The sequence below is a fragment of the Gymnoscopelus braueri genome (genome assembly GCF_963280865.1).
Source record: "Gymnoscopelus braueri genome assembly, chromosome: 19".
NCBI classification, from domain to species: domain Eukaryota; kingdom Metazoa; phylum Chordata; class Actinopteri; order Myctophiformes; family Myctophidae; genus Gymnoscopelus; species Gymnoscopelus braueri.
The window spans coordinates 40110460-40240537 of NC_137621.1; the positions used below are offsets into that span (position 1 = coordinate 40110460).

Below are 130078 nucleotides of genomic sequence, written 5' to 3' on the forward strand. Positions count from 1 at the left end.
CTAACTGAATAGGTTCATGATGCAAAACAGCAAATCATCCACATCAGGGACTTGCAGAGTATGATAACTGCACATTTGTAGGGCAATACCAACTGAAAGCATTAAAACATGAATCCTGATTCATAAAGCTATGCAACTAATTGCAGTTTTCTTTTCTTTCTTTTTTTTCTGGGCAAGTGGAAAATCACCCAAGTTCCCATACAACAGTCCGCACATACACACACACACACACTCGCTCTACAGTATCAGATATACGATGCCTTTTCAAAGCCGACACCCACACTCTCTAATGCTATCATATTCATCACCAGCTATAGACAAACATTCTGAATGGCACAATAATACCTTCCTACCAAGAACTGGTGTCCCAGTGACCCACCGGCGTCAGTGCTCACACACAGAGACGTACACACATGACACACAATGCCCATCTCTGGGGATATTCCAAAACCTCTTTCCCGCAGGCCAAAAAGGCACCACATCTGCGCATGTTCAATCTAGGCCAGGTAGCTACTAGGCTTATATAACTCATGAGGTATAACTTATATGACAACAGAGGCATGCAAGAGGCATGGAACTTGCCCAGGGTTATTGTGTGCGCGCGTACACTAGACATGTCTCGAGCACTAAAGCATGTGGAAATGCCATGATGTCAAAGTTAGATTGATACAAACGGTCTGAAGACACTGTTCACCTCAATTTGGCAAAAAGCAACCCCGTTTGGAACCAAATAACACTCGCAGAAGAATTATTGGTTGTGGTCTACTGTAGTAGGAAGCTGCAAGGTCTGTCACTGTGGTTTCTCAAGTGAGACAGATTCGGGGGATGAATTCATAAAGTGGACACAAAGCTTTACACTTTGGGATATGATTACCAAGGAGAGAGACAGAGGGGCTCGTCTGGGAGCACCAATGAACACAACTGGCGGTTGGTGGGGATCATGTTCTTGTTGCTGGTTGGACTGTTCAGTGGAGAAGGGAACTGGGGGAGATAGTATGAACCTCCCTGCACATTATACCGGAGTTGTACTTGGTTGCACGCAGGTATCGCACACTGGATCAGCTGATCTACATTACAAGATCTATTTTCAGTGCTCGACACCGCGTGTGATGCTCTCAGTGAAACTCATTGGCCATGTTTATCAGAGGACAAGACAATACGATGTCAGATTCCTGAAATGCCATCGGTTGCCATGCAATCCAATGTGATGGGCATCAACTAGGCAATGTGACCTACACGTTTCCAGACAGATATCGTTATACTTATAATATATATTATAAATCTACATTAAAAGAAAGTATGGTTATTTTGATGCGTTTTGAGCTCCTAGATTGACAATCTTTGCCTAATGTTTCCCCAGAATTCATCAAAAAAAACTGTTAATGTAAAAAAAAAGAGGTTATTGCAACTATCAATTTGTTAAAGGAATAACTTTTCATGAAAATCTCTCCTTCTGGTTCTCAACAGAATCAAACAGACTTTCCTGGTAGAAATTATGTCAGCTTACCCCCAGGTTTTAATGAATGCTCTGATTGGTCACCAGTATGCGTAGATCAGTGGTTCCCAAACGTTTTAGCTCGAGACCCAAAAGAGAAATTTTATGTCTCCCTGGGCGGGTACACAAACTAGTGAAAACAGCCAATCTACAAGCTCAAATTAATAGTCACATTTGAGTTGTGTTAATTCCTGCATTTAGGTTGCAATTTTCTTCAAACATTTCAATAATTGAGAGGTTTTTCTCACCTAGGAAATACCACAACAGTACTTAATCGTGTTTTCATTTACATTATAAACAGATTTTTTCCAATATTTATTATTAATTTTAGTTTTCCACACCCAAGCCTTAAAGGGATACTTCACTTTCACATAAAATAAACATTAAAAATAAATATTAAAAAAAAATGAAAGAAGTTATGGCAAAATAAAGGCCCCCTCACACATTAGTAGGACACTCTAATGCGTGAGGGGGCCGTGATTTTTCCATTACTTTTTTCATTTATTTTTAATATATTTTTTAAATGTTTATTTTATGTGAAAGTGAAGTATCCCTTTAAACTCAGTTTATACTGTACATGTGTACACTCTCAGGGTTAAATTAACACTGTGTACACATTTGTAAAGCTGTCAAAAGTCCACATCATTGATTTCGTGATGTACAGTATACAGTGGTTCTCAAAGTGCAGTCCAGGGACCCTCAGGGCTCCTTGGGGGGGGGGGGGGGGGGGAATTCCAAATGGACCCTTACAGATCTGTAACTCTGAGACTGTTCCATTTGTAGGCTCTCAGAGATATGGGGGACCTTGAATGAATGCACACAAGGAGACACTGTCTAGGACTTGCAAACAACACGTTTTCAGCGTGTGCGCGGGACCTCTCTCTGTGTGCATGTGGACCTTCCTTGGACCACCTGTCATCAACCTTTGAGATTGAAAGGTTATACTAAAGGTTGTACTAAATGTACAGTATGTCAGTGCTATGACTGGGCTCCTCCACCTCCTGTGACCTGGACGACAGTCTTGCCTCTGGCGTGACCCTGCTCCACCTTCTCCATGGCCTGGGGAACCTGAGAGAACGTGAACTGTTCCTCCACCACCGCCCGGATCTGGGGAGCACAATCACAAAGGTTTGTTTTTCATAGGGACGCTACTCACGCTATAGGGTTCAAGTGGTTAAAGAAATCAAATCAATAATACATGTATCAGTTTCCAAATACTGAGCTTTTGGTTAAAAATACATTCTTAAAATCTAAAACTTCAATATTGATTCAGTAAAAATTATATTACATTAAAGCTGGTCCATTAGAGCGCTTCACTAATTAACCCTGTTGAAAACGACTATTATAATTTGACTATGGATTTGACAATAATAATAAATACCTGAACTAATTTTCAATGCATTATCATGCTCATATGAACTACTGAAGGAAAGTAACCTTCCCCTGGAGAAAGACAGGTATAGGCCCCATGTGCATTTTATTGCACATGGTAATTCAAGAGGAAATAGATTTGAATGATGGAAATTGGTCAGTGGAATATGGAAAAGCATAATAGAATAGAAGTGCTTGCTTGGTACCTGTCCTGCATCCACCATTTCACAGATGTCATCCAGGGCAGGACCACTCGGTGCAAAGAACCCCCAGCGGTAGTGGACGCCTTTATACAAATGCTGAGAACAAACACAAGAAGAAGACAGTCTATTGCAGTGGCTCACACATTTTCCCAACAAATTCATAATTGACCAACAAATTCACAATTTTACATGAATGAAAAACAAACATTATTCAAATTTCTTGAATAAAAAAATCTAAGAGATTACATAAATTAGAGAGAGAGAGAGAGAAAAAAAAGCAGATCTATAAGCTCACAACGCGCCGCATTGCGGCGTGTTGCGAGTGTGTAGATCGGCTATTTTTACTAGTTTGGGTTGAAGGAATAATTTCCAGGTCATTTCTTACTTTTCTTTTTTAAATTCTACTTTCTTGTATCCTTTGAATGTAAAAGTGATGGGAGTTTGGGCAAGTGATTATTGCTGCGGCGCCGGACAAAAATAAAAACATAACACTGGATTATAACATTCAACAGCCAGAGTGTAAGCACTGCCCACATCACTCCTTGCATTTGCTAATTCCACTCGATTTTAAACTCTCCCCTGTGACAACAGAAGAGGTGTTTAAAAAACACAGAGCCACAGGCCTCGACAATATCCCCTCCAAATTTCTAAAAGACTCAGCCGCCTCCATTGCTCCAATCACTACCCACATAATAAACCTCTCCATCATACAGGGACGGGTCCCTAACGATTTCAAAAAAGCAAGGGTGACCCCTCTGTACAAAAAAGGAAACCAATTAGACCCTGGCAAAACTACCGCCCTATTTCTATTCTTAGCTCCATCTCGAAAGTCATGGAAAAAGTAGTCTATGAACAGGTCGATAAGTATCTTGCAGAGAAAAATCTAATCTACAAATTCCAATCTGGTTTCAGAACAAACCACTCCACTGACACATGCCTTCTCTATTTGAACGACTCTATCAAACAAGATGTCGACAAGGGCAAATACTGCGGCATGGTCATGCTGGACCTCCAGAAGGCCTTTGACACCGTTAATCACCCAATTATGATCAATAAGCTCAAAGCAATAGGTTTTGATGATACGTCGGTGAACTGGATGAGATCCTACCTGGAAGGGAGGGAGCAAGTGGTGGAAGTAAACGGCACCCAGTCCCCTCCCCTCCCAGTGACTTGTGGTGTTCCTCAAGGAAGTATACTAGGACCTTTACTGTTCCTGATATATGTGAATGATATGTCTTCAGCCTGCGACTGCAAACTGTTCCTGTTCGCAGATGACTCGGCCCTGCTAGTCTCGGACAGGGACAGGCTGCAGGTTGAGAAAACTCTCAGCTCTGAACTCAACAAGATCTGCATCTGGCTCTCCGACAACAAACTTTCATTACACCTGGGTAAAACTGAATCCATCCTCTTTGGGACCAGTCCTAACCTTAGCAAGGCTGAGAGTTTCACGATCAAAGTGGGTGATGATGTTATCACAAGAAAGGAGGAAATTACCTATCTGGGTTCCATCTTGGAGGCAAACCTCTCCGGTAACAAAAACGCATAAAAAGCGATCAAAAATGTCAACAAAAGAACACGCTATTTGTGGAGGATTGATCGTCTAGTCTGTAAGAATACTCTGAAGATTCTTGCAGGGGCCCTCATACAAGGTTATTATGATTATGCATGCACTTCATGGTATCACAACACCTCCAAGGCTCCCAAAACAAACTTGTAAGGCTACTTCTTGGCCTCAATCACAAAACCCATCTAACCCCTGCTCATTTTGCTAGGATTGGATGGCCAAGTCTTAACCTACCCCAAGTCCTAATCTACCCCCCTCCCCCCCCCCCCTCCTCCTCCTCCATTCTCCTTCTTCTCTTGTACATATTTTTCACTCTTCATACCAGTAACCTGTAAGCTGATTGTATGACTTTCGGTATAGTAGTGTGTATATCTGTCTGTCTCTTATACGTATCATGATTTATTTCCTGAGCAATGGAATTATGTTGCAGCTAAAACTCTTGGGGTTGCAACATGGCAACCCCGTTTGCCATGTTCATTGTAAATATAATTCTACAATTACAACATGTTTAACACATGTTACAAACACACAAAAAAATATATATAGCAAAAAAGTTTAAAATATTTTTTTTATGGACACATTTTTATCTTACGAATAAAAATATTTTGCTTACAAATACAAAACTTTTTTTTACGAATACAAATCTTTTTTTTACGAATACAAATCTTTTATTTACTAATACAAATATTTTTTTTACGAGTACAAATTATTTTTACGAATACAAATATTGTTTTTACAAATACAAAATTTGTTTACAAATACAAAATTTGTTTACAAGTACAACATAATATTGGCACTAAATTGAGCCCATAAAACCCTTCCATGACCAATAAAATAGGTCAGAAAGTTGTGACACAGACAGTAAACAATATATAAAACCTTAATCCAACAGACAAAAATGAAGCTAACTAACTACACCTGTAAGATTGCATTCTGAATGCTACAGGTAAATTATACTACACGAGTACACGTAGATTAACCACGTAAGTCTTCAAGTTTTCACCTGTTCCAGTACACATGTACTGTCTTTATTGTTTTGTGATTAATTATGTCCTGTTCCATTCTGGCACAGCCACAGCTCCATCTACCATTTATGACCCAAAGACTGTCTCTCTCCACACATGGAAACCCCAGGTGTCCCGGGCCCTATAGTCGTACATCTCCATATTTTCATGTTTTTTTTTCTTCATCCATAAATTAATGCCCTATTTTCTACTTCATCATATGACAGTGACTCACAAAAGTAGTGAAAACAGCATATTGACAAGCTCACAGCGTGTTGCATTATGAGCTTGTGGGAATGCTGTTTTCTGCATATTTTGAAAGATTTTGAAAACCGTTTCATCTATAATGAGTTGCCCAAAATAGGGACGCCAAGTTGAAAGTGTCTGAGTCTGTCATATTTAACCAATGAAAAGTATTAACAAGAGGTTTGAATAAATCGTTTGTCGGGTGGAAACCTCATATGTCTAAAACAACTGTTACTTTTCAGGAGTCAAGAAACGCGTCGCTTCGCACCGGGTTTCGAGCTTGTAGATCTGCTACTTTTGATACTTTAGTGTGACGCTGTAGTATGATAAAGAAGAGCGTTAATTTACGAAAAAACTATGACTATTAAAATATGGAGATAAGAGGTTTCTGCCCGACAGCAACGAAATAATAACTACATTGGATCCATTGGAACCCAGGGTTGCCATTTCCTGAAAAGTAAGAGTTTTGGACATGCAAGGTTTCCGCCCCGACAGCAGTGATTTAAGACCCCATAACTGGCTCCACAAGTGGGAATTCCTGGCGTCCCGAGAGCCCTATTGTGGTGCATTCACTTTGTTTATTATTATCTCAATCAGACGACACGTTCCAAAGAGGCTACGGGAGGTAGGCCTACACCTGAAGAAAAGAGCCCAACAGTGTCAGGTGCCTGGGTGGGGACACAGCCCACTTTTCACACATAATCCCTTTTCAGACTTTAGCAATACAAAAGGACAAATGAGTTGTCTCAGTCTTTTGAGCAGTGTGTGTGTGTGTGTGTGTGTGTGTGTGTGTGTGTGTGTGTGTGTGTGTGTGGGTGTGTGTGTGTGTGTGTGTGCGCGCCTGTATCACTATACTTGTGAGGACCATTATGTCCCCACAAGTAAAGTAGAATTTGTGAAATAGACAATTACACTCACAACACGTCGCACTAATACGTTGTGAGCTTGTAGATCGACAATTTTCAGCTTCAGGATTTGGGTTAAAAAATGGCAAAAATAAAAATGGCATTCATTAAATCACTGTCTTAAACTGTTGATGTCCTCACAAGTACAGTAATACAAACGTATGTGTGTGTGTGTGTGTGTGTGTGTGTGTGTGTGTGTGTGTGTGTGTGTGTTTGGGGGAGGGATTTAACATTGTAGCTTCAGGCAGTATTACGTGACGTCGATTCCCAAGCCCTATTTGGAAACGAGGACACCTTATCTACTGGACCAGTTGACGGCGCTCTAGTTCTCCTTTCAATACCAGTGCATGTGTATTATATGTGTGTGTGTGGATACATGTTAGTGGTTGTGAAACCCAGTGGTATAAGAAATGCTCAGAATTATTACATAAGTGAAAGTAACAATACCACAATGTAGAAATATAGGTTACAAGTACAAGTCCTGCATTCAAAATTCATACAAAAGATACCTAAAGCACCAAAAGTACCAAAAGTAAAAGTACTCCTTATGCAGAAATGTCAGATTTAGCTATGTTCCAAATGTGTCCAAATCCTTCAAAAATTGCCGCTCTACATGCTCACAACGCGTCACAATGCGACACATAATTTGTTTGTGAGCTTGTAGTTCGGCTATTTTTGAATAGAGGAGGTATAAGATACAGCTTAATTGGTTAATGTATGTTTTGTAATAATAATCTAAATCGATGAAGTAACTTCCAACTGCAAAAATAACTGTAATGGAGTAGAAGGTACAATAATTTGTAAAAGCATTGAAAAACATAGAACCTCAAAATTGTACTAAAGTTAAGTATTTGAGTAAATGTACTTTCCTATAACCCTTCCCTGAAGACATACTATACTGTTGCTTCCTGCCTAAAAACCCACGATGTAACATCCTCTCTCACCACGTTCCCTCCCATCCTCTTCCGTTCTGCACCTGTCAAATTTCCACTGTAAATGTGTCTTTTGACACATAAATATTGCAGTGTTTCTCAATCTCTTGGCTTCAGAACCCCCTATCCCTGATTTGTAAATCCAAGTACCCCCCACCTGACTACAATATTTTGCTTAGAAAACGTCAAGAGAAAACCATAGATGGCATATGATGCTATGAATGAATGATAACCCACCTTTTGAAGAATATAACATTACAAATCAGAAATGGAGTGAAAGAGTTGCAATCAGTGCTTCCTGAGCAGACTTATTTAAACTGTGTCCATAACATTTCAGTTTTGATGTCAGGATGTTTCTAAACATGCATAAAACAGCATCATGGCAAATAAAGTATTGATTTCCATTTAAACATAAGACTATAATATTTTTTTTCCATTTTCCACTTTCTCTCAAAGTAGTACCTCTGCATACCCCTAGGGGTACACATAGTATTACATATCCCTTGTGCTGCAGGATAGACTCAACACACTCCACACCTTGAAGGAAAGCAAAAATAATTGTAATTTGTTTTAATTTGTTTTTATTATGTTTTGACACGCTTTGGCAATGTAAAACGTTTTCTCATGCCAATACAGCTCCTTTGAATTGAATTGACTAATTTTTGGCACCCAATAAGTTGAGGTTGAGTAAACTCAGTGGGGGAAATCCTTTGTCTTTTTTTTGGAGACACGGTATTGAGATCCAGAGAAGGACAATTGCACATCCCACACAGCAACATCCCTGTGGGATACCCCCTCTTTGTTCCTTATCAAAGCTACTGTACTCATGGTCTCTGTGGCATAAAGTGTGACACACAAAAAAAAACCTGCTGAGCGCTCCACCACACAATGGTGTCAACTTTGCCATTAACAGGGCATGGGGGTGTATGCCATTCAGCAGTTAAGAGCATCTCAATGGGTTTCCATCCTATTGGTGTGTACTCCTCCGTATGGAGGCAGCAGGGTAGATGATGCAATGCCCTCTCTGGTTACACCCGGCAAGAAGAGGGACAGAGATACACAGATTCCTCTGACACCAAGTTAGAAAACAAATAGAACACCACTGTGTTGTTAAAGAGTATTACAATATTGGTAGATGCGGGTTGCGTTTTTTTGGGCTTGTGTAGTTGCTTATTTGAGCTTTCTTAGATAAAATAGCCGATCTACAAGCTCACAATATCTAGATTGGCTATTTGCTACTTTTGCACACCACATTCATACACGAAAGTATAAAATATATGTCAATAAAGTATTAGAAACATAAAAAGATGAAATGTGGAGGCGACGTCTCTCATTCCATCAACAGAACAAGACGGTCACCAGCAAAATTAGCAGCATCACAAGCATCACACAATCAAAGTTTATTTATATAGCACGTTTTATACATCAAGTGCTGGAAGTACTGAGTAATGCAATTGCAGATGTACAAGCTCACAGCACATCACTCATCTGCTATTTTTGAAAGATTTAGAATGTTCTTCTTCTGAGGGGTCCCTGGCACAAAATATTTTCAGATGGGGTTCCGTGGCCAAATGCATATCAATTCGGAGGTCCTCGACAAGAAACTACTCCCCTGGCATCAGTTCTGTTCATTTGGTTTAACCCACAACACATCATACAGGAAAATACCAAAACTGTGCAATTAAACTGAATTCAAATTCTCTCTCTGTGCTCTTAATCCTTATCATGGAACTTCATTTCCTTATCAGACACACTTTCTCCTTGAAACCACACTCACTGACATCCGTTGAATAGAGTACATACATACTGTGGGTTCTGCGGGCACAAGCTGGGTGAGATGTCACGAGCGGAGACACTGTACACCACGCGCAAGCACGCACACACCACTGGTGCACTGCACCAACGCTGTGCCTTGCAGCCACTCACAGTTCACCACAGTGCGTGGTCATACTGACAGGATGCCATACCACAGTGCCACACACAAGAACTCAAGGGGGGCACAGGAATGAGGCACAGTGTCTAGGTTTCACCTCTGAAAACGTTATGAAACCATATGGATTTATACCAAGCTTGTATGGAGGGAGTTTACCGTATCTGAAGGCTGCTCAAATCTAAGCTACACTGGTTCTATACCGGAAAAGTATAATATTTCCCCAATACTTCCCCAAATAGAGCTTGGAGTTCCATGTAAAGTGCTTACCGGCTAAGTACTTTATATTTTGAATTTATGGAGATCCATACTTTTCCATACTCTCCATACTTGCGTAGGAACCACCCTGGTTGTAAAAGAAAATTGTGCTTTGGTAAAAGTGGTTAATCGGACTAATCAATGTGGTTGATTATTCAAAAACATAAATTTAAAATGTTTTTGCATTGATTCAGTGATATAGTAGGCGCTTCTTGATCATTCAATTAATACAAAAGTAATCAATATAATAATCTCTAAGAAAATAATCAATTTCTGCTGCCCCGGTTCACACTATAGCGGACAGTATAGTCTGAACAAGTACAGTGTTCACACTAGACTTCATCCAACATTGAAAATTGTTTCTTGTGCTGTTCATTCCAGAAGAGATCAGTAATCCATTGATCAGATAAATGGGCTCTGTAGTCCATGAGTAATGATTCATATCCCTTACATAGAGACACAATGTGGTGGTGTTTCTTTGTGTGAAGCTTTCATGCGAGTCAGATTCAGTGACTCACAACCTGGCACACTAGTAGGTGTTACTGGAAGGACAGGGTGAGATCCAAAGGGACTGTCTGGCTGCCTTGGCTTAAAGCTACAATCTGGGACTTATTTTAATTAATAAAACAACATTTTAACTAATCGTTATCTAATCTTTAAACTTGAACTAATCTGCATGATAGAGTATGTTAATACAACTACACATCTACAGTGGTTGGAGCTGATCTTAACACTCTTCCATTGAGAGACAATTTAGACATTTAGCAGACGCCCCACTTATGAGCAAGTTAACACATACATCAAATACAGAGACAGTGTAATGCCTCTGTAAACTAGGATCACAGGTAAACCAAGAACCTAGTATCAGTCTAAAAACAATATACTAGCAAAATAATAATCTGTACATTGAAACTATAGGATACCAGGTGAACAATTAACCTACTTTCTGTTTAAATAACAGCCATCTACATTACAGTTTTAACATTGTGGTCCAGAAAACAAGCCTAAGTAACAAAAACATGAGAACAAATGACCACGGCACGTCTGCAAGGTCGTCATTTACTAGGTCAGTCGCTACTAGCCTCAATCGAGCAGAAGACAGGATACCGACTAGTTGACAATGTCAATTAAGTTATATGACGCAGAAAGCGCACCGAATTGGACCCTAGATGCGTCCCCATATTTAATTTAATGTTCTCTCTCTCTCTCTCTCGTTGAGTGTTGCTTTAAAGGACCATATGAATGTTCTGGCATGTTTAGCCCATTTACTACAACTCATACTCATTGTCCCAAACATTGCGTTTTGTTTGATTTTCGAGTAATTTGCAGAGACTTGAAACTTGAGATAAGATAAGTAATCCAACACACTAAATATCATTGCCGGTTGTTTTTTTGCATTATAAAGCGCTCACCGAATTGAACAAAAAACTGGACAAATAAAAGTCTCTGCAGAAATGATCGATTTGCGAATACAATAATAATGTCTGTGACTAATTAACAGCACAATGGTTAGCAAACACAGACTCAGTTATTGAGGTAAGTTTTGGTTGCATTTGATTGACTTTGGAGAAAACTAATAATCAATCCTTTAATAGGATTTGGAGACTGAGCCGGTGGTGACACGCCCACTGACCTTGAGGGCCTTGGTGGCCACGGTAGCCCCCGTCTGCAGCATGCCGTCACAGATGCCCAGCGTGTCGGTGTTCTGGAGGAAAGGCGTGACCAAGGTGATGTACTTGGAGCCGCTCCAGGGCTTCAGCAGGCCCAGTGCCCAGCGCTCTGTGTCGCCGCCCACGTTGTCCAGTATCAGGTCAAATCTGGGAGGGGAGACGAGGGGAGGGAAGGGTCAACCAGTGATGGGAACATTTCAGTGTTAGAATGATTTTGTTCAGGTTCACGGCAATGATCCGTTCAACGTTCAGTAGTGCTTCCGGTCCCGGCGAAGCGCATGGGCTACTATATGCATGCAACTGTGTGCATCCACTGACATGACTGCACAGAAACGCAGCACTGTCATTCACACTCTGATTTCACGATCTTCTTTGTAATATAATAATGTGTAGAAGTAATAAATAACTACAATATATAATGTAACGTTATTTTTTTATTAGTCGAGAATTTTTTCCACAAATTCAATATTTTATACAAATCAGCCTAAGTCAGTACACTCGCATGTCCGACCTAGCATGTCTTTAACTTAATGTAGGTCATGAATAGTAGCTGTAGCATACTATTTGCATATTCTACAGTATATTCATACTAAAGCGTGTTAATTGACCAGTACCTACCTGTCCTTTGTCTAGGGCCATGCATATTTATTTCTATTCATACTGAAATTTTGTGTTAATTGCCCACTACCTGTCTTATGTCAAGGAACCACGCATCTTTATTTCTTTTCATTCTGAAATGCGGTGTTAAATGGCCACGATCTGTCTTTTGTCCAGGAACAACAGTATATCTTTATTTAATTCAAATTGCAATGTGCATGCATGTCTAGAGAAAAACTCTACCACCCGGGGGTGCATAAACGGGGGTGCAGGCTTTATAATCGGGGGTGCGGGATTTATAATCGATTTAGTCGATTATAAAAGGAAATAACCAATAACCGATCATTCAATAAAATAAAAGCACAACGATAAAATAGGGCTTAAAATGGTTAATCGATTTTTTTGTAAAAAAGTTTTTTTATATATATAAAGAAAGTGCTTCTGGATTATTCGATTAATGGAAAAGTAATCAATAGAATAATCGCTAAGAAAATAATCGACAGTTGTAGCCCTAAACAAAACCGATAGAAACATATACTAGATGGGGCAAAAGAGAAGACTACAGGGATCATCAGACGGACAGTTGAAATGAAAGTAAACAGAAATGGACGGGCATGGCTGAAGGAAGTAAAGGATGTGTGGGCTACGAGTCAAACAAGTTGACAGGGGAGTTAATTTATAAGTTAGAATTTTCCTTTGACTGATGTTTCTGTTTTTGCTTGTTTTTTCTATGTAAAGCACTTTGTGCCTTTATTTTGACAGTACTACAGTACACAAGAAAACAGCTCAGTGGCCTTGTAGTGAGAGTGTCCGCCCTGAGACTGGGAGGTCGGGGTTCGATCCCCGACCGGGTCATACCAAAGACTGAAAAATGGGACCCAGTGCCTCCGTGCTTGGCACTCAGCATCAAAGGTTGGATTGGAGGTCAAGTCCCTGCAACATACTAGCGTCATTTCCAGGGGGTGTACTTGTACATCAAGCTATCTCACGCTACAGAAACAGGAGATAGGCTCCTGTCCTGTCCTATGGGCCTCATGGTTCCGCAAGGCTACTTACTTACAGTACACAAAGATTATCATTATCAAGTCAGCTTGTGGGGTTTTGCATATTATAGATACAGTAGGAGAAATTTGACTGCCCAGGTTAACAAATGGACAAGCAACCTTAATGTGCGTGCATGTTAAACTCACTTCTCCAGTGTACCAAGAGGTACCTCAACCGGCCCATCAGTGTAGTCCACCACGTGGTCAGCTCCCAGTCCTCTTACCAACCGCTCGGCATTCTGGGAGCATGTCACTGTCACGTGGGCTCCCCATGCCTTTGTCATCTGACAATAGAATTATATAATATGATTAGAATAATAAGGTACATTTTATTGTTCAGTTAATGATTAAAGGCATTTAATAGTTATATCCTCTATGCTTTATCCTCTATGCTTTTCCTATCCATGTGAATAGATCCGTTTTTCAATCAGGTGTAATAATAAAATACTGCTACTAACTACAACAAAGAATGTTATTTGTTTTGGTATTTTGCCAGCTGTGGGAACCAGTCCTGTGTATATGGAGCCACTACTATCATTTAACATACAGTAGCATACAGTACAATGCTACAGTAACATGAGCTATTTGGGCCACCATATAAACCATATTGCTGCCATGTAACACATTTTGTAAACCCCTAAAGCAATGTGTATCACCTACCACTTTTATGGAGCAGAATTTATATAACATATTTGTTTATTTTGGTTGGATTCATTGCTGCCGTTTCTTCTATGGCCACTGTTTGCACCGTGCTAATGTACGACTATTTTTATAATTGTGTTAAGAACAGAATTTTCTTGATGAGGAGTGTCTAATAATTTAACTCTGGGGTGTCAAACTGCCGTCCCATGGGACAGATGCGTCCAAGAAAGACAAATGCGACAAATGCGTAGACAAAATGCGTCCACGAAAGACAAATTCGTCCGCGAGATGCTTTGGGGAAGAAACTTTATTCATGACCATATTCACAACCATTTATTAGCCTATCTGTGGAGAGCTGATCTCATGCTGTTCACTTGCTACTGTCTCTCAGTACCGCTGCGGTCTAGCATGCAGTTTTGTTGTGGGTAGGCTACTTGGAAAACAATAGACAGTAGTTAACAATATGGTTAACGCCCCTCCACACAACCCCCCACTCTGTCCCAGCAAGAATGTGTTGGTCCCAAAGTCACAGTTAATTTCTCCTCTTTGCAGTCTGTGCGTGTCTAACCCTGAACTCTCATCATGATAACCAGAATTTAAAAACACTTGAACCCCAGCATCCATATTCTGGGATATTCATACATGTTGTGAGCTTGTAGATCGACTATTTTTGGATAAGAGATCTGGTTTTGATGGGAAAAAAGTGGTGTAAGTACAACTCAGGTCCAGTTTACGAAGTCTAGAGGGTTTAAGTGGTTAAAGTACCTGTATAGCAAACGTTCCCACTCCACCTGAGCCTCCCAGAATCAGGATCCTATGAGGAAGGGAAAGATGTGTAAAAAGGCGCCAACTAAAGACTAGAATCCATAAATATGAAAACACGTTTTCTTCACGTTACTGTAAGAATCTCATCTGCAGCATTAGAGGTCTGAATTTTCCTGACAAATAGACCAGGGCTTTCTGTCTGTGTGGTCAGGTTCATAGCCATAATGGTGAGACAGTGTTTGAGTCACTGTCCGTGAGACAGGGAATGTCCATGTCTCTCCCCACACACACACACACACACACACACACACACACACACACACACACACACACACACACACACACACACACACACACACACACACACACACACACACACACACACACACACACACACACACACACACACACACACACACACACACACACACACACACACACACACACACACACACACACACACACACACACAGCAATTTTACAATCTTAAAAGTTTCATCTTCACTTCTTTTTCGCAGTTTTCAATTGTCTTTTTATATTGTGTTTTTGCTCTGTGTCCTGACTGCTGAGCCAAACAAATGTGCTTTTATAATGTGTTTCCTTTGCTTAATGTTTTGGGTAAAGCACATTGAATTGCATTGTTGTTGAAAGTGCTATACAAATAAACTTGTCTTGCCTCCAAGGTTTATGACCACCTCCAAGGTCCATAATACCCGCTAAAGCACCCACTGGAATAATGAAAAGGCACACACAATGTGATCTCTAAATGTAAGTGTGCATTTGTGTGTGTGTTCGTGTGCGTGTTACGTGTGTATACCTCTTCTTGGCACAGTTCTCCTTGGTAAGCCCACCTGTGTTGACCAGGCATGACCACGCGGTAGCAGCCACGTATGGCATAGCTGCCGCCTCCGTGTGACTCAGTGACTTTGGCTTACGGGACACCTGGCACAACAACAAAAGAAGGAAGCGATGATGACTGCAACCCCTCCACTTCCTCCACCCAACCCACAGTTACAAAGTTTCCAACGCAGCTCAGGCTGTGCACGACATTGTCTGCCAGCCCGGTGACTTCAATATTAGCTGCTGCTTTTACGAAATAGTTGGAATGACCTGGCTATTAACAAGCATGCGTAATCAAATCATCTTAGTTCAACCGTGTCTCAATATAAGTGAGGCTCCATTTCTGTCTACTCGCGATGTGCCAGAGGCAGGCTATGGACAGCTAAAATGTGTGTTGATGTCAATGACATCACTTCCGAGCTAGTGAAAATGGTCATTGTGTTCATTGTTAACATGTTTTGCAATAAACATTAACGCATGTACCTGAAAAAAAAAAATGTCATCAACGACAGCTAAAACTCAGTGCATGGCGGTGTGAGCTAGTTTCAAAATATTTATCTGTGGAACAAACTAAATGTAATGCTTCAACTCCTACAATTCAAATTGCTTATCAGGGTGGGGGCGTCACCAAGTTTGGGAACCCTTGCTTTAAACCCCAGTAACAATCATTAAAGTGTCCAAGAGCTGAACAATATACCTCATTGGCACTCAGCACCGCAAACTCAGCCAAGCTACCCTGCTTCCAGGGTGGTATTGCAGCCCAAACCTGACAGAGACAAACAATACAACACATGATTATCTGACAGCACAATGTCTGCTTCATGACAAGCTAATGAGCTTTTCTCGACAGAAAGTCTACATTGACACAGTTTGCCCAGGTCGTATGTCATCGTACAGTAACGTATCCATCCTTTCGCCCCAAGGCAGTGTGGTTATGCAAGACTAAACAATGTGACGCCCCCCCTTTCCGGCGTTGCTTGGATTAGTAAACAAAAGGAAGAGGGATCAGGGAAGTGTTTTCAAAATACAAGCTCAGTGGATGGATGACTTCATGAGTGGGCAGAGAAACGCTTGTTAACTTTCAACCTGCTGTCTTGATTTCGGGCATGTCACTATAGGTGAAAATGCTTTAAAGTTTTAAAAAATAGCATAGCTAATGCTCACAACACGCACCGCGATGTGAGCTTCAAGCTCATGATATTGATCATATGTAGCATTAAAGGGATAAGTGGTCAAAGTCATAATTTCTTTTTAAATATATTTTTGGGGCTTTTTTGCATTTATTGATAGTATACAGTGAAGATGGACAGGAAACAGGGAGAGAGAAACGGGGAGTGACACACAGCAAAGGTCGTCGGGATCAGGATTCAAACCCACGACCCGCTGTCAGGCATTAGAGCCTATGTGGTATGCACCTGGACCTCTAGGCCAGCGGGCACCCCATAAATGTTGTTTTTGACGTGTCTGACACGCACAGCAAAATTATGTAAGTACGGGAAATGTATTCATTTATGTATTTTAATCTTAAATACAGTTTCTGACAACTTGTTGAGTTCCGAATATCCTTGGGCGTCCTTGGAAGTTGCAGCATTTCTTTTTGAGCGGTACTGCCGTATAGACAAACACTGTAACAGATCTACAAGTGCCAGGAGGAGGTGTCGCCAAAAAGTCTACTAAATTGAATGTTACATAGTATGACTTTAACGACATGATCGAAATTGCAACACGCACGCACGCACGCACGCACACACGCACGCATCTCTATTCTATGTTATTATTCCCTGTTCTCTTACCTCGTCGCCCGCTTGGAAGTACTTAACGTCAAGGCCACACTCCATAATGACCCCAGACACATCCCTTCCCAGGACGAGAGGGAACTCACTGCCTGTCTGCTTGATGTTCAGAGGGTCTCTCTGCATAGACATGGTGGAAGCACCATAGCCACCTGGATGACAAATAAAAGCGTCTTGATTCTTGAGTCTACATGCATGCAGAAACAGTGAAAACACATGCAGATTCAATTGCTATTATGTCATGTCCTTAATACCATAGACTAGTAAATGTATAGTGGCTAATACAAAATAAATATTGTGCGTGCTCTACATTTTGTTTAAACAGCATCAACCAAGTTCCAACTACATTTTGGTGACGTTTCCTAGAATTTTAGTGGTTCTCAAACTTTATTATGTCAAGGGCATAATGTGTTTGGCCGCAGACCCCCATCAGAATTTTTGTGGGGCTTTTATGCCTTTATTGACAGGATAGTAGGCTGACAGGAAATGGGGAGAGAGAGATAGGGAGTGACATGCAGCAAAGGCCGTCGGGATCGGAACTCGAACCCGCGACACGCTGTCAGGCAACACTGAGCCTAGGTGCCTGGACCGCTGGAAAATATTTTGACCCCCCATACAGGATTTGTGGTTAAAATGTTTCAAAACTATTCCAAATGTTCCACAAGATTTTTTGAAAATAGCTGATGCATATAAGGTCAAAGTGGTTGAACTGATGAACTAATATGGCTGGGGGTCCCCTGGAACACCCCCACGGACCACTTTGAGAACCACCGATTTAGACAAACAAAACCACTAGAACAGTGGTTCTCAAAGTGGGGTCCAGGGACTCTCACTGTTCCTTGAGGGGGTTCCAAATGGACCCATTGCAGGTCTGTAACTCTCAGAGTTATGGGGGTCCTTGAGATTAAAAGGGTTGAGAACCACTGCACTAGAAGAACTAAGGTCACACTCACCTCTCATGCTGACGTCAATGGGATTGAGCCCTGCAGCATGCACCTGCACTATGACCTCATTGGGATAGTGGATGATGGGGAAGCTGGCGTTGTTGGTGAACCGCAGGACGTCATTGCTGCCGTATTTATCGATGACCCAGGCGGGCATGGTGGTGGCAAGTCTGTTGGAGCTGCTGAACAGCCTCTTCTGAACGCCATGGTGTCTGGAGAGCAACAGCCACCTACTACACACCACCGACTGTCTCAAAGCAGTCATTCTTCCCAACAAACACACACACACACGTTCCTCTTAAACACTGCACTGAAGTACTATCCCTAGCATAGTGTTGCCCTCATTTTAATCAACGACACCTGGTCTGTACAGTCAAGCAGTGTTGCCGAAATGCACGTGCAACAAGCAGGCAATAACTTATGACCTAATGCCGCTCGATAAATATGTTTTTGAAACGCATAAAGGGTTAGAAGTATGAATATTTCTAGTACAGGACATGTCTTCTTCGCTCAGCTTGCGTTCACGCTGCTGTCTGTAACCTCGCTGCACCAGGCTTTCCGCAGCACCTGTGGGAAGCCTGGTTTCTATTGCGAATCAACGCGTGTGATCTGGTTTAGAGCCCGCCTACTGTATCCGGTTATTTGTACGCGCACATACACGGAAGAAACGTTTCCGTATCCGGTATAGACCCAGACCGGATCAGTAGCTTGTAAAGTAACTTGATCCCAGTCTATGCTGTCTGTGCTCTGTCTGTTTCCTTGCAGAGAGCCACGCCCCCCGGCCCGGCGTTCTGCCGACTGTCCGCCAATCGGCACGCGCGTAGCTCAGCAGCTGTCCAATCGCAGATGGCGATGCGCAGCCATAACAAACATGGCAGCCTCCTTGGTGCTCCTGTCGCTGCATGCTGAAGGTTGACAGAGACATAAGAGACATAATATAGGAGACGATGCTCGGCCTGACGATACGGGAGGTTAGTTGCGATTAACGCGCATCTTTGATGGCTTACTAAATGTGTGGTTTTCTTGTGCACGCTGCGCTGAGGTCATATTGTAGCCTAAAGTTAGCTAGATGTGGCTAAATCCCCCCCTAAATGACCGATGAGCTAACTTATGGCATTTCATCTCTCAAGATTATTCAGCATGAACCTCTAATTGTAATTTAACTCTGGGAGTAACACTCTGGGGGTATACACGGGTCCATTTGGTTCCATTTCGATGACTTTAGTACAAAGGACCTCAATGAATGGGAACAAGCTTAGTGCTTTCTTGGGTTTAAAAATCCCCTTAGCAGACCTTGCATTGAACAGTACTTTCTGTGCTTTTTTTGCAAACTTACTTTAATAAAGTATTCAATCAATCAGACGTTTTAAAAAGTTATTATTCGGGATTGTGCAGCCTTTAGCCTTGGATCAAGACTATCAGATGTATTTTATCGAGTCTGACTTTTACTTTAGTATCTATGATATATGCAAATGTCAAAATTGATAATACATCTAATTTATGAAAGGCTTGATCCAAGGCTAGTGCCGTGTGACATTAGTTTTGACTGAAAACCCCAGCAATGGTCAACTGCCTATATGAACTAGTTTTGATACACAAACAATGTCACATTCAATATGCCTATAGGACTATAGGTCCCAGAAACAAACGGTTTGACATCTCGTCTTGAACATTTCGCTGCAGGTGTCTCTGGCACTGAGGGAGGGAAGGATCTCCCCCACGGAGTTGTGTAGGAAGTGTTTGCACCGTATGAAGAAAACTCAACATCTGAACGCTTACATCACAGTGACTGAGGAGCTGGCACTGAAACAGGCTCAAGAGGCAGAAAGCAGATTGCTCCGAGGTGTGTGTGTGTGTGTGTGTGTGTGTGTGTGTGTGTGTGTGTTGACGATGACGAATGTTGTCAGCTAATACACCAGATGCATTTTGGAGCGTGTACCTTTGACTACAAAGAATTTCACCCACTTCTTTACACCTGTGATGTGACAACACATTCTGATCTAGAAGAAGCATGCATAATGATTTTTAAGTAGGCCATCCAAAACGTGGTCTTGCGTGGTCTTGCTTAGGTACAAGCTGCGTAAACGGCTTGTGTTTACATTTGGAAGCCGAGGTAATGTCCACAGATTGGTTACGAGGGGTCTGCAGGTGGCAGGAATGCTCAAGTCAAAAGCTATGGCACTGACAAGATTCTGCAAGTATTTGCATTAAATGTCAATGTCGGTCATCACATTTGGAGCAGGTGCTGTTTTCCGTATCCATAGATGGGACTTTTAATTGACACATGCTCTGAATGTTCCACCATGTATGCCTATACTGTCTGTGTTAAAGAATATTTGAACATAAGTGTGTGTGTGTCTGTGTCTGTGTGTGTGTCCACCTGTCATGTGTGGAGCCTTGTTACTAATTGAGCTTTTCTTCTTTCAGGTGCTCCAAAAGGTCCTCTAGATGGAGTCCCCTTTGCTGTCAAGGACAACTTCTGCACAGAGGGTGTCCGGACCACTTGTGCCTCCAAAATGCTGAAAGGTACCCCAATCAAAACATGCCACGACATCTCATATTTCTCTCCATATACTGCCGGTATTATGTGCACACACAATAAACCTCTTGAACTGAAGGTGATCATGTTCCCGTATTTGTGCTACAGACTACACTCCACCATACAATGCTACAGTGGTCCAGAAGCTCCTTGACCAGGGGGCCGTTCTCATGGGGAAGACCAACATGGATGAGTTTGCTATGGGGTAAGACTGCCTACACAGAACTACTAACTAATATGCAGCATTGTTTTTTATATTTGGTGCCAGGTTAAGGTTTGGTTCCAGTTAATGCGTCACTATCTCTTTTATACCAAAGTTCTATTCATTGATGCACAATATTGCGTTTCCGGGAGTTTCCTCTCTGTCACTTTATCCCTCTGTCTGTCTAATGTGGCACTATCCAACCTTTTGTACCAAGGGTTTATTCATTGGTGCACAATGGCGCATTTCCAGGAATTTCTCGCGTCACTTTATTCCTCTGTGTCTGTCTTTCCCAGTGCGGGCAGTACGGATGGGGCTTTCGGTCCAGTGAGGAACCCCTGGAGCTATGCTGCTACGTACAGGGACCGCACAGGGGTGGAGCCAGACTCTGATTGGGTCATCACAGGAGGAAGCTCCGGAGGAAGTGCTGCAGCCGTGGCGTCGCTCACCAGTTTCCTGTCAGTGAGCACGTTCAGAGATGGATACAGCATCCCTGATAAAAAAAGAAATGCAATTACAAAATCCTTGAAGAGAAGAAACAAATATTGTTTATAGAAATGTCTTTGAAGCCCTATATTTTTTTTTTATGGGATGACGAATAGCTAAATTAGCAGATCTACAAGCTCACAATGCACTGCAAAGGAATGTGTTGTGAGCTTGTGGATCAGTTATTTTCACTAGTTATGTAAATTTCAGACATGCTCAAAATAGGGATGACAGGTAGAAAGCAGTTAGTAACAGAGTTGTTTTGACTTATCTTTATATTTAGAGTATTATAATATGCACACTATAGCTTAATTACGTACTGCAGTTCTTTATTGTAAGAAAGGTCATTATATACTGTAAGCACAATAACAAAACATTATTTACTCAAAGTACCCTTACCCTTGGTCCTGGCAGGGCTTTGGGATCGGACACTGGCGGTTCTACTCGTAACCCCGGAGCTCTGTGTGGAGTTGTGGCCCTGAAGCCCACCTACGGCCTGGTGTCTAGGCACGGCCTTATCCCCCTGGTTAACTCTATGGATGTCCCCGGCATTATGACCCGGAGTGTCGGCGATGCAGCCACTGTATTAAGTAGGTTACCGGCGACTAGCTGTCGCAACACAAACACACCATCATTGTGGTTTTTAATGCTGCTCATTCAATCAATCACTGTGTAGGGTTTCCAGGCTTTTTTGTTTGTTTGTTTGTTTTTGTTTTTCAAGATTCATTGAAGTCGGTTCTGGCTTCACTGAATACAGTGAGGTGAAAAAGAAATGAAGGCCTCGCCTAATAACGTACTGCACTACTAATAACGTAATCCAGGTTAAACTGGATTGCTTTCATTTTCTTATATCAACAATTAATACAATTTCTCTCCCGCTATGCACTGCTCTCTGTTATGTGTATCCTAGTCTCGCATAGCCAGACAACTATTAATTCCGCAATCTTTGAATGCTGTATAGAGTCTGAAACTACACCTCCTGAAAGACGAGAAAGGAAGCTGTCATCTGTTTGTCGTTTCCGTTCACGAAAATATATTAAAAAATATCTTGAAAAAATACTTTAGAATTGTAATTTCTGCCTAGCAGCAAGATATATATATATTCTTCAACAGTCTGGCTCGAGAGACTTAGTGTATCCTAATAGTTAGTTTACTTATGTCCTAATTTGTCAAACTGGACATCTGATAGTTCACTTTCTTTTTACCAGTGTTGCATGTAGACTTTCATGATACAATGCATGTTGTCGAACTTGTTTTATTGAAAGATCTTGATAGATACTGTGATTGTCAGTAACGTTCACATGTGCAAGCGACACAGTGGGATGACCAGGGGTTTTGTTGATATGACACCCAGGCATCCTCCAAGGCCTTGATGTCAGAGACTCCACAACGGTCCACAGCCCTTCATCATCTACAGAGCTACCAGAAGACTTTGATGTGAAGAGCATCTGCATAGGCATTCCTAAGGTAAGCTTAGAACTATTTTAGGTAAATAATTGTTTATAAGCATAGTCAGGTTTCCTCATTAACCACCACCACTGGCCAGAATAAAATGTAAATTTTTCACTAACGTGTTATACTTTACTTTTAAGAATAGCTTGCCACTATTTCTTCTTTTAACTTATGAGTTCTATATTTTTTAGAAATAGACCTTATGTGTTGGAACCCTTTTTGTGTATCTGTCTAATAGGAAATGTTTCTAGTTTCAAAAATGTACCCTCTGATCTTCATATGTGGGTCAGGAATATCACGCCCCAGGACTGTCCCAGGAGACACTAGAACAGTGGAGTCGTGTTGCGGACATGTTTGAGAGTGCGGGGGCAAGGGTGCAGCAGGTCTCTCTCCCCCACACCCAGCACTCCATTGTGTGCTACCATGTGCTGTGCCACGCTGAGGTGGCGTCGAACATGGCTCGATTTGATGGCCTGGAGTACGGTATGGATTCGTTTTTTATTAAAGAGAGACTTTGCTAAGCCGGCCTGGTTTATAACCTGATCATACTGTTGTGAGAAAGACATGTGAAAATCTGACATAACACTTGAGAGCTCACTCTCAACAATGCTGGAAAAACTGCCAGCCTACATAAAATTTGTTGCAAAACACTGAACCCATAACTGCTCCCCAAGTGCCCCTAGGTGGCAGCCCACTGCTTCTATTTCCTGATATACACTTGGCTGCACATGGTATCTGCCCCGAAAATAGCCAATCTACAAGCTCACAACGTGCTGCAGCGGCTATTTTCGACATATTATATACGGTAAGTATAAATCAGGCTTAGTATTTAGGATGGGTCAAATACATAAAATAATTTCCCCCATGGATATGATTGCAAGTTGCCCAAAACAAAAAGTAGTGTTATGTCAGATTTGTGTATATATCCTCCTCACAATATAATAATATTCAAGTGAACATTTGGTAATTTGTCGAATTTAAAAAATATATTTTGTATGTCTGAGTAGCGCTAGTAAGGACACATACTGTACTGTAAGTTATGGTTTCTCAGTGATGATTCCCAAAGAAAATTGAAACACAGACCTGTGTACGAATATTTCTGGGAACTGTTGATCTCTTCTGGCTCAGATTGTTACAAAAGTGCAAAGCCAGTACAGTACGGTACAGTACAGCAAACAAGAGTAACGTGAGTTGGGTACAGTGTACATAACTGACCTAGGTCTGTTTGAGGATGATAACTTAAACAAAGATCTCTGCGCTCCTGTTTGGCAGGTCACCGAAGCGAGGTGGACAGCTCCACGGAGGCCATGTACGCCACCACCCGTCACGAGGGCTTCAACGACGTGGTGAGAGGGAGAATACTGTCAGGGAACTACTTCCTGCTTAAACAGTAAGCGCACGCGCCATTTAGATGGTCCATCACTCCTTTCAAGCGAGTAGTTGACAGCTTTAGCGTTATTTCATAGCTTTGACCTTATGCAGTGCTATCTGATCGCATTGTCAGGTGCAAAGGATATGGGGGTGTGGCTGCTGTAACATGGCGTATTATCAGTTAAACTAAATAGCTGGATCAAAGGGTGGAGACTCGAGTTTGTATAGGGCAGGTAAAATCCCAACAATTATAATAATAATCCTCATTTATACGGCACCTTTCATACATAAACTGCAACACAAAGTGCTTTACACAAAAAAAGCTAATGCATAAAACATCATAGAAGCAGCACAGTATAAAAGCAAGAACATTAAAATAATTGTCAATTTAATCACTAAGATAGGTGAGTTTGTCTTAAGATCTCGCACAAAATTGTCTACAGTTTCATCCATTTTGAGATTCTCTGGCAGGGTATTCCAAAGGCTGGAGGCATAAAAACTAAAATCTGCCTCTCCATGTGTCTTGGTCCTTACTTCTGGAACTGTGAAGAGTTCAGTGGACCTCAGAGATCTACTTGGTGTACATGAGCATGCCCGAAATGTACTCTGGTGCATGGTTTGGGAGTGGTATAGACTAGTAGAAGAATCTTAAAATGTATTGTCTGAAGGTGACAGGTAACCAATGCAGTGATCTTAAGACTGGGGTGATGTGTGGCCTTCGTCTAGTATTGGCGAGGATATCAATTCCAAAACCAAGCAATAACCCGTGGACACTTGTCACTCACCCCTCAGGAACTACGAGCACTACTTTGTGAAGGCGCAGAAGGTCCGCCGGCTGATCGCTGACGATTTCAAACGCGTGTTCAGTTCGGGCGTTGACGTGCTGCTGACGCCCACCACTCTGTCTGACGCAGCGCGCTACGCTGACTTCACTCAGGAGGACAACCGCACACGTAGCACACAAGAAGACGTCTTCACACAGCCGGTCAACATGGCAGGTACTCAGGAGACATACAGTACAGACAATGCAATGTACTGTTATTACTGTTTGTGTTTGAACATGTACAGTACACACACATAGACCGAAATCTTCAAAACGAGTCCAGCCCACTTTACCATTTTCTTTACATATTCAGCATTGTGGCAGTGAATTTTTTAACACAAATCTTCTCCTCTGGGGGGTCCCTGGCACAAAACATTTTCAGATGGGGTCTGTGGCCAAATACATATCATTTTGGAGGTTCTTGGCACGAATAAGTTTGAGAACTACTGATTTAGAAGGCATTTGTACAATCGGCCTCAGGTCTTAACCATACTGGTGGTCTGTCATGTTTAGCTCATTGATCGTTCGCAAGCATGTCATTACTGCTGACCATTTTACAAAGCATACCATGGTTTAGCAGAAGAGATACCATGGTTTGTTTGATTCTCACGGAAGCCATTGGATTACAATTCATTTGTCAGTACATTATGGAAATAAACAGTGAATTGAATCTTGCTTGAGCTAGTCAATCCAACATACTAAATATCATTGCATAGTTTTGTCAAAGGTATTCTATCCTTGTGTTTTACTATACATTGTGTTTAACACTTTGGAGAAAATGTAAATAAATGTAAAATATAAACAGCCATAAACAGGAAAAGGGTCTATGTTTATGTACGATATTATGGCCAGTCAGAGTGACTGAATAACTAGACTGACCTCTGACTGACCCAATTAACCTTGAGGGCATTGGTTGCCACAATGCCACAGTCACCACGGTTCCTTTTTTTCTTTTTCTTTTGAAGTTATGTTATTGTTGCGTTTTAATCCATTTTATTCTTGTCCCAGGAGAATAAATTGAAAGTCAGACATTTGTGACAATCATTTGTAGACAACATTGACTGTTATTATTGTAGGTTCAGTAATGTAATAATGACTATGGAGAAAATGTAAACATACGCACAATCTTAAAGTAAAGCCATTAGAGGAAATGGGCAGAAATTCGACCTTGTTCAACCCATTGTTAGTGTGAGTGTAAGTATTATTCAAAACAGCTGATCCCTACAGGGGACTGTTTACATTTGAGGGCAGTTAAAGTTTCACACAGCATTTTACTGCTCTCAATACAACCTTTAAATAACCTTGAGTTCCTAATCTTTGCCTTTCCTTAAACTTTCTCTCAACTCTCCATTTCTTTTTGCCCTAGGCCTCCCTGCTATTTCAATACCAACCGCCTTATCAAGTCGGGGCCTTCCCATTGGCTTACAGCTTATAGGCCCCGCCCTGCAGGACAGGAAGTTGTTGACTATAGCCAGGTGGATGGAGCAGAGAGTCAAGTTTCCCCCCATCAGCTTCCACGAAGACTCCTGTGACACAGAGATGACTAAAAGAAAGCAGACTTCACCTGCATGAGGCAAAAACATTGAGCTGTGGAGAAAAGCACTTTACAGAAACACCTCCATTGGCCTCAAACAACAATGTTATAAAATATTTTTTTTGACTTGTAAAACTGTCACACATGATACACAGTAAAAAAAAGTTTTACAAAACACAGTGTACAAATGTAATACATTTGTCACATTTGTACACTCACAGAGTTACAAATGAATAAATCAACAGAGGAATTTACTGTGGAACCTTGGCCTTGGGATCTGCCAAAGTTCAACTAGGTTGCTACCTAGTAACCAGGCATCAGACAGTCCAAATACGAAGTAATCTTCATCTGTTGCTTAAGTGCTCTGATGGAGGACCCAGAAGTAGGCATTCCATTATAAACCGGTCTCAAAATCACACTTTTAGCACATAAATGAATGTGAATGAAGCGGAGTCCTGGAGCAGGACGATCTCTGTCGCTGTACTATGCCTCAACTCCTACAGGTTGGGGCACCAGTTCAGCAGGGAGATGAACTAGGAAGGATAGCGTATTCTTCTGCACGCTTTAAAGCAGCTCTCCACCGCACCGATATCGGCCCGACTCGGCTGCGGTAGGCATTGGAAAGCGTCTCCTGCCGACAACCTGTTGTAGATGCACTCACAGGGCACAGAAGCAACAGATATACGACCCAAAGTGCTAGTGCAGTTCAATTAATTTAAGATTGCTTGATGTCATGACCGAGACCATGAGCGACATCCTTACATTAGCGTCACGCTGACTCACGCAACTCTTTTCATGCACCTGATGTTCCAATAGAGCAGAAGTATTGTGTTCTTAGGTTAATACCATTGTTGAATAAATGAAACATGGACACATTATCCCGAGTAATATTATCTGTCTGATCTGTGGGATTGCACACTAACAACACACACAGATATTATGTATTGTTTAACAAAGCGTCTTTGTTCAGACATTTTCTTTTCTCATCAGTCCCGAAGGCCTTGATCCTGTTAATCCAGTTAATGAAAGGGGTTAATGTCCTGCACTCATTTGGTCATTCAAAGGGGTAAACAGCAGTGTATGGCAGCAGCTCAATCTGATCTTATTTGCGTTGTACACAACAAACAATATGCATTGTTTAACAAAGCATCTCTGGTCAAACATTCTCTTTACAAATCTCAAAAGTCCTGAAGGCCTTGATCCTGCTCTGAATTGTCAGTGGCTAAACACACAGACACTCAATCGGTAGTGATAACCTGCTATGTCAACACAGACATATGTTCATTGTTCGATAGAACAGTCTCTTGAATGGGGAAAAAAATAACTTTTCAAAGGCTAGTATGTTTCAAAGGAAACATGCTATCTCAGGGCTAAGCAACCTTAAGCACAGGTGCCTCGTGCCAACATGCACAGAGAGAGGATTTTGTGTTTAAAATAAAATATTTTTAAGAATGTAGTCAATTAAATTAAGTCCCCTCACATCTGTATGCAAATTACAACCTGCACATAATTCTACATTCATTCAAACTGAACTCTGACTGGGGAGTTAGTGGCTGATACTGTTGGTGGGTTATCAATACAATGTCCTGATGTGAAAGAAAATGTTTCAAAAGAAGAAAAACAAATAAGGTTGTACGGACAATCAAAATCTGTTGGGAATATTTTATTTTGATGTGGTGTCATAATTAAACTTAATGTTGATATGGCACACTGACTATCAAGAAAATAAAAACATGTCAAAAAAGGTTGCCGACCCCTGCTGCTAGATAACAAATAATATACATGAATTGAGGATGTGAGATGGGAAGCTTAGGTCATTTTCTGTATTTGTTTTAATTTGCCCACATCTTAAACCTTTCCACAGCGTTTCTTAACTTTTAAAGATCTCTGATAATTAAAGTGATGTAGCTATAGAACACTCTGCATGCTTGACAATAACTGTATGATGGCATTTGAACCAGTTTCACGCTCAATACATTCATATGTAGTTTCATCCAGTACCCAGAAGAGGGTTGTGAGGAGTTACAGAAGCTAGCCTCCGATGTACCGCTCTAAAGTATTGGCCACAAAATGAATGCACAGATCACAGGCCAGCTTAGGTCAGGTGTGTGCGTGTGGGTGTGTGTGCGCACGTCTTCACGCATGACTACTTGCCATTGATAAATAGATCGTTTGCATGTTTCAAAGTCATAGTTTGCATGTCTCAGAAATACACAGAAATATGAGTCATGAGTCCAGAGTTCTCTTTCTCTGAAGGACCATACATGCCACTGGAATCAACACAATTGTAATGAATCAACTCAACCAATTAAGGTCTTGGAAACATGCCTAAGCTAAGGTGCTGCACTGCGGCCAGTGCTTACAGAGCCTGCAATGACCTCTGCTTTTGGATGGCTCTGGTCTGCATAATCCTGGTCTGTTTCCCACGGGGACATGATGAGCTATACTTACTATTGCTGGCATGTTGCCTTTGCTGATGGCTAAAATAAGTTTCAAACTGTGTTTGACCTCGAGTGTGGATTGATAAGTGAGACCACAAGCTCTTACACACAAGCGTGTATTGATTAATTTGGCCCACTTGGTGTCTTTGATTGATTGACCATCAGGCAGGTATTTATTTTAATACAAAAATATGTCTTAAAAATGAGGTGGGGCCTCTGCTTTTGATATCCCCCGTCTGGTCATTAATTTGACATTCACGTCCTTTTAGGAAATGTAGACTGCCTGATACTGTATGCTTGATATTCATTTGTGATATCACAATTGAACAATTTAATTAAAAGTGTCAGATTAGAGAATAGAGCAAATAGCCAATAAAGCTCACGACACAAGTGCTTAAGAAAATGTCCTCCCTCTGTGGGTGGGTTAATGTGCTACATTCACATGTGTGGTAAACAACAGTGTATAGCAGCTCACACTGGATAGAACTGGCTCTTTTCCTTTGACATTATCACATCAGAATCTGTGGGTTTGCATTGTAGCCTACACAAACAACACAGGTAGACAGACACACACAATAATAAACACATACAGGCACACACGATAATAAACACATACTCACCCATGCAGGTACAAACACACACATTTGGTGTCAAAAGGCTCCCAAAGGTCCACTCAGCAGAAGCATTGGGCTCTGTCAGGAGGTTGGGCTCCAACATCTCCCCACACCTGAACTAAGCTGTTAATTGCCCTGCTGAATCATGGACTACATCTCAGTTCAAGCAGCAATGCTCTCTGGCCCTGCACATCGCCAAACAGTTTCTGTTTTTTTTTACTAAGGAATGACCAGTGTGTTCTTGAGTTATAAGGGCCGTTCACACCTACAGTAGCACTATAACAATAACTATAATATCGTTCACCATTATCTTTATTATAATTTAGTTGTGGTGTGAACTTTGACTTCCACTTGAGTTATTGTTATAGTTATATGTAGTTACAGCGTTTGGTGTGAATGCTACTATCCTAGCAGTATTGTTGCATTCTTTTGAACTGACTGATTGTGTAAACCAGTATGGACATTAGTCTATTAAAGCCTAATTTATTTTTGTTTAGAAATATGTTCAGGCCTAATCCAATGCGGACGAAATATTGGTTATTCTTATCATTGTTTTATTTCCATTATTTCCATTTGGTATCATTCCTGATTATCTATATGGCATCCTGAATTAAGCCTGTGATTGAGCTGTTCTATATTTTTCTCTGTTTATTGTACACACATCCCAATAAACACACGTGGTTAAACCTATCCTCCTGCCTCCCTCCTTTAGCATGATTTATTATACTTCGCTGTATGATAGTCAGACAGGTACACACTCCATAACTCTCTTGGCAGTCCATCGTTACTGAAGATGAACCAACTTCCTTTGTATTGTGGTTAATACGTTTGTCAGTGGCCATCGTTGCTGGTGATGATGCCACTGTAGATGTAGCCCAATTCTAGAATCACATATCTTTGCCACAGTCGGGGCATGTGAGGCCTGGATCGGAGGCTGAAGATGGTGCTGTATCAGCATGGTGGTGTCTTTGCTGGTGCCGCACCATCCATTGTTGGGTGTGTTTCTCTTCAAGGTGTGTGACCCTAGTGGGCTATAAGGCAGTGGTTCTCAAAGTGGGGTCCTTGGGGGAGTTCCAGGGGGTCCCCAGCAAAATGTGTTAATACAGCATCACAATCATTTGCACCACAAACTAAAGGTACACACACAATAGTGTTTTTTGATTGAATACTTTAGTCAAAAATGTAAAACACTCGAGCTGAAAGGATAACACAAAAAAAGTTTCGGTGACTCCTATAAAACCAAAGTCAAATTATCTTGCTGTATATGGTTCTAACAACACCCATCTTGTGTGTGCAAAGTCCCTGGAAAACAAAAAACTAAGCAAAACAAAAAAACTCTCTCACACAGCTTCATCATCTTCAATACAATTGAAGCCCATATAAGATTTGGAACACAGGCAAAACATTACCACAAACCAAACAGTGTGTGCGAGCCTACCACTCAATAGGCTTTCTGTCAGGAGCACACTTATCTAAATGGACATAGCTGGTGACTCAGTAGGAGGCTGTATGCTAATTAAAAACATTATTCCATTCCATTCCAATCATGCCTATGGACTGGAACACAGAAGGCATGCGACATGCTTTGAAGATGGTCATTTGGGGCTTTGTGACTGACAGATGCCTGCGGTTGGTCATGCCATGACATGGGGCATCATTCATTGCCCACCAATGCCCACACTGGACAATTGGGACTCTTTCACGCTGATAAATGAGTACTATTATGCTGGATGCTTTGATGTTTATGGTCGAAATAATCGGTCATATCTACCGAAACTCAAGGTTATCAAGTATCAAGTTACTGTTCAAATATGCATTCCAACTCTGCAGTTTCAACTATGCTCTTGGCATTGTTATTGTGGGGCAAGTGAACATAGTGGCTTGTTTATATTTTGAGATAAGCTATGTGGGAAATTCAATCAAGTCTACTGGCTCTGTAGTCTGATGAAGTCACTATGTGCTACAATAAATAAATGGACATTCTCTGGGTGCAACTGTGAAATAATCAATGTAATCGACTTTTTTTCTAAAATAGTGAAAATAATTTTTGCCCATCACTATTGTATGACGAAACGTGAAATAGATCGTAAGTGGCAAATCAGACTAAATGATTTAGTAAATTATAAACAAATCTATTATAATTCTTTCACGTCAATTCGTTGCTATACAAAAACAATTGTAATCGTGAAAAACTGCACTTCTCAATTAAGTATTCAATACAATAATCGCTAAGAAATGTATCAATATATGCAGCCCTAATTTGTTCACTTTTGGCCCGGCACCTGCCCTTTTTGGTTTGAATGTACGTGCCTATACTACTGGCTTTGACCACAGGTGCACAAAGGGTGTGAGAGGGACAAACAGTGAGCAGTTGTCTCAGTCTCATGTAAACAAATATAATCTCTGCTTGGTTTGAGGTGGGGGAATTTGCATTGCAAAAAATGTAAATCAATAAAAGATAGGAATGTATTTCCTAGTCGACTTAATGGAAAACAGGAGATGGTTGGTCAGATTTCTAAAGGGGAAGTGTTGAGCCTATTTTACGCTCCTGTGTAGGGACCTTCACAGACATTTTAGGTGGCAGGCGCTCAAGAAGAAAAGGGCACTCGTGCCAGTGATGACTTAAATTCACTTTGGGAGCATTCTAAACTGTGTGCGGATATCATTTCTTTTGTCAAATTTATTTATTTTTATCCAGCACCTGTCCAGCACATCTATGTGGATTGTGCGTGCATTTTCTTGGACTGACACAACTACATGACATGACAAAACACATTTGACATCATGAAAGTAATGCAGGGAGACAGTGTTCAGTTCTTTAGACCAATTCTTCTTTGAGAAAGAAGATAAGGAAGGATGTCAGTATGGTTCATGCTCTACAGTTATACGTGACACTGTCTGCAACCAGCAGAGCTTATTATCCTACAGTCCTATTTGGGGTTTATTTAGTAAATGAGGTATATTTTATAATTGAGACTTACAATGCAACTACCGAACCACAGGTTTATTTTAGTAAAATATTTTTGAGTATCACACTGAGAGGAAAATAAACCACACAGTATTATATTACATACAAATAAAATAAAACACGCACACATACACACATGCACGCACACACACACGCACACACGCAGACAGAAAAGATCAGTTCCCTGATCATAAAGTCCTTTGAGGGACTGATAAAGAAGGAACTTCTGGACAAAAACCCAAACTTCTTTCAATTTGCAAATATGGCTGGGCACATGTACAGGATGCTACTGCCTTCTTGATTGATTGATTTAATACTTTATTAGTCAGAAATGTAAACAGCACGTGGTCCAGTAAGACATTAAAGCTAAAGCTAAAGTCCTGGGGACTTGTTTCCATTGTGGTCCTATTACCTTTTTATCCAAACACCGGCTTGAGGGCAGTTAAACTTAAAACTGATGCCAAGCTGTTTGTTGATTTTTTTCATGAGCTTTCGACCCCACCTGTTTGTGGATAAACTCTCTAATTACTTTGGTATTGACTCTAGTTTAGTTGGATCCTTGATTTCCATTTGAACAGAACCCAGAGGGTGAATGATCTCTTCATCTACATGTTCACCCCAGGGGTGTGTTCTCTCACCACTCATTTATATTGTGTATACAGATGACTGTCGGAGCCAGTTTGAGAATCGATCTATCCTGAAGATTGCAGATGGCTCAGTTGTAGCAGTCTCCTAAATTATGGTTAAGGATAATTCCTTTTAACAGGACGTTCATGAAAGTCCTTGCGGGCTTGTTTCCAATGAGGGCCTGTGAGCAATTAGGGGTCTTGCTCAGGGACAAATTTCATTTCATCGACACATATGCTGGCGTGGCCTGGAATCCTGGAAGCCTGGTGAATCAAGTCATGGCCCTGTGGTCAGACTGGTCAAAACAAATAGACACATTTCCTGGCCCTCACAAGATATATTTGTTTTGTTTGTTTGTTTTTTAGAGTTAGGGTTAAATTGCAGCCAACATGCGCGTGTGAGTGTGTGTGTGTGTGTGTGTGTGTGTGTGTGTGTGTGTGTGTGTGTGTGTGTGTGTGTGTGTGTGTGTGTGTGTGTGTGTGTGTGTGTGTGTGTGTGTGTGTGTGTGTGTGTGTGTGTGTGTGTGTGTGTATGTGTGTGTGTGTGTGTTGTGTGTGTGTGTGTGTGTGTGTGTGTGTGTGTGTGTGTGTGTGTGTGTGTGTGTGTGTGTGTGTCCAGAGCTCGGGTGGGGGCCAGGTGAGGGGATATGTAAATGTAGAGGATGGTAGTTGGTTTCTCTCTTCCACCCCTTTAAAAACCAGTGGTTTTTACTTCAGCCACAGTCAATCTAAATACTATCCATATATGTATGTGCACACTGCACACTAGTATGTGTGTAATTACATGATTATTATGCTATCTACTAAGCATAACTACTATTTGTTTATTAGGTATAGTGTTTGTTTTTGTCTATTTGTTTGTAAATGTTTATGTACTCAGTTGCTTCCTTTTGGCAGGGTTTTACAGAATCAATCTTTTCAAATGTATGAACAACAAAGGTAGCATTATGTAATATTTGCCCAACCCAGGTATCCTCATAGACAAGCAAATATATTGGTTTACCTTCCTGGTGTGCTAAATATCATGTGATTATAAGCCAATGGAATCTTTCCCATGATATCATAAAAAGAGAAAAACCTTGGCTTTGGGCGTCTGAGCCTGTTGTGTCGACATTTGGATGCAGGTGAAATCCAGTACTCGACTCTAGAGATAAATCTTGTATAAATGTAAGACATTTAAACTGTAAAATCTAATAATCCATTTGTCACTCTGAGAGTGTACAAATGTAACCAAATGGATGCGCAAGGGTCCATTTGGTCACATTTGTACTGTACACTCTTCAGTTAAATAACATAACATGTGACTTACAATTCTAAATACAATTCTATAACATAAGGTCCAAACTGTATTGTATTTACCACCCTAGCGTCCTTACTCTGGGGGCGAACATTAAGCAAAAATAGCATATCTACAAGCCCACAACGAAATGCGTTGTGAGCTTGTAGGTGTGCTATTTTCTGTGAAGGAATTTGGTGTAGAGGGAAAAAAGGAACAGAGCAACAGACCAAGCATAGAGCCCTGTTGTTGAGTTGAGACTCTGGTCAACTAAGCATATAAGGATTAAGAGGTTTATCAAAACCAAACCGCTGATTCAGTCTCCCTGATAATTTGTTGGAATGAGACTAAAGCTCATAATACAAGGTGCCCATATTTGTCTATTTAATAGACAAATATTGGCACCTTGTATATGAGCAGTCGACCAAAAGGTGTATGCATAAATTTGTCATTATCATTATAATAACATGGCTCAAATTGACGTGCACACGTTCTCAACCTTTTCTGGATCAGGGCCCACCCACCTGACCACTTAAAGGGATATTTCACTTTCAAAAAAACTGTTGGTCATTTTATCATCTACTCAGGGTTTTGTGAGCCCCCCAGACAGTTTTTAAGTTGCTCGATTCAGTATTTATATATTTGATATTCATTTTATCAGACACACCCCCTTCCTATACAAACCCATTGTAACTTCAAACTCCATTTTAACCATGTTAGATTCGTCGAAAACACCCGTCCTTGGTTCTGGTGACTCACCCTGCCCTCCTAATGCGTGAGGGGCCGTGTTTTTTCCGATTATTTTTTTCATTTATTTTATTTTATTTTATTATTGTATTTTTTAAATTTTCCAAAAAATATATTTAAAATAAATGAAAAACGTAATTGAAAAAAACACGGCCCCCTCGCGTATTAGGGGGGCAGGGTGAGTCACCAGAACCAAGGACGGGTGTTTTTGATGAATCTAACATGGTTAAAATGGAGTTTGAAGTTACAATGGGTTTGTATAGGAAGGGGGCGTGTCTGATAAAATGAATATCAAATATATAAATATCGAATCCAGCAACTGAAAAACTGTCTGGGGGGCTCACAAAGGCCTGAAAGTGAAATATCCCTTTAACACGGCTGCCGTGCAAAAGGAGCAGATCTACAAGCTGTGTTTCGAGCTTGTGGATATGCTATTTTTTATACTTTTGTATGACGATGTAGTATGATCAAGTAGGGCGTTAATTTAAAAACACAAAAAGTTAAAATATAGAGAGGTTTATGCCCGACAGCAACAAAGTATAAATAACAGAAATACTCGAGTAAAAGTAAAAGTACCTCAAAATTGTACTTAAGTACAGTACTAGAGTAAATGTACTCAGTTACTTTCCACCACGGGTTAGAATGTCATTAGATAGCCTTGATGATGAGTCATGGAAGGGTTGCCTGTGACAACCAGACCCAGGAAACCAGATAATGGGGCGATTGGCCTTGTCATCAACAGCTGGTTTCCACTGTCCAATCAAAAGGAGAGGTTTTGATTGATGGGCTTGCCTGGGGCCCGTTCGGTATCAAATGGAGCGAAGCAATGTTTTTCTTTTCTCCTTCTAAACACTGCCAGAATTATATACACCTTGATACCTGCGATGTGATCATTCTCATTGAAAAGGAGGCCGCTCGACTTATTTCCATCTCTTAAGTCAGTGGTTCTCTACCTTTTCTGGATAAGGGCCCACTTTGAAAATCTAGAAAGTGTCTAGGGCCCACCCATCTGACCGCTTAACACGCGGCTACACGCCAGCCATTCGGCTGCCATATTAAAGGTATATGGGTATATGTTGATTTTCTTTGGTTAAAACCATAGAGTTATAATATATCTAGAGGGCGGATTGCCCCGCCCCCAGCTATTCATTTCTATGAAAGTGCTCAGTGGCGCTTTGAAGCACCCGGAAGTCTGCCGGAAGTAGAAATATTGTGTCGATATTGAGTCGATTATAGCGGCCATAGAGCAGCCATAGTAGAGCAGCCAGGTAGAGAATTGTTGTCTTAAAGGTCCTATGACATGGCCCGAAAATATCATGTGTTATACTGTACGTCACGTGGTCTCTATGAAAACAGTTTGAAAACCAATCTGACGTCATTAAAATATTTTAAACGTACAGCAGCAAATATGACATTTTCGGGCCATGTCATAGGATCTTTAAGTACTTCGTTGTACGACGTATAATGAAAATAGCTGATCTATAAGCTCACAGATGTGTTAAGATCTGATGTGTTGTGAGCTTGTAAAAAAAAAACTTTTTGAACTTTTGTGAAAATGTGTCAAATGATTTTACATTTACATTTTTTTTTTTTTTTATGTTCACATACGGACGCCAAGGTGAAAGTGCTTACAAGTGAGAGCACATCCCACATTTCAATTGTGTAGAACAGTAGTTGTCAAACCTTTTCATGCCAAGGACGCCCAAATTGATATATATGGCCGCGGACCCCTATCTGAAAATGTTTTGTGCTAGGGACCCCCAGAGGAGAAGATTTGTGTTACAAAACTCAAAGTTTTCAAGATGTTTAAAAAATGTTCAAAGATAGCTGAGTCACGCGCTCTGTGAGCTTGTATATCTGCTATTTTTGAATATGTAACGTGTAAAATATGGATAAATGATTAAAGTGATTGTGATGTATCAACACATTTTGCTGGGGACCCCCTGGAACACCCTCAAGGACCTCTGGGGGTCCCCGGACCCCACTTTGAGAATCACTGGTGTAGAAACCAAAGAAGAATCAAACTCCACCACATAGAAACTCCATACATCCTGCTCCTGTCCTGTCTGGGTGTTAACTCAGGGTTCCGGGCTGTCTGTTCCACAAAGAATCAGTTGATGTAATATAGGTGGGAAATATCTTGTTGCAAAAACCACGTGGTTCGGGTGCATATGTTGTTATATAACCTCTTGCAGGGGACTTTATGAAGTATTACTAGCAAACTGTATTGTTAACCACTTTCAACCCATGGCATCTCCATTTTGGGGATGTCATTATCAGTAGGCGAAAACGTTACAAAAATGTCAAAACATACAAATAAATATGTTAACCCCTAAATTATGCCAAAGTTCCACTGTTGCTATTCTAACCTGGCTGCTAAGGTACAGGAGCAGCAAGGACAGTAGCCTATGTGAGGGACAGATAACATTACAGTCATGGATATAGCAGATACTGCTGTGTTGGATCTTGCATTGTACAGTGGCATAATTTCAGTAGCAAGAGGCATAGTGCCCCCCCAACCCCACGCACGCACACACACACACACACACACACACACACACCTTTTTCCATTACTGTCACCAAGCTCTCATCAGGTTTTGAAACAAGATCCCTCTCTCTCTTTCTCTTTCTACCTCTCTTTCAGTTTTTTCTTTCTGACACGCACGCACGCACGCACGCACGCACGCACGCACGCACGCACGCACGCACGCACGCACGCACGCACGCACGCACGCACACACACACACACACACACACACACACACACACACACAGAAATACAGGCACTGGATAGATAGTAATCTCACTTAGTCATACCCTACCCTTATTTCATTTCTCTCTCATGGGGGGTTTTGTGGGAGGGCCATAAATATGTGCCTCCCTTCCCTATATGTACATCCACCTCAACTCTAACTGAACAGGCCTTTGTTTGTTTGTATCTCTCCATCTCTCTCTCTCTCTCTCTCTCTCCCTGTCTCCCTCCTTCTCCTTCTCTCTCTCTCTGACTCTCTCTTTCTCTCTTTCTTTCTTTCTTTCTTTCTTTATCTCTCTCTCCCTCTCTCATCTCCCTGTCTCTCCAACAGGTGGTTGATGTAGTTGATCTGAGTCTCAGTCAGCCTTTGTAAACACACACTGAGAGGAGTGTGTGTGTGTGTGTGTGTGTGTGTGTGTGTGTGTGTGTGTGTGTATGTGTGTGTGTGTGTGTGTGTGTGTGTGTGTGTGTGTGTGTGTGTGTGTGTGTGTGTGTGTGTGTGTGTGTGTGTGTGTGTGTGTGTGTGTGTGTGTGTGTGTGTGTGTGTGTGTGTCCATGCAGGCGTTCGCGCATGTGCGTGCGTGCGAGCGTGTGTGTGTGCGAGTGCGTGCACTGGGGACATAGACAAAGATCTGGCTGAGATACCCTGGTGCACTTTTTTCAGTGTACTGTACTGTTGATATTTCACAAGGAAATATTGTCTAAGTCCCTACTTATGAATTTGAGAATCAAATGATCCAGGGCAGATAACAAATAGTACCTGCCCTGTCCTGTAACAACAAATGAGAAAAGATGTGATAAGAACATGCAAAAACTTTAAGTCAGCCTCCAATAGGCTACTGCAGCTTGTGCTTCCTAAAACAGGTTTATGGTTAGAAGAAAATGAAGACATCAATTTGTTGAACATATCATTTACGGTAGTTCAAAATAATAAAATTGCACAATACTGCATAAATCGAGTAGTTATTTTGCTGCCACATCAAATTAAACTTTTTGGTTTGTTCCAAACATAATGTTATGAACATACCACTGTCATTTTTTGTATGAGTGCAGTTTCCTGGGTGTGCTGTTTTTTGGTTACAATGAGCGATAGCATCATCAATGTATTTGCTTTCCTAATGCATTTTCAACTTCCCTGGGTATTGTCCAACTTGTAACATAGATTTGGGCATGCTTCCAGTGATTGCATTAACTGTTGTAAATGCAATCATGGCGTCGGCTGCATCAGACAAACAGCCTCCCCATCCGTTCCCGGAAGCTTTCTGGTACTAAACAATATACCAGGAATCCACGACGATGGTGAGGAGATATCTGTTTCCAGCATGTGCTACTCTTTGACTAATTGATGAGCAACAAACTCCAGTGCATTGTCTTAAAGCCACACAGTGACATGGCAGCTGAAACTGTGTTGTTGTGGCAATAGTTTCTGTTATGTTCGTGGTAATGTTCTGAAGCGGTTGTGAGGCCTTAGACGCGATGCTGGTACAGTACACCGAAAACTCCTGTGTTAATTTAACACAGAGAGTCGTAAGTGTACTGTGTAAAAAGTGCTGTGTCATTTACACCTAGTATAAAGAGGATACACTTGCAAAAAAAACTTTTCTCAGGCTTTCAACAGTGGAGTGTTTGTGGAATGCACACTGCCACTTCAAGGACCCTTGAAAGTTCACGAGAGCCGTATGGCTCATTGGTGGAAGATGTGGAGAGCTATTCACCTTGTCTCACTGCCACCCCCACCCACCTGCAACTCTACCCCATCTAACATTCCCTTCCCCCTTCCGCTCAAACTCCCTCTGTCTTATCACCCCGTGTGTTTTATTTGTTCATGAGTAATCCCCTAACATAAACACCCCCACCCCCTTCACCACAACTCAGGTTTCTCCTTACATTTCAGCTAGTGGGGGGTTCTGTGGAGAGGTTACGCGGAGGCGTCATGCACTGGTGACCAACTAAAGGAGTGCCCTTCTCTCAAATACCTGAGTGCACTCCGCTGGCATTAAAGATTCATCCCCACGTACGTGGTATAAAATGTGGCAAGCAGCACTACGTCAGGCCTCCTTAGCATCTGATAATAAAAAGTAGCAACAGAGAGAGAGAAATGGAAGTAAAGGAAGAGGAAACGGTGGTCATGCTTAAGCCCTATGTAGAGATGCAAGGATAACACAAATGAGGATAGAGACAACAAGTGAGGCATAAGAGTGGTCAGTGGGGGAGGGTTGGGGGGGGGCAGAGGCGTGGTTTCATAAAAAAACTAGATGATGGCAAAAAAGTGACTACTTAAGCCCCATTTAAAAAACAGCCAAGGTTGTAGATCTGTTATTTTGGAAAAGAAACAAATATATACAGTATAAAAAAAAAAAATGCCTGTAGGGGTTTAATCTAGGTTTAATCACATGCCCAAAATAGGGAGACCAGTTTCAAAGTGATTAATGAATGTGTGGTTGTCTATAAGTGTCAGATTAATCTGCAAAAAATGTATAAAACAACATTCAGAGGGTGAGGAAATACCTGATTTTTTAGGTTAAATGTAAACAATTGCCATCCCCTTGGAACCCCAAATGACATCTCCACGGGTGGGGGGATTAAAGGCCCTGAGTCAAGTCTAGCCCTGGAGCAGATAAGGTGGGCCGGACAATGAACCTATTGTCATGTGATCAGGGTGGGCTGTGGTTCCCACACTGCAAAACAGTGAGGGGCCGCTGAACTGGATGTGTGTGTGCGAGTGGGGGGGGGGTGACAGCAGGTGAAATCCTCAAGTCACAGATAGCGCCTGGTACCTTACAAGCGGTGCACAGGTCACCAGCTTTTAAATTATTCACCTGCTCTTGGTCAATTATTGAAGTGTTTTTATTTGTCCTGTGTTCACACGTTCCACACATCAAGGGATGGGAACACACTAGTGTGAAAGCTGTTTTGTTAAAGTTATACATCGAATGTATAGAACTTTCAGCAGAGATAAACACTCTCAATGCCAAAGTTTGAATTGGTGTTGAGCTCTGGTGAGCTCATGTCATCTCAAGGTTAGGAAAGGGTTTGGGGTTTGTTTAACAGATAAACACTCAAGAGATAAGTTCACGGTTGTGAAAATAGTTCATGGAAAAACACATGTTTCAAAATTTGGTCTGTCCACAAGAACTAGGAAAATCTGAACAGAATGGAGAATATTAGCAAAGGATGCAAATTAACACAAATTTTAACAAAATGCAAAGCAGCAGAAATGCATGTCTGTCACTGTAGTGGAAAACATCAGGTACTGCAGGAGTTTTTTCCCCCCACTTAACCCATTATAATTTGTAAGACAAAAGTATCTGATCTACAAGCTTGTGTTGACCAAAGAAAAGCTGAAGAGACGTAGGCCTACCCCAAGGTGAGATACAACTTTGAGTTTGTGTACGCTCCAAGCAGCAACACTGACCCCATGGAAAGATGCCACGTTTGTCCCTTCAGGATAAGGCCCATGCACTAGGGCAAGTGGAAGCTGGTGTTCCATTACGCAGAGTGGCAGCCTTATTTGGTGTCAGCCCTGGTTCCATGAGACTGGTGAAGTCAAAGACAGACCTCGAAGTGGTCGTCCCAGGGAGACAACACCCCAAGAAGACCGGTTCCTCACGTCGCTGAAGAACCATAGGCTTTCCAGACAGGCAGATTTCAAAGTTGCAGGACCCATGCTGGCCAGTCTCACACCTGTGACGGACAGATTTCAGCAACAATGTTTTTTGGGGGGGGTGGGGGAGCACTACCCACACCATGTTGCTTGTTCCACGATCCTTAGAAGTTATACCTCATCGTAAGGGGACTAAACGATGAATTGAAGGGGGAGGCGAATTAATCGACCGAAGTCTCCAAACCTTATGCTACCAAGATAAGTCAGCAGTTTCAATAACCCTACCATGACATTTAGTTTAGCATACACTGCTGAAATTGCTACCAGCTAAATATAAGCCCATAGCCTATACAAATCAGATCAATGTGAAAAAGGCAAGCAAATAATTTGGGAACCAGATCCCACATATCCAAAATGGCTTTAAGTGGGGGCCCAGATGATTGTGACTGGGCCTACTTGCAGTGTTGGATTTTAGCATGGACAAGAAAGTGGGTCACAGTATGCAATGATACTCATGCAGTAGAGGGTAGACAGGCTACATGGTGCAAGCAATATAGTACCAACAAACCAGATTAAAGGTTTAATTTTTTTATTTACAACTCGAATTGTCAAGTACATTTCAGAATAAAGCTTTAATCAACGTCAAAATATAAAAGCCTAAAAGCATAGCACATTTACAATTAAATCACATGGTGTCATTAGTTAGTAATACAAAAGTTAAAGCCAATTTTATACAATGACTTCATTGTCCATCAAGTATCCACCGCGTGATTAAAAGCGCAAAGTGAGTGTCAAAAAAAAGAAAAAGTAGTCTCCACATAACGCGTCGATTTCCCGTTTAAAAAAAAAAACATTTATACATCTTCATTATTTACAGAGGAACACGACGACAGCAACGTGCATCCTGTGACGTTGCTTTTTTTTCTTTCTACGAGAAAAGCGCTCCTCCGGTTTCTGACGTCATGCACACAAATCCCGGCTGAGGTCCACAAATAAAAACCAAACCTCGCTCGCTCACATCTTTCTCCCAGGTCAGCGCGCACGGGGCGTGCATGTTGATGATAAATACAAAGTCTGAATGAACAAAACCATCCATCTGCCGATGTTACAGTCTTGGCGGTGGTGTGTGTACGTGTACTAGGGCGGGTTTAGTTTAGGCTCTGCTGTGGAGGAGTGAGGAGGCCGCTAGTGCCAGGGACACGAGCACGGTGAGCGTGTTGGCGTGGACGGACACGCTCGCTCCCGTGGGACCCCTGGTGCCATTCACGGAGTCGGTCCCGTTCATTGTGGTCCAGTTGCCGTACATCGTCGTGTTCATCATGGGGGCTGATGTAGTGTTCTGTGCCGTGACCTGAAATAAAGAAGTCATAATTATGAGACCATTTTTTTGGACAAACATTACAATCAGGCCAAAACGCATTAACTAGAACATTTTAAGAAAACATAAAATGGGCTAAATAAGCTCGAGGTTAGACTTTAGGCAAGGCAATATATTCTTCAGATTTTCATTAGCCTTGTCATTTGTACACAGTTTATATTTAAAATATATAGTTTATATATTCTAAATATGACGAGGCTAGTAAGAAGGCATACAAACAATACAGGTGACGTAGCCTACCTGTATTAATTTTGCATGAAGGAAAGACAATGTAGCCCCATGCAATTACTTAATACACGCAGCGGCAGACAGAGTTACTCAAATGTTAGAATTTGAAACAGGGGTGGCTATAATCTACGTGTATTAATTACACGAGGAAAAGTTTTGATAGTGCAATTACTTAGTCTTAAGTGATTGTGTGCGCGTTTTGAGTGGCTCGAGTGTCCCGTTCTCGGCTTGTGAGGTGGACACACTATACCGTAGGCTAATTATACTAACTACAGACAGGTGCGATGATACCCATGTGTCACTTTACTTAGGTTAATTAAACTCAACGGCAAGTTTCCGTTCAAACAAACATTCAAACAATCCACCAACTTAGGAGCACGGCACTGTAGTCCATGTTGCAGTTTATTTCAAGTTTGTTTAAACTGAATTTACGTAAGCCTAAAAATAAAGAATTCAAGGGGGAACAAACCTGTGATGAAAGATGCAGAGCCAGCAGGATAAATCCAATCATGGTTGCGATCATTTTATTCATTTTGATGTGTGGTTTTAGGATCGTTCAGCAACAAAAGCCTTGGTGGTGGTGGTGGTGGTAATGATCCGGTCAGAGTAGGAGCTGCTGCGTCTTCAGTGTGAAGTAAGAGAATGAATGAAAAAGGCATTGGCATGGCTTTTTATACCCCCCGCCCAAGTCTCCTCTTTTGAGATCTCGCGTGGAAACCATAGGTGGAAACTTACAAAGCAGCGTTGCCAGATTTTGCGTAGGAAATCAGCAACCAGGTTAAGGAAAACAAGCCCAAAAGAAGCGACTACGTGACATATAATATGAGCACTTTAAACCTATATATAATATACATATCGGCTCTTTGAAAATAGCCGGTCTACAAGCTCAGCCTTTAGATCTGCTATTTTCCAAAAAAAATCTTGGGAAAAAAAGTATAAACTAATATTTTTGCAAAACATTTTAACAACAAAAATCCTTTGATTGCATGTATTCCCCTGGCAGACTGGCACAACATATTTTCAGATGGGGGTCCGTGGACAAATACTTTAATTTGGGGGTCCTTGACAGGAAAATGTTTGAGAAACACTGGTTTAAACAACAATAGGAAACAAGCCCAAAATAAGCTACACTTTAGACACAAGCCCCCAAAAACGCAACCCGCAAACTACCAATATGTACAAGCAACTTTAAAGCACAAGCCAAAAGTCGCTTATAATAAGTGGACATGGCAACCCTGTTACAACGTCGAAAGTCCCAAATTCTTCAACACCAAGCAGCTGCATCAATTTTTCAACAGCACCAAATCTGTACTTGTTTCCAGACGTATCCATTTACTGTAACACCCATTAAAAAAACCCTGAAGGGATATTGTGGATTTTACATAGATGCCTATGAATTAAATACCAAGGCCCTCATTGGAAACAAGTCCGCAAGGACTTTTATGAACGGACCTGTTAGACAAAGTATTTGAAATGTAACTGTGCTGTTTTACATTTTTTTTTGCCTAATAAAATATTCAATCAATCAAAAAGTTCAGTGGTTATCAGTGGTGGAAAAAGTACTCAAATGTTTTACTTAAGTAAAAGTATCAATACCAATACTGCAATGTAGAACAGAAGTACTCTGTTACAAGTAAAGGTCCGGAATTCAAAATGTACTTGAGTAAAAGTACAAAAGTATTGGTATCAAAATGTACTTAAAGTACCAAAAGTAAGAGTACTAAAATGTTTGAAAATAGCAGATCTACAAGCTCACAACACGGTGTTGTGAGCTTGTAGATTGGCTATTTTCAAACAGCCTGGGTATAAAATAGGGCTAAAGTGGTTAATGTATGTTTTATAATGTAATAATGTATATCTGCAAAGCAACTAGTAACTAAAGTTTTCAAATAAGTGTAGTGGAGTAAAAGTACAATATTTGCCTCTGAGATGTAGTGGAGTAGAGAAAAGTATAGACAATTGGAAATACTCCCGTAAAGTAAAAGTACCTCAAAATGTTACTTAAGTACATTACTTGAGTAAATGTACTTAGTTACTTTACACCACTGGACAGAGATGCAGTACTTTAATAGATAGGGAATGCTTTCACAGACAACTTTATTTATGTATTATTCTTTTGGCGTTAGATGGGACTCGGGATAATCACACTATTAGTCTACCAAATAAGTTAAACTTGTTTGCAGGTGTAAAAGAGTGGTTGAAATTAGTTTCCGTACAATCTCCCAACGTTTTGCATACACAATATAGTCATCATAACAATAGAGACAGTAACAAAGGGGACAAGTGTGTGATCATAGTGGAGAGGATTGTTTTGTGGGTGCAGTACTGTCTGGTTTCTCACAGGGGGTTACAGCGCCATCCAGTGGTACAACATGATAGCCCTTCTATTTTATTTTATAAGATACATTTCTTGAGAGCTTGTGAAATGGGACATTCTGCATAATGAGTACTTTCTACTTTTAGCACTTTAAGTACATTTTGATACCAATACTTTTGTACATGAATTCCAGACCTTTACTTGTAACAGAGTATTTCTAGATTGCAGTATTGATACTTTTACTCAAGTAAAATATATGAGCATTTTCCACCACTGGAAAATAAGACATACGAAAACAGAGAACAAAAGAAAACAAATTAATAACAAAACAAAAAAACATTATACGTTTGAATTACGCTTCCGACTTTGTCCCTTGTTACTATCCGTAGGTGTCCCCTCATCCAGGCGTTCCGGAAGAAACAGAAACACTGGCGCAACACAGAGAGGTCGACATTAAACAACACTGCGACAGCACCGAAATAAAGAAAGAAAGGCGTAAAAAGAAAAAGAAAACATTAACAGTCAGCCCACAACAAGGGCAACTTTGGCCTCTCCATGTTGCTGTGCCGTATTTCGGCAGTGAGCCGAAGCCTGGCGAGATGGGGGTCAGGCAGCTCTGCACGGCGGAGCGGTGCTGTCCTCCACCCCGCACTCTCCTTCAGCTGTAGCCGCCGTTGGTGCGTCAGTTCAGGGGAAGGTAAGCCCGCAGAAGCCGCTGCCGCCGGGTCTGCTGTGGAGGGACAGTACCGGGACAGTGTGCTGCTTCCCCGCACTGACTTCCCCATGAAGCTCACTGGACAGAAGCTTCTGGACCGAGAGCTTCACATCCAGCAGGCAAGAGAGAGACATCGACAGTCTAATAATGGATCTAATCCAAATTTAAAGCTCCTCTAATGCAGTGGTTCTCAAACTTTTTCATGTCAAGGACCCCCAAATTGACGCTTATTAGCCCGCGGACCCCCATTTCAAAAGATATGCCAGGGACCCCCATAAGAGAATTTCAATTCTAATTTCAAGGACCCCCAGTTTGACATGCATTAGGGCTACAGACCCCCATTTAATGGCATTTCTATCACTTGGACCACAATTTATATTGTAAAATCTATGTCAATTTACAGACCCATAAGGGTCCATTTGGTGCCTAATCTATCATTTAGCTGGGGACCCCCTGGAACTCCCTCAAGGACCCGTGGGTCCTTGAGGGAGGGGACTTTGAGAACCAATGGTCTAATTGGATCTAATCCAAATTTAAAGCTCCTCTAATGTCACTGTTTTTTTTAGTGATTACAATGTTATTTGTCCAATCTGTATGATAGAGTATGTTGATACAATGTAAATTATACAGTTGGCTAATTGGGTTTCATTAGGTTTCCCTGCTCTTCCATTGAGACATTTAGATGCTGTGTCTGGTTTGACACAACTGGTTGACAAGCCTGAAGGTCAAAATCCAATTTCTGCCCTGAGCAAGCGGGCAGGCTCTATTACCTAAGTGGTAAAAAATATTCAGCACTTGTGCAGGAGACCCGGGTTCAAATCCGGGGTAGAACAGTTTAACTCTGAGAGTCTGCACATCTCAGAGAACTCTCAGAGTTACACACAGCACACACAAGAATGTGTCTAACGTGAATGCTAGACTCGGGGTTCTTGATTGTGTTTGACATTAATTGTCCTCCTCAACTTGACTTTGTATGGGGCAGGAGTGTGGTTTTGCAGAGCTGTACTCATGGCAGAGAGAGAGAAAGGCCAAAAAAGAGTTCTGCCTTCATGACGGACCCCCATATGCAAACGGCGACCCCCACGTTGGACATGCATTAAATAAGGTAATCAATGCCTGGTCTTATCAATGTTGTCATGCATTTTCAGTTATTTCCTACCAGAATGCGACTGGACATTAGGGGTGGGACGATATGGGTACCTCACGATACGATATGTATCACGATATTAGGCCCACGATAACAATATATATCACGATATCTGAAAATGCCGATATATTGCGATATCACGATATATTGCATGAAATTTCACCAACGATATATCACGATAGTCCTTGTATTCAATTCATAAACACATAAAATAGCACCAAACAGTTCAAAATCATCATTACACAAATACAGAGTAGGAAAAACAACGTATCACAAACTTAAAAAAAAAAAAAAAAAAATGTTTTTTTTTTTTTTTTTTTTTTTTAATATCGATATTTTTCGGGAGGATATCGATTATTTATCGCGGGAGAAAGTATCGCGATATATCGATATATCGATATATCGTCCCACCCCTACTGGACATGATGGTAAATGGTCTGCATCTTTATGCTAAGTGGTTCCCAGGTGGTCGGTCACTCTACCTCCTGAGCGACTGACATTATCTGGTCATTGTCAACCTATAACTTGATTGCTGGCAACTGTACTTAGATTTGATGCCTGCCTGTTAAGTGATGTATGGAATACGATAAAAACAGGTTATAAGTCCATCAAATGATTGTTACACGGCTTAAACACAGCTAGAGATTGAAAAGCTTGAAGCTTGATTTTCAGCATCCAATCTTACATACATTCTGACTGCCAATTAGGCCTTCACTGTATTACTGTTTTGGTTGCTCCAGATCCTGAAAGACATCCGTAACCGTTTTGAGATGCTGAGGGGGAGGCAGGTCCACTATGTGCCTGGCTGGGACTGCCACGGCCTGCCCATCGAGCTGAAGGCTCTGGGGGAGCTGGGAACCAGTGACCTCAGCCCTCTGCAGATCAGACAGAAAGGTGAGAGGTCATGTTATGTGTTGGGGTCACTCACTTCACACTTTCATTTTACTTAAACCTTGCATATCATCTATTGGCCTAGCCTGGTAAACCCTCCCTCCGGAAATCTAATTTACATTTGATTCCAGGAGTGAGTCTGGCCTGATCGCCCATTCTGCAATAGTGGCTGTGGGCTGGAGTTGGGCGGGAGTAATACCGTTGACTGACAACCCCTTCAGCCACTGATCGTTTTTCCCCTTCAGCCAATTGCAGTGCATTTTTACCACCTCCGCGACTAATGTGACGCAACGGGACTTTTGAGATGGCCATGCCCAAAATAGGTTGCCTTATTCGGATACATGCGTATCACTGCCCGCCCCTGCCGGTTCTCTGTCATGATTAATTGACCACATATATGAAGTTAAACAACTAAATTCTATCCAAACGATATCTTATAAGTAAATTCCGTGCCTCAAAAAAGAAGTCTGAGAGCTTTTTGAAGTTCTAAAATAGCGGAGGAAAACTGCCCACAGAAACAATGGCTGCCGTTCGTGTTTGGTCGGCTGCACTCAGGCTGCACTCGGGTCCATTCGGGCTCACTCGAACTCGCCACCTGATTGGCCAACTTTTGCTGTCAATCACAGAACGATGAGCGACGACGCTGATAGGCTCGGTTTTTTGGTAATGTGCTAGAAACGCCCATACAAGCCTTCAGGCCAGACTCACTCCTGGAATCAAATAGAAATGAGATTTCCGGAGGGAGGGTTTACCAGGCTACTATTGGCCAGCTGCGCCTTTGCTATACGTGTACGTACTGTATTTCTATATCATTCATATGTTATATAAATTTCTCTCCTCGCCCAGCGCGTGAGTTTGCGGAAGGAGCCATAGCCCGACAAAGGGCAGCTTTCCAGCGCTGGGGAGTGATGGCCGACTGGGACAAGTGCTACTACACGTTTGATGGGTCTTACGAGGCGGCGCAGCTAAAGGTCTTCCAGGACATGCATAGCAAGGTACCTGATGGCACTTTATTCTTTTTGCCACTAACTGTTCAATTATCTACCATTAACCCTGGTGACATCAGTAGTTGTATATTTGTCATTTACGGTTACTCTGTGCTCTTCTGCAGGGTCTGATCTACCAGGACTACAAGCCAGTCTTCTGGTCTCCATCCTCCAGGTAGGAAGCACACATAACTACTACACCTGCTGTTCCTTTTTATTTATGGTCGATTTGATCCTTTTCTACACCGATTCATGGGCCGGGTTGAAGACTCTTTTCAGTTCCTCAGTCTCCTGCGTCTTTCTCCCTGTCTGTAGAACGGCCCTAGCGGAGGCAGAGTTGGAGTACAACCCTCAGCATGTCAGCAAAGCCATCTATGCCACATTCCCTATAGCTACACTGCCACCTAAGCTGGCCGAGGAGATGGGTAAAACACACACACACGCACACGCACACGCACACACACACACACACACACACTAAACGTTTTGCATTCATTTGTACAATATAGACGACAATGTATTGATTTCATATTGTCGGTCTGTCTGTGTATGTATCTCAGTGGATCTGGGCAGTATGTCGGTGTTGGTGTGGACCACACAGCCATGGACCATCCCTGCCAACCAGGCTGTCTGTTACATGCCCAACGCCCAGTGAGTACCACAAACTGGCACCTACAGTGCACCGTAAACCTAAGTGTTAACTCTGAGTATACAAATGTAACCAAATGGATAATTACAGGTCCATTGGTTTATTGGTACACTCTAGCAGTTAAAAATGCACTCTGCACCCAAATTCCTTAATATTTATATAAATTATTCTAAGCCTGGAACCAAGCCATCCAGGCTCCTGGTGAATCATGGCCATAAAACATTTGATTCTGTGTAAAAAAAAAACATACTTGTTGAATATAGCATATAATATATATATAATATAGCATATCATTGTCAAATAGGGGTGAAAAACTGAAAATGTTAATAGAACCAGGAGTAAAGATGAACCAAACATTACAAAACCTCTCTAGTGTTGTGGTGAATGCTTAGTAACTCTCTGCTAATGTTGTGGTGTAAAGGTACTCTGTGCTGAAGAGGGCAGACAGCTCAGAGCTGATGCTAGTGGCTACAGAGCGCACGGCTAGCTTGGCAGCACTGTTGGGCACAGAGCTGGACACTTTGGGCACATTCACAGGTAATACACTCAGACACACACACTTCTAAATTATGGACATTCATGGCAGTCATCCATGCATCTATTTGTTTAACCACTTAAACCCCCTATATGCTATTTTCTGTGAAAGCCTTCCCCACAATGAGGATGCTGGGGTTTAAGTGGTTAATCTCGCTTGATAAGCCATACTCACTCGTGCAACACAAAGCAACCCAACACACTCATGTGCACACTACACAGTGCACACGCACACTTTACTATGTTAAACCTGCTTCTTGGTCTATCCCAAGGCTCTCAACTTGAAGGTGGGGTTTGCAAACACCCCACAATTCCCGGTAAGGAAGTGCCCTTATTGCCAGCCAATCATGTGACTATGGCAAAAGGAACGGGATTGGTCCACACAGCACCGGCTCACGGAATGGATGATTACAGTGTGGCTTCACAGTTTAAACTGTCTGTGGTATGGTCTATTATCTGTTTCTATTACTGAATGGATGGTTACATTGTGGCTTAACAGTTTAAACTGTCTGTATAATGGTCTTTGACCTATCTAACAATAGGCTTTTTTTCACAGCAGCCATATTGTCATGAAACGGAGTCTTTCCAGTGAGCCAACATGCATAATAGCAGCATCCTGACTCTGTTTGGCCTTAATGGAACACAACCTGAATTAACATCTACACAACTAAATAAATAACATTACACAACTATTTATGTCCATATGGCTGCCTTGAAAAAGCTTACTGAGGCTTTTGTATGTCCAAAAATAAACAAAGACATTATGATTTGAGGAGCATTGGATTATACTAATGATTGCAATACAACCATCAGCCTTTGTGGTAAAACAAACTGGAATGGGTCTGCTTTTCTTGCGAAAATTAATAACTAAGGCCCACATGCATGATGCATTTAAACTGGCTAATGCACAACACAGTTAAGTAAGTGTGTGTGTGTGTGTGTGTGTGTGTGTGTGTGTGTGTGTGTGTGTGTGTGTGTGTGTGTGTGTGTGTGTGTGTGTGTGTGTGTGTGTGTGTGTGTGTGTGTGTGTGTGTGTGTGTTCTCCTGTAGGAATGTATAGTGGATGAGGATGGCAAGTTCACTGAGCTGGCTGGCCCTGATCTGCACAATCTGTCAGTAATGGGAGAAGGCACTGACAAAGGTAGACACAGTTAATACTGTGGTTTTGCGTCTTCCTGTAACTACTGTTGTTTTTCTGATGTAGATACTGTATATCGTCTCTGTCGGGTGCGAACCTGCGTTACTTTTCAGGATTTAAATTCAAAAGTAGCAGATCTACAAGCGAGCTTGTGGATCTGCTACGTCTGATGCTTTTGTGTGACGCTGTAGTATGATCAAGAAGGGCATTAACTTACATTAAAAACATAACAATATGGAGATAGGAGGTTTCTGCCCGACAGCAACGATATTGTCTTCATATGTATCTGCCTGACTGGTTGTCTTTGTCTGTCTGTGTGTGTGTGTCAGTGATTTCTATGTTGAAGGCATGTGGAGCCCTGGTAAAGGAGGAGCCATGTGTCCACAGCTACCCGTACGACTGGAGGACCAAACAGCCTGTAGTCATCAGACCCAGTAAACAGTGGTTCATCAACACCGCCTCACTCAAAGACAAGGCCAAGGTACGTAGCCTCGCGTGGCCAGACAATATCACACAACACACTGCGTGGATATTAGTCTGGTCCCTATCAACGATAGATTTTTTTCCAAGGGGCGGTGACAAAAAGATCCAAACGGACTCTATTGGTTAGACCTAAACCAATCAGAGCAGTGCTTCCTTGTTCACTAACCAATCAGCAGTGCTTCCTTGTACGTCATTGCTCCAAATAAGGTGATAAGCCCGCCCACATTTGGATACTGGGCCCTGGTTGGTTCCGCACAACTGCGGAGGGAGAGAAATGGAATCTCTATGGAGGGGGGCCAGACCTAATCTGCCGAGGGCTAAAGTGCGATGCAATTTTGCAAAGGCAGATTCGTCTGGAACCAGGCTACAAGGTACGGACTGACTGACTGACTGACTGGATTAAAGTTAAACTTCCATTAGAAGCCAGTATGTCTTCTATGGAAGCATGTTGCGCTGCGAAAATAGCAGATGTACAAGCTCTCTGCGACGTATTGGGGGGGTCCTTGGCATGAAAAAGTTTGAAAACCACTGGACTAGACTGATATGGTCTGTGCACTAACTGGCTGAGTCACCAGGTACCTCTCAATGCTACCATGCTTTCAGTTACAATCTTCATGCAGCAGGATCAGCACATTAGTGGCCAAATGTGATGCTTTACAAAAGCGGTGTGTCGTATGTTTGGACTATTATTTAGTAATTAACAGGAGATAATATGATATCAGCTGTATTAGCCAAAGTCATACAGCTAATGTCACCAATTAGTTTTTGTTTCCTTAAACATATATCATCTAACATTTTACATGGGGTTGGGGTTGAACTAATGCATGATTAAACTTAGGTGCAAGCCGGTGTTGTGCACCGAAAATAGCAAATCTACATATCTCACAATGTGTCGCGCTACGTCGCGGTGTGAGCTTGCAGATCTGCTATTTTCAGCTTTGGGCTTAAAATTGTAAAAATGGCATTTATAAAATTGCCGTCCTAAAATGCTGATGTCCTCACAAGTATAGAAATACAAATTTGTGTGTGTGTGTGTGTGTGTTAACAGGAGGTTCTGCAGAAGGTGCGTGTGGTACCGGAGTCGGCACGCGCCAGCCTGCAGGCCATGCTGGACAGGAGAACGTACTGGTGCATCTCCAGACAGCGGAGCTGGGGCGTCCCCATCCCAGTGTTCTACCACAAAGACACTGCAGAGCCACTGCTCAACAAGTAAACACAACACACACATCAGATGAAACACGTTTACAGGCTCTTGTCACTGGTAGGCGGGTTTCTGAACCCAGCTCTTTATTAATCAGAAAATCGATTTCCAGGATACCAATTTTATACAATCAGGAGAGAGAACTCCATAAAGATCATTTATCAGCTTAAATGTGAAAGTTTTGTCTGCTCATTATTTTGTTACTTTTAATATCTCCTCACTGGATAAAATAAAAAATAAAAATTGTATCCCGACCGGAACATTTATTTTCTGTTTACTAAAGAGCTGCAGAGATGGGGAGACCCCTGTTATTGAACAAACAAACACGACAATCGGAATATAGAGCTATTTAAAACTTAACACCCCCTTCAATGTGTATTTGTGGCACAAGTCATGCATACACAGATTCACAACTCTGTCTCCTTGTTTGTGTTTCACGTAGACACACAGTGTCTCATATATCCCAGCTGTTTAAAGAGAAAGGCAGTGACTGCTGGTGGGAGCTGCCCATGGATGAGCTGTTACCACCAACGGTGCTTAAGCAGGTCAGTGGCTAGTCTCTGTTTCAAACTGACTGTGTTTCCCCACTTACTACAATTGGCTTGTTGCTAGTGTGTGTGTGTGTGTGTGTGTGTGTGTGTGTGTGTGTGTGTGTGTGTGTTTGTGTTTGTGTGTGTCAGAGTGCTGCAGGCCCAGTGAGTGACTACGTTCGTGGAGAAGACGTGTTGGACATCTGGTTTGACAGCGGAGCATCATGGGCAGCAGTACTGGAAGGTAACATTGTCCCACATCTGGCCAATCAAGACACTACATTTCGTTGCTTTCTGTGTTTTTATTTCATAAATCAACACCCTACTTGATCATACTGCAGCGTCACACAAAAGCATCAAAAGCAGCTGATCCACATGTTCGAAACCCGGCGTGAAGCAACACGTTTTGAGCTTGTAGATCTGCTTCTTTAGCTATTTTTTAATTAGAATCCTGAAAATTAATAGTTTTGGACATAATGAGGGTTCAGCCCGTCTTTTATTTATTATTATAGAATTTACTTAGAAACTACAGGAAATAGCTTATAGTTGATGTACATGATATACATATGACACGTACATTTTAATGAATGAATAAAATCCTGTTCTCTACACTGTAAGGTTAATACCATCACTGCCATTCAGGCCTGCATTAAAAGCAGTAGAAGTACACTCACCTCTTTGTTAAGCCAAGGACAAGTAGCCTACAATAACTCTTTTAATCAAGTGGCCGTTCATTAGAGATAGTGTGTTGAAAGCTACTTAAACTTACGCAATGCGCTGTAGAGTGCTAACTGGCTTGTCTCACACAACACGGTTCTACCGAAGCTGTACTGGCTTTACGGATGAGAACCTTGGATTAACGCCCAGTGCTACCTCAGCGTCCGCGAGTCATTGTGCTAAGTGTTTTTCAGTCAGCAGAATAGTCAACGTGCAGTGTGGTTCGGTTGTGTTTAGGCCTGTCACAATTATTACATAATCGCCTATTATCGCAAGATAATCGCAATTATTTTGCGTAATCGTCTTAATCGTCATCATTTCTATGTTGAAAAATGTTCTAACATTTTCCAAAAATAGCAGGAATAGCCGTGTAAGCTTGTAGATCAGCTATTTCTGCGATATTTTCTTTTTTTAGGTATACAATTATTAAATATGTCAGTAATTCCTTTGTATATTTCAGTTATTTGTCATATCTGCCCTGAAATTACGTTTTTATTCATATGTTCAAATGTTCAGTGCCAAAAACACAATTAAATTGTTAATCGCAATTATTCGTGTTACAATTAATCGTCAACTCTCAAGTTTGTAATCGTGACAGCCCTAGTTGTGTTGTCATTTCCAGAGGAGATGGAGGAGGAGGAGGGGGGAGACCCCGAGGGAGCAGACTCCCCTCCGTCTCGGTTCAGCTGGCTCCCTGCTGCCCTACGCAAACCCCTGGTCACAGGTTACTCAGCCAACCACCTACCTCCCTGTCGCAAAAAAAAAGAGAAAGAAAACCTAACACTCGCATCCCCAAGCGCCCTCTTTGTCTTTAAATATTTTCTCTTATCTCACACGGTCAAATGCTCTGTGTAAAACTTCCACGGTGCAGTTGGTTATTTCTTTTCCTCCTGGAGCTAAAACAGCCTCAACCCTCTTCTTTTGAACCACCTCTTGTTTCTCCTTTGCATGTAGGCCTCCTGACAGAGCACATTGCTTGGGAGAGCACTGTGGCATTTTTATGTCTTATTTTCCAGGACCAGCCCTCCCGTCCGTCCACTGGGCATTGATGTGGTCCGGCGTCCTGTCTGTGGGCTGTCTCACCACGGCATGCTGACGAGGCTGAAAAAACCTTTGTCACATTTGCCTGTGATGGACAGTAGTGTCTGTAATGGACTGTTACAATAAATCTGTAACCGTTTATCTACAAACCTGCCAGCTAGTTTAAAGAGCTTCCTTTTCGGTTTCCGGGGCTGGGTTTCTCAAAAGCATTTAAACACTTACAGTATGCCCTATTTTATATTTTGTTGTGCAGCAAAAATAGCCGATCTACAAGCTCATAACAGGTCACGACACGTTGTGAGCTTGTAGAGGCTATTTTCGATATTTTCGATTTCTTTTTTAAACATTTAGCCCACACTACAGTATATCGACTTGCCCAAAATAGGGGCAAGAGGGTGGAAAGTGGATACGTTTCACAGAGCTCTCTTGAACACATAATGATAACAGTGGTATCATTGTGCCTCTGGGAAACCTAACCCTATTCTATGTACAAAAGATTGGTCCTGCTAGAAGGTCTATTGGTCAATGGTTATTTTGTCACGTCATGGGTGAAAGAGTTTGTGGACATTAGATCGTAAAAGCAATTCTTCTGTCGCGTTGCAGCATCCCAAATAACACTGGTCATGGCCTCTCTTGTCTTTCTAGACTTTCATCTGTGGTGGACAAACTACTCTGTTATTCCTGACACTAATCTTTTGTGCAGTGCCTCTGTATCTTGCCATGTACCTTTCCATGTAGTTCACACTTTTTTTCTGACTTAAATGGTTATATAATGTCAATAATGACTAATTATTGTTCCTTGGCTGTGCGCCTCCAGACTCTGACTCCAGGGCGGATGTATACATGGAGGGGAAGGATCAGCTTGGCGGCTGGTTTCAGTCATCGCTGCTCACCAGCGTTGCCGTGAGAAATAAAGCACCTTACAAGTCAGTATCAACTTCTGTCAAGTAATTAAATAAGTGCGTGTGTAGACTGATAGGTAGATACCCTTATTGATCCCGCAGGGGAAATTGATAATTTCTGTGTGCATTGCAGAGGACACCCCATCACAATGCCACAGAGCTACAATATGACCTCCTACTTATAGCTATAAGCATATCGTTGCTGTTGGGCAGAAACCTCTTATCTCTGTATTTTATCCTTATGTGTTTTTTTTCGTTAAATTAACGCCCTACTTGATCATACTACAGCGTACAGTTATCAAAATGATAACACTAGTGAAAAAACAAAACCTTAAAAATGTCTGCTTGACGATTTATTGGAAGAGAGATAGATAGATACCTTTTATTGATCCCGTGGGGGAATTTCAGTCGCCCAAAGGCATCACAGCAGTTAAGAGTTACAGGTACAGAGAAGGAAAGTACTACAGTCGTATACAGCAATACAAAGGCATTTTCTTCCTTCAGTCTGAGGATGCCTGGGCATTAAGTGGTCGCTGGGTTTGAGATGTTACATGTGTGTGTTTGTGTACATGACGTGTTTGTCTAGGTCTCTGGTGGTCCATGGGTTTGCCGTCAGTGAGACGGGAGAGAAGATGTCAAAGTCTGTAGGCAACGTGGTGGATCCTGACACCATCATCAATGGAGGAAAGGTAGGAGAGATGGAGAGAGTTGACAGAGTTAGCAGATATATGTGCTATATCTGCTATAAAAAAAAACATTTGTGCAAATCTTTGAATATATAATGTTTAAAGCAAACATTTGTAACTCAAATCTTTTCTTCTGGGGGTCCCTGGAACAAAATATTTTAATATCTTTAATATCTCTAATATTTTTAATATCTATCTCAAAATAGATATAATTTTGGGGGTCCTTGACATGAAAAAGTTTGAGAACCACTAATGTAGCAACATTTTTTTAAACGATTAGGATTTAGAAGACATTTCTAGATTCAAAGATTTGCACACATTTTCACAAATTTTCAAAAATAATAAATAAATCTACAAGCTCGTAAATAGCTTGCATATCTGCTAATTTTAAATAGCCAAAGAAGTCTAAAATGATGCGTTGCCGGATTGAATGGGTTAAGAGAGTTTACGAGTGACGATTTTAAGCGATCTTTGTTTCGTTTTTTGTGATCCTAGAATGTAGCCTAGAAATGCATTCCACTAATTGAGCGTGTAACTGTTCTTACAAACCAGTGGCAATTTGACTTGTCAAAAATCCTCTTGTCATAACACATTCATGTGTTAACAACTCATCCCTTTTCTATCAAAACTTTATTCTGTCCTTCCACTTACCTCCACTCCTTCATCTGTCTCTCCCTCTTTCTCAGGACCCCAGTACGCCAGCATATGGTGCAGATGCATTGCGCTGGTGGGTGGCAGAGTCCAACGTTTTCTCCGAGGTCCAGATTGGACCCAGTGCACTCAACTCTGCCAGAGAAAGCATTAATAAGGTATTGATCACGTGTAATGTAGGAAAAATTTGCTCAAACCACAGGAAGTGAGCTGCTTTCCTAAATGGATAATACGCCCATGAAAATGAAGAAATGGAAGCATTTTAATGAGTCTAAAAATGTTTTTTAAAATGCTTTTAACGTGTTATTGAATTGTTTTGTGGGCACAGTGCAATTGCATTATTTGCGCTATAGTGTTAGGTATTATTTAGCGGTTTTAATGTTGTGTATAGGTGTATTCTTTTAATTTATCCTGACATGACCAGGACCTGTGTAACAAATTTAGTTCTGCATAGAATACATAGAGGGACATTGCTGTACATATCAGCTTTTCATTCCTTTCTCTCTCAGCTGAGAAACACTCTGAAGTTCCTGCTAGGCAACCTGGGTGGTTTTGATCCCCGGACTCAGGCTGTGGACCCCAAAGAAATGCACTACATCGACCAGTACATGCTGCACGTGCTTCGTGAATACGGCATGAAGGTGAGTGTGCGGCTTGAACCCCAGTATCCATATTTGAACCCCAGCATCCATATTCTGGGGGGGGGGGGGCACTAGTACAGAGCCAACTCAAGTACAGTTTACTAAGAGCAGAGGGTTTAAAGGGGAAATCCACCCATTTTCAATATTTAACTATGTCATTAATATAGCATAAAGGAGTTGTGTGGAAATAAGAAAAAATTTAAAAAAAAATTAACATTGCAAAAAAATGTAACATTGCAAAAAAATTAACATTGCAAATTACACCATGATGAGTCATCACAGTGTAATTTGCAATGTTAATTTTTTTGCAATGTTACATTTTTTTGCAATGTTAATTTTTTTTTTTTTTTTTTCTTATTTCCACACAACTCCTTTATGCTATATTAATGACATAGTTAAATATTGAAAATGGGTGGATTTCCCCTTTAAGTGACCCTATGCATGTGTGCGTGTGTGTGTGTGTGCGTGCGTGTTTGGCAGGTGACAGACGCCTACAGTGAGTGTGACGCAGGCAGAGTCATCCGCATCCTGCAAGCTTTCATCTCCAGAGACCTGTCTAGCTTTTACTTTAGTATCATCAAGGACAGGTAAATCATCGTTTTGTATATCGTTGCTGTCGGGCAGAAACCTCTTATCTCCATATTCTAACTTTTTTAGCTTTTTCATGAATTAACGCCCTACTTGGTCTCACTACAGCGTCACACAAAAGTATCAAAAGTAAGACCTGCAAGCTCACTGAATTTGAATCCTGAAAAGAACAGTTTTGCACATATGAGGTTTCCACCCAACAGAGACGAAATGTATGTAAAGTAAACCCTCATAAAATGCGTTGAGGTAGATCCCTCATTTTCAATGCTGCTGAGGTGCAATGAATAAATAATAGCATAATACAGACACCACTCAAATCAAATAGCAATGAAGGAAGAATAAATGGCTATATCAATTAAAACAAGATCAAATTAACAAGTGCTTAATAGGTCAGTGTAGGGATTTAGATAATAAAATAATAAGGAAAAGCAATGATGGTTACGATCAATAAAATTGGCAATTAATGCAGAACGACATTTACCACACCACGCTTGCTTTTATGTTGCCCTTGGATAGACTGGGACTGCAGTAAAATCTAACGCCAGTCCTCAGTTTTACTGATTCTCCCCACACACACACGCGAGCACACACACACACACACACACACACACACACACAGACACATTTGTATTATACCTGTGAGGACATTAAGATTTTAACATGGCAACTTTAAAGGCAAAAATAGCCAATCTACAAGCCCACAAAGTGTTGCCCTGCGAGGTGTTGTGAGCTTGTAGATCTGCTTTGTTCGGGCATGAAAACTAGGTATGTTTTCACACAGGCATGAAAACTAGGTATGAATCCGGCATAACTCTAACCTCAACGCCTAAACCTAACCTCTAAATGCGTAATCATAACCCCAACCTGAATCTTTTCCTAATTATAAACCTAACTCTAAAAATCTTCTTTAACCATAAAACAACAATTTCTCCTGTAAGGACCAGGACAATTGTCTTTTTCTCAAATTGAACTATACTTCTGGGGACATTCGGCCCTCACAAGTATAGTCTCTCACTCACTCACTCTCTCCATCCATCACTCTGTCTCTCTCCCTTCCACCTGTCAGGTTGTATTGTGATGCAGAGGATTCTCTGGGCCGGCGGTCGTGTCAGACGGTCTTAGAAGAGATCCTAGACGGAGTGACCAGGTCCATAGCTCCCATCCTGCCACATCTGGCTGAGGACGTTTACCTACATGCACCTGGACATGACAGTATGTGTGTGTGTGTGTGTGTGTGTGTGTGTGTGTGTGTGTGTGAGAGCATGGCTCCACGTGTTTCAGTTAGGGGCGGGGCGGGCTGGGCTGGGCGATATGACTTAAAAATAATTATAGCTCATATTTATATAGTACCCCAAGTCGCTTTACATAAAGAAAAGGAGAAAAAACTAAAACATTTGCCTCGATTACAATTAATGAACCATTTATCAAAAAAGAAGTGGAAAATGGCAGACCTACCAGCTCACAACTCGTCACGTCATGTGAGCTTGTAGATCGCATATTTTCTAAACAATTTAGATCGCTATTTGTGCATGCCACCATTGTACAGCGAAGTATAATACAGGGTTAATCTCTAGTTAGTCGATTATAAAAATCTATTCAGATATTTTTCTTGTCGATTTGTTGATAAGAAAAACTTTAAGTCGTTTAGAGCAGTGGTTTTCAAAGTGGGGTCCGGAGACCTCCAGGGGTCCTTGAGGGGGTTCCAGGGGGTCCCCAGCAAACATTTTCTTTAAATCAAGTGTTTGAAAGATTTAGAATTTTTGAACACAAATCTTCTCTTCTGGGGGTCCCTGGCACAAAACATTGTCAGATGGGGGTCTGCGGGCAAATATATCAATTTGGGGGTCCTTGGCACAAAAAAGTTCGAGAACTACTGGGTTGGTTTTGATATACTTTTGGTTAATAGCCCAGCTCTAGTCAGTGTCTTTATGCGGAAGGTCTCCTCAGGACAGGAGACGTGTTTAGCGGTGACCTGTGCCAGCATGCTTTGCTTACACAGGAAACCTGGTTCTTGTTTTCTGCAGAGGAGGAGACACTGTTTCAAAGCGGCTGGATCAAAAGCAGCTCAGTGTGGCGGAGGCCAGGCTTGGAGGAGGCAGTGGAAGGGGCGTGTGCCATCAGGGACTCCTTCCTGTCCTCCATCCCGGGCAAAAATGCCGCCCAGTACGACCTCACCATCGCCATCGACCCTGGCCTCCTGTTTGAACTCGTGGAGGTAAGGGTTAATGTAGTCTCGCGAGCCAGACTGTTGCCTCCCACAATTTCCCCAGATTATTTGCTTAATGTGCAACATTGTTTTCTCACTCATACAGGATAAGTGTATACAGGGCATCGGCACATTTATAAAGTGACAATTTAAGGACTTTTAAGAAATTTTTAATACCTCTAAAATGATAAATAATAAATAAAACACCATTACTGCTCAAAAGTAATCAACAATAAATATAACACCATTACTGCATCAAAAGTAATCAACAAAGTAAACTATTAAAAAATTGCCGAATTGAGGCATGCTCACAAAGAAAGGTTTGAGAACCACTGCTCTTAGCATTTCTCTTCCCTGCACCCCCAGTCTCTCCAGGACCAGCCCACCACCACCACCTCCCAGCTTACGGAGCTTATGATGGCAGCGAGGACCACCCTGACCAGCTCCCTGCCCAGAGACCTGCCCCCCGACACCCTGCTCAGCAAGGGCAACTTCCTCATCAACCTGGAGGGTACGTCTAGGGGTGCAACACTTCAAATGTCAACCAATCAAATTAATCGATTATTTAAAAAAGATTGGGGATGAGAGGTTTCTGCCCGACAGCAACGAAAATAGATTTTTGCCGTCTGTGTGGTGGTGCTTGGTAACTGTTAACTTCCTCTGTTGTTAGGTGCTGGTATACGCGAGGACAGCGCATACAGCATTGCGGTGGTGCCGACCTCAGCCGCCCGATGCCCGCGATGCCGTCGCTACACTGCCGAGTCAGCAGACTGCTTGTGCCCGCGCTGCCAGTCCATCCTCTCAGGAACACACTGACATGGCCTGTCACCCGGGTTGCTGCTGTGACAAACTGCAACCAATGGCCTCGCTACCACACCAAAGTGGAAGTTATCTTTCCGTGCTGAACACGGGCTCAGCTTTCCTGGTCTTAAAGAGCCCATAAACAGGAAGTACCCTAACCCAGTATGAGTAGGCCTATAAGCAGAATTATTTATTCAAAGTTTGTCAGACCACAGAATAATATGTTATAAACCACCCAGGAAAATTAGAATGATAAAAAAAATAATAATAAGTATATCAAAGTCATGAAAAATAAGCTGTAGAATTGTGAGGCGTGTCCATTGAAAGCAGTGAAAGAATTATTCTAGCCAAAAGATGGCGATGTACTCTAGGGTTTACTCACTTGAGCGTGTCATCAGGTGAGTTGTTTCGCCCTGCCCAGAAAAATTGCTCTCAGGAGGAAATGCCCAAAACAAGGCATTTCCTGTTTACGGGCTCTTTAAAACAAAACATCGACCATCAGAGGGGAAATGTCAAATGGATGGAGTCCATCTGAGTGTGTCTAGTTGCACCCTACTCCGATGCCCCCTAGCTTTGGTCGGCTAACTGAAGCTTGCTGCTTTGCTGTGAGTGAGGGAAGACAAGACTGACTGTCTCTGGTGTTCACAAAGGGAATGGGCTCCAAGGGCACTCCTACCAAAATGTACTTTGAGGCTGTTCATCTGCAAGAGTTAGTTTACATAAAATATTCCAAAATGTTGTTTTGACCTTGAGATGGTTGTAAGAGAAAATTAGCAATTAAACGATCGGTTTTGCGCATAACTGTAGTCCCAGGTTTCAAAAGGTGGCATACCCGTTTCCTGTTCCAGTTCCCATAGCTTTGTTTGCAGGTTTTAACGGAATACACACGCTTTATGTAATAAATATCTTATGCGTTAAGAAAATTATCATATTTGTAAAACAGCCTGAAAGCCAATTCTGGAATTGAATTAAAGGGATAGTTCACCCCCAAAATGACTTTTTCTATCGATTACTCACCCCATGGAGATGTTTTTGTCAGTTGTCGCATTCCTAAGACAATAATTTGATGACCAGAGGTCAGGCTTAGGAATGCGACAAACTAAAAAATCTCCATGAATTCAAGGCTTGGGGGGTGTAATTGATTGAAAACAAGATATTTTTTTGGTGAACTACGCTACTTTAATAACAAAGAACATTTTATTTATTTAGTAAAGAAAATTGGTTTGTTTTGTGTAAAGGTTAAAATTCACAACTTGTTTGAATTGGAAAACAATAAATCTGCCCTGGTGATTGAGTTGAGGCATGCATACATTCAATTTGGTATATGATGCATGAACCTGCATCAGTGAGTAGTCAGTGACATGCAGGATGGTTTGTATTTATGTACTGTATGTATATGGTTGAGGATATTAATGCAGCACTTATAGCCTATGTCCTCCGAGGGCTTATCGTATTTTTGTATTCACATGTAATGGTGTGGAAATGGAAGTCACTATGTTCAGCGTCACTGTGTGACACCAACAAATAGTGCTGCAAGTCAGTTGAGAAATGTTAAGGTATAGGTGACTGTTGACTTGTAAATGCAGACCTTTGTATAATAATTTCCTTGCACCCTTTATCAGAATTCCTTTTTTATTGTCATTGTATGCAAGCATTCAACGAAATTATATTGCCACTCAGTTGGTGTAATTTCACTGCATAAAAAATGTGTATTCCAGCAAATAAATAATGTGTATGGAGTTGGTGTTCATCTGATTAAAACACTGATGAACGTACCCACTGTATAGACCCATTCCAGGCTCGTGAAGCATCAAACCTCTTTATTCTGCATAATTCAATCCCAGCGCAGGACACAGAACAACAGAATAGGAGGTCTACAGGCACAGCTAGTACAGAACTGTCTGCATATATAAATAACAAAATAATAGGGTCTATTTCTTTATGGTACATCGCTCTAGAAAGAGGAGAGGATATATAATTAAGTGTGAGAGAATTATGATATGGCACGCACACAACAGTTAGGACACCCCCAAAACAAAGAATATCATTATATAGTCATTTTAAGTCAGAATAAGATGGGCAAGCCGGTGTGTTGGAAATTAAATTACATGCTGATAAAGAAAAGACATGCCCAGTTCCATCACTCATAAATCATATCTCAATACGTAGCTTCCCTCATTGTACTCTTTGCAATATTTTTCAATAACACAAACACTAGTGTTAGACAATGTATGTTACAGCAAAAATAAGGTGATTGAATAAAAACCCATTTAAAAGCCCATCATATCCATTCTTCCTATAATACCTCATTGACAATCCGATGTTAAGACATTTATCGCATTATAAGCTCAGCCGTTGAAGGATATGAGTGGGGTTCTGGTCTCCGTCATTTTTAAGGTGGCCTTAAAAAAAAAAGACATGACAAATATCAGTGGACCCAAATAGTGGTGGGGAGGACCAGTGTCTCTTTCTCTATCCCTCCTCATCCATCCATCCATCCATCCCTCTACTCAGTAAAATGTCAGGGTTATTTTATCCATTTGTAACTGAGAGTGTACAAATGTAAAGAAATGTGTTTTCTCTGAAGGGTAGAAACTCCTCGTCAATCAGGACACAACTGGACAGGAATCTCACAGTCTCTCCTCTGTCTCAACGTGTTTTCTGAAATATCTTGTTAGGAAGAGACGCTCCACGATATCCTTGCTCCGACGTTCAAATACATTTGTACCCTCTCAGAGTTAAAATGAACACTGATGATTTTACCATGTACCCACTAAAAGCCAAGGCTTCGATGGCCTCTCTGCTCCTCCTCTGTCCCTCTGTCACTATACCGCCCACCTCCAGGTCAGTCCTCGGTAGTGAGGGCATCCACGGCCTCCATTAGATGCAAGGCCAGACTGTACTGGGCGTGGTTCTCTGGCAGGATCTCGATCAGTCGGCTGACCAGCCTGCTGCTCTGAGCCAACGGTACCGAAGGGCACCGCAGCTCGCTGGGGTCCTGTAAGACACACACACACACACACACACACACACACACACTTTATTTATGTCCACACAAAAGGAAATGTATACAAGGACACAAATATTACGGTGCAGCAAGGTTATATCCACAAAGTCAAGGCATAATGTCCTCATGATACAACAAGCATGTCATGTGACCCAGCCCTCCATGGGCACCAGCAGCAGTGTCTCCGTATGGCGGCTGCATGACAATCATAGCAGAGACAGCACAACACTCTGCCAGCCCTCCTGCTTCGTTTCTGGGCATCCCAAGTTGTCGAAACCTGCTCTAACAACCAGTCTGCGGGCATATCCCAGGCTGGACCACCAGAGGAAACAAAGTTCCCAGTCCACTCCCGCACTGCCGCCCGGTGTCAAAGTGCTCTCCGTAGCTGCTCCCATGCGCCCGAAAGTCCACCCATTGTTGTTCTGCCGCTAGTGGACACACACCGCTAGATGGCCACCGGGTGGTAGTTACACCGCCTCTTCCCGGTATAGCTGCTCAAGGGAAGGGCCGCCAGGCAGCGTTGGCTGTCGGTATACTCTATCGGTCAGCAGCACCTTCTTGTACGCAAGCTTGCGATCGTAATGAAGCACACAGTCCCCAGAAGTTGCGAATGCATCTTAAATGTGCACCTACTACATTAACGGTGGTAGTTACAAAGGAGCAGTTTAACGTCATGCCCAGGACACGCACACACACACACACACAGAGACACACACACACACACACACACACACACACAGAGAAAGGTACTCCGTTGTACAAATTGATAGATTCTGCAATGCCTTTTATGCACTTTAACTTTGTTTCGTATAGCACTTTATATGATAAACTGTGGACTTTGTTGTATATTATGCAGTGGAGGTACATATGCACTTTATTTGAAATGGGTTGTATGCATACTGCACCTACAGGGTAAACACATTTGAGATTATAGTCTTTCACCCCCCCCGCAGCAGCTCATATGACGGACGTTTCAGCCCACAGGCCTTCCTCAGCATGAATGAAACATACAGACATAAAATCTGAACACAGATGGAGCTGCGCTGCCCTCTGCTGGCCAGTTACAGTAGGACACCACAGACTGCTGTGACTCAACAAACATCAATAAAACATATTTCTATCTTAGCTTTCAGCTCAAACTGCATCATAACATGGAAACTGGCAGACGTCACTTATACAGGGGACCTCGGTGCCTCGCACAAAGCGGTCCGGGTGAGAACCATATCTGATCGTTGCATCATATTGCACACACTTTTTCCACAAGGGGGTCAAAACAATGAAAATAAAAATATGTCTGTCGGCCGAAACGTCTGTCATATGAGCTGCTGCTGGGGGTAAAGACTATAATAAACAAGATATCCTAAATGGATTAAAGTGAGGGCTGGTATTCCTTTCTAAGAAACTATTTCTGCATGAACTGTGCACCCGATACACACGTACTGTGAACTACTCTACTACACTGATGAGTGCTTGCTTCTCTCTCTTTCAACGCAATGGAAACTAGAAAAAGTGCTCCTCGGAGCACAGGTCTCCGCCAGGGGCCTATTTCACGAAAGCAGAATTAGGGGTTAAGCCTGGATTTAACAGCTATCCTGGCTTAATTTATCCAGGATTAGCCATGAATTGGTTTCATGAAAGCTGAATTATCTTGCCAGATTAGCTTAGCCAGTTCACCCTGGATAAGTTTATCCATGACTCGGTTTCACGAAAGAAAATTTAAGCAATCCTACCTTAGTTACCATGGAAATTTAGCTGTGAAGTTAGCCTGGTCTGGACCAGGCTAACTGCCAGGTTTAACTAATCCTATTGCCTTTACTGTTCATTAAGCAGTCAATGTGATCACAAACCAATGAGTTTTTCCACAATTATTCAATTCTTATGCGAAAATCGAAGATCTACAAGCCCGAAAAAAAATCTTATGGCGGCCGGGGGTCCACGGGGGTCCACGTGGCGGCCGGGGGTCCACCGGGGGTACCCCCGGACCCCCTTTGACCCCCGGCCCCCACGTGTACCCCCATACCCCCTTTGACCCCCGTGGACCGGGGACCCCCGGCCGCCAAAAGGCAAGCTTTTCACTTAATCTTCGATTTTAGAAATTAGAAATTAGAAAATGATTTTAAGTGTTTATAATTATAATTCCAATATTCACTTAAACTCCTCATGTTTAAGCCTAACTGAATTAAATATTTAAATATTATATAAATTAATTGTATATTTTTGAACGACACATTTAATTTTGCCACGCTTTCTCACTGGATCTATATTTATTGCGGCCGTGTTTCCTTTTTAGCTTATTATACATTGTACTTCCTTGTATGATTCCATCACAAACAAGGGAATGATATGCTACAGTATGCAACAAAAATGTGGAATGCCCTACCAAACGGAGTAAAAGAGTGTAAAACCCTACTCACTTTCAAAACTGCCCTAAGAAATACCTTCAGGAAAGTCTAAACCTACCCCCCCCCCTCCTCGAACTGCTATTGTACATATTTCTTGTTTTTCATACCAGTAACCTGTAAGCTGATTGTATGATGTTCTGCATAGTAGTGTATATCTGTCTCTCACTGTCAAATTCTGGTCCTCCCACTCTGTCAAACTCTGGTGTTCTCCCACTCTGTCAAACTCTGGTGTTCTCCCACTCTGACAAACTCTGGTGTTCTCCCATTCTGACAAACTCTGGTGTTCTCCCATTCTGACAAACTCTGGTGTTCTCCCATTCTGACAAACTCTGGTGTTCTCCCATTCTGAAAAACTCTGGTGTTCTCCCATTCTGACAAACTCTGGTGTTCTCCCATTCTGAAAAACCCTGGTGTTCTCCCATTCTGACAAACTCTGGTGTTCTCCCATTCTGACAAACTCTGGTGTTCTCCCATTCTGACAAACTCTACTTCTTGGCCTCAACTACAAAACCCATCTAACCCCTGCTCATTTTGCTAGGATTGGATGGCTTAGGGTTGAGGACAGAGTACATCAACTTGCTATGGGCCTGGTCTTCAAGATACACCACAACATTGGGATCCCCCTGTATTTGTCTAAATACTTCCTAAATGTTAATGAAGTCCACGATCATAACACCAGAGGCAGCTCCACAAATCATGTGCAACCCAGATTTGTCTCAACAAAGGGAATGAACTCTTTCTCATGCTATTCATCAAAAATGTGGAATGCCCTACCAAACAGAGTAAAAGAGTGTAAAACCCTACTCACTTTCAAAACTGCCCTAAAAAATACACCTTCAGGAGGCTGCAATTCGAAAATGGCCCCTGTCTAAGTCTTAACCTACCCCCCCCCCTTTATTTTTCTTCTTTTGTAATTTTTTTTCACTCTTCATACCAGTAACCTGTAAGCTGATTGTATGACTTTCTGTATAGTAGTGTGTATATCTGTCTGTCTCTTATATGTCATCATGATTTGTGTGCATGGGGATCTCATCTTAAACAAGCTTAGTGCTTAATGAGACTCCCAGTTTAGTAGACCTTGTATTGTGAATTTGTACTTCCATGTACTGATGTTCTCATGTCTTACTAAATAAAGTACATCAATCAATCAAACTCTGGTGTTCTCCCACTCTGACAAACTCTGGTGTTCTCCCATTCTGACAAACTCTGGTGTTGCACCTGTATGAATGAATGAACCATTGTAAAGCGCTTTGAGCACTTGGAAAAGCGCTATAAAAATGCAATTCATTATTATTATTATCATTATTGGTGTTCTCCCATTCTGACAAACTCTACTTCTTGGCCTCAACTACAAAACCCATCTAACCCCTGCTCATTTTGCTAGGATTGGATGGCTTAGGGTTGAGGACAGAGTACAGCAACTTGCTATGGGCCTGGTCTTCAAGATACACCACAACATTGGGATCCCCCTGTATTTGTCTAAATACTTCCTAAATGTTAATGAAGTCCACGATCATAACACCAGAGGCAGCTCCACAAATCATGTGCAACCCAGATTTGGCTCAACAAAGGGAATGAACTCTTTCTCATGCTATTCATCAACAATGTGGAATGCCCTACCGAAAGGAGTAAAGGAGTGTAAAACCCTACTCACCTTCAAAACTGCCCTTAGATACACCTTCAGGAGGCTGCAATTCGAAAATGGCCCCTGTCTAAGCCTTAACCTACCCCCCCCTACCCCCCCCCCTTTCTTTTTCTTCTTTTGTACATTTTTTTCACTCTTCATACCAGTAACCTGTAAGCTGATTGTATGACTTTCTGTATAGTAGTGTGTATATCTGTCTGTCTCTTATATGTCATCATGATTTGTGTGCATGGGGATCTCATCTTAAACAAGCTTAGTGCTTAATGAGACTCCCAGTTTAGTAGACCTTGTATTGTGAATTTGTACTTCCATGTACTGATGTTCTCATGTCTTACTAAATAAAGTACATCAATCAATCAAACTCTGGTGTTCTCCCACTCTGACAAACTCTGGTGTTCTCCCATTCTGACAAACTCTGGTGCTGCACCTGTATGAATGAATGAACCATTGTAAAGCGCTTTGAGCACTTGGAAAAGCGCTATAAAAATGCAATTCATTATTATTATTATCATTATTGGTGTTCTCCCATTCTGACAAACTCTACTTCTTGGCCTCAACTACAAAACCCATCTAACCCCTGCTCATTTTGCTAGGATTGGATGGCTTAGGGTTGAGGACAGAGTACAGCAACTTGCTATGGGCCTGGTCTTCAAGATACACCACAACATTGGGATCCCCCTGTATTTGTCTAAATACTTCCTAAATGTTAATGAAGTCCACGATCATAACACCAGAGGCAGCTCCACAAATCATGTGCAACCCAGATTTGGCTCAACAAAGGGAATGAACTCTTTCTCATGCTATTCATCAACAATGTGGAATGCCCTACCGAAAGGAGTAAAGGAGTGTAAACCCTACTCACCTTCAAAACTGCCCTAAAGATACACCTTCAGGAGGCTGCAATTCGAAAATGGCCCCTGTCTAAGTCTTAACCTACCCCCCCTACCCCCCCCCCCTTTCTTTTTCTTCTTTTGTACATTTTTTTCACTCTTCATACCAGTAACCTGTAAGCTGATTGTATGACTTTCTGTATAGTAGTGTGTATATCTGTCTGTCTCTATGTCATCATGATTTGTGTGCATGGGGATCTCATCTTAAACAAGCTTAGTGCTTAATGAGACTCCCAGTTTAGTAGACCTTGTATTGTGAATTTGTACTTCCATGTACTGATGTTCTCATGTCTTACTAAATAAAGTACATCAATCAATCAAACTCTGGTGTTCTCCCATTCTGACAAACTCTGGTGTTCTCCCATTCTGACAAACTCTGGTGTTGCACCTGTATGAATGAATGAACCATTGTAAAGCGCTTTGAGCACTTGGAAAAGCGCTATAAAAATGCAATTCATTATTATTATTATCATTATTGGTGTTCTCCCATTCTGACAAACTCTACTTCTTGGCCTCAACTACAAAACCCATCTAACCCCTGTTCATTTTGCTAGGATTGGATGGCTTAGGGTTGAGGACAGAGTACAGCAACTTGCTATGGGCCTGGTCTTCAAGATACACCACAACATTGGGATCCCCCTGTATTTGTCTAAATACTTCCTAAATGTTAATGAAGTCCACGATCATAACACCAGAGGCAGCTCCACAAATCATGTGCAACCCAGATTTGGCTCAACAAAGGGAATGAACTCTTTCACATGCTATTCATCAACAATGTGGAATGCCCTACCGAAAGGAGTAAAGGAGTGTAAAACCCTACTCACCTTCAAAACTGCCCTAAAGATACACCTTCAGGAGGCTGCAATTCGAAAATGGCCCCTGTCTAAGTCTTAACCTACCAGTCTTAACCTAACCTACCCCCCCCTTTCTTTTTCTTCTTTTGTACATTTTTTTCACTCTTCATACCAGTAACCTGTAAGCTGATTGTATGACTTTCTGTATAGTAGTGTGTATATCTGTCTGTCTCTTATATGTCATCATGATTTGTGTGCATGGGGATCTCATCTTAAACAAGCTTAGTGCTTAATGAGACTCCCAGTTTAGTAGACCTTGTATTGTGAATTTGTACTTCCATGTACTGATGTTCTCATGTCTTACTAAATAAAGTACATCAATCAATCAAACTCTGGTGTTCTCCTATTCTGACAAACTCTGGTTCTCTTTCTCACACAGAGAGAGAGGGAGAGGGAGGGAGGGAGGGAGGGAGGGAGGGAGGGAGAGAGAGAGAGAGAGAGAGAGAGGACTGGTGATTACTGGTGGAGAAGGACTGGTGGCTACCAACACGCATGACTACAACAGACAAAACCATGACAATGATTTTCCTTATAATGTTATACGTTATTGTTGGTGCAAGGATAGCCTCAGCAATCTATATGTGGAAGAGAATGATGGAAAAGGAAATCAGCGCCTGTCAAGAGAAGAACACCCAACTCCAATCTGACAACGAGAAACTCCGATCTTGCCTTGAGAAATATGACAAAGAATATCTTCAACGGTGCCTCAACCCTGACTACATAGACCTGAAATGATGATGCCCATGATTGAGGTTAGTGGGGTGTATGGAGAATACTTTATTGTAATTTGCATGTTTCAACTTTAATTGGACGGTGGTGTACACTGTTACAATAGAAAGATATTTCTATGATGTGGCTGCAACTCAAGTATTGAACTAACTAGTATTGCGCTAATCCTACCCCCCTTTTGTGACACATCTTGAAAATGTGGGGTATTGCCTGATGGGTGAGGTTTGAGTTGAGCTTTTGTTATTTATTTTGTCTATTTTGGTTTTAATTGTTTTATTTGGACCTGACGTCCTGGCCGGCTGTTTAACCCATTTAGACCTGAGGCCGATTCTAAAAACGCCTTCTAAATCCTGACCTGAAGTTTTCTGATTTTTTTTTTTTAAATTACAAAAAATGTATGTTGCTATATACTGTACATAGCAACAAGAACCCAAGCAACAAGTGTGTGTGTGTCATTGTTTAATGTCATTTTATTTTGTTTTATGGTGTTTTATGTCAATGTTTAATGTCTGAATGTCACAATACTTATTCTCCAAAAACAATATCAATGAAAAAATACTTTTTATGTGTCGTTATGATAACCGCGTTTATACAAAAGCTCTTGTGGTATGACATAGATATTTTTTGTCCACCCATCTTTATAATTGCTTTACTACCTATGGTTGCTTCACCCGTCTTATGTTCACTCTCTCGCTCTCTAGGTATTCTGAAGAATCGTGCCAATTGTCAGGACAAAGGCTAAGGAGCATTGCAAGGACCTGACAGGCTACATACAGCCTTTTGGGGAATTATCCCCCCCTCCCACACACAATTGTTTTCCCATGCTTAACCTTGCTTGACAATTTGTGATGTTGAATGTTGCATTTTGAAATGACCCTAAACATAACATTCCGATCAAATATGTCAGCCTTACTAAATGGTTAATTAACCTAATGATGTCATATTAATGTTCTCAGTCTCATCTCACCCCAAAATATTATGCAATAAACGTTTCCACTGAGAGCAGCCATGTGCATTACCGTAATCAAGGCAATAACTATACTGTGTCCTATTTTTTTCTGTTTATTGTTGTTTTACTACCCTGTCTTTTTGTTTCAGTTGGCCTACTCTGCTTCCTTTAAATGTTTCATCTTTAAATCTTTAACCCTATGAGAGACTACTGACCCAAACAGGTGGAATATATCCTTTAATTTTGACCAGGGAGCCAAGGTATGGCAGCTGCCATACCTTGCCAATTGACATCCTTGTGGCCTCTACTGGTCCCTAGGCTATAAATGCTTTTTAAATGATGTATACATACATCATGCAAGCTTTGTGATTAATGGGTCTTTTAATTAATGAAGTTCTTTGAAGATTAGAGAGGCTTCTTTAGTAAATGTAAATGTTTCCATGCGGACAGTAGCCTAATGTCATTGTGCACTGCTTTGCCAATGTGTGTAAATGCACATTATGTCTCTCTCAATATTAGGGCTAGGGAGATGCACATAATCGTTTCTGATTTTCATCTTTAGGTGTTTTGAAAGTATAAAATTATTAAAGGTAGGGTAAGTGATATTTTTGGGTTAAAACAAAAAGTTTTGTATTAAAAAGTTAAAGCTCTATATTCAGATAGTAATCATTGCTATAGAGTGTTTATTCAGTCACAGGGGTCTCCCTGTCTCTCCAGCTCTTTAATAAACAGAAAACACATTTTCAGGTAGGTGGCAAAATGTCAGCCAATCAGGAAAGAGTACCCATTTATCAGCTAGTGTTCCAGTGACAATTTTGTCTGCTCATTTATTTGTGTCATCACTTCCAATTTCACTTGTTTAAACTGTATCCTGACTGAGTTCTCCATCCTGATTGGATAAAATTAGAATCCCGGCTTGAAAATTCATTTTCTGTTAAACACAATACCATGGACGCATAAAGTCGTTCTATTAACACAGCTTTGGGATGATCCATCGTCACTCAGAGAAGAAGTATATGGATGTGACGTCATTCCAAAAAACGTCACATCCATCCGCCCTGACTATGGGATTTTCAGAAAAACACCTCTAACTCAGTTGCTGTTTTTTTGCATTCATACCAGTAACCTGTAAGCTGATTGTATGACTTTCTGTATAGTAGTGTGTATATCTGTCTGTCTCTTATGTGTCATCATGATTTGTGTGCATGGGGATCTCATCTTAAACAAGCTTAGTGCTTAATGAGACTCCCAGTTTAGTAGACCTTGTATTGTGAATTTGTACTTCCATGTACTGATGTTCTCATGTCTTACTAAATAAAGTACATCAATCAATCAAACTCTGGTGTTCTCCCATTCTGACAAACTCTGGTGTTCTCCCATTCTGACAAACTCTGGTGCTGCACCTGTATGAATGAATGAACCATTGTAAAGCGCTTTGAGCACTTGGAAAAGCGCTATAAAAATGCAATTCATTATTATTATTATCATTATTGGTGTTCTCCCATTCTGACAAACTCTACTTCTTGGCCTCAACTACAAAACCCATCTAACCCCTGCTCATTTTGCTAGGATTGGATGGCTTAGGGTTGAGGACAGAGTACAGCAACTTGCTATGGGCCTGGTCTTCAAGATACACCACAACATTGGGATCCCCCTGTATTTGTCTAAATACTTCCTAAATGTTAATGAAGTCCACGATCATAACACTAGAGGCAGCTCCACAAATCATGTGCAACCCAGATTTGGCTCAACAAAGGGAATGAACTCTTTCTCATGCTATTCATCAACAATGTGGAATGCCCTACCGAAAGGAGTAAAGGAGTGTAAAACCCTACTCACCTTCAAAACTGCCCTAAAGATACACCTTCAGGAGGCTGCAATTCGAAAATGGCCCCTGTCTAAGTCTTAACCTACCCCCCCTACCTCCCCCCCCTTTCTTTTTCTTCTTTTGTACATTTTTTTCACTCTTCATACCAGTAACCTGTAAGCTGATTGTATGACTTTCTGTATAGTAGTGTGTATATCTGTCTGTCTCTATGTCATCATGATTTGTGTGCATGGGGATCTCATCTTAAACAAGCTTAGTGCTTAATGAGACTCCCAGTTTAGTAGACCTTGTATTGTGAATTTGTACTTCCATGTACTGATGTTCTCATGTCTTACTAAATAAAGTACATCAATCAATCAAACTCTGGTGTTCTCCCATTCTGACAAACTCTGGTGTTCTCCCATTCTGACAAACTCTGGTGTTGCACCTGTATGAATGAATGAACCATTGTAAAGCGCTTTGAGCACTTGGAAAAGCGCTATAAAAATGCAATTCATTATTATTATTATCATTATTGGTGTTCTCCCATTCTGACAAACTCTACTTCTTGGCCTCAACTACAAAACCCATCTAACCCCTGCTCATTTTGCTAGGATTGGATGGCTTAGGGTTGAGGACAGAGTACAGCAACTTGCTATGGGCCTGGTCTTCAAGATACACCACAACATTGGGATCCCCCTGTATTTGTCTAAATACTTCCTAAATGTTAATGAAGTCCACGATCATAACACCAGAGGCAGCTCCACAAATCATGTGCAACCCAGATTTGGCTCAACAAAGGGAATGAACTCTTTCTCATGCTATTCATCAACAATGTGGAATGCCCTACCGAAAGGAGTAAAGGAGTGTAAAACCCTACTCACCTTCAAAACTGCCCTAAAGATACACCTTCAGGAGGCTGCAATTCGAAAATGGCCCCTGTCTAAGTCTTAACCTACCAGTCTTAACCTAACCTACCCCCCCCTTTCTTTTTCTTCTTTTGTACATTTTTTTCACTCTTCATACCAGTAACCTGTAAGCTGATTGTATGACTTTCTGTATAGTAGTGTGTATATCTGTCTGTCTCTTATATGTCATCATGATTTGTGTGCATGGGGATCTCATCTTAAACAAGCTTAGTGCTTAATGAGACTCCCAGTTTAGTAGACCTTGTATTGTGAATTTGTACTTCCATGTACTGATGTTCTCATGTCTTACTAAATAAAGTACATCAATCAATCAAACTCTGGTGTTCTCCTATTCTGACAAACTCTGGTTCTCTTTCTCACACAGAGAGAGAGGGAGAGGGAGGGAGGGAGGGAGAGAGAGAGAGAGAGAGAGAGAGAGAGAGAGAGAGGACTGGTGATTACTGGTGGAGAAGGACTGGTGGCTACCAACACGCATGACTACAACAGACAAAACCATGACAATGATTTTCCTTATAATGTTATACGTTATTGTTGGTGCAAGGATAGCCTCAGCAATCTATATGTGGAAGAGAATGATGGAAAAGGAAATCAGCGCCTGTCAAGAGAAGAACACCCAACTCCAATCTGACAACGAGAAACTCCGATCTTGCCTGAGAAATATGACAAAGAATATCTTCAACGGTGCCTCAACCCTGACTACATAGACCTGAAATGATGATGCCCATGATTGAGGTTAGTGGGGTGTATGGAGAATACTTTATTGTAATTTGCATGTTTCAACTTTAATTGGACGGTGGTGTACACTGTTACAATAGAAAGATATTTCTATGATGTGGCTGCAACTCAAGTATTGAACTAACTAGTATTGCGCTAATCCTACCCCCCTTTTGTGACACATCTTGAAAATGTGGGGTATTGCCTGATGGGTGAGGTTTGAGTTGAGCTTTTGTTATTTATTTTGTCTATTTTGGTTTTAATTGTTTTATTTGGACCTGACGTCCTGGCCGGCTGTTTAACCCATTTAGACCTGAGGCCGATTCTAAAAACGCCTTCTAAATCCTGACCTGAAGTTTTCTGATTTTTTTTTTTTAAATTACAAAAAATGTATGTTGCTATATACTGTACATAGCAACAAGAACCCAAGCAACAAGTGTGTGTGTGTCATTGTTTAATGTCATTTTATTTTGTTTTATGGTGTTTTATGTCAATGTTTAATGTCTGAATGTCACAATACTTATTCTCCAAAAACAATATCAATGAAAAAATACTTTTTATGTGTCGTTATGATAACCGCGTTTATACAAAAGCTCTTGTGGTATGACATAGATATTTTTTGTCCACCCATCTTTATAATTGCTTTACTACCTATGGTTGCTTCACCCGTCTTATGTTCACTCTCTCGCTCTCTAGGTATTCTGAAGAATCGTGCCAATTGTCAGGACAAAGGCTAAGGAGCATTGCAAGGACCTGACAGGCTACATACAGCCTTTTGGGGAATTATCCCCCCCTCCCACACACAATTGTTTTCCCATGCTTAACCTTGCTTGACAATTTGTGATGTTGAATGTTGCATTTTGAAATGACCCTAAACATAACATTCCGATCAAATATGTCAGCCTTACTAAATGGTTAATTAACCTAATGATGTCATATTAATGTTCTCAGTCTCATCTCACCCCAAAATATTATGCAATAAACGTTTCCACTGAGAGCAGCCATGTGCATTACCGTAATCAAGGCAATAACTATACTGTGTCCTATTTTTTTCTGTTTATTGTTGTTTTACTACCCTGTCTTTTTGTTTCAGTTGGCCTACTCTGCTTCCTTTAAATGTTTCATCTTTAAATCTTTAACCCTATGAGAGACTACTGACCCAAACAGGTGGAATATATCCTTTAATTTTGACCAGGGAGCCAAGGTATGGCAGCTGCCATACCTTGCCAATTGACATCCTTGTGGCCTCTACTGGTCCCTAGGCTATAAATGCTTTTTAAATGATGTATACATACATCATGCAAGCTTTGTGATTAATGGGTCTTTTAATTAATGAAGTTCTTTGAAGATTAGAGAGGCTTCTTTAGTAAATGTAAATGTTTCCATGCGGACAGTAGCCTAATGTCATTGTGCACTGCTTTGCCAATGTGTGTAAATGCACATTATGTCTCTCTCAATATTAGGGCTAGGGAGATGCACATAATCGTTTCTGATTTTCATCTTTAGGTGTTTTGAAAGTATAAAATTATTAAAGGTAGGGTAAGTGATATTTTTGGGTTAAAACAAAAAGTTTTGTATTAAAAAGTTAAAGCTCTATATTCAGATAGTAATCATTGCTATAGAGTGTTTATTCAGTCACAGGGGTCTCCCTGTCTCTCCAGCTCTTTAATAAACAGAAAACACATTTTCAGGTAGGTGGCAAAATGTCAGCCAATCAGGAAAGAGTACCCATTTATCAGCTAGTGTTCCAGTGACAATTTTGTCTGCTCATTTATTTGTGTCATCACTTCCAATTTCACTTGTTTAAACTGTATCCTGACTGAGTTCTCCATCCTGATTGGATAAAATTAGAATCCCGGCTTGAAAATTCATTTTCTGTTAAACACAATACCATGGACGCATAAAGTCGTTCTATTAACACAGCTTTGGGATGATCCATCGTCACTCAGAGAAGAAGTATATGGATGTGACGTCATTCCAAAAAACGTCACATCCATCCGCCCTGACTATGGGATTTTCAGAAAAACACCTCTAACTCAGTTGCTGTTTTTTTGCATTCATACCAGTAACCTGTAAGCTGATTGTATGACTTTCTGTATAGTAGTGTGTATATCTGTCTGTCTCTTATGTGTCATCATGATTTGTGTGCATGGGGATCTCATCTTAAACAAGCTTAGTGCTTAATGAGACTCCCAGTTTAGTAGACCTTGTATTGTGAATTTGTACTTCCATGTACTGATGTTCTCATGTCTTACTAAATAAAGTACATCAATCAATCAAACTCTGGTGTTCTCCCATTCTGACAAACTCTGGTGTTCTCCCATTCTGACAAACTCTGGTGCTGCACCTGTATGAATGAATGAACCATTGTAAAGCGCTTTGAGCACTTGGAAAAGCGCTATAAAAATGCAATTCATTATTATTATTATCATTATTGGTGTTCTCCCATTCTGACAAACTCTACTTCTTGGCCTCAACTACAAAACCCATCTAACCCCTGCTCATTTTGCTAGGATTGGATGGCTTAGGGTTGAGGACAGAGTACAGCAACTTGCTATGGGCCTGGTCTTCAAGATACACCACAACATTGGGATCCCCCTGTATTTGTCTAAATACTTCCTAAATGTTAATGAAGTCCACGATCATAACACTAGAGGCAGCTCCACAAATCATGTGCAACCCAGATTTGGCTCAACAAAGGGAATGAACTCTTTCTCATGCTATTCATCAACAATGTGGAATGCCCTACCGAAAGGAGTAAAGGAGTGTAAAACCCTACTCACCTTCAAAACTGCCCTAAAGATACACCTTCAGGAGGCTGCAATTCGAAAATGGCCCCTGTCTAAGTCTTAACCTACCCCCCCTACCTCCCCCCCCTTTCTTTTTCTTCTTTTGTACATTTTTTTCACTCTTCATACCAGTAACCTGTAAGCTGATTGTATGACTTTCTGTATAGTAGTGTGTATATCTGTCTGTCTCTATGTCATCATGATTTGTGTGCATGGGGATCTCATCTTAAACAAGCTTAGTGCTTAATGAGACTCCCAGTTTAGTAGACCTTGTATTGTGAATTTGTACTTCCATGTACTGATGTTCTCATGTCTTACTAAATAAAGTACATCAATCAATCAAACTCTGGTGTTCTCCCATTCTGACAAACTCTGGTGTTCTCCCATTCTGACAAACTCTGGTGTTGCACCTGTATGAATGAATGAACCATTGTAAAGCGCTTTGAGCACTTGGAAAAGCGCTATAAAAATGCAATTCATTATTATTATTATCATTATTGGTGTTCTCCCATTCTGACAAACTCTACTTCTTGGCCTCAACTACAAAACCCATCTAACCCCTGCTCATTTTGCTAGGATTGGATGGCTTAGGGTTGAGGACAGAGTACAGCAACTTGCTATGGGCCTGGTCTTCAAGATACACCACAACATTGGGATCCCCCTGTATTTGTCTAAATACTTCCTAAATGTTAATGAAGTCCACGATCATAACACCAGAGGCAGCTCCACAAATCATGTGCAACCCAGATTTGGCTCAACAAAGGGAATGAACTCTTTCTCATGCTATTCATCAACAATGTGGAATGCCCTACCGAAAGGAGTAAAGGAGTGTAAAACCCTACTCACCTTCAAAACTGCCCTAAAGATACACCTTCAGGAGGCTGCAATTCGAAAATGGCCCCTGTCTAAGTCTTAACCTACCAGTCTTAACCTAACCTACCCCCCCCTTTCTTTTTCTTCTTTTGTACATTTTTTTCACTCTTCATACCAGTAACCTGTAAGCTGATTGTATGACTTTCTGTATAGTAGTGTGTATATCTGTCTGTCTCTTATATGTCATCATGATTTGTGTGCATGGGGATCTCATCTTAAACAAGCTTAGTGCTTAATGAGACTCCCAGTTTAGTAGACCTTGTATTGTGAATTTGTACTTCCATGTACTGATGTTCTCATGTCTTACTAAATAAAGTACATCAATCAATCAAACTCTGGTGTTCTCCTATTCTGACAAACTCTGGTTCTCTTTCTCACACAGAGAGAGAGGGAGAGGGAGGGAGGGAGGGAGAGAGAGAGAGAGAGAGAGAGAGAGAGAGAGAGAGGACTGGTGATTACTGGTGGAGAAGGACTGGTGGCTACCAACACGCATGACTACAACAGACAAAACCATGACAATGATTTTCCTTATAATGTTATACGTTATTGTTGGTGCAAGGATAGCCTCAGCAATCTATATGTGGAAGAGAATGATGGAAAAGGAAATCAGCGCCTGTCAAGAGAAGAACACCCAACTCCAATCTGACAACGAGAAACTCCGATCTTGCCTGAGAAATATGACAAAGAATATCTTCAACGGTGCCTCAACCCTGACTACATAGACCTGAAATGATGATGCCCATGATTGAGGTTAGTGGGGTGTATGGAGAATACTTTATTGTAATTTGCATGTTTCAACTTTAATTGGACGGTGGTGTACACTGTTACAATAGAAAGATATTTCTATGATGTGGATGCAACTCAAGTATTGAACTAACTAGTATTGCGCTAATCCTACCCCCCTTTTGTGACACATCTTGAAAATGTGGGGTATTGCCTGATGGGTGAGGTTTGAGTTGAGCTTTTGTTATTTATTTTGTCTATTTTGGTTTTAATTGTTTTATTTGGACCTGACGTCCTGGCCGGCTGTTTAACCCATTTAGACCTGAGGCCGATTCTAAAAACGCCTTCTAAATCCTGACCTGAAGTTTTCTGATTTTTTTTTTTTAAATTACAAAAAATGTATGTTGCTATATACTGTACATAGCAACAAGAACCCAAGCAACAAGTGTGTGTGTGTCATTGTTTAATGTCATTTTATTTTGTTTTATGGTGTTTTATGTCAATGTTTAATGTCTGAATGTCACAATACTTATTCTCCAAAAACAATATCAATGAAAAAATACTTTTTATGTGTCGTTATGATAACCGCGTTTATACAAAAGCTCTTGTGGTATGACATAGATATTTTTTGTCCACCCATCTTTATAATTGCTTTACTACCTATGGTTGCTTCACCCGTCTTATGTTCACTCTCTCGCTCTCTAGGTATTCTGAAGAATCGTGCCAATTGTCAGGACAAAGGCTAAGGAGCATTGCAAGGACCTGACAGGCTACATACAGCCTTTTGGGGAATTATCCCCCCCTCCCACACACAATTGTTTTCCCATGCTTAACCTTGCTTGACAATTTGTGATGTTGAATGTTGCATTTTGAAATGACCCTAAACATAACATTCCGATCAAATATGTCAGCCTTACTAAATGGTTAATTAACCTAATGATGTCATATTAATGTTCTCAGTCTCATCTCACCCCAAAATATTATGCAATAAACGTTTCCACTGAGAGCAGCCATGTGCATTACCGTAATCAAGGCAATAACTATACTGTGTCCTATTTTTTTCTGTTTATTGTTGTTTTACTACCCTGTCTTTTTGTTTCAGTTGGCCTACTCTGCTTCCTTTAAATGTTTCATCTTTAAATCTTTAACCCTATGAGAGACTACTGACCCAAACAGGTGGAATATATCCTTTAATTTTGACCAGGGAGCCAAGGTATGGCAGCTGCCATACCTTGCCAATTGACATCCTTGTGGCCTCTACTGGTCCCTAGGCTATAAATGCTTTTTAAATGATGTATACATACATCATGCAAGCTTTGTGATTAATGGGTCTTTTAATTAATGAAGTTCTTTGAAGATTAGAGAGGCTTCTTTAGTAAATGTAAATGTTTCCATGCGGACAGTAGCCTAATGTCATTGTGCACTGCTTTGCCAATGTGTGTAAATGCACATTATGTCTCTCTCAATATTAGGGCTAGGGAGATGCACATAATCGTTTCTGATTTTCATCTTTAGGTGTTTTGAAAGTATAAAATTATTAAAGGTAGGGTAAGTGATATTTTTGGGTTAAAACAAAAAGTTTTGTATTAAAAAGTTAAAGCTCTATATTCAGATAGTAGGCATGTAACGATTTATCGTATATCGATTTAAATCGATTCAAAGTGGTGACAATTTAAATCGATGCAATAAAATATGACATCGCGATGCAACCAGCAGAGGGCGCAATCGAGTCAAGACTCCCTCCCTTGTTATCCGCCTACTAGTTTTTTCCCCTCAGGGCCACCATAGCTGCTTGCGTTGGTCTCTACTTCACTCACTCAACGGCAGGCTATGAACGGCAGAGAGGGGTTCACGTCCTCTCAGGTTATGAAATCTAAACAACTAGGCGATCGCACTGCATAAAGAGGGAAATGTGCGTCGCATGTAAACATGTTTATTTGATTGATGAATAGCCCAAACTATACCGTTTACCCCCTCCCCCGTCTGACGACGTTGCTAGGCTGTAGAGTGCAATGAATAATAATCTAATTTAACAATTGTATCAGACTGCTGACAACGTCAAACTCCTTTCAACACTGTCTTTCAGATATATAGCGAATTTCATTGATACTACTAATCAATTAATTCTTATCTAATCTCATTTGGAGCAGTTTAAAACAGTTTCCCTTATTACATAAATGTGTTGTTTTATACAGAATGCTGAGAATGTAGCAGAGATAAAAAAAAATAACTTGTAAATCCCAAGGCAAAGCCTTAGTTTGTTTATTTGAAGAGGTTTTCTTTATAATTTATTTCATCTGGGATAGATGTTTCAAAATCCATTTATTTATTTAGGTTTATTATTTATAGACTTATATATTTAAAGTTATTATTTTACAAATAAAAAAGTATATGTCTTAATGTGTCAGTTAATGCATGTACCTCATGAATAAAAAGGCTTTATTTAATTTCATATATTAAAAAGAGGAAAAGAGAAAATATAGTTTTTAAAAAATACATGATTTTTGTAAAATAAATAATCAAGGTTTTTAATAAATGTGCTAAAAAAATCGTGAGAAAATCGTGACAAATCGTATCGTGAACCTCGAATCGTGATTCGAATCGTATCGTGAGTTGAGTGAATCGTTACATGCCTATCAGATAGTAATCATTGCTATATAGTGTTTATTCAGTCACAGGGGTCTCCCTGTCTCTCCAGCTCTTTAATAAACAGAAAACACATTTTCAGGTAGGTGGCAAAATGTCAGCCAATCAGGAAAGAGTACCCATTTATCAGCTAGTGTTCCAGTGACAATTTTGTCTGCTCATTTATTTGTGTCATCACTTCCAATTTCACTTGTTTAAACTGTATCCTGACTGAGTTCTCCATCCTGATTGGATAAAATTAGAATCCCGGCTTGAAAATTCATTTTCTGTTAAACACAATACCATGGACGCATAAAGTCGTTCTATTAACACAGCTTTGGGATGATCCATCGTCACTCAGAGAAGAAGTATATGTGACGTCATTCCAAAAAACGTCACATCCATCCGCCCTGACTATGGGATTTTCAGAAAAACACCTCTAACTCAGTTGCTGTTTTTTGCATTGAAAACCACCGTTTTCAGCGGGCCGTAGCCCCAAAATGGCGGATTGCGGTTGGAATGTTGTTGTTCCTCTGAATACATAGATCCCTCCGCCTACCCACGGGGACTAATTTTTTTGTACACAATGTCGCTTCCACGCCGTTTCAAGGATCATCGGATTAAGGTAATTACGCTGGCAAGGGGATAACAAACGATGTTTAATACCTTGGCGGGTGATGTGTTAATAAAGAGCTGGAGAGACATGGAGACTCCGGTTACTGAACAAACACTCTATATCAATGAGTACAATCAGGACATAGAGCTATTTAACACTTATTTTAACCAAAGAAAATCACTTACCCTACCTTTAACTCTATAACTGCCAAAGACGTTTATAAACGTCTTTGAGAAATTAGCTGTTGCCTGCCAAAGACGTTTAAAAACGTCCTGAAAAAAAAAAAAAAAATTATTTAGTATTGACACCTTTTCGATATTCCAAACGAATAAGGAGATAACAATTTCCAAAGATTTGCTGCTCCATCCACTTCAATGTTAAAATTGAAACGGACAAACAATTCACAATGTTTTTTGGTTTGAAACTACTGGTTTTGAGCTATTTTCAAACATCAAACACCACATGACAACAAGGTCAAATTGACCTCGTTGACATTTGTGAAACCACACCTGAATCTCATCTGTGATTAGAAATTTTCTGGGGATCAATCATACTTGAGAAAAATATTTTGTGGCTATGCGAAAAGGTACCAAAATCGGTCAAAACCCTGGCAGAGGCTACAGACTGTTCTGAAAAAACTCTGGCAGGGTAAAGGTCCTTACACACCGGCGAATGTGCGAATATACGCAAAATTCGGACTCGTTCCGAATAATTAAAAGACGCTTTTTCGCTTCGCTTTTCCGCTTTTTCGCGCCATGTACGCTTGCATTGACTTTATAAGGTTTTAAAAAAAAAGCGTATTATTCGCACGAAAAAATCGCCCCGGTGTGTAAGGACCTTAAGAGTTAAATATGTCATAATTTCTTTGTATATTTAAGTTATTTCTCATAAAATTGTATTCATATGTTCCAATGTTCAACGCCAAGAACACAATTAAACTGTTAATAGCAATTAGTTGTATGACAATTAATCGTCAACTAAAAATGTTGTAATCATGACAGCCCTTATCACCATCAGCCAAAGTGAGTCATGCTGTGGATGGTATTTTAAAATATTGATCCATGTTCTGCTTTTGAACTTTGAAGATGCGCCCCGCCCCTCTAATGCTGTCTGCACGGCCCACTTCTACGGATGCTGGGCCAAGATGACATGGTTAAAAGTATGTACTATGAATGGGCTGGCCTGTTGAATATATTTTGTTAACTTATTGGCAAGTGGAAGTAGTACTCTGGTCCTTTACTTGAGTAAACATAGCAAATACCACAACATAAAAAATACCCTCCTACAAGCATAAGGCCTGTATTCAAACATTTACTTAAAAGTACCAAAGTAAAAGTACTCAGAAATACTCAGGTAAAAGTACCTCAACATTTTATTAAGTACAACACTTGGGTAAATATACACAATTTTATCCGGAGCATCCCTGTGTCTAGTTCAGAGAGGAGGGCATTTATTCAGTGTCTGCACTGGGCGCTTCTTGGAAGAAAGACGCACAGGCCTGGGACTGCAGGCCATCAGCAATGTCTTCCACAGTATATTATTGAACTACCTGTGACGTTCATGATTTATTAGTGTTATTTAGGTCATGCATGTCTCCATTTTGCCATTTGCAAATTACACGCCACTGAAATGAGACACAGCTTGCGCTTTGTTGGCTTCATGTATGCATAGGTTATCCAGACTCTTACTTATTCTTACTCACTCACACTAGTTACGGTTCACTGACGGTTACGGGTCATTGACACTGAGGATTTTACAATGTAGAGATTGAGGAACTGGAGATACAAAAATGGTATCAAATGGGGGTCCGTGGTGGCCTAATAACGGTTATCAAACTGGGTCCTTGAAATTATATATATATTTTTTTAAGTGCTGTGTCTTACCATAGCCTTCAACCAGGTGCAGAGGGTGGGGGGGAGGCGCGCCAGCAGCTCCATGGCACTCTGGGTCTGCGTCTGACTGTGGAGCAGCGAGTAGCTGAGCCTCTGGCCCGTCAGCACCAGCAGCTGAGAACCCAGAACGTCCTTATCTTCTACCTCTAACATCACCTGGAAGGAGGAGGAGGACAAGTTGGCTTAAGATAAAGATTCAGAACATTCTATCACAGGCGTCTTCAACGTTTTTCAGGCCAAGGACCCCTTAGCTGAGATAGAGATGAAGCAGGGACCCCCTCTATATTGTATAAAATTGTGTTTCTGATTAAACTTCTGCTCTATTTTCCCTCTACACATAATACCTCTTTGCCAAAAATCTACAAGGCGTTGTGAGCTTGTAGATCTGCTATTTTTGCTTAAGTTGTCCTCAGGAAAGGGATACTAGGGTTTAAGTGGTTAATGTAAAAGGTTGAAGACCCCTGTTCTATGACATTACCTGATGTGTACGTTGGTTATCACGTTATTAGACAGTTTTTTCACTCATACAAATATTTAAGATACGCATGGATTAAAGCTGCATTGTAGGGGTGTGCCGATATATCGTCCCGCGATAAATCGCGATACGTTTTCGTGACGATATGTATCGTTTTTCTTTTTTTACAAGAATAATAATCAGGCATGCAAACAGCCCCGAGGTGAAAACGGTGACAAAATGTTGTTTTTTTTCGGGTCAGGTGTCACACTATTGCCTATTTGGATTCAAAACGGCTATTGTAGCTGAAAAGCTACAAGTTTGCATGTCTGAATAATGCAAAAACTGAATTATTTGTTTGCATTTGCTTTTTTTCTCCCCCATTAATTTTCATAATAAAAAAGTGCGTATCGTATCGTATCGAAGTTGTGAGCCCAATATCGTATCGTATCGTTTTGTGAAATTAGGCACACCCCTACTGCATTGTGTAACTTTTCTCTTCTACCCCGGACCTTTGAACCTGGTTTCCTGCGCAAGTGCTAAAATGTTTACCATTGAGCTAATAGAGCCTGCCTGCTTGCTCAGGGGATAAATTGAATCTTGAACATCAGGTCAAACTTTGTGTCAGATCCTGTGTCTAGATGAAACATGACCTTTGACCCGATGCAGCGCCTCCCGCCCAACACTTCCTGTTGACAGGTGCCGCCTCACTGCCTATCTTAATTGTGACCTGTCCTACCTCTTCAGCCCTGGGATCCAGTCCTTGGTTATAGAGCTCGCAGACCAGGTGCCTCCGGATGATGTCGGTGTTGACCTGCAGCAGGGAGCCCAGCTCCAGGCACAGCGAGGGCCACCAGTCGGCCCTGGGCCCGCTGGCAGGGAGAGGCGTAGAGGCAGAGGCAGTGGCTGCGTCGTCTAGGGCTTGAACCCAGGCTGTTAGCACTCGCAGGAGGAACTGAGAGGGAGGGCAGCGATGGGTAGAAGAAGGGGAGGAAAGATTCTATTTGACACCTTTCAAACTGGCGTCCCTATTTTGGGCAACTCATTACAGGCAAACATTTACAAAAAAAAAATCCAAATTCCCCGAAGTCTAAAATGTTAAAAAGTCGCAAAAATAGCCGATCTACAAGCTCGTCGCTTGTAGATCGGCTATTTTCGCTATACGACACGACGTGAATAGGGCTTAAGTGATTAATGTCACATAAAATTCTATAAGATCCTTTCTTGCTCTCTGTAAGTGATCTCATCTCTCTGAATTCTCACCTCCTGTCGTAGTGAGATGAGGCTAGGGTCCATGTCACCACTGGGCATCAGCTGGATGGAGGTCAGGTCTCTGAAGAAAGCATTCTTACCCTAGGATGTTATAGAGTGTTAGTCAGAGTGTGATCCAACTGTTTAATAATGACTTAGAGTGCACAAATGTGTGCACTCTGAGAGTTACAGACCCATAAGGGTCCATTTGGTTCACAAACATCAATCATTCAGCTGGGGACTATGTCAAACCGGACCGCACTTTGAGAACCACAGGACTATGGTACTACAACCACCCCCCCCCACCCCACCACCACACACACACACACACACACACACACACACACCCCACCACGGTCCTCACTTTGCTGTCAAACAGGCTGAGAGGTTTGAGCCTCAGACTGAAGGTCATGGTGGCGTGCAGAAGCGAGGCCAGCAGACAGTGGTGCTGGACCAGAGGATAGTGAACCCCTTTCTGCTCCAGGGCCAGCTCAGCTATGGACGCCGGGCCCTCGGCCCCGCCCCACACCTCCTCCACACACAGTTCCGGAAGGGGCACCTCCTCCACCGCCGAATCAGCCTGGAAAAGGAAAAACAAAAAAGGAGTGGTTGGTAATGAGGGGAAAGGCATGGGAATTTAACCACTTAACCCCAATAGGCTTTGTTGTCCGGGTCAGTGGTCCATAATTCCCCCCCCCCCTACTTTTTCCCCCTCTACATATTTTTTTTTCGCTGAAAATAGCCGATCTACAATGCTCACAATGCATCGTAACGCGGTGCGTCGTGAGCTTGTAGATCTGTTATTTTCGCTGACAGTTCGCCTACAGGAAATGCTATTCAGCCATCAGGTGCTCTGGTTGGTCAGTAAAAGCACTACGAACCACTCAAAAGGTTTTAATTAGATGTGTTTGGGTCAAATGATGGGCTTTGTGCTGTAGCTGCAATGTAGATGAAATGTCAATGGTTTAGACTAGAGCAATGGTTAAATGTCAAGGTCTCCCAGTCAAAAATACAAATGGAACCGTTCCATTTGTATACTGTCAGAGTTACAGACTCATAAGGGTCAATTTAGACCCCCCTAAAGGAACCCAGAGAGTGCTTGGAATCCACTTTGAGAACCACTGGTTTATAGAGACCCTAGGTATGATTAGAGGCGGTCATTTTTTAAATACACACATGGTTAAGGATAAAATGGTTGTGTTTAGGCATTAGGTTACAGATGGTTATGTTTTAGGAGTAAGGTTAACAACGGTTGTGTTTATGAGGTTAGGTCTCATGGGTTTGGAGTAGCTAAAATGAAGCCATGGTAAGGATCTGGGGCGGCTTTCAGCAATCAGAACGACCGACGGCAAAAAGAAAAAAAAAGCACATGCAATATCTGACTATAGTCCTTAGAAGCCACAAGGGCCGTTTGTTGTGGTACGCTGCTAGTTGAAATTGTTCTCTTCCATTCCAAACCCATGGCTAGTAAGTAACAGCGTTCACTTTATGGATCGCAACTCGCAAGTGTAAAAATAAATAATATTGTATTTCGTCTCTGTCGGGTGGAAACCTCATATGTCCAAAACTGTTACTTTTGAGGATTCAAATAAAAAAATAGCTAAAGTAGCAGATCGACAAGCTTGAAACGCGGTTGCAGATCTGCTACTTGTGATGCTTTTGTGTGACGCTGAATCATGTATGTAGGGCGTTAATTTGGGAAAAAATACAAAAAGTTAAAATATGGAGATAAGAGGTTTCTGACCGACAGCTACGATTTAATCTTTCAGGGGTCAATCCCATCAGCTGTAGTTTTTGATTGTTGGGTTTATTATTCAAAATGAAAAGAAATAAAGAATTGCTGTTCGGCGTGGATAGTGCTGGAGCCAACGGGGTTCATTCAGGGCTCATGCTGTGGTCTACTGATGCTGTTCGCTGCTCATTCGCCATGCTTCCCTCTGCGGTCTGTTTACTTACATAGTGATTTATAAAAGATAAAGGGCAGTGATTGTAAACCAATACTCCAGTCACCTCCATGAGGATCTGCAGCAGCTGGACACAGGAGCCCAGGAAGGACGTCATGGCTTTGTCTCCCATTCCCACGTCCTGCACAGATGGAATGGCAAGACAACACTCAAAACTCAATGCCTTCTATGTTCTTCCTGAAGAGCCCAATCAGTCATATAAACATTTTAACAAATGTGACAAGGTCTGATACAATGTGCTGCAAGTAGGCAAAACATTTAATGAGTTTTTCAGTTTTCATATTACACACGTTTAAATGTTAAAGAATCCTCTCAATCTAATTTCTCCTTGAACTACGCTCTGTGTTAGTGGCTGTGAGGTGTGAGAACTCTGACGGGCTATTTCTCAGCTTCTTGATTTGAAGTTTAACAATATTCAAATGCGTTATCTTTGTCAACTACTTTCATATATCCCGTGAAAGCTTACAATTGGCACTTCCATTTATCTATAAAAAACTGAAACATTACCATGCCTTGTGGCACATCTTATCAGAACAGGTAGCCTTAACACCAAGATAACAAATAGCAGTGGAGACATGGTTTTATGCTCTGTCTAGTTGATTGACACAGCTCTTACAGGATGGCTACGGGAAAAGCACGCAACGTTTGGGGTCCACAGTGTCACATTGACAGCAGCACTGACTGTTTTAGGAAATATATTAAAGGCCCAATTCGGTAATGTTGAACCTATACATTAGGGATATATTCACATATATTCTGAAAGCGTTTGAGTTGTAGATGGAAAATATGCTATTAGGCATTACATCACATCATGACATATCAAAATATAGGTATGTTTTACTCCGACATGTGCACACTTATTACAGCCAGCAAATAATACAGCAAATACATCTTAAAACAAATGCATCTGTTGTCTGTTGCTGCAATGACCAACTGCAGCTAACTGTGGAGTAGCTGTCAAAGGTTATCACACGCTTATCGTTGCTGTTGGGCAGAAACCTCTTATCTCCATATTTTAACTTTTCGTGTTTTTTCGTAAATTAACGCCCTACTTGATCATACTAAAGCGTCACACAAAAGCATCAAAAGTAGCAGATCTACAAGCTCAAAATGTGACGCGTTTTGAGCTTGTAGATCTGCTACTTTTGCAATTTTTTTTATTGGAATCCTGAAAAGTTAACTGTTTTGGACGTATGAGGTTTTCACCCGACAGAGACGTAATGTAAGTTGAATGGCAACGTTATTGATGCCTTCCTAATCCACTCAACTCAGTGCAACAACTACAAAAATATGGTAACCTCACATTGTAAACAACACCACAATGAAATGTGGTCGTGGTGGTGTGTGTAATGAGGTCAAAAACAGCAGGAACAGGAACAATCTACTGTCAATTGAGAAAGAAAAGTCTGCGTTCAAGCTCCTGCTGTGATAGATACACAACCCAACATCTAGTTATGTCATCTGATCAAGGTGGTATGCAGAATGTTCAAGGTCAAATATGTCTTTAACACCTTCACTGCCAATCACGTAGATCTACGCGAACCGCGAGATATGATTAGTTGAAGATCTAGACTCCTATCCACTTCCTTGTTAACTTAAAACTTAAAAATGCTGTATTTCGGCTCCTGAGTACTTTTTTTTTTCCAATGAAAAACTCTGGCACTGGCTAAAAAAATATGAAAATACCTCTGGCAGTTAATGTGTTAATAGACCCTTACCCTTCGACATAAACGATCTTTGGGAGCCTTTCCCACCTACAAAAGAAATATTTCAGATTAGGACGAGAGATTCTAGTTCCCCACTTTATCGTCAAATTACTTTACATATATTTACGGTACAGGAGTATATACGTGTGAATTTACCTTTTCCATGAGGAAGGCTGCCGCTGAGAAACGTTTGACAATGAAAGTGCTCCACATCATGGAAGATATACCTGTCAAGAAAATCACATTATAGACAAATATTCTGTCACTTCCATATGGTATTAATTATACAGACATAAACTCAAGCTGTCAATCGTTTCCCCCCTGTCACAATTTGCTGATTGTATTTGTAAAAAACAAGACACCCCTCATTATTATTAGAGTGCAATGTGATTGATGTGATTGAACGTGTACATGTCCATACAACTCTCAGACAATCTAATATTGCAGTCCACTGCGTTGCAATGAATAGGTGGTCACATACAGTAACAGAATTGCTGCAGCATTCATAATGGTATCTGAACACATAGCTACCAACTAGCTACTCACCTAGTTGGATGTGTGGACTTGAAACCAGCTTCAGGTGGTCTACAGCCCAACACAGATATCGACCCTCCTGGGAAGAGAAAGACAGGGAGAAAGATCAATTAGGGACAATTTAATGAACAACAGAGAGTGAAGGTTTGATCACCACAAGAGTCAAATATGTCCTTATTAAGCAAGACATAACTCCTACCAGAGTGCCAGAGGCTACTGGAACACTGACAGCTAAAACCTGTGATTAGGTAACATGTGTGCGTGTATAAAACAGTGTGTTCAGTGGGGGGGCACGTTATGTGCGTCTCTGTGTGTACCTCGGGGTCTTTGTTCCACTGAACCACGTATTCCCAGCAGCAGTGGGCGTACAGGAGGTCAGAAGAGAGGGAGTCTGGGAAGCGCTGGCACACGGTCACCAGCAACTCTGGAAGAGAACCGTGGATGGTGTGAATTGACTTAAAGGGATAGTTTACCCCCAAAATGACTTTTTTTCTATCGATGAATCACCCCATGGAGACTTGAATTCATGGATATTTTTAGTTTTTTGTCGCATTCCTAAGCCAATAATGTGATGACCGGCAGCGGTTCTGGTAGGAGACACAAAGATTCTCCTTTGTATCCTGGTCATCAAATTATTGGCTTAGTAATGTGACAAAAACAAAAAAATATCCATGAATTCAAGTCTCCATGGGGTGATTAATCCATAGGAAAAAAGTAAATTTGGGGGTGAACTATCCCATTAAAGTGGTGTTTAAACCCTTGACTTAACGTGGCGTTTAAAACCTGGTGTATACAAGTAATGTAGCTAGAAGTAGCATCTACCACTGTGAACCCTGTAATTCGGGTGCGTTAGTGCTTGTGTCATTGCATTTCATCTAAAAGTAATGAGAAGCCATATACAGTCAACATCCCAAGGGGCATTCATTTACGAAAAAAAAAAACATTTAAAATATGGAGATAGGAGGTTTCTGCCCGACAACAACGATATAGGGTTCAAGTGATTAAAAACACAACTGCCTTTTGTTTATCTTCTACTTTTTTGTGTTAAATTGAAAACCTAATAACATTGAATCATATAAATAAAATAAAACACAACAGCCTGTGTGATGTTCTGTATGTATGTGATTGATCTAATCAAGCACAGACCTGCTGTCCTGTTGGACTCTGTGTCTTTGGCCTCCTCTCCTCCTTCCGTCTGCCCTGAGCTGTGGTCTCCTTGCTTCTCTCCTCTCCTCTGGAGGATGGCCCCCAGCCGCGCCGGGGCCAAGTCCTGCCTGAAAACCCACTTTGACACGCTGTCTGCTATGCCGCCTGCACCACATACACACACACACACACGGACACATTATAAAAACAGGGCGATGTCTTCCAAGCAACAGAAGCCTGACAGAATGTTTGAAAGAGTTTAACCCGTTAAAACCGGGAAAGCATCCGTCATTTTAGATTTTAGCGTTGGCTATTCCAAAACTTTGTGTCGCGACTGAAGTACAAAGCTAGTGTTACCACGTCCTCCCTCCAGCAGGGTTTTCACAGAGTACTGAGGCGGTGTGCTGCCCGATGCTGTTCCATGTGGAGGAGGCACCCACAGCAGGGTCTGCAGAGCCAGCATGTCCTCCAGCTGACGAACACACACAGCCCACTGCTCCAGTTCCAGAGACACAGCCTCCCACTCTGCCTGCAGCTGCACACACACACACACACACACACACACACACACACACATATTACTATTCTTGAGAGGACACACAGGATGGCAGTGAAAATAGGCAAAAAATCTAGATCTACATCTATAAGCTCACAACGTGTCACGTTGCGACACGTTGTGAGCTGTTGTGAGCTTATAGATCGGCAATTTTTCGGCGCATGACATCGGCGCACAATTTATGTATAAAATAGGGACAACTCTAACCCTAAACCTAACCTCTAAATGTCTAATCCTAACACCAAACTGAATCTTTTCCTAATCTCTTTTTAACACATTATTTTGTGGGGACTAGGAACATTATCCTCACAATGTTTACTTCCCAATTCTACTATAGTTGTGGGGACATTTGGCCCTAAAAAATTATAGTGATACAAGTACACACAGTACATACATTAACAAAGATAATTTTACTGTGTGTACTGTGTATGTGTCCCCGTTGTCTACCTTGCTGTCTCCCAGGCTGGTGATGTTTGTTTTAGCAGCGCGGTGAGCCACCAGTGCAGCTAGCAACGCGGCGGCCGCGCTGTGGGACTGAACACAGGCACAGCGCACCTGCTGCCACCAGGGAGAGAGAGACTGGGGGTCCCACGAAGCCTCTACCGCACCTGTGGACAGCAGAAGAATAAGAGGAAGAGGCAGGTTTAGATTCAGTACAGTCTCAAATGTAATGACTTTGTTGTTTTTTTGTCCTCTGACAACTAGCCACTTCTCATACAGAAATATAGATATATATTTCTGTATGAGAAATTGAAGGTTTGGAGTATGTTTTCCATGCACAAAGAAACATCAAAAACCAGCACCGTTACTTTGTAACTACAAACATAAAAGCGTATTGGCACTCCAGCTACTAAGATGAATGAATTAACACAGACACTATAGATAAGATCACAGTTTAACAGTTGGTGTCAATGTTGTGGGAGTCATAAAATTGTGACAAAACCTCAGCTCAATTACTGTCTCACCCGAACAGATGCATTAGTTACATTTTCAAGTGCGGACATGCTGACTTGCCTTCGACAGTGAACTTTGAGACGAACAGAAAAGGATAAACAAATTATCTCCAACAGTTATCACCTGAGATTGTAAGAAGAGGAAAACGACACTCAACTGGATCAATGAGGGGAGCCAGAAACAAGTATGCGAAGACATCTCCACACTCACCTTTCATGTTGCTAAGGGCGGTGAGCAGAGCGTGCAGGTTTCTAGCGGCCATCTCTGGCTTCTTTAGTACATCTTTCTCCCTGTGCAGCCACACGCTCAGCAACAGAGACTTCACACAAGGAGAGAAGACAACAAACACGGAGGCCTCTTATTGTCCTGGACTGAACAACTGATTCATTCATTCACCCATTGTCACAAATTTCTGATTGGTCCCTGACCGACCAACCAGCAGGCTCTTTCCGAGCTAAACATAAGAGAAAATCCTTAGCTCAGTCACTATACTGCACCCGAGATGTTCCTTGTTCTAAATTTTAAATAAGAATTGAATAAATAAAATATCAATACTAAAATAAAAAACACACAAACACAAAAAAAGACAACAAAAAAATGTATTTCAAGGGTAGTGGATGGAGAGATAACGAACCTAGCAACAGCAACTAATCGTTGTGCAAGAGGGGCGGGACCACAGCCGGGACTTGACAACGGGTGAATTTATACACATAAAATATCAGGGTTAACCACTTCATTTATACATTCTATTCTTCAGTCTCCAACTCTCTGTACTGGCCACATTATCACGGTCACTCCTCTCAACCCAGGCTCATCACTTCTCCCCTCCATCTATTCATCCATCTAGGTGTCTTTGAGGCGGTTCCAGGGGGTCCCCACTCCCCAGCTAATTTACTGATAGTTAAAGAGCTGGTGCCATGTTTTTGCACCTTTTCTGTTTTTCATGTGTCTATGAGGTTGATAGAACTTCATTAAGTCCCCCGATGGTGGTTTTATGGTGTTTTATGTCTTCTCTGACTATTTGGAGTTTCTTCCTGGAGGCTGAAACCTTGAGGGTCAAACGTGCCAATAGAGAAACAGCGCTTTAGTGACATAGTAAAAACATACCCTCCCCCTCATTATCATAACACAACAGGTGTGGGCATGAGGAGGAGGAGGGACCAGGACAGGTGGGTGGTGCTAAGGTGAGAACCAGGTATACTTAATGAACTGGACGCGTGTCCACATAAAAACATATGTATATATTTTTTAATTTAATTTTTATCCCACGATTTTGTAACCCTATTTTTCACACCCAGTGCCAATTGTCTATGTAATCCTGGGCACTACCTTCCCTCTGCCAACCTAGGGAGGCCAGGGCCGAGCTCATGCCTCCTTCAATGCATGAGAGCCAACTGACCTTCTTGTCACCTGACAGGGGAGAGTTTCCCTGGTTGGACATAGCGCGTGGAAGGAACACGTTATTCCAACCAGTTCCATTCCCCTCCATCAGGCGCCCCGGCTGATGGTTAAAAGATAATTTTAACAATTTCTGTACACTTTTTTGAAAAAAATCTTCCTCCTAGTATAACCATAATACCTGATGATTATGTTTTAGGGGGGGGGGGGGATCACTGAAAATCACAGCACCCCGTCTTTAAGAACCAAATGGACCCTTATTATTATGGTTCTATAATTCCCATTGTGCACTCTCAAGAGTTATTGGGGTCCATGGCCCAATTATAACATGCATGTTTCTTTTTTTTTGATTGATTGAATGAATACTTTAGTAGTCAGAAATGTAAATAGCATGTGGTAAAGTAAGACATTAAAGCTAAAAGGATAACACAAAAAAAAAGTCCTGGGGACTTGCAAACACTATATGTACAAAAGAGATGGGTAAATTACATTTACCTCCCCTTTTGGTGTCCTGATAGATGTTTTTTCCAGGCCAATTTGGAAAGAAACCAGTATTACACACCATTTAATGGATGGTGTCAGGGCATTCCACATTTAGGTAGCATAGCAGTAGAATGAGAACTTTCCCATGTTTGTTCTAAATGTGGGTGGTACAAGGTCATGGTACCAGGTGCATGAAATGAACAAGTTTGAGAACCACTGATGTATCCCTTCCATCTCTCTTTGTCTTACCAGTAGCTGCTGTGGACTGATTCCTGCCTGCTGTAGTGTGTCACACACCCTGTGGATCGGGCTCTCTCCACACAGACATCCCCATAAAAGGAAGCTCCCTGCACAGGACACAAGTACACATTCTCAGCCACCTATACGCTCAACAGTATAGACCGCCGAAGTCTGACGTCATTTACACATCCTTTGTTTGTCTACCTGGTTCGCAGTTTTCCACCCCCGTTCTGAATCCCATAGACGTATTTAATATCGCGTCAAATAATAACTGTGTTCCAAAAATAAACAAATGACCCCGGCGTGTTGACTCTTATGGATATGAAGCATCAACTGACGGTGAGAAAACGCTAATGTTACTTCCGCCGAATTAGTTACATTTTCGCCAGAAACAGACTGTATCAAATATAAGTGACTGACTATCATAAACGATACAGAACCTCCTCCCTGACAATAACGCCGACACGCTGTGTTTATTTTTGGACCACAATTCTTATATGAGACGATTCTAAGATGACCCAATGTTATTCTCCATAGAGAAATTACTTCCGCAAACCTGGGGATGAACGAGTCACGTCAGGACTTCGGTGCTCTATAGGTGTGACGGAGGATGTATGATTGTAAAGTCAAGAGCGATACAAATATTTATATTTCCCAGAATTAGTTGAGTTTGTGGATGAAAAAAAGCATTAATCATAGGTTGTACATATGAACAATTTTTTTTTTATTAAGGCACATTTTGTATTAGCATCATGTTGACAAAATTAGCTGAAAGTGCTAATATTATTAGCGTACTGTGTATGTGTGTGTATTTACCTAGCTGGTTCCAGTCTGTATCAGACCCGCGGACAACGTTCACCTCCCCAGCCTCGGTGCACTCCAGCTGAGAGAGGAAGGTGCGGGCGGGCAGCAGAAGGTCAGGGGAATCCTGGGCAAAGGAGACACTGGGCCGCAGGGTGAGCTGGGCATAGCGCTCCAGGGTGGGAGCCAAGCGAGACAACTCCACCTCGAGGCCCTCCAGGGACTCCACCTAGCGTGGAACCAAGACAACGAATGGTCAGTATGTGACGATGATAAGGATCTTGATCAGGTCTAATAATTTAAAGTGTGTGCGTGTGTGTGTGTGCGTGTGCGTGTACGTGTGCGTGTGCGTGTGTGTGTGTGTGTGTGTGTGTGTGTCCTCACAGTGTCAGGGCATGGCTCTGTGTCTGTGGCAGATTGAAGCTGTTGGATGTCTGAATAAAGCTGAAGCAGTTTGAGTTGAGAGGAGCAGAGTTGAAGCAACGCTTCATCCACAGCTTCAGGATCTACAATGGACAGAAAACCAACACACAGTACAGACAAACATTAGCAAGCATATGAAAATGAAGACCAGAGCTGTACACAGATATACTGTAGTAAACATGATTGTGAGCTCTTCATTTGATTGAAAGCTTGGGAAGGCAGAGAGCATTGCAACCTTATACTTTGGATTTTCTCTTTTTATATTTCTTGATGCTAAGAAAATCCTCTCAATACGTAAAATGTATTGAAATACATCCATGATTCACCCCACCTTTCAGTAACTGTCACTGCAAACATCTAAGTAAAGAAGACCAGGCTCGGGAACCAACGGTTCCTGAGCCATGTGGCCCATAGGTCAGGAGTCTAACTCATGTTTTCTTAGTGTGAGGCAGCTTGATGTACAAGTACATCTCCTGGACATGACGCTAATATGTCGCAGGGATTTATAGTCTTTTATATGGCTGGGGATTGAACCCCTGATGTCCCAATCTCAGAGCGGACACTCCAACCACAGAGCCACTGAGCTGGTTGCAAAACTCGAACAGTGGAAAAATCCTGAGTGTACACACAAGAGAGCTGCAACACTTCACCTCGCTCCTTGAGACTGTTGTGTAAGGCGCGCGTGACACTGGTCAGGCAGGAGATGGGAGCATTCTTATTGGACAGCAGAGACTCCAATGCCTAAAGATAAACAAAATGAAACATATTGAAGCACGTTCATATCATTCTCCTGGTCGGTTAATTGTGTGTGTGTGTGTGTGTGTGTGTGTGTGTGTGTGTGTGTGTCCTCCTCACCTGCTTCTTAATGGCAGGGTGTTTGATTTCTAGCAGCACACTCTTGGCTTCACTCTCCAAAATGTCTGAAGAGAGGAGGAGCAAAGACAAGTCAGTTCAGTGAGACATTTCTAATGCCTCCATCTAGCCTCATCCCCGACTCCATGTCTTACCAGGCTCCACCTCTCTGCTCCTCAGTAAGGTGGCCAGTCTCTTCAGCAGGTGCATGTCTTTGGCTCGCTCGCTCTTCTTGTCACTAGGTCAGATAGGTCAAACATTAGGTTTGCCTATTCTGTGCATAGATGCTTGCATGCCATACATATATTTAAAGGGATATAAAAAAATCCTGCACAACAATTTATAAGATTTCCTCATTCCTCATTGGTGCGCAGCCAGAGAATGCATGATGTGAGCCCATTGCCTCGCCCCCCCTCCAGCGGTTTCATCGTTCTCATCAAGTGCAGTGGGCTTGTGACAAAGGTTCACAAATCAAATCCATAGGCTGTGAAAATCTGGGTACTGAAGTTTAATGATGTGATGCTGTCATTGTGCCACTGAGCAAGGCTCTTCATCAACTTACTTACATTGGTACCTTACATTCAGTTGCAACTGAATGTAAGGTACCAGTGTAAGTAACTGTTTGAAAGAAAGAGCTAGGACATGCTCAGCAAAGGCAGGACAAAAAAGATACGAGGCTGAGGGAGCGGATAACTGTATGTCAAACAGCTGCCCTAGTTAACCACTTATGTTAACTATATTATATATCTCGTCGTACGATCTACAAGCTCACAACACATCGCGATGCCTTGTGAGATGGAGATCTGCTATTTTTGCAATAAAAAACTAAAATTTGTCCCAAAATAGGAACACCAGGGTTAATGTGGTTAAACAAGTAGAAGTGTCAACCTGAGGGCCAGGTGGAAGGGCACGGTGATGGTCCTCAGAGCTCCGGTGGTGGGGTCCAGCAGACACACCTGCTGGGTATGGAGCTGCCAGCCCTGACTGGTCACACTGTTCACCCCCATCAGACGGTAGCCGGCATACAGCAATCTGGAAGAACAAAGAGATAAAGGATATGCTGTTGCTATTTTGGTGTACATTCTTGAGGAAAAAAACGGGAAGTTGTCTTTGTTTGAACCAGAGCTGGGTGATACGACCTAAAAGTCTTATCTCAATATTTATGGGCCAGTTTTTGATATTTGATTTGTCTCTTGAACACTGTTTTCAAAAGATTATAAAAAGTTTCAAAATCAAAACAATTCATCAATTGAAAACAATTTCAACATTTTTCAAAAGTATTGCATAAATCAAATAAAAATAAATAAATAAAAAAGTCGAAGAAGTAGTGAAAATAGCAGATCTACAAGCTGACAACGCGGCGCGAAGCAACGCGTTGTGAGCTTGTAGATCTGCTATTTTCTCTAGTTTGGGTCCCGGGCAAACGTCTAATATCTCTTTTAGGTCTTGAGCTAAAAGGTTTGGGAACCACTGCTCTAGAAAACCTCCATGTTTTATTTAAAATGGGAAGTAACAGAGAAATGGAAGATAATGATGGAAGTTAATTATTTTCTATATAAAACAATAGAATTAATAATATAAGATAATATGATTGATAATAATATTACAGTTTTCCTATCACTCATTAACACATTAACCGCCAAGAACGTAGTCCTACGGTCCGTTAAATCCAACTGTTAAGCGCCGAGACCGTAGCCCTACGGGCTGCGGTCTTTTCGCGCATGCGCGGTCCGGGTGCACTTTCGGATTTTTTTTGATCCACTTCCGTTTCCGGTTTGATGACCGGAAACGGAATTATTTGGGATCCGGTTTTGACGATCACGTCCGCCCTCGTTCTACAGACGAAACTGAAACTCAATTCTCTTCCTGTAGTTTTTTCTCCTCGCATTTCACTGTTTAACGTAATCCGCTCTAACTCAAACATGGATGCCCCGTTTGACACGTGGTTTTCACTGGGAGATACAGGGAGATCTCGCGGATGTAAACAGACCGGCTCAATCTCAATCTTAAGGATTTTAACAAGATCTATGGCGACATGAAAAAAACAAAAAAACAACAAAAACACCTTGGCACTGGTGAGTACATTATGAGATTAACCTCTGGCGGTCGATGTGTTAAAATCTATAACTCAGTTTGAACCCGAGACTTGAGAATGAGTGCACACCTGCAGTGTTTGCCCACGGTGAAAGCCCCCACCCGGGGACCCTGCTGCGTGCCCCACACCTCCAGGATCCCCCTGCGGGGGGCGTAGATAACCAGGAACTGGGCATGGCGTCGGGGGAGGGGTGCTGAGGGGGACGACTCCCGCTCGCCTCGCCTTTCAGACACCTGCACCCAGCCCAGCTGGGCATCACGGTAACCTAGAGAAGACAAATACGTTTATGACCTCCTCAATGGACGCGCCTAAAATACTAGAAATGTCATGTACTGAATATTTAGGGCTGCAACTAATGATTATGTTCTCAGAGGATGAATCTGTTGATTAATTTTTCAATTATTCTGCAACTATGACAAACTGTAAAATTGTAAACAATTATAATACATTATTAAAATAATGATGGTACATCTCTTGAAATGCTTAATATGATTATCCAGCAAACAAAACATAACTTTTAATTTTATAATATAGAACAATGAAGCATTCTCATATTGGTGAAGTGCATTTTGACTGATAGTTTCTCCCCTACTGGATATCGTAACATGTTCCTTTCCCCTCACCCTTCCACATGCGGATGGCGATGCCTCTGGCCACGTCCAGCAGTGTGACTCGGCCAAAGTCGTCTGTCACACCGGCCAGCGTGTTGCAGGGGGACAGACAGATGGACTCCCCGTGGCGACGAGAGTCCGGGAGACCAAACCTGCCCAAGAGAATCGTTAAATGAAGACTTTGTCACAAGAAACCACAACATTCTCCAAAAAGGTGCTTTTGCAAAAACTGCTCCCAACCTATGTAACCCCTTTCACCTGCTAATCACATTTCTTCATTTAAGAACAACATACATTATGTATATAAGGGAGAGTGATTGGTTACCTGACTCCTAGGGGTGTAGCTGGCTCCACTTTGGGCTTCTGTTTCTGAGCTGGTTCCTCTTCACTCTTGTGCTTCCAACCTAACCACCCACTGAGACACGCATACAGAGTTCAATGCAAATGAAATGAAAATAAAAGACATCATTGTCTGTTTTTGACATGTGGGTGAAGAATTATTATTTTTCCTTTCTTCCTTTTACTGTATACCAGCCATGATGCAAGCATGTTAGGGGTGAAAAGGGTAAGAATGGTGCGTAGGCATGGAAAAGATAGACCCACACTGTTGACAGTCGATTCATGTGCATCCAAACAGGCATCATTCTTTCACTTTGAGTAATAGGCACGGGAAGAAAGGCCAAAACGCCATAAATGACACGGTGTAGCCACTAGCCAGCTGCCTTCTACCAAGAGAGGACAGACTCCTCAAGGCACACATCCTCATGCTCTTTCACTGTGGGTACCAAGTAGACATCACCCATTCACTTTCTGTGGGCACGCATCACTTTCACTTTGATTAGGTGTCAAAATCTCAGCCAATCAGGAGAAAGTACCCATTTTAAGCTTCATTTTTATAGTGTTCCAGTTCCAATTTTGCCTGCTCATTTCTTAGTGTCATCACTTCCAATTTCACTTGTTTAATCTATATCCTGACTGAGTTCTCTATCCTGATTGGATAAAATTGGGAATGAAACTGAAACTGAAACGAAAATGCATTTTCTGTTTTATAAAGAGCTGGAGAGACAAGGAGACTCCTTTTACTGAACAAACACTCTAGAGTACTATCATAATATAGAGCTATTTAACACTTATTTTAACCAAAGAAAATCACTTACCCTACCTTTAATCTAACTTTAATTAATCTAACTTTCTGAGAGACAAAGAGGGAAACAGAGCGAGAGATCAAGATAAAAAGATAAGCAGAGAAATGAAAATACACTATGTCAGAGTGGTAATGAAATGAAAAGTGAGATATAAAAAGGAAACAGTGGAGAGAGGAATCTATACACTGGTATGGATGGAGACACTGCCTGGGGACAACAGGCTATAATTCAGTATTGATTTAACCGTTTTGTTGGCTGGTGCCGTAGCAGCAATAATGCAGTGGTGGAGAGTAACAAAGTACATTTACTTGAGTACTGTACTTTTCTTGTAAGCTGCTGACTTTCACGCTACATTTCAAACAGAGATATTGACTACACTACATTTCTAGGAAGGGACTCTCTTGGGAGCCAGCCTTACAAAAATATATTATGAATTATCCACTTATACTCCATTTCAAATATAGTCTATCTAAAAGACCACAACATGTCATAGCGTACTTCAATTTATGAAAATGTACTTCATAATTTGTAGTTTTGAATACTTCTGTATTTACTTGAGTATATTGTCTCTGTCGGTTGGGAACCTCATATGTCCAAAACTGTTACTTTTCAGGATTCAAATTCAAAAGTAGCAGATCTACATTTTGAGCTTGTGGATCTGTTACTTTTGTGTGACGCTGTAGTATGAGCATTAAATTACGGAAAAACAGAAAAGGTTAGAAGAGGTTTCTGCCCGACAGCGACGATGTACTGGGTACTGTGAACTCACAGGAATAGAGCACATACACACACAAATACAGACCTGGCAGCACTAAACAGGGCTGACGTGAGTTTGCTGGCCACAGCTAGAGCAACATGGGACAGCAGAGGTTGGGAACTTCCCTGGGGAGAGAAAGAGATAATACATATGCAATGGATTTAGTATTATAATGCATTATATCGTTGTGGTCGGGCGGAAAACTCATCTCCATACTTTACGTTTTTGTGTTTTTTCCTAGATTAGCGCTACGAAAGAGGTCACAACCCAGTAAAAATGAAGATTAAGTAACTGAACTACATCCAAAGCTTTGGACCAGTTATCCACAGTGTCAGCTCTGGCACCGTTCATTCTGGCAGTAGAACGCTCAAGTAAACAAAATAAGCCAGTTTATCTTCAAATTAATAGTCGGTTCAAACCAGTTTTTGATAATTGTTTTCTTAGCAGCAGTTGAGGCAGCTAATATAGTATGCGTTTGTCCTGAGAAGTTAACGAAATATTTGGGTTATAACCAATAACGAAAAGGGCAGGGCAGCTGGGAAGAGCTTTACGAATGATAGTTACAACAATCTCCTTAATCCAAACCCAAAGACATTTAATAGAGGGTTAATACCAAAACATATGTAAATAGTCTCCTTTTATTCTTAAATTTTTATCCCGCGATTTTGTAACCCTATTTTTTACACCCAGTGCCAATTATCTATGTAATCCTGGGCACTACCTTCCCTCTGCCAACCTAGGGAGGCCAGGGCCGAGCTCATGCCTCCTTCAATGCATGAGAGCCAACTGACCTTCTTGTCACCTGACAGGGGAGAGTTTCCCTGGTTGGACGTAGCGCGTGGAAGGAACACGTTATTCCAACCAGTTCCCTTCCGCTCCATCAGGCGCCCCGGCTGGCCAGGGGGAGGCAGTATAGTGACCAGGATTACTGCATGTTTTTGTGAGGGTACCTACCCTAGGAGACACGGGGAGAACATGCGTAAATAGTCTCCTTTAACAGAAGAACAAATGGCACATAAATCGGAATCCACTAATTTAAATTTATATTGAGGCTACTAGTTTGATCTTGGTTGTAACTTTTGGTGTTTGGGTGTTGGGGTAAAGCTGCATCCCAGGGTACACCTTAAGTTTTGAGAGCAGTGCAAAGCTTGAGATAGAAAAACCATGAGGAGCCTGGAAGGAAAGAATCATCCTTCAAGTCCTGAAAAGGCGAGACATTGATTGTTAAACATATCGGCTAAAACATGAACACCTTTTTTGACCATTGTGGGAAATAGATCCTGAATAGAAGAGCATTATTGTGCCAAATTGGAGAGAGCGGATGAAAATTACAATAAATAGGCAACTGTTTCAGTATGCAGTGCCAGATGGATAGTGTGTTGGCAATGATTGGACCCATCTGCGATTACATTTTTTTCCCCCGAAACGCGGCTCGAAGCGACGCATTTTGAGCTTGTAGATCTGCTACTATTGCTATTATTGAATTTGAATCCTGAAAAGTAACAGTTTTGGACATATGAGGTTTCCACCCGACAGAGACATTATCTTATATAATGTATATAAATGTAAATAACATTTATACACATTATATTAACAATTATGTATATAAATGTAAATGACAAGCTGTGCATTTATGAAAACATAATGCACTCCATTAACTCATTCAGTACTCACATGACATCTAAGACGTCATGAAAAAAAAATGGAAAAAATGTTCAGAACCCAAGATATGATGATTTGAAGATTTGCTGCTCCATTCACTTCTTGTTTAACTTCTTACTTAAAAAGGCTGTATCTCAGCTCCTAAGCACTTTTTTTTTACAATGAATTTTGGCTGTGGCACTGAATGAGTTAAGAATACTTTCCCCGCTATGTAAACAGTGGATGATCCTATATACCATGTCCCCTTACCAACAATTGAATACGCCATTTTAATACGCCAACGTTGTGTTGGCATTTACCTTCATTAACTTTAATTCCAGTAAATGGGAGAAGCCATAGCAACAACCTAGAAACCAGTACCAGCTGAGTCAGTCAGCTGACTATAGCCGGGTCACAATTATCGACACATAACTGCTTTGCTAGCTTTTTGTTGATGCAGGTATGCCTGTCAGCTCAACCATTTAAACCCTATATATATATTCCGCCGACCGGGTTCTCCCAGGGCTCTATATTTAGGTCCACTAGTAATTCCCTCTACACCAAATGTCTTCGTCAAGAAAATGGGTCACAATAGTTATTCAGGGGTTCATGAGGTTAAATAACAATTAAGAATATTGGTATTACGCATATTGATTCAGAACTGTGATGAGACTGTGACTTCAAAGCAGAGGGTTATTTGAAAATAATGCCCACCCTCCAGCCAATAAATACTGAGTATTCTCTGTAGCCATGGTATCATACCTAATAAACATACAACATGTGCAACTCCCTCATAAAGAGATCAACACTTTCACATATCTTAGCCTATCCCTGACACACCGTGACCCATCTACCATGTGAGATAACATACTGTAAACAGGGAAAACAATGCCACCAGTCAAGTCAAAGTCTTATAAATACCATTACGTGGTAATCAGAAAATCTCTCTCTCTCTCTCACACACACACACACACACACACACAGTAGCTACCTCAATGGCGTAATAGAAGCCTGTGTAAGGTCCTCCTCCCACAGTGATATGCTGGCTCATGGCGGGGGGGCTGCCCTTGACCGAGGCGTGGAACCCCCCCAGGATAGAGGCATTCTTCATCTGGTCAAATACACACAGTGTCATGATGCCTAGTAGCATGGGGCCAGAGAGAGAGAGAGAGACAGAGAGAGAGAGACAGAGAGACAGAGAGACAGAGAGAGAGAGAGAGAAAGAGGTAGAGAAATGGGTAAAGGAAAGAGTGGAAGGTTTACAGAGAGGCAAGGTAAGAGGGAAACCACTGCTGACCACTGCTCAATATTTCTTTTCACATCGCTTCATTCTCTCTCCTTCAGCTCAGTGGCCTTGAGGATAGAGTGTCCTCCCGGAGATTGGGAGGTCAGGGTTTGATTACCATCAGCATCAAGGGTTGTATTCTTGCAACATACTAGTGTCACGTCCAGCGGGTAGTGTACGTCATGGATGGGGGGTGCACTTGTACAAGTCACCTCACGCTACAGAAAGAGGAGATAGGCTCCTGCCCTATGGGCCACATGGCTCTGCAAGGCTTTCTTACTTCGTCTTTCACTTTATTACACCCAGACTACCAGGACATCCACCCATGTACTCTGCTCAACAACATCCCACCTTTCTTACTTCTTACCATACTAAAGGTGGGATGATCTATTCATCCCCCATTTGTCTACCTGTCTGTCTTTAAACACCCTGCTGTGGTTTAACCACTTAAGCCCTAATTTATACTCTGGATTTTGGAAAATAGCTGCTCTACAGGCTCGCAACACGTCACAAAATGCAATGCAACAGGTTGTGAGCTTGTGGACCTGCGATCTTTGAAAGATAATTGAAAAGTCTTGGTTTCAAAATGTGGTTTACAGTAGAGTGAATGTCCAGTGGACATGTGTGTCCCTCTCACCCACGCTGCTGTGGTCTACAATGGTGTCCATGTCTTGCAGACCCCACTTCTTATAGGCCAGGGGAGGGGGTTGGATCACATCGCTGCCCGCCGCGGCCGCTGGGTGGATGAGAGAGAACGGCAGGTGGAGGAGGTGGATAGATGGGAGAGGTGGAAGGGAGGGAAAGATGAAGGTGGAAATTAAAGTTAGTGTTGATCAATAGGAATTGAGAGAGACAATATTTATCCCTTTTCACAAGTAGGTCACAGATTATATCACACTAATGGATCATTGTTGGCTAACCGCCATGAATTACATGAAGTCATGTGGTAAGCAGCGGCAGGATCAATTAACTGCAACAACGACTGACACAGCATGCCGCGCGCCCATTTGTTTGTCCACACAGACAAGAATACACACACACACATACAGTGTAAACATACAAAGCAATACTGATTACTGAATGCTGAGAGAAAACTCCTGGAAGAATAGGTCATCTTCTCTTTTCACAATTTTTCAAAAATGGCAAAAATAGCACATCTGCAAACACATGCTGACGTGTGTGAATGTGTGCACAGATTGCAAACACAGTTGCAGTCGTACCTCTCGCCACCTGGTTCCGGCAGGCCCGTAGCGACTGAAAGAGGCTAAAGCCGTCGACTGTGACCAAAGCAGCAGGGTAGAGGATACTCAGCTCCTCATGCTGAAGAACAAAGAGGAAGAGAACAAATGAACACACTAATAATGACGACGCATGTAGTGCACCTCTTAACACATTACCTGCCAAACACGAGTATAACCGTTGTTGAAAAATACACCCGTTTACTGCCAACAACGAGTATAACCGTTGTTCAAAAAAAAAAAAAATGTTTATCCACACATTTCTAGCTCCATTCACTCCTTGGTTAACTTATTACTTTAAAATCCTGTATCTCGGCTCCTGTGTAATTTTTTTTTTACCATGGCAGTGGGGGAAGTAAAAAAAAAAAAAAAAAAAACCTCTGTCAGGGAATGTGTTAATGCATTTCTCTGTGTGGGTGTGTGTGTGTGTGTGTGTGTGTGTGTGTGTGTGTGTGTGTGTGTGTGTGTGTGTGTGTGTGTGTGTGTGTGTGTGTGTGTGTGTGTGTGTGTGTGTGTCCGTGCGTTTTACCTGCTCAGTGACTCCAGGATGGCGGGGGATTTCGTACGTGCGACACTTGAGACGCAACACAGGGTCTTCATTCAACAGCTGGGCCAATAGCAGAACCCCGTTCTGACAAGATGCAACAAACCAATCAACCAATCAATCAAAATATTATTTTGTGTATTGTCACATCACACAGTTACAAAAGTAAAAGAGCAGGTTCAAATTCTTCCTTCTGTGAGATCTCAACAATACCGTAAAAGGAATAAAGCAAAGAGAATAAGAATAGAGAGAAGGAACATAACAAATATCAGCAGGTATATAGAATAAATCCCAGTTTCATGTGCATGTTTAAAATGTCATGGATATGCACTCACTATTTTAAATAATTACTAACCATCATTTTGATTGAAATTTTAAATCGGATGTATAACATGCTCATGTTTAACTGGCACATTTTCCTTAGTCATGAACAATATACAGAACAGAGAAAATCATTTTGTCACAGAAAGTTTTAAGAGATTGACTGTACTGTAAACTGACCTCTGTATAGAAACGCACGTAGCCAGAAGAGAAACCCACAACAACGCATGTCCAGTCTGGCCGCCCTGTTGAACTCCTACATACACACACACACACACACACACGTCATCATCTGATGTCATAAGGATACATAAACAAAAAAGTTAAAAACAAATACTGTAATACTGTACCTCTTCTGGCTCGCCAGGGGTATACAGATGACACTGCTCACACACTCTCTGATGAGAAAAAACACACACACACACACACACACACACACACACACGCAACAAGAAGTGATGTTGGTGTTAAGTTCAGAGCTCAATCGGGTGTCTCAAGGACACTAAACCTCAGCCACTCTCTCCGTCATTCTCATATTTCATTTACTGAACCATTCGACCCTGGTACCCCAGAGAAGATTCTTTGAGCCCTATTTTCGCCGGTGCCTTACCCATTATCCCTAAACTTCTTTGCCTTTTTTTTTTACTATTTTAAAAAACGTTTTCAAATAGTTCAACTAGCCGATCTACATCAACACGTTTTGAGCTTGTAGATTTGTTTGTAAAAATAAAAAATGCCAAAGAAGTTTAGGGATAATGGGTAAGTCACTGGCGAAAATATGGCCCTTTCTCTTTTATCCTTTTTTGATAATTTTCATCCTCTTGCCCCCATCACTCCTCTCCTCTCTGCCTCTTCTCGTGGTTTCTCTTACCCCTCCTCGGTGGGGAGCGTTCCACTCCAGGACACAGCCAGGGTCATCTGCTCTCTGCCACCGTCATCTGTGCGCCACTTGGCTGTAAGGTAAAATAAATAGCACTGTATGACACATTTATTTGTGTTGTTTTAATAGCTTGTGAATAGCTTGCGATTTTGACGCAGTCATACAACAAAGTATAAATTACACATGAGTGGGTGTGCGTGTGTTTGCTGTCATACCTGAGAGGAAGACAGCCCTGTGTTCTCGCGCCACCACCAGCATGTCAGAACAGGGCGACAGGGAGACCACGCAGTCTTGCATCCAGGGGGCGCTCTGCCCTGCGCCGTCCTCCTCCACCTGGAGAGAGAGAGCAGAGAGGTTGACCACTAGGAAAGCAGTTCTCAACATGGGGTCTGGGGGAACCTCAGGGGTCCCTGAAGGGGTTACAGTGGGTACCCAGATAAATGATTGATACTTGAGAACCAAATGGACCTGGATCTGTAACACAGAGAGCGTACTCAGCACTTTGCAATGCACCAAAACATGGTTGAGGAGGCTATGTCAGAGTTCATCTGCTGCAGAGGGTGCTGCAGACAAAATAGCTCATTTCCTGCGTGCCCTGCTGCCGCCACAAGTTTTTTAATGATTTAATCACTAGAGAGAGAAAAATGGACAGATCAATAAAGAGGTGGAGACAGAGAGAGAGGGGGGGGGCATAGGCTACAGTGTCTTTCCATTTCCATGAGGTGAGTGGATCGTTTTGGTTCAAGTATGGTTGGAGGAACTTGGAATTTACAGTAGATATCATCATATGGACTAATTGGGGGGCAATATAGCAAAGATTGTACGATACTGAATGAAGAAGCAATCTAATCAAATAAAATAATTAAATTCAAATAAAGAAAACAGACCGTGCTGTTGGTGGTAGCGGTGGTGTCATCTTTGTCTCCGGGATTATCCCACGATGATTCCCAGTCAGAAGTGTCCCAAGACAGCTCATTCTCTGCTGGGTAAATGAGGGAAGAAAATATACTGCAATCTAATCCCAATTGTATAATGGTAACTCTCTAAAAGGTCATGTTGATTGATCTCACCATTGCATTTACTGCGGCCAAAGATTTCCTGTGACAGTTCAACACAATGTCGATATCTAAAAAATATCTAAAATAGGTTTCCACTTTCCAGCCCCACATTTACGGTGGGTCCACTCAACCTGGCTCCCAAGCTGAGACCAAAATGACTTGTTTACTACCCTTTTAGTAAGTGATGATGGGAGAAAGAACCTAATGTGAAACAAATAGCAAACAGGTGAAAGAAAGGTGATGAAACCATCAAAAAATATAAACAAACTGCCTCATACCAAATGCAAAGGAAAAGAGAACAGGAGATGCGGGGCTGATGAACGCTGAACTAAAGGCATGGAGGATAAACAAAATACCATTAAGTTGGCAGAAGAGAAAATGACCAAACTGAAAGTCTACATGTTGCCTTGCCATTTTTTGTATTATGCACTATAAGTTGCAGCAGTGTGTATGTATGTGTGTGCTAGTGTGACAGCAGCATGTGCATTTTTCTGTAAGTGTGTCCGTTCTCTGTTGAGCATGGTGAAGCTATCTGCTTCAGGTCACCTCCAGTGAGATGACTCACACGCCGCACACAAAGATCAAATCTCTCCTCCCACTCCGCCCCTCGCCTACTCTTTTCTCTCTCCATCCATAACCCTCCCTCGCTCCCTATCCATCCAGACCCCCTCCCCCTAATGGTTAAATGCAGCGTATTGCTGAGGCGTGACTCACCTTGCCCGTGTGAATCTAATCCCCCATCTGACCTGCCTTTAGACATGCAGTGACACAATTCATACAGTCATGCAGCAGCTGTATAACTGATTGAGGTGTAACCCGAATGCTTTAGATCAGTGGGTTCTGAAAGTGGGGGCAATATTAGTTCAAACAGCTTCAAAACCAGTGAGTTCAACCCTATTATAATAGTTTGGCTACTTGAAAATAGCCAATCTAGAAGCTCACAACGCATCACACTGCAACGCGTTGTGAGCTTGTAGATCTGCTATTTTTTGCTAAATTGTGAAAAAGACAAATCTTGAAAATGTATAACACCACCTTCTCTTGTGGGGTTCCCTGGTTCAAATATGGCCAAATACATATCAAATTGGGAGTCCTTGACATGAAAATGTCAGAGAACCACCGTTTTAGATGGCTGTCTAGGTTCATGACATGTTGAACATTTCTGCATGTTATTGTTTATAACAAGCATGTGCTCATCTTGAAGCTTGACAGTTGACACTGGCAGAGTGCCCACTTTAACTGGTTTAAGCCTGGAATGATATCCTTGCTCACAAGTTAACACAAGTAACAGCCGGTGTTAATGCATCGGTCTATGCATATTGTAAAGACTGAGAGTCTACGAACTACATTTGAAGCCTCTCCGAGTTAAAGTAGACTAGACCAGTGGTTCTCTAAGGGGTCCGGGGAGCCCCAGGGGTCCTTGAGCAGGTTCCAGGGGGTCCCAAGCTAAATGATAGATAGTTAGAAAAAACCTTATGTGTCTGTAACTCTGAGAGTGTACACATGGAACCAAATGGACCCATGAACGTACACCCTCAGTTAAATTAACACTGATTTTACAGTGTAGAGTGGGCTGCCTCCCACAGATTTTTAAAAAATGCTATCAAATGGGGGTCCATGGCCTTATGCATATCAAACTGGGGGGGGGGGGGTCTTTGAAATCTTCTCTTATGGGGGGTCCTTGACATGAAAAAGTTTGAAAACCACAGGACTAGACAGCAGACATCAGTTCATGCTAGCCTTAGATCAAGACTATCGTAGATGTCTTTTATTGAGTCTTGACTTTTACTTGTAGATATATAGTCTTGATCTAAGGCTAAGTTCATGCTCTACCTGGTGATCTCATCCCGTTACCTGCCGTGTGGTCCTTATTCCCATCAGCTGGCTCCGTCTTGTCGTTCTGGAACAAGAACTCTCGGACGGTTCGGAGTTCTTGGACCCGACAGAAGTCCACCAGGCAGCAGGACATCTCTGCCTCTCTCTCTCTATCCCGTCCTACTGATACTATACTGGACTCTATCCCGTCCAACTGACACTATAGTGGACTCTATCCCGTCCTACAGGCACTAGTGGACTCTATCCCGTCCTACAGGCACTGTAGTGGACTCTATCCCGTCCTAATGACACTATAGTGGACGGGGAGTCAGCTCTCACTTGCTCGGCTGCTTATTAGCCTGTTAGCCCGTTAGCCAACAACAACAACAACAACAACAGCAGCAGCAGTCTAAATGCGACGCTGCAGGTTGTTATGGCGTTACGATATGACAGTCACCGTCTGGAAGTCCCTATGAAACCATTCGCAAGACGACACCAAAGGAACGTATTAGCAAGAGGCTATCCTCCTTATTTTGTGTGATATGTGCACTTCCCAGCCTCGTCCTACCAGGGTGCTGGTGTTTTGTTGATGACAGCTCATCGTTAGCATAACAATCAAGCGTTTCCGGGTTAGGAACTTTCGGGGCTCTTTCGAAATAAAAGCATATCTTTTTTTTATTTTATTATTGATTGAATACTTTATTAACAGTTTGCAACCCCCAAAAAAGCACAGAGGTACAGATTGATCCAAAAGGATGCTAAAAGGATAACCCAAAATAAAGCCTATGGCTTCTTATTTCCATTTTCGATTAATTGAGTACAAAGGACCCCCAATGTGTTGCATCATTCAAGACGCATTGTGAGCTTGTAGATCTGCTATTTTCAAATAGCTGAAGTATAGGGCTGAAGTGGTTAATGTATGTTTTGTATTCATAATCAAAATCTACAAAGTAACTAGTAACTAAAGTTGTCAAATAACTGTAGTAGAGTAAAGGTACAACATTTGCCTCTGAGATATAATGGAGTAGAAGTAAAAGTATTGAAAATTGGAAATACTAAAGTAAAGTACAAATACCTCAATATTGTACTTAAGCACAGTACTTAAGTAAATCTACTTAGTTACTTCCCACCACTGTGTAATGCCTTGGGTATGTAGGGGTGGGTGACCTCTCTTTTTTGTTAGTTTTGTTAGGTTAGATATTTGTATTTTTGGTTTACTTTGTTAGTCAAGAATAGGATTTATGTTTTGTATTTTGGAAGTTATGGTTCCCACCCTGAGGTACTGTCCATATGTTTTCTTAACTGTAAAATAAATCCTGAACTCTTAGGATTTTAACCCTGGGCTGGGTCGTAACACTCTGGGTCCTATAACCCTCTCTCCTATAGTCCCGTAACCCTCACTCTATAGTCCTATAACCCATACTCCTAATAGTCCTATAACCCTCATTCATATAGTCCTGTAACCCTCACTCCTATCACCAGTAGTGCTTTGATTAACTAATGTGCTCTATGCTCTCTTGTTGTTAGTAGACATGGCTGACAGTTCCCATCTGATGTTGTGTGGGAGTTTTGACTGCTCCAGACAGACAGACAGACAGACAGACAGACAGACAGACAGACAGACAGACAGACAGACAGACAGACAGACAGACAGACGGTCTATGTAGCTGCTACAATCTGAGGTAAGAACACAGAGATATGCCTACTTTACTAAACAGCAGAACTACTACTACTACTACTACTACTACTATTACTACTACTACTACTAGGCTACTACTACTACTACTACTACTACTACTACTACTACTACTACTACTACTACTACTACTACTACTACTACTACTACTACTACTACTACTACTACTACTACTACTACTACTACTACTACTAGGCTGCTACTACTACTACTAGGCTACTACTACTACTATTACTAGTATTACTACTATTACTACTACTACTACTAATACTGCTACTACAAATAAATAGAAAAACTAATGCATCTACTGCAAATAATAGTCCTGCTGCTGTCGTGTAACCCTGTTTAGTACTAACCCTAGTTAGTACATTTTCTAAAGCTACTGCTTCAACTAAGTGCCAGCCCTGAGCAATTTGGTGCCCTAGACAGGATTTTACCTTGCCCCCCCAACCCCCCAAAATAGCCTATTATTCATAATAATAATATAGCCTAAATAAGGCTATTTCACAAATACATTTAACTAGGATATCGTACAAAAGTACAAAAGTCAAATTGAAAACAAAACTACTAGACAAATTAATATGAATGAATTTGCATTGAGCTAAGCAACCAACTGGAGTTAAAAGACCTCTGAAAGTCTTATACCAAAGAAATGTGACTTACGTGCTGTGCTGACAGTATTGTGCATGTCGATGGCTCGTTGCCATTCACATGGGTGGCTGTTGCATGTGCACGCATGCCCATGTACAGTATGTTATACTGTACTGTACCATTGCAATTAATGAACAAGTTTCCATTTGGGATGAACGCAGCACTCTTTTCATTATCTGGAATCTTCTAGCAATAAAGGTCTTAATATCTTTAGTTTGAGACACTTGAGGTAAAGTGATCACCATCAGATACTGCAGCTCATGGCTCTACTCTAGCTGACTCTAATCAAACTGTGGAACGGCTGGCCGATGGCACAAGGCTCCACAAATACATTTTGGGTATTTTATTTACCTCCAACAGTTAACAGACCGGCAAGCCGGCAACGACAAATACAGAAAATAAATAAGATTGGCCAAAAACGAAGTTACAAAAATAGCAATAAACAGTTGATGGCTAAACTCAGGTAAAAACAACAAACCACAACTTAAGGAAACTGAAACACAGGGTATGCCCTTCTATCCAAGGACCCTGGCAGCTCTATGGTGTTGTCACTTGCACGCCCCAACTCACTATAGTATTGCTAGTAGTTGTTGTGACACTAGTACCAACAGTATCAAAGTCACTATACCGTCAGTACAAATACTACTGTTACTGCTATGAATACTAAAACCACTACAAATACAAGTTTCAATGTCTTCTTTATTATTGCATCTTGTGTATTGGTACATACAGTATGAGAAAAAAAATGTGTTTCTCAGACATTGCAGCAGTATTTATAATAATAATAATAATAATAATAATAATAATAATAATAATAATAATAATAATAATAATAATAATAATGGGAAAAAATAGGCCTACCTGTATAAAACATTTAAGAAAGGAGAACAGTTTTGACTGTTGTCCTAGCACTTACTAAGGTGTGCAGTGATCAGGGGCCCTCTGTTCCAGTCACCCTTGGAATCTGCACCCAACAAAGGTCAAAGATAGCATGTTATTTAGACAGATGCTATAGGTTAATTTGTTGACATATAGCATCTATCAATAATTATTGATATTATAATGTTTAGACTGATGATAGGTTCTTGGCCTTACCTTATTATCCTAGATTATTGAGGCACTACACTGTCGCTATACATTTGATGTATTACCTTGTACTGGATTTACCTTGTAAATCGCTCTGAATTAAGATCATCTGCTAAATGCCTCAATTGTAAATTGAGGCAAAGACCAGTTCATCTTTTATAATTACTTGAGCACACCAAGCCTTTAAAGCGACACAATTATAAATAATAATAAATAAATAATAAATAAGACATTGTTATTTCTGCATCCTGCCTATATATCTGTTTCACCAACAGCCAGATTGAATCGACTGAAAATCCTTTACTCAAGCTTTTTGTTTAAGAACTGTATGTTGAATCATTAGAAAAGGGACTTTGATCATGGCTGCCTTGTCAAATGACTGCAAATGATTCAATCAGTGTGCTTTAACATAGAGAGGATATTGTTGTGTAACATCGCAGCTCTAACTCCTCCCCTTTTTCTGTTGTAAATATTGTGTGCCAAGATGCTTCAAGACACTAGATAATCTTGTATGCTAGAAGAATGGTGCTTCTCTAGGGATTGCTCTCATCACGTCTTGCTCTCACTCTTGTGATTTTATGTTAAGATACATTAAGTAAGTTTTGCTAGATATAAAGTGAACTAAATATTTTCACTATTGACAACGGATTCAACTTAAGAAGGGATCAAGTTATTCCATCAGGTAAGTTTGAAATTCAAGAATGAATCATGGGTGTGTGTTTTTCTGTGCCATCATGAAGTTAGCTGTACAGGAGCACATTCTTACTATACTTACTAGAGAAAGAATTCATGCTAAACTTTATTAATAAGGATGGAGGGGTCTGTAGCAGGCCAGCAATCTTCAACATGTTCACTCAGTGTTGACATGTTTACTGTATGTTTCATAATAGGCCAAATGCAGAGATTGCCTGATTTAAACATTAAAGAAATACAAGGCAGGTTGCTAAAAAACGATTTTTAGCAACCTCTGCAGGTCTTTCGTTTATTCCTGCTTCCTGCACAAAAGATATACAATTTAACTTTTTTTTAAAAAAGTTACCTAGTATTACTTTAACTTAAACAAACAAGTTTTGTATCACTATAAACTTCAGTATTTGAGTTCAACCAAACCTGTTTGAGCTCATCAAGATGACATTAAAGTAGTCTCATTGCATACCTTAATTTGGTCTGGTAAATAGCATGATTGAATGATTTCCTAATTATACAAATGTGATTGGTGATGCAGCTGCCCATCAGATGCTTAATAATTCACATACTGTAACAGGTGTTAAATATTTTCACAGGCTATGGACCAAATCATAATGGCATCACCACAACCAAAAAATACTGCTGTGGTATTGCTACTGCTAAGTGCTAATACTAGTAGTAGTTGTTGTTGTGACACTACTATCACTTAGTAGGGCTACTATATAACTTGAAGAAGTATAGCCTACTACTGCTACTCATAATGTTATCATTGTTGAATTCTCTTCCAGCTGTAACAGCCTCAGTGAACAATCCAGATCAGAAGAGTGTGACTACAGACAAAATGGCTTCAAGTCTGGCTCGTCAGGAAGAGGAGCTCACATGTCCTGTGTGCCGTGACATCTTTAAACATCCTGTTCTGCTGTCATGCACCCACAGCTTCTGCAATGACTGTCTGCAGCGATGGTGGACAGGAAGACCAACACAAGAATGTCCTGTTTGTAGAACAATATCCTCCAGTGACCATCCTCCTACAAACTTGGTGTTGAAGAACTTGTGTGATAACTTTTTGGAGGAGAAACTCCGGAGAGACTCGTTGGTGAGCTCAGAGGTGAGCTCAGAGGACCACTGTGCCGAACACAGAGAAAAGCTTAGGCTCTTCTGTCTGCACGATGAACAGCCGGCATGTGTCGTGTGTCGTGATTCAGAAAAACACGCCAGACACAAGTTCTTACCTGTGGGCGAAGCGTCGAGGTGTTGCAAACAGAAAGTCCAGGAATTACTGAAACCTTTAAAGGAGAAACTGGGGGTCTTTGATAAAGTTAAAACAAATTATGACCTGACAGAAAATCACATTAAGGTTCAGACCCAGAACACAGAGACGCAGATTAAACGCAGATTTAAAAACCTTCATCAGTTCCTACAAGAAGAAGAGGAGGCTATGATTGCCATTCTGTGGGTTGAAGAGGCACAGAAGAGTCAGGAGATAAAGGAGAGGATTGAGAAGCTGATCAGAGACATGGCGACCCTCTCCGATGCAATCCAAGCCACTGAGGACCAGCTGAGAGCCGACGACCACGTCTCGTTCCTGCAGAACTACAAGACCACGATAGAAAGAGTCCAGATCACCCTGCAGGACCCACAGCCAGTCTCAGGAGCACTGATAGACGAGGCCAAACACCTGAGCAACCTGGCCTTCAGAGTCTGGGACAAGATGAAGGAGATTGTCTCCTACACTCCTGTGATCCTGGACCCTAACACGGCTCATCCAGGCCTCATATTGTCTGATGATCTGACCAGAGTGAGGTATGGAGAGGAACAGCAGCTTCCTGACAACCCAGAGAGGTTTGATACTTATGCAAGGGTCTTAGGGTCTGAGGGCTTTAACTCAGGGTTTCACAGCTGGGATGTTGAAGTTGGCGACATTAGATACTGGGCACTGGGTGTGTGTGCAGAGTCTTACCAGAGGAAGGGAGACATAGCAGGTGAATACTGGATGATACAGTTCTATAATGGAAAATTTGGAGCGTTCTCCTCGTCAAGGCATGTCACTGATCTCCCAGTATACCAGGAACCCCGGAGGATCAGAGTCCAGCTGGACTGGGACAGAGGAGAGCTGTCCTTCTCTGATCCTGATCTTGACAGAATCCTATACACCTTCGCACACACCTTCACTGAGAGACTGTTTCCATTCCTTCTTAATGGTGATGATGACAATAATACATCTCTGAAGGTGTTACCAGGGAAGATCTATGTCACTCTCATTTAGAACAGTAGTCTAGAGCGTTTAGAAACAGAGCCAGCTCTCCTACTAGCAGGAAGAGAGTTGTTGAGGCAGTGTCTGTTTTGGATTATGGGAATATAATCTACAGACATGCAGCAGCATTAGGACTGTTAACATTACTCAGGAATTACATTTGAATATTGGTCTTAAAAATTGGCCAAATATTGAATATAGCCTATTTGAATATTATTATGAATATTATTATTATTATATGTTTTTCCCCATAGAAAATGACTTGTTATTGTAAAAACAGGTACAAGAGGGCGCTCACCGCAATTCTTTTTTTAATCTAAAATGCATCTAAATTCAAGCGTCATGTTCAACATGTGAGTTGTGCAACTATATTGAAAATTGAATGTCTGATGTGATTATTGTTGATAAAATGCTATTAGTTTGTGGTGTTCATTTATCAATCAGTTTTAAACAGGGGTGTAACAATATGGTGGCAGGAATTATTGTGGTATTAAAATGTGACAATATCGATATCAAAAGTCTATCGCAATATAATTTTCATTATTATTTTGCTGGTGAAAGTTACAGGTGTGGATATGGTGTGAGATATGAAATGTAAGCTCATCATATAACAGAACTCATAGTTATGTCACTAGTTGTCTTCCACCCAATAGCAGGGCTTTTGAAGAGAAATGAAATGAAATGACTAGTTTTAGCTGACTAGTTCAACAAGCCTTGTTGACCTACTTTTATTAAAGTCCCGCAAGAGGCAATAATACTTTTCCTGCATAACATAGATCATGTAAAATGACATCAAAGATTTACAGGCAACCCTCTCTAGTATCATGGACAAGTGTTTTACAATTAAGTTGGTTAAATGTATTATTAATTCAGATTCAGAAAACTGTAGATCATGGGCAATGTTGAATGCTGATTGTGATCATCAAAATCAAATGGCATATTGTATCATCCTGCGCACAATATCATGTATCTGTAGCAGAGCTTAATGTATACAAGTCTTTCTTGTTAGTTTTTCATCCATCCACACACCCAGAAATGAGAATACCTTATAAGGGACTTTCATGCATAGAAAGATTGAAAGCAGGAATGTTCCTCTTCAAGCCATACATTAAGATGTTCTTCTATATGTTATGATCCTAAATCTCCACTTATCTGTCCACTGAACAGGTCAAGGCCTTTTGGGTTTCACTGACACATGATGACCAATGCTTTTCCCTCTCCTCTAGATGGCACCAGTGTCTGTAAATAGAGACTTAAACCTTGATTGACATTTATCATAGCATAGCATTAAAAAGGAGTGGACTAATGACTAAGATAGATGGATGGATAGATGGATGGGTGGGTGGGTGGCTGGTTGGTGTGTGGGTTGACTAGTTATTATTATTATTTATTAATTTTTTCAGGTTTTTTATTCTTTTTGTCCTTTTTCCTTTCTCCTTTTCCCACTTTTTTCCCTCTTTCCTGTACTTTTTAATTCACTGTCAATGTACTATTTTGAGAGGGTTGGGTGGGGGGGTTTGTTTGTCTTGTGCGTTTGTTTGTTTGTTTGTTTCACAGAAAACCTGAAGAGTTCTCTATCATTGTTTATCCTCCTGTAAAACTGTAAAATTTCTTCAATAAAATTTGGTGAAATGTTATCTGTATGGATGAATGGGCTGTCAAAGATTGGTATTGCAACTCTAGATTCCAGATATAAACTAGAAAAAGTGCTCCTCGGAGCACAGGTCTCCGCCAGGTCAGGTACATTATTGTGGCCTCCTGGTGGCGCTATAATAGGCCAATGTGAAATGGTAGGCATTTCTTCTTAGGTCTTTCACGGCAATCGGACACTGCATTCATGATTTGAGGCATTTTGTTCCAAAAACGTGTTTTGCTAAGTTAGACCTGCTGGTGGCGCTATAATAGGCCAATGTGAAAAGGGTGGCATTTCTTCCTTGGCCTAGTGGGAATGTGCGTGTGAAATTTCACGGAAATCGCAGTTCATGATTTGAGGTATTTTGTTCAAAACGGAATATGGAAGATCGGACAGATCCGGGTTGATCACATGACTATAGAGATACTGTGTACCGATTTGCATGACTTTTGGATCAAATCTGTTGGAGTAATATCAAATAATGGCTTTTACACAAATCGGCCTCCTGGTGGCGCTATAACAGGCCCATGTGAAAAAATTGGGGCAGAGGTTCTGAATTGGCATCGAGGGAGTGTGTGGGCCAACGGTGCCGGAGATTTGGTGCTAACACATGGACAGGACACACGGACGGACACACGGACGGACACACGGACGGACGGACGGACGGACGGACGGACGGACGGACGGACAGGGTGCAAAACATACTCTCTCGCCATGCCTTTCGGCCTGGCGGAGACAAAAATAGGCTCTAGGAATTGCTTGCGGCTAGGAGCTGCCCAGTGTTTGTAATCTATAGCTAACTTTTGCTCAAATACTGCTCGGTGACCAGTCTATGGCCTCGGCAGTGCATGTCATAATAATACATTGCATTAATACAATAATATATCAATTTAAATGTATCAACTCACAGTATTAGGTACTTGTTTGTTATTTATATGTGACTAAATCAACAGTATAGCCTGTTTTCAAAGTTATTCATTTATCAGCATGGATGAACCCCGCCACCTTCACATACCTTTTATGAGACAGTATTTTAAGTTGTATCAGCCAAAGGCATAACATTGTGATAGACATTGGCAAGGGGGAAAAAAAGCCCAATGCACTGGGTGAACAACCTGTCAGTATAGCATGTCTGTAACAGACAGACAGACAGACAGACAGACAGACAGATAGGCAGACAGACAGACAGACAGACAGACAGACAGACAGACAGACAGACAGACAGACAGACAGACAGACAGACAGACAGACAGACAGACAGACAGACAGACAGACAGACAGACAGACAGACAGACAGATAGGCAGACAGGCAGACAGACAGACAGACAGACAGACAGACAGACAGACAGACAGACAGACAGACAGACAGACAGACAGACAGACAGACAGACAGACAGACAGACAGACAGACAGACAGACAGACAGACAGACAGACAGACAGACTATGTAGCTGCTACAATCTGAGGAATGGCTGCTGCACAGGATGCAGAGAAGGCCAGATGGAGGGGGTAAAGTCTATCAACTGCTACTACCAGACTGTCTGAGGGAGGAGGTTTTCCACCAGCTACACCACAACCATGGACGCAAAGGGTACCGAGCGAACCACTAAACTGATCCGGCAGAAGTGTTACTGGCCAGGCATGGGGCATACTGTACGATCCAACGCTGGTGCCAGTTGTGCCAACGATGTAGCTTCTTGAAAGACCCTCTGCCTTGGTAAAGGGCCCGTACCCTCCATCAGGTCATCAGGCCCCCTAAGTCAGGAGGCTGTATCTACACGGGTGTGCCACAAGAGGACTCGTCTCAGGTACGCCATGTACACCGCCCCATGCTAAAGTCAGTACCATGTGACAATGCCGTTTCTCCACCAGAGAGGTCTAACAGTCCGGGGGATGCAGACGAGGAGGAAGAGAACAGTGAGCTCTACATCCTGGTGGGTCTTGCCAACTCCACAAGGTCACGTCCAGATGCCCTGGTAGCAGTCTCAGCCGTTGACACCATCTCCCCAGACAAGATCCGGCCACAACGACTCTGCCAATCGGGCTCGGCTCTATTGGCACGGTACGTTGCGCATCGGTTTGCAGAGTGGGAGACTGGGCTTCGATCCCAGCTCGGCGCGAATCACTATACATGTTTAATATTAAGGCAATTTCAACCAAGAATAAAGAAATGTACTGTTGCATGTAATCTGCATGTTGAGTCTGAACATTAAATATTTTCATGAATTACAGACCAAGCATATCACCAAGCATATTCATACAGACTGCTCATAAAGGAATTTGACTTGGTGATCCCCAGCGATCCTTGACGAGGTTCCAGGGTCCCCGTTCAATTCACTTGAAATTATTCAATACAAAATGAAAAAGTATGAGTGATTATTCGAACAATATGTTTCAATATCACCACTAGGACTATTTCTCATGGACAATTTAAATAAAAATGTACTTTCATATTGTAACCCACAGGAGGCAGTAGAAGTACAGTAGAGTAAAGAAAAGATTGAGTTACAGTAAGATCTGTTTAAATTGTAACTGCCAGCAAGCAGCTTGCCTTTAGACTGCACACAAAAGCTTGATTTCCTACATCAAAATGTAAAGGTCACAACCATGGGGTCCATGGGGTCCGCAGCAACATTAGGGAGTACAGCGTCAAAATCAATTTAAGCACTTTAACCCTATATACATCGGCTCTTTGAAAAGAGCCGATCTACAAGCTCACAACGCGTCGCAATGTGTTGCACTGTGAGCTTGAAGAGCTGCTATTTTCCAAAACATATTTTAACAACACAAATGTTGTAGGTCCCTGGCACAAAATAATTTCAGATGGGGGTCTGCGGCCAAATTAAGGGAGTCCTGGACATAAAGGCCACAAAGTTTGAGAACCACTGCCCTAGGTTAGCTATGTGGTTTCAGAGAGAGGTTACGTTGTACGTAACCTGGGTATGAACTTCCAGTCATGTAGTGGGCATCGTTTTTTTGGTGCACATTAAAGTCATCAGTGTTAATACATTATAAACTCCAGCGCAAATGTAACCAAATGGACCCGTAAGGGGACACGTCTTTCACATCACAGATGTAAACACTTGGAGTTTTGGGAGGTCAAAGGTCAAGTGTGTCAAGCCCCCGCTCTCCCTTCCATGCGTTCAATCCGTCTACAGTGGTGGAAGAACTACTAAGTACATAAAAGCACTCTGTTACACAGTAAAAGTTCTGAATCAAAATTTGACTTGAGTCAAAGACAGTACAAAATCACATTTTGTGAGCTTCATGTAGATCAGCTATTTTCGATTAGAAAGTAAAACAATCTAATTCTACAAAGTAACTTGTAACTGCATTTTTCAAATCATTGTAGTGGAATAAAAAGTACAATATTTGTGTAGAAGTAAAATTATTGAAAATTGGAAATACTCCAGTAAAGTAAACAAAAACAATCAAAATTGTACTTAAGTACAGAACTTGAGTAAATGTACTTAGTTACTTGCCTTCACTGTCCGCCTACCCAACAACAACAGCTGTCCGTAGCATTGTTTAACCCACCCTCTTCTCACACAGGCTTCTTTCCCATCCTTTTTGTTTTCTTACACACTTCTCTGGCATACTGCCAGTCCAATTCCCTCAGCTTTACCAACAATCCCACCTACGACCCCCAACTGCACCCACAAAAACTGCAGGCTACAGTATGTACACATACACACATGCATTGATACACAATCAATGTGTGCTATCTTTTTGTGGACTTCAAAAGCAAATTTCCGTCAAATTTGTATTATTTCTTACAATGTTTTCACCATTTCTAACCCCGGCCCAAACCCAACCCGCCTTGTGGAAACAAATAGTCCCCTCATGGATAGTAATACCTGGTGCGCGCACACACACACACACACACACACACACACACACACACACACACACACACACACACACACACACACACACATACACACACACACACACACACACACACACACACACACACACACACACACACACACACACACACACACACACACACACACACACACAGACAGACGCAAACGTGCGCACGCGTGTGCGCACACACACACACACACACACACACACACACACACACACACACACACACACACACACACACACACACACACACACACACACACACACACACACACACACACACACACACACACACACACACACACACACACACACACACACACAAATTCATGCACCTCTGGGGTTGTCCAAAAGTTTCCGTTTCTGAAGGCCAGACACAGAACTTCAGGAAACAATTGGGTGTCAGGGAAGGCCTTGGGCCTGTCCACTCAAAGGTCTGGCTCTCCCCAAGCCGCTGCATATTGGCTGTTGTTGTGTCAAAGTGTTTTATGGGCCCTTGGAACAACTCTCCATCTGGTTCCCCCGTTTCCTTTGTCCACAAGGAAGTAAGCTGGCATCGCTCTGCCCCCAAGGTGGACGAGTTGGCGATAAACAAAGGGTGTACGCATGGCTTTATTAATACGCACTCTTGCTGTGTGTCAATGGAATTGTTGGCCCACCTTGGACATGCTGAGAATTGTTTTCAGACAAAGATGGTCTATTTTGATCCCTTCAGAGACGTCAAAGAGAATTAATGACATGCAGAATCCCACGTGATTGCATTTGGGATGTTTATAGAATTAAAACATGGACCACGGCCCCATGTTGCACATACTGGCACTGTATTAATTGCTTTATAATGCAGCAGTTGATTTATTACTAGCCACTATTTTTGCTTTTGCTGGGGGATTTTTTTTTTGTGAAAATCTTTGGAGAAAAAAATGAAACATGGCCACAGTTCCAATTATGTTGCACACACAGGAACTGTAATAATTACTTTATAATGTGTCAGTTGATTAATTAAACACATTTTGTATTTTTGGAGTGGGGCCAACTGGGTTGAGTGGCATAAAATACACGGAATAACAAGTGGCAGGTCTGCACACAGTCCATTGCCTGTTTCATGAATGTTTATATTAACATTTTTATAAACTTTTTATGTACTAGTGCATTGTTTATTCCATAGATCTGTATTTATTTAATTTAGCAGTGGGATGCAAGACAAATTGATGACTTAACGTAGTGTACGCTGTGGTGATCTGGCTGCCGTATGGTCTGAGCAAGTGTCCACCCACCCACACTGTAAAATCTGTAATGTTACTTTTGTACAAATGTAACCAAATGGACCTATAAGGTCCATGGTACCAGTTATGTTGCACATCCAGTATAATATGTATTGTACTGTATAATAATTTCTCTATAATGTGGCAGTTGATTTATTGACCACTTGAGGCCTACTTCAAAATTAGTGAAAATAGCTGTTCCACAAGCTCATGTAGCTCTAAGCATGTGTTCAATAAAGGAAGATCTCTTCTCTCACTCTCACACTTTAGTTTATTGATGGGAATTCTCCTCAAATATCCTTTCATTCACTGCTTGAAGCATGAGCTCTATAGCCATCTTCAAATATGACTGCCTCTGATCCTGTCATTCTCTTTTCAGCAAGCGTCGAGCAACCCACCTCTATCCCCAGCTCCACCTCATTAAAAGTCTGAATTGTTGAGATGGAAGGAGGTTCATCTGCACTGCCACCACCAGCGTCTTAGACTCCAGGCCGGGTTGTCTCAAAAGCTCTTACTATTAATTGTGTACGTAGTCTAAATCGGCGAAATTTTTATCTTTTATTCAATGCAACATTTCGTTTGAATCGACTTGATCCCTCCTTTATTGAAACACATTAGTACACTTTTCTTAGTTTAAGTAGGACTGAGGATGTTAATGTGCAGCGTTCAACACAGGCTCCTCATAATCACTTCACAAGTGGACTGTGCATGTGGGAAGCATTCATTCTGGAGGAAGTGCTACGGTGTGAAAGAGGAAGGCCGGTCTGCTGGCTGGACTCAGCGGGGACTTACATAACCTGTGGTCCCCCCATGTACAGTATATATGACACTCTCACGCACGCACACACACAACCCTAACCCTGACCCCAACCATAACCTAGTAACCCTATGAAACCAAAGTAAAATCCAATTGGGAACACCAATTGTGTCCGCAATTTGCCAATATTCCTAACAAAAGCCACATCTGGGGACAATTTTGGCCCCAAATATGGCCTAAGCAAGGAACGCACGCACGCATGCACACACACGCACACACGCACGCACACACACACACACACTATACGTACAGGAAATACACAGAAGTCTCAGACTGTACTTTAGTGGTGCACATTAGGCCTCTTCCCACAAAACCGTGGAAGCAAGTGAGAAATGTCGACAAGGTTTTTTTACTCTTCTCACAGCAAATGGCAAAGATAATATGTTAGCTTTTGCCACTGACCTTGGCCTGCATTATGCCATTCAACATGTCAGTGTCACTGATCACACCAAGGGTTCATTTTTCCGCTCTGCGCTTTATGCCCAGGGGAGGAGGTCGTAGCGTCTTGTGAATCCTTAGATGAAAAGGGATTGATTTATCCTGCGGTCCAAGAAAGAAGAAACATTCTTTTATACTGTAAGCCCTCATCAATTCCTTCCAGATTAGAGAGAGGAATATTATACACAGGCCTTTTCAAGACAGAGATAATAGATACGTAGAACTCAACAGTGCAATTTGGAAATGTGGATATAAAACATTTCCATTTTCTCTCTCTCTCATATAGCCTACATATAAAATGAAATAAAATATTATTAAAAATCAAGGTCTTAAAGTGATTTTCCAAACATGATATCCTCAGCAAAAAAAGTACACAATTGCACTAGCAGATGACCTGCATTTGGTGCATGACCTACTTTAAATCTGCTTCATGAGAAGAGTTTTGCATTCTGACATCTGCAAACCTTCTAACTGGTGAAGATTGTACACCAGGTGTACAGGTTTAAAGCTAAACCTTTCCCGACAGAGAGAGGTAACTGCAACTGCAACAACTGGGATTCAAACCCCGGTCTCGTGGGAAACCAAACATCCACCACTCATAACAGAGGGAATGCCTGCTTGCACACGGGAGATATTGTTTATGAGCTTATGATGAGCTTCAGGCAGGGCTACTTACTTGTCGACCAGCAGGTGTCCTACCGGGCACCACAGGGTCTACATTTCTCAATGGAAGAGAAGGGAGCCCACCTCCAACCACTGCACATGTACTTTTACATTGTGTCAACATACTCTGCTACCATACAGATAACATTTTATTCATAAAAAAATTGAAAAAAGTTCTAGATTGTAGCTTTAATGTTACTAATGTTAAGGCAGGGCAAGGCAAGTTTGTTTGTATATGGCATTTCAAACAAGGCAATTCAAAGTGCGTTACGTAAAACATCAACCATTAAGGCATTAAGGTAGAAAGAGTGCAAAAGAAACACATTATGAAGTAGGACATTTGCATGTAATTAAAGAAAAAAAAAACGTCCCTTATGAGCTCAGCCTAATTTATGCTTGGTTGTTCGACGGTGTCACGCGTCGAGAATAGTTGACCTACAAGCTCACAATGAGTCGCATCCGTGACACGTTGTGAGCTTGTTGGTCTGCAATTTTTGCTGCGCCACACAGTGGTGCGACAGAGCATAAATTAGGGTTTAGGGTGAAATATTTGTGAGATTATACTGGACACCATTGTAATCATTATAAAAATCCTGATGACTTCCCCTGCCTTTCCCCTCCCCCAAAAAATAATTACATGATCCTTGGTGGGAAGGAAGAAAAGAAAATCTGAATGTTGCAATTTTTTTGATTAGTTCAAAGGTTAGAATACAATGTAGCAGCTGCAGCGATATAAATACCCACATTTATGACTTGATTTAACTTCTGTTATGAAGCAGTCAGCCGCCCTAGACGATTGTTGCAGTTGATAGACCACGTCTTTGGCAACGTTTCATGAGAATTTCAAACATCCCCTGTTCAAAGTGTAATTACAGTAAAACTATGCAATAATACCATGAGTCAATTATCTTGAGGTCTTTCAGTGTTATCAGTCATTGTGTTGTGAGTCATTGGGTTTTGATTCAGAGTTGATGTGCATTATTTTCTATTTTGTTTTGAGGGATTTAGGAATCGTCGCCTACTGCATACAGGAAGTTTCTGCTTGACCCCTACCTAAAACAGTCTTGGAATTGTATGCAGTGCAAGCATAAAATGGGTTAGTTTATGTCGTGCAGCAAATCCCATAGTAACTTGACACCTGTTCTGTTTTCCATTCCTCTCAGCACATTGCCAACGTGAACATTCTCAGCTTTGGTTCAGTGTCAGTAACCATTATCAGCTGAACAATTACATTAGACTGAAAAAAACACATGAAGCATAATCTGTCACAAGGAAACACAGTATGATTTATCCTATTGTGAACTGAACTAATAAATCAATACACGTCTATCTGTTGTAAACCAATAGACAATTTGATATTTGAACAATGATTATAATGGAAAGCAGGCCCTACTATGAGTTAGTTGTTTCAGTAAGGACTGTAATGCACACAGACAAATCCATGTGCATTCCTGGCAAAAGACAACTCTTGACGTATGTAAAAACATAATGTCGGCGGGACTATGAAGTGTATTTTTAGCTTGGGGAGGACCTAGGAATAAGTTATTCTGCTGAATACATTCAGATGCTGATGTTCATGTGCAGTCTGTGCCAACAACTACTGGTATGCATGCCCTTAATCTCATGTCTTTTCAGCAGATCGTGAAATGTAAACATGCAAGCAAGCCCTATTGACTCTATGCTTTTTAAAATTCACCCGCATTCCAGTCATTAACCAATGAGCAAACTTAAATAAACTGTTGTGGTAACTTTGAACAGGCATGTAGGAATTAGCTTGGTACCTAAATGGACCCCCAATGCAACATTTAATTACCAGATCATTTTCTTGCCATTCAATTTCATGTTCATTTTCTGCTTGTGTGTGGCAGGTTTCACTTGTCAGAGACCTTGTGTCTGAACAAACAGAAAACTGGAGATAAAACATGTTTTACCAGCATGGGAAGTATTATTATACTGTAGGTCGATAGCTAGACTTAATTCTACAATATCCTTCTTGTAAATATGTAGTATTGGGGTATTAGATCCACATTCCTTCAGCTATTGATCAAAATTAAGTGTCAGTCCATTGAGCATTTTAGTTGTTTTAGCAAGCAGAAAACGCATAATTTTTTATATATAATTGTATAATACTTTTTTTGTCTTTACCAATCTTCCATGTGAAAATAAATTAGAAGGCACCTATATTTTTCAGTTACTTTAATTTCAAATTTTACTACAAACAGGGTATTTTCCCCATATTTCAGGGTGCGAATTGTCCTTTTTAAGAACATTTAGCTTAATGTATCAGTGGTGCAAGTGTGTGACGGGATGGTCACATGTTCAAATACAGTAGTATTTGAACATGTAATGTTCCAATGTAGTGTTTGGTGTAGCAACACTAAACATTACATTTACTACAGTAAATATTTCACTGTTGATAGATTATATTGCTTACCAGTGGTGTAAAGTAACTAAGAACATTTACTCAAGTACTGTACTTAAGTTCAATTTTGAGGTATTTTTTACTTTACTGGAGTGTTTCCAATATTCAGTACTTTTACTTGTACTCCTGTACATCTCAGAGGCAAATATTGTACTTCTACTCCACTACAATTATTTGAAAACTTTTGTTATAGTTACTTTGTAGATTTGGATTATTATTACAACCACTTCAGCCCTATATAGATTTTGGCCATTTGAAAATAGCCGATCTACAAGCTCACAGAGCTTGCAGATCTACTATGATGATGAAGATTTGCATACATTTGAAAACTTTCAATTATGCTTGAGTACTTTCTACTTTTGGCATTTTAAGTACATTTTAATATCAATACTTTTGTACTTTTACTCAAGTAAATTTTGAATTTCGTATAGAGTATTTCTACATTGCAGTATTGATACTTTTACTTAAGTAAGAAATGTGAGTACTTTTCCCACCACTGCTCACTACACTCACCATTGTTTGACTGTATACACAATCCATGTACACACTTTACGCTGGCTGACAGTGTTGTACACAATATGTCAGCACTCATATCCACTGTCAACAGTATGTGCATACAGTACGTATCGCCGCTGTCAGGTGGAAACCTTGTATGTCCAAAATAGTTCCTTTTTATTTCAAGATACATTTTTGGGCTTTTATGCCTTTATTGATACACTCTTGTATGAAGTAGAGCATTAATTTACGAAAGAACATACTGTATATCGATACATTTACTGAAGACAGTTCATATTACTGGTGATATATTGTAATAATAATTATATTATACTGTACTCACACTTACATTTAAATATTAATAGTTACATTACACCAAAAGTCGGTTTAAGTATCGTTGGGTCAAACTAAGTCTACCTATTTTCTTTTAATCCAATTT

General features: G+C 41.4%; 5 protein-coding genes and 1 long non-coding RNA gene across 11 annotated transcripts; 3 read left to right on the top strand and 3 right to left on the bottom strand.

Moving 5' to 3' along the window:
* Positions 1–2053: 2053 nt before the first annotated feature.
* On the bottom strand, positions 2054–18737 carry rtn4ip1 (reticulon 4 interacting protein 1). The gene is made up of 9 exons (XM_080414373.1): positions 18212–18737; positions 17259–17410; positions 16163–16231; positions 15443–15567; positions 14626–14674; positions 13366–13502; positions 11542–11725; positions 3073–3165; positions 2054–2602 (listed from the first exon to the last, which is right to left on the bottom strand). The coding sequence occupies exons 1-9, from the start codon at positions 18465–18467 to the stop codon at positions 2474–2476; spliced, it is 1194 nt and encodes a 397-aa protein (XP_080270499.1). The 5' UTR covers positions 18468–18737; the 3' UTR covers positions 2054–2473.
* Positions 18738–19050: 313 nt separating this feature from the next.
* Positions 19051–28227, top strand: qrsl1 (glutaminyl-tRNA amidotransferase subunit QRSL1). The gene is made up of 11 exons (XM_080414101.1): positions 19051–19173; positions 19886–20045; positions 20630–20728; positions 20850–20946; positions 21240–21401; positions 21844–22019; positions 22784–22896; positions 23172–23364; positions 24154–24271; positions 25045–25250; positions 26442–28227. Exons 1-11 carry the CDS (start codon positions 19150–19152, stop codon positions 26645–26647), a joined length of 1554 nt encoding a protein of 517 aa, XP_080270227.1. The 5' UTR covers positions 19051–19149; the 3' UTR covers positions 26648–28227.
* Positions 28228–42209: 13982 nt separating this feature from the next.
* On the bottom strand, positions 42210–43871 carry LOC308074858. The gene is made up of 2 exons (XR_013932133.1): positions 43713–43871; positions 42210–42988 (listed from the first exon to the last, which is right to left on the bottom strand). It is a non-coding gene; the product is annotated as an uncharacterized lncRNA (long non-coding RNA).
* Positions 43872–45982: 2111 nt separating this feature from the next.
* iars2 (isoleucyl-tRNA synthetase 2, mitochondrial) lies at positions 45983–63806 on the top strand. Of its 2 annotated transcripts, XM_080414482.1 has the most exons (24): positions 45983–46394; positions 47258–47380; positions 48163–48316; positions 49160–49308; positions 49425–49474; positions 49615–49724; positions 49860–49950; positions 50370–50485; positions 50755–50924; positions 51533–51623; positions 51950–52101; positions 53152–53312; positions 53747–53849; positions 53985–54078; positions 55174–55275; positions 56410–56518; positions 57081–57183; positions 57867–57989; positions 58341–58472; positions 58953–59059; positions 60127–60272; positions 61085–61275; positions 61633–61777; positions 61937–63806. In XM_080414482.1, exons 1-24 carry the CDS (start codon positions 46116–46118, stop codon positions 62080–62082), a joined length of 3147 nt encoding a protein of 1048 aa, XP_080270608.1. In that variant the 5' UTR covers positions 45983–46115; the 3' UTR covers positions 62083–63806. The 2 variants fall into 2 exon arrangements, with proteins under 2 accessions (XP_080270608.1, XP_080270609.1); XM_080414483.1 differs by lacking the exon at positions 55174–55275.
* A 186-nt stretch (positions 63807–63992) lies between these two features.
* Positions 63993–112254, bottom strand: rab3gap2 (RAB3 GTPase activating protein subunit 2 (non-catalytic)). Of its 5 annotated transcripts, none has more exons than XM_080414481.1 (35): positions 111703–112254; positions 109678–109769; positions 109006–109123; positions 108782–108863; positions 108261–108308; positions 108091–108166; positions 107575–107676; positions 107028–107127; positions 106445–106543; positions 105514–105662; positions 102927–103006; positions 101305–101394; positions 100992–101131; positions 100438–100633; positions 99162–99305; positions 98429–98511; positions 98277–98341; positions 98072–98162; positions 97383–97504; positions 97014–97227; positions 96207–96304; positions 94287–94395; positions 93570–93730; positions 92924–93101; positions 92567–92731; positions 91738–91844; positions 91433–91499; positions 91043–91113; positions 90899–90934; positions 89227–89301; positions 87581–87796; positions 87229–87318; positions 86705–86920; positions 85503–85667; positions 63993–65065 (listed from the first exon to the last, which is right to left on the bottom strand). In XM_080414481.1, exons 1-35 carry the CDS (start codon positions 111815–111817, stop codon positions 64913–64915), a joined length of 4113 nt encoding a protein of 1370 aa, XP_080270607.1. In that variant the 5' UTR covers positions 111818–112254; the 3' UTR covers positions 63993–64912. The 5 variants fall into 5 exon arrangements, with proteins under 5 accessions (XP_080270607.1, XP_080270605.1, XP_080270604.1 ...); XM_080414479.1 differs by having other exon boundaries at positions 89173–89301; XM_080414478.1 differs by having other exon boundaries at positions 89173–89301; positions 109678–109772.
* Positions 112255–116624: 4370 nt separating this feature from the next.
* LOC308074798 (zinc-binding protein A33-like) lies at positions 116625–124091 on the top strand (the record flags this gene model as incomplete). Its single annotated transcript, XM_080414298.1, has 3 exons — positions 116625–117823; positions 121393–121731; positions 124085–124091. 3 exons carry the CDS (start codon positions 116625–116627, stop codon positions 124089–124091), a joined length of 1545 nt encoding a protein of 514 aa, XP_080270424.1.
* Between the last annotated feature and the right edge of the window lie 5987 nt (positions 124092–130078).

Coding starts and splice junctions, on each gene's coding strand:
- rtn4ip1 (XM_080414373.1), bottom strand. CDS start 18,467: ATGACTGCTTTGAGACAGTCGGTGGTGTGTAGTAGGTGGCTGTTGCTC. Junction 17,411..18,211: donor CATTGACGTCAGCATGAGAG/GTGAGTGTGACC, acceptor TTTGTCATCCAG/GTGGCTATGGTGCTTCCACC. Junction 2,603..3,072: donor AAATGGTGGATGCAGGACAG/GTACCAAGCAAG, acceptor TGTGCTCCCCAG/ATCCGGGCGGTGGTGGAGGA.
- rab3gap2 (XM_080414477.1), bottom strand. CDS start 111,817: ATGTCCTGCTGCCTGGTGGACTTCTGTCGGGTCCAAGAACTCCGAACC. Junction 107,128..107,574: donor ATCCTGGAGTCACTGAGCAG/GTAAAACGCACG, acceptor TTTGTTCTTCAG/CATGAGGAGCTGAGTATCCT. Junction 97,505..98,071: donor CAACAGTCTCAAGGAGCGAG/GTGAAGTGTTGC, acceptor TGTCCATTGTAG/ATCCTGAAGCTGTGGATGAA.
- iars2 (XM_080414482.1), top strand. CDS start 46,116: ATGTTGCTGTGCCGTATTTCGGCAGTGAGCCGAAGCCTGGCGAGATGG. Junction 50,925..51,532: donor CACAGTTTAAACTGTCTGTG/GTATGGTCTATT, acceptor GTTCTCCTGTAG/GAATGTATAGTGGATGAGGA. Junction 53,313..53,746: donor GCAGAGCCACTGCTCAACAA/GTAAACACAACA, acceptor TGTTTCACGTAG/ACACACAGTGTCTCATATAT.
- qrsl1 (XM_080414101.1), top strand. CDS start 19,150: ATGCTCGGCCTGACGATACGGGAG. Junction 19,174..19,885: donor TCGGCCTGACGATACGGGAG/GTTAGTTGCGAT, acceptor ATTTCGCTGCAG/GTGTCTCTGGCACTGAGGGA. Junction 21,402..21,843: donor GCGTCGCTCACCAGTTTCCT/GTCAGTGAGCAC, acceptor TGGTCCTGGCAG/GGCTTTGGGATCGGACACTG.